We start from the raw sequence: 143,732 nt of genomic DNA, 5'->3' as shown, positions 1-143,732 counted from the left end.
CAGGCCCACTCTTGACTCCTGGAGGCTTGAACAACACACCGCCACCAGGCTTCGGAGGGGGTCAGAAGGTGTGTGTGTGTCTTTGTGTATGTATGTGTGTGTGTGGGGGGCGGGGCGGGGATGCTGGCTCAACAAGTGAACACTTTTTACGAGCCAGCCCTACGCACTCCTTTTCCCTTCTCTGCAATTATCATCAAAGAACATCTGTTTGTTGTTCCTCAGGCTGCCTCCCATCCTAGCCTCACCTTGACCCACGCTCTGAATTGTATTGGATGTTATGACTAAAAATAAACAAGCACAAAGGAGTGAAGCTGCCCTTTTGTGCGAGCAGGGCGTTTTCCCTCGCTACTTCTGCAAGGAAGGATACCCCCTCCCCTCACACACACACACACACACACCGATGTCAGTACAACCACTTCCGCCTCCCCCCTACAGCTCCTTGACAGGTACACGAACACGGCCGTATCTGTGGCGTATCAGATGTGAGGCACAGTCAGACTCAGTTGGTGTGTTGGCTTTTAAGTTGATCCCACTGTCCCTTTCGCAAATTGTCACAGTCCAAATGACCTGTCGAAGAGACGCTCAATAGTTCCTGGCAAGCAACCCGATACACACCGAGGTTGTGGCTTGTCCTGTTCCTTGCTCACTATCGACTGCAATCTATATCACAGGGCCTTAGACATTACCCCGTAGAAAGACAGATAAACGTGTTGGAACACTGATCGCTTACATCCAGCTGGATTAGGCAGTAAGCAGTAATTGGAATTAACCAGACTCTGAAAAGGGTGCATTGCATCAGAGTTATATGTTCAAAGAACATTATGACATTCCTTACACTTCTATGTTACAACTGTGTAGATGCTATAATTCATAGAGATCTCATCACTCACTGCAGTCAATTTGCAACGTCCCATGAAAAATAACACTTCCTCACTACGGGGGGTGCATCCAAAGTGCAGCATGATAGACTTGGGAGACTGTTCTGATCTATGCCAAGCTCATACAAAGTTTATTTTAAATAAAAAGTTTATTTTATAAAATAAAATAGATTTTATATACGATTCATATTCTTTTGTCCTTGGTATACGGTAGCAGAACCAAACTCATACAGGACGTTATGGAAGTGCATCATTGCACAAGAAAGACAGTGCAGGGCCTAGGCTAGACTGATACAGTAATTGCAACCTGGAATTATTGGTTACCATTATGTCTGCAAGGGCGTCTTGCTCCCTGAGGATCAGAGTGTGCTGCTGTGTAACGGGCCAAAGAGAAATACAGCAGTGTATAGCATTAAAGAAACTTGTATTATGGCCAAGAATAACAACGTCTCAAATGTATTGGTTTGACCATAGAGCATTACGCCTTTAGCAAAGTTCTATAGCTAAAAATTCTTTCAGAAGATTTTGCTACTGCATACTGTACTGTAGTGGAGGAGGGCTGGTGTCCAGAGGGACTGAGCTAAACATTTAATTTATGAAGACTTTTTGAAATGACAGATGATTGCACACAATGAATTAAAGTCAACCCGAGGGAAAGCCGCAGCTGTGTTCCGCAGAAATGATCCATGACCTGTTAGGCAGATGTGACTTTCTTCTTACACATCTCTTTCAGGGAAAAACCAGGATGTTATCGCATGACACTGCAAGCTGCTTAGAGACTATCTGTCCTCGCACTCACAGTGACCGAAACTCACATTACATCCCCCCTCATTATAGTCCAACAAGCCACGGTGCGGCTATTTCCATGCCACATGCTGTCAATTAAAAAAACTGGTTTGGACTGTTGTCCCCGTTTTCTGTCACAATTTCCACAACTTTGTTTGGCAACTTGAGTGCTACAGCACGCAACAAAAGGTGGGGTCAGCCTGACAGCTTTACAGATGACTGTAATTAAATAATGCTCGAGATGCTATTGTGTGCTTCATGCTGTACTTTGGAAAACTGGCCGGCTTCCAGACCATCTGTGTTTATCAAACTTCAATGGGTTTCGAACGTGCAAAAGCAAATACAGATATCCTGAACATTAGAGATATGCTTTGTGTTGTCGCGAAAAAAAAGAAAGAAAAAAAAGAAAAGACATTCCATGGTTTGCTCTTGGATTATTTCAGCCGCTCAGCATGAGAGGGATCAATCTGTCAGCCAGAATGAACGGGGAGTTAGTCATAGCATCTTATCAGTGTCAATCACGGCGCTAGGAACACAGCGAACTCCAATCACTCATCAGTGGGCGGCATCAGTAGGGCCAAGCGGTTCAGACGTCGGGATTCAAGCTTGCAAACGAGGCACGGAGCACCGAGGGGTGACAGAGGTCCCGGCAAAACCCCTGTGTACATTTACAATTTACGGTTCCCATTACCACCAGCAGTAAACGTGGAATGGTCGACTACCGAGCAAAAAAAAAAAGAAACAAGAGGAACCCAATTACCTCTCCAAATATCTGATGTGCGAGCGGATTGCATGCCAGTGTGTTGTATTTTAGAAAGGAGACGGGGGGGGGATTCTGCAGGAGGGGGGTTCACATATAAGATGAGCAGCCTGCTAGTATGTGGTCCGCGATGCACCATAAATCTTCCTCTATCTTCTCTGTGGTGATAGCAGAAAGGGATGAGTTGCTCCCCAACCCCCCTCCATCTCATTCACATGTCTATCTGCCTGTTATCCATGCCCTTGAGCAAAGATTACTGATGCCCTACCTTTGATATATGACACATCATGTGCCACAACGTTTCATCCAATGAATTAACCCAGGGGGGGAGGGGAGGGGAGGGGGGAGAGTAAAAAAAAAGAACCTGAACCATGGCTGCCATCAGCTCCCAGACTCACTCACAATTCTTTTTTTCCCCCTTTTTTTCTTCAGTGCTCATCCTTTCTGATATTGTGGGCTGTAAGTATTATTATGGGCTTGCCTAGTTCACTGGTGAAGTGTTATCTGACCTCTGCAGGGCATTTTTTTTTATCTAGTACGTGTCACCTCAGATGTCATCCACACAACAAATTGTGGATGTGACATCTAAGTGGGGCGGGGCGGGGCGGGTACTTCCTCCAACGGTGTGAGAATGGTGGAATTTTTAAATACGCTCTCAAGGTAATTGGATCACTGTCTCACGGAGACGTAGGAGAGTGTGTTTTTTTTTTGTGTCATTATGTCCTGCATTCCTTTATCCATTTCAACCTTGTGTCCCCTATCATAGGCGGAAAACAATTCATCAAAAAATCTTATCTTTAAAAAAAAAAGCAGACATTTCCAGTCTACATACTGCAAACGTGCCACGGTGCAATATGTTGTGAGCTTGTAGATCAGCTATCTTTGCTATTCGTCGCACAACAAAGTATACAGTATAGGGCATAAGTGGTTAAATGTGTTCAGTAAAAGTCCTTCAAAAGGAACGGTGAGGTAATGAATGGTTGACATACATTGCACAGAAAAGAAATATTACTCATACATGGTTTATGATGCGTAATGGGCATTGGTTTAGCATGGCTGTGCGTGATATATGAGTGACACTGACATTGTATAATTGTCTACTTTCAATCAACCCTGCAGCTATGCTTTCCTTTTCATGCCCAAAAAATATGAGTCTGAATTTCTGGACAAATAAACCCTTTTAGCCATCGAGTTGATGATGCAATCAATATTTACTCCCAGAATAATTGTGTGCCACGGTACTCTATAGACGAAATTTACAGCTGAGCATGTTGATGCTGACAATATTGGAAGCCCAGTAACTGTGTTTCATTTGGCTATAAACAAGGCCGATCAAGGAGAGGTTGCATCTCCCTTCATTCATAAAGAGCTTCCATTAACAAGGACTGGGAGTGATGCACCGATAATGTGCTGCTGTGCAACTGGAGAACCAGTAACTTGGCACATTTATTACGGGCTATTCTCCCTGACAGCAGACATTTGCCTTTTTAATTTGGCTGTCTGTTGTCCGCTCTCATCCCTCTCTCTCCTACAAAACAGCTTTCCGAACAGGACTCCCAACCTGGAACTGGCTCGCTCAGCTGAAAGTGTTTGCTTAGTAGATTTATAAGCAGGCATGGTTCCTGCCATGAAATTAGTATTGTGCTTCATTAATAGTTTGTAACAGATGTTAACCGGGTTGTTGATTACCGGGGATGTTGACCAGAGAAATGTGTTCCTAATGGGCTGCAATTTATGGCACAGCATTGGAGGAGCACTGCCAGGAGGGTCCATAATTATTGTGACAAATCCATATTTCAAAACGGCAAACACAACCCAGCAGGAACATATAACAAACATAGACCTATTCCCATCACTTTGGACTTGTTCTATGTGTCTGACATCATGTATTTACTGTTTTGGATCCATGTCGATTTTCACTCGAATCATTTTCATTGTTAAATACCGTTAATGCCGTTTCGACAGACTTAACCACTTAAGCCCTATCGTCAGATTATTAATAGCAAAAATAGCTGATCTACAAGCACACAATGCATCCCAATGCAACACGTTTTGAGCATGCTATTGATGCTATTTCTTTAAGACTATGACCATTTTAAAATTTGTAGAAATATTTACAAATGTGAAATTCTGTGAAATGTTTTGACAATTGTTGAGATTTTTCGGCTGTAATGTCTATGTCTATAATAGGGATGCCAGGTGCAAGTGGATAAACAATGCTTCGTGCACGGTTCTATCTCGCAGTAAGGTCTGAGCTCACACAAAACACAACACCATGCTGTAAATGAAAAGCTACTACTTTGTGCACAGTTGAACAGTTGACAGGAGCTACAGAACGTTCCATCATAAACACAAACAGGGAAAAAAGCAGTTGTTGAGAGGGGGAAAAACATGGAAAAGCCTACACGATACATATAGGTGGCACACTAAAGCACCTCAAATCTCCGGCACCACAAATCTCACATCAGTCTCAGAGAACAGTTTGTATCCCACAATGTCCCCCCCCACCCCTTTTTTTTCTTTTGCATTCGCGTCACCTGCCTGATACCCTTCAGCCATTTTGCTCAGGACCTGTCACACACACACACACACACACACCAGCTATAATATATGACCTGACCAATGAGAACAGCTGTAGACAATCTCCCTCCTCCCTCTCTCCCTCCCTCCCTCTTGGAACCTACAGCCTGTCCTGCATAAAATAATACATCAGGATTAATTGATTTCCTGTCAGTCTCACGGAAAAGAAAATAAATTCCCATGTAGTCTGTTTCCTGCAGCATTATAATTTTGTACATGGCAAGTAATTTAAGTTTTTTAATTATGCATGAGAATGAAAAAGAATGATAAAGTGCGCTGTCGTCGTCTCCCGTCCCCCCCCACCAGCCCAAGGCCACAGCTCTGGCCTTTGTTTGTGCTGAGACAACAATAGCACTTACTTAAGCTCACATAAATAATATATGTATTTACATACTCCACATCTCTGTCCCGGAGCTATTATCAGCATCTGAACGTCAAGGTCAAGGGCTGGTCATTTGTCCAAAGCGATGACGTCCACATGGCGCACATGAATCATCAGACATGTTCTCCGGGTGCCAGGAGAGTCAAGAGCAGGAAAGTCGGGATCACTTTGATTCCCGGGCCACTGACACAAAACAGGTACAGTGTAAACAGGACCCTGACACACTGGAAGCAGTTAATGTTATCCCTCACCGAGGCACAGTTAAGGACTACAGATGTTTTACACACTTTAAACCTAGCGCCCCTATTTTTTAACTAAAAAACAGATAAAATGGCAGATGTACAAGCTCAAGAGTTATTTTAGCCGTAGCGGCACGTCTTACAACTGAGTTTGAAATAGGGCTTAAGTGGTCAAAAAATATATTTCCATTCATGCTAGAGCTAGTCTCACAAAACAAACTACAGATATATTAACAGCCATGCATTAAAAGATTTACACAACAACAACAAAAGTGACTTCTTTCATTGCTCAGTAGATTAATGAGTGGAATGAGCGAGCTCTTCCATCAGTCAACCTAAACAAGAGCCAGGGAGATGGAGCATGGAAGGGAGTGAGAGGCAAATAGGGTCATCGGCAGGCCAGGGTCTTAAATCAGACCAAAGGCCGACCCTGGTGTTAGTTTAGGATCAGTTTGAGGGCGGGGAGGGGGGGCAAACTTTCAACAACAATGTAAAGGGGGGCTGGAAGCGTCAGGACTCACTCAGGCCTATTTGTCGTGGATTTTGGGGGGGATTAACATCTGGGGATGAAAATGCAGCTGGGTCAAGGCAGAGAGGTGAAAGGTACGCACTTCAGGGTTATGAGGACTGGGAAGTCTTGGTTATTGGCTAAATTCTCTATTGAGCCCTATCTCAAAAATAGAGAAAAGAGCAGAGCTTGTAGATCGTCTATTTACTCTACTTTTAAATACTATAATGCATGCACAAAATAGGGACGGCAGGTTGAAAGTGGTTAATGGGGCTGTAGTGTAAAGGGGAGCAGTTACCAAAATGGTTATTAAACCAAGTTGATTCAAAGAAACTGACATAAGTTCTAACATAAGCATCCTAGAAAGATTAGTTGTCACTTGTCAGTGTTCAACCTTTCCACAAAATATTCATATTTCCACAGTGGATCAATCTCTTTCATCACAGGAATTATAGTGCTTAATATTGTATGTACTGTACATAACCTGCCTTGAGGGAGCTGTAACGTTTTTATTCTACATTTGATATTTTTGGACCAATTGAGTCGAAATCAACACGGAACAGACTTTTGGCCTCTCCTCTCATCTATCATCTTCCCGTCATGCCTCTCGGCGGTCCTTTACACCGCTGCATTCTAACATGCACTGAGAACATTCATGCTTTCATCAACCCTGCACTTTCCTCAAGCATCAAAAGGGACATGGTCCAACAAACAATCCGATATCCAAGGTTAAGAACACAAGAGATAATAAATTGCTTAAGTGTCGTGTTCAATTTTCAAGACGGCATTACACAGGCATTATCCATAACAGGATTTAAATTGTTATCAGGACACTGAACAATCCACTTTGCGTCCGGCGAGCATCCTGCCCCTGGTGATTCATAGAGGAGGAAACAACCATCACATTTTCCACCCCGTCCCACTGCAGTGGCAGAACACCGGCGCACTTCATGTACTTGGACAATTGGCTGAATAAATTACTTCCATCCTGGGCTGCATGTTGTTGACACACGTGTGACGAGTCCTATCGGTTTTAATTGTCTTTCTTCCCTCACTCAGCCTGCGTCGGTGACTCCTCCCTGCCTCTCATGTGCTCAAGGCCAAAACGGGTTAACCACTCGAATCCTAGCAACGTTCTGGGGCTAACACTCGGCAAAGATAGCAGATCTATTAAGCTCACGATGTGTCGCATTGCGACATGCTGTGAGCTTGTAAATCGGCTATTTTTTTGGCAAAGATATTTAGTGTAGAGCAAAAAACTGGAGGGAGCCTAATGTAGCGCCCCTGGGAATCCGGTCAACTAAGTATAGGATTTAAAGGGATAGTTCACACCCAAAATGACTTTTTTCGATTAGTCACCCCATGGATACTTGAATTAATGGATATTTGTTTGTTTTGGTCGCATTCCTAAGGCAATAATTTGATGATCTGCAGGGGGAACACAAAGAGTCTCCTTTGTGTCTCCTACCGGAACCGCTGCCAACCGGTCCGCTGGTCATCAAATTATTGGCTTAGGAATGTGACAAAAACAAAAAAATATCCATGAATTCAAGTCTCCATGGGGTGACTAATTAATAGGAAAACATTTTTTTTTGGGTGAACTAAATTTGAAAATTCGGCCCTGGAAAAACATTGCTGCAACGACACAACTGTGTGTGATCACTGAAATGTTTTATTGACCATTTTACATGTGTTTGGAGCTTAGAAGGCCTAGCTACGGTATTAGCAAAAGGTTAATAGAAATAATAGAAATAACAGAAATAACAGAAATAACAGAAATAACAGAAATAACGATTCAGCGCAATTAATTATTTCAGCTGTTCATAACTTCGTAAGAATTGCATATATTTACATATAGGCATATATTTAATCTCCCACTAAAACTGACCCATCAATCAAGTAAGCATGTAACATTCAGTCATCTGCTGCACACTTGGTCATCTTTTCAATCAGATGTTTTTCTTTTTTAGTCTTTGATCTATGCGTGAATAATTTTACTGCAACTGTAGGCCTAATTTAGCTGTAGGTCTCAACTACGTGGCTGATATTAGGCAGACGCTTCCAATATTATGGTGTTGACAGGTGAGATTCTTGCAGACAGAAGGTCGATATTAACCATGTCATCCAATAGGCAGACTCTAAAAACCCAATTGCTTCCCCCTCAGTATTGTAGTTCACCCCTATATCAATCTCACACAAACGCATAACGTGGACAAGTAAACGTATCATTAACATAGTATAAGCCTCAGCATTATGACCTGAAAGGAGCAATGGATAGGTAGAGTGATTTACTTGTGGCCTTTGCTTTTGTTAGAGCCCTTTGACTTATTGATATTCAATCCATCCAGCTTTTCTTTCCTTTTTTTTCTCTATTTTGCAGAAAATCTGAAAACAATCAAGGTGCAGCACAGCAGAATGCTGGGACATTAATCACAAAAGGCAGGATTTTATTCCACACAGCCAGGAGTTTGTTGCAACAGCTGCTAAGCATTCTGGTAAACGGGATGATTTATGGCTGTGTAGCAATAACGATGAGGCGGAGTCATTACCATATCGACAGGCTCCGAGATGGATTATCCCCATTGATTACTTCATGGCCTGTTGATAAGCATTTGTCTGAAAGGGAAAGGGGGGGGGGCTGTAGAGAAAAACACGCTAGACGTCCCATGCTCTACAACCTGAATAGAGTAAAGTACACAGACAGAGACATCTCACCACAATGATCCGAAAGAAAAAACATATACCCTCGTCATTTTCTTTACCACTTTCAATCTTGTGTCCCTATTTTGTGCATACGGTAGTCATTATAGGTGGCAATTTTCAAAAGAAAAGGCAATACTTAAAAATACTAAAAAAATAAATAGTGAAAATAGCAAATACAAGATCACAGCCAGCCCTGTGCATTGCGATATTTATCACATTCACTATTTGTACCATTTCAGCCCTGTTGTCAAAAATGTTCAACAACTGTCAAGAATAGCATGAATAGCAGATAGATGCATGCTTGTAGATCTGCTATCTGCTACAACAGGGCTTAAGTGGTTAACAGAGATTATCACGGTTCCTGAAGGTATATATTCTGCCGTCTCTGACTCTGTGACACCAAGCTGCCAGATCGACAGGCAGAAGAAGGGAGGTATAAATAGTGGAGATGAGGACCAACAGCACAGAGCAAAGTGTGTGCGTGTGTGCGTGTGTGTGTGTGTGTGTGTGTGTGTGTGTGTGTGTGTGTGTGTGTGTGTGTGTGTGTGTGGGGGGGGGGGGGGGGGGGTCACATGTGTAGGATTTCACAGCTAATCACTGACTGTTGTGATTCATAGTGCACCTCGCTCCTCCGGCCCATATATCATATCACACTTCTTTTTCCAACCAGCCAAGGCGCCCCATCCCCTACAACCCCGCCAAGGTCAGCTGAAGGAAATGATACCGCGAGACCACAAGATTTATGGGAGATTCACTCCCATTTCCCTCCCTGTTTACAGAATACATTGACTCCCACGGAGGAGCTTCTTTCACAGTCCCTGGCGGTTTGCATGGCGTTAACCGTCTCTACCGGGGTGTCACGTCACACCCAGAGCGCGTTGCCCACTGACTTGTCTCCTGTGACAGGTGTTAATTGAGAACCAAACGCAGGTTGCATCCGGGTTTAAACCTGAGGGCTTCTTTTTTGGCCCACTGTTAGACAACCTTGAAGGTCGGTACAAAGACACACATTTACGATAGCCTGCTACTAATGCATCACGCCGCTACAAAAAACATAACACATAAAGAGGGAAATAAAAAAAGGAGGAAGGAGCCTTGTTTACACTCGCCCCGCGACAAACCGCGCGGGTGAATGGGGTTCTTCCACGGTCAGATTAATTGGAAGTGAGGAGCGCGAGGTGGCTGGCCTTCAGGTGTCCTTGGTGGCCGTAATGAAGGGATAGTGAATGGGTGTGAGTGTGTTCCCCCTAGTCAGTGACAGGGTGCTGCCCTGCCCCTTGCTCTAAAGAGGACCAGGGTTTTAAATTGCTTCCATCTCTGAGACTCTGATTAATGAGAATAGTTGTAATCGGAGTTCCTGAGGCCAACAGCATTAGTCTTAATCTTGGGGGCCCCATCCACCAACCACCACTGACATTTAATGTAGTGCTAGTGCAATGGTAATGAGAATTCATTCTCCAACAAGGGAACTGAACCCCCCCCCACACACACACACACACATATAGGGCCCGGATTTGGGAAGGTTATTGGCTCAGGGTTTCAGGGGTTATTAGTTCTTCGCAGGCCATGAGGTACCTAAAGTATCTTGTGTTTTACGGTCGGCTTTGAGGCACGGCAAATTAAACCGTGCTTGAACACACAGACGATTTAACCCATTAAATCCGGGAACGCATCTGTGTAATTTTTTTCATTTATTTGGCTATTCAAAAATAGCAGATATACAAGCTCATAGCGCGGCACTCGGAGCTTGTAGATCTGTAGATATGAGCTTGTAGATCATTTGTAACTCAAATCTTTGCTTCTGAGGATTCTACAAATGTCTTCTAAATCCTAACAGTTTTTTCAAAAAACATATTTGCTATAATATCAGTGGTTCTCAAAAATGATATGGCCGTGGACCCCCATCACAAAATATTTTGTTCCAGGGACCCCCAGAAGTTGTAAGAGAGTCAAAAATGTTTGCTTTAAAAATATATATATTCAAAGATTTGCACACATTTTCACGATTTAAAAAAAATAGCAGATCTACAAGCTCACAGTGCGGCTATGAGCTTGTATATCTGCTATTTTTGAATAGCCAAAGAAATCTTACAATGACAGAGATGCGTTCCCGGTCTTAAAGGGTTAAAGCGGCTTTACTCAGCCTAGATGCACAGTCTTGAAGTAGTGTTGAATGTGTGAGTATATGCGCAACGTGTAGACTAGCAAAGGTTTGTGCGTGTGTGTGCACACTTAAATCACATTCAACCTGGCGTCCCTATTTTGGGGCGTGTCATTATAGGTAACAAAATAGCCAAAATACCCGATCTACAAGCTCACAACGTGTCGCATATTGTAGATCGGCTATTTTCACTATTGATCGTATACGACAAAGTAGGGCCTATAGTTAAGGGCTTAAGCGGTTAACATAGTTTTGTTTGTACGTGCAAAGCGGGGCAATCATAAAACAATAGCGCAAAATCAGGCAGCCAACTGTCAGGAGGAATGGAAGCCATTCCCCGTGTCAGGCCAGCTTGTACCGATGCAAACAATCCTCCTGTGCTCAGTTAGCAGTAAGTAAATTGCTCTGGGGTTTGTATTGCCAGAATGCTTTAGCAGGTAATTCCTCTCTGTCTTTCATTTTGTTTGTCTGTGTTAAGTTCCTAGTCTGCCCCCATCCATTCTCACATCCAGTTCCCGGCTTTGTCCATCCATCAATGGGCGCACTTTGTCAGTGCTGACTTCATCCTGGCGGCTGCAATCACATCCGAGCAGGGCCCGACTGCCACTGGGGAGCTTTTTCACCTCCCATCTGCATCTCCCCGATCTGCTGACGGGGCCCCTGACGTGCAGCGTTTTCTATTGCACAGGCAAGCAAAAAACACTAATGCTGCACCTCATTTCTCCAGACTACTCCCCGGCCCCTTGCACGGCAATAGAGAGAGAGCGAAGGGGAGCGAGAGAGAGAGTGTGTGGGGGCGGGGGGGTGAAGGAGAGAGAGAGAGCGGGAGGGAGTGAAGGAGAGAGTTAGAGAGAGAATGAAGGAGAGTGAGGAGAGTGAAGGAGAGAGAGAGAGGATCAGGAGAGAGAGAGAGAGAGAGAGAGAGAGAGAGAGAGAGAGAGAGAATGAGGTAAGATTGAGAGAGGCAGGGAGGTAAGAGGGGGAACATTTTCAGAAAGAATTGGCTCTCTGGTCAGGTCACAACTCAATTTGCCTTTTCCCCTCACATTCATCAATAGACATCACAGGGAGAAAATGTATCACTAATTAAGGCTTGATAAGCTCCAAGTCAGCTGTACTTTGGAGAGACAGACTTGGTGAAAGAGAGAGACAGCAAGAGAGAAAGAGAGAGAGTGAGCTTGGTTGTTAGCAGCAATGCTAAACTCTAGTGCTAGGTGCACAACGTTTCATAGAAACATTCTGATTACATACAATACTCAGGAAGAATTTTAATTATGCTTTTTTTTGGCATATATGAATAGGTCTAATTATCTAAATGGCAATACTTCAAATGTAACATTCTGATATAGTTAGCTATTGGCAAAGACAAATATACTGCAACGTAGCATGATTATATATGATCCATTAACCAGGGCCCCGAACATCAGATCCATTTAAAAGGAGCTACTATGACACCAACAATGATCTGGTAAAGAGAAATGTATACACCCCTCTATGCAGAGTCATTTACATCAGGGAGCACTAATTAGACTGCAATGGAGGGTTATTAATAGGCTGGACATTCCACAATGATCTCGTTATAAATTGGCCCTGTCAAGGCTTTCCTCAACCTCCAAATGAGTATTCTCACTCCACTGCCCCCATCCCAAGCATCGGCACCAGCGCCGGGATAACAAATGATTGCTATTAACCGTATTGTTAGTAATGATGGGCGAAAACAAACAAAAGGCCATAAATAACAATCTGCAGGGGAAAAATGAACCCATAAATGAGATAGATACCCGGTTGAGCTGAAGCAAATGACATCTGAGAGGGCTGCAGAGGAAAAAGGAAGAAAAGAGAAGGGTTGAAAGCCTAATGTAGTGTAGTGTGTGTGTGTGTGTGTGTGTGTGTGTGTGTGTGTGTGTGTGTGTGTGTGTGTGTGTGTGTGTGTGTGTGTGTGTGTGTGTGTGTGTGTGTGTGTGTGTGTGTGTGTGTGTGTGTGTGTATATATATATATATATATGTATCCTCATATATGGAGTCAAATATGACTGCCCAGTGTGTGGAGTTCCCCATGCAGGGGTGTAATGTTATTCACAGATTACAGTTTACGCCAGAAAAACCCCCATCAAACACTCAGCTGAGAGGACTTAAACAACAAAGCCGCTCCTGCTCAAGTCGTTTACCCGGACACAAAGGCAATTCCTCATATTAATTAAGCGCTGTCACCGACGTGCTCGCTCCCTCTCGCCAAGCACACGTCCGCCGTGCTGATATGTGGGCTAAGTGTTTTCCCTGATGCCTCACTCTCAGCCTGCGTTTCTCATAAAGCGAGTGGGAGCCGCTGTTTACAGAGTCAGTTCCACTTACGCAAATCCCCTGCCGTGTAAACAAGATCCGCGGCGACTAAACGGAGCTAGCACTGTATGTTTACGGCATGGAAGGGGGAAAAAAATGTTTATCCAATTAACTGACATTTCAATAAAGTAATCCTAAAACCATGAAGGCTTTTAACCAGATTACATGACCTACAGCGAGAGGCAAGCGAGTCACCCGCTATGCACGATGCAGCTCGGTAACATTAAAAAGCTGCACCAAAATAAGGCTATGATAGAACAAAATATTCTCAGTGGCCGATGTCAGTGGACAACCATAAGAACTGCTACTGCTCTATAGCTTTTAACTAGCCATGAAATAGGATATTGCCATGAACCTCCTCAGTGGAAAAGGATATTATACTATGTGAGTTCCTGGCACTTCATGTGTAGCCAATAGTGCTGATACTGGGGAACACTAATTCTATCATTCAACTTAGATAATGTGAAAATAGTGGTCTGTATGTGTGTGTCGAATGGCAAACGCCAAAATGTGAACAGAAACGGATTCAATTCCCTTAATGTCAGGTCAATAAAAACAGCGACCGCACGCACAACCATTCCACAATAACTCAAAAAGAACACAACCCCGAGCTATCGAAATAATGGAACACATAAAACCAAGGCCCCGTGTTATGTGCAGAAACAAATGTGGAGAAGAAGGTATCAAAATAATGAAAGATTGTTTATGTATTCTGGCATGAAATGGGAGGGTGTCGTGAAAAGAAGGAGAGCGCGCGGAGGGGTGATGGTGACGGATGGACAGAACTGACAGTGTGGTATTCATCCTGCACGCTAGAGCGCCCGTCCTGCTAGTGGCGGTCGACAGAGCAATAAATCACGGGCCCTCCATCCTGTATCTACAGCTTATTACATCCACCATGACAAATAAATAATAATCCCTGTCAGCGCAGCCCTTTGCTCAAGGATTGAGTCTGAAACCTTTTGCTCGTCACTCCCATCCCTGAGTGAAAACAGCAGAACGGGGGAATTGAAAGCCATGGTTTACTGGCCCTCTGAAACTACGAAAGATGGCGGAGAAAAAGACACAAGCGGCCAAACATCTGAAAGATATGTGAGAGTATGGCACCGCTTCAGTGGAGAATAAAACAGCAGAATGTGCAATAACAACGCGGCATGCTGTGCCGTTCTGTGATCACCATCGGAATAAACATCCCGCTCTTTTCTCTGTAATCACTGTATTTAGAGGGAGACCATGTATTCTCCATACGACTTGTCTAAAATGCGTGTTTATCCTATAATAATCGATAATGATGGAACATTAAAGTATGAACCTACAACATGACTGGCAGGATCTAGTGAAATCAAATAGCTTTTTTTTTCCTGATAGATCAAGCAGTCATCTAATTGTTTAATCAATAAATGTGCCAAGCTGCCGGCAGTACAGTTTGGATCAATGCAAATTGATTTACATGTGTCTGCAAAGAAACACATCCTCCTCACTTCTCACGTCTCCATGCACCACTACTTCTCATCACACCTTGGAGTTTATACACTATATAGTGGATATATATATATATATACACACACACACACACACACACACACACACACACACACACACACATACACACACATATACACACACGCGCACGCACACAGTAAAGCACACTTCAGCCTTTTCAGCTACATGCCCTTATGTTTCTGTAAATTGTGTAAGACCATTTAATCCTCCTTAGATGAGGAACCATTTACTTAGTGCTGTCCTTCGATAAAAATTAAAAGCTCCCATAAAAACGGATGCGAGGGTGGAACGCCCTCAACTAAATCATGGGCATCAGTCTTTTGAAGGCTGATCCTGAATATTTCATGGGCCTATTTTATTCTGACATTTGTGGATGACTTGGAGTGTTACACAGGAAATAAAATGCTGATGAGAGCCTATGCTGTCATAAAGGTTACTGAATTGTAAATGGAGCTTTCCATCTTCCCCAATAATAGGTGTAAAAATTGTAAACATGCTGAGAGATGTGATTGCGAGTCCGCGCGGCTTCCTTTAGGGATTGTATAAACATTAATCATAGAATCACTGGGCCATGCTTAATTGTAAGTACTAGATCACACTGATCTACGAGAAGGAGAAGGAAACTCATTATTGCTGTCTCATAACATTGAGCGTCTCTGTTTTAAAATGCTGCCGCACGCCCGAGGTAAATTTCAATAACAGGAGAGCAATAATTCATTGACTCATATGTCACCAGATCATTTACAGGTCTGAATCTGCCACCTCTGCAAGTGGTAAAAGATATGGTGCCACAGCATAATGTGTTCCTTAGCAATTCACAGATAGGAATGAGCCACTAAAGTACAAATGCCTTCAATGTGTAAAATGGAGCCCTGTGTTGCTTCAAGTATGTGAGACGCAAATTTGAATGGTCGACTTGTACTTTGCCTGCTGGTACTCCTTTCACATTTCAGCATTAACCTGAACATGAGACACAATACTGCCATTACTTAAACTGGTGACATTTAGGATTGACTGTTTAAATTGTGATACTTATTTGCCAGTTTTGTCTTTTTTATATAGGATAGGCATGCTTTTCACCAACACTTAAAGGCAAAGACAGTATAATTTGTAACAATCTGTGCTCTTTGAAGACATTATTAGAAATAATACTTCAGCTAGAAACGACAGCAGCCAATTAGCAGGTTTTTGGCAAACAGTAAATCTGTCACAGACAAACACTATACCTGAACTCACAAGAAAGGAAAAAATTCCACACAACTTGACGGTGAATATTTGGTGAACTAAAGGGTGAGTCAGACCTTTAGACGGTGCTTAACAGAAATGTGTCACCCTCGCCCACTTTAGACACAGGTTATTCTCATTAGCCCCATATAATTAGTAAAAAACTAACAAAAAAACAAAAAAACATCCTGACCTATAGCATCTTAACTGGCCTTTCCTGATTTGACTTCATGACTCATGCTAAAATTAGTTTGCCGCAGTACTACCAAACATTAGATTTCAGTTCTAGTAGGGTGGGCAGAGTGGACTTGCTCTCTCACATGGGTGGCAGAGGCCAGATAAGAACTGGTTTTCCAGTGCTTACCCTTTTACATTAGGAGGGTCGGGAGTTCAAACCCCACACTTCAACTCTTCAGGCTGCTCTTTGAACTCCTGACCCGCTGATGGAGAGGCCCTCCGCACACACAGTAGCTGCATTTACAAATGCATGCTGACTCCACGCCAGCAAAGCAGATTCTAGAGGGGTGTGATAACATCTCCCTTTAGGAGGAGCTGTTCAGCCAGCCCTTTGTATTTATGGGCAAGTCTCATGGTTCCCCCAACCATAAATCATGTTAATTGGTTTACTGATAAAATGTCTGTCAGGGCCCATTCACATTGTGCTTTGGCACCCCCGTTACTGTTTAATCTTAAGCCTGCAATAGTTCATCTGTTTAACTGACTGGAGGTGAGGAGGAGTGTAAAAGAGAATTCTCCTCCGCAGTCAGCACATTGCACGGTGTGATGCAAATGTTAGCCATTGCTTGGTTGACTTGAATAATAAATGATGCGATTTTCGGTTATAAAGAGGACCCTGGTGACAATACACTGACTCAGAGGGTTGAATTAGTAATCTTTCTTTTCAGTCTTTGCTAGACAGTTACACATTAGCAGACTTTTCTGGGTCATCACATAATTTTTTGCAGGGAAAAGCCGTTTTTCCCCCTCACAAAAACAACTACGTAATAACTAGTCTTCTGTGTTTAGGAAGGTTACTCTATCATTAGGACAAAGATGGCAACATCTATTATACACAAATTCAACTTCTGCGGGGAGGTGGTGACAAATAGAAATTGGCTGAAAAGATTGTTTTCTCCCAGGATAAACCGTAGCCTGGGTTAAGACTTCTCAGTAAATTGTATTGACTTTCTGGCAAGGACATTGAAGCCCACAGGTCTAAACTGTCTCTCATCAACAGATAGACCACACACAGCCTTTCATTTACCTGTCAAATTAACGTTAGGAGTGACTCTGCTGCAAGCCATATGGCAAGACACTGGGAATTGTACTTTTCTATTTTCTCTGTTACTTATCTACTGTATTAAATGCAGGCACGGCATATTTACAACCAGCTAGGCAGTTTTGAACAACACGGTGCACTAATAGATAGAAGCTATTCACACAAAAGTTAGTTTCCGGCGGGACCATGCACACACCCTTAAGGAGCTTAGGCAAAGCAAAGGAATTTGTCTGTCACTGAGTTTCAAATGATTAATGGTATAAAAGGATCCAGAAAAAAGGTCAAATTCAGAGTTGGAGATGGAGCGGCTACACGGGCTAATTAAGACAAGCGTGATTAATAACCCCAAGCTGCCACTGTGTTCTGTAAACAAGATGCAGCCAGATGGGATGCATATTTCGCACATGACTATTGTACATTTCTTCTCTGGAAGTGGGGGTGGGCGCAAATATGCCTATTAGTAGTTTTAGGAAAACACTGTAAGAGCCTGTGATACACGACGAAAGGGCGTAAAGCACTCAACGAACTTTCCCATTACCTCACTGAAGACTGCAGCATCCATTTGAAAGATATACGAATACAGCCCTGAGTAGCATACTGCGGGAATAGGAAAGTTATTTGAATCAATAGTTTCTAATCTGAATTCTCTTTGCAACGAGGGCAGAGACCACATCAGTACATAGTGTAACATCTACATTATGGAGAACTTCATAAACATCAGTGGGGATGGCCTTGTTCGAAAGGGAGAAGTCTCCCGCTCTTCTTCGATCTGCTGTAAGTCCTACACCTCCTCTCTCTCCTTCTCTCTCTCTCTCTACCAAGTGCTGTGACTGACAGTACAGAGGGATCAGGTCCAGTTTGCAGGGAAAGCAGGGAGACAGGTGTCAAAATGGTCCAGCAAGTAAATCTAACCCTCCCTAATGGACCCTGTTGTTCCTCTACAATCCAATGTCTAGTCCGCCACACTCATTCTGAATGAAAAACAATTAGGCTGGTTTGAAGTTGAGCATGCACTAACTCACCTGTCTCTTCTGATAAGTGTAGAAACTGAACAAGAGTTAAGGGAGGGAGGGGGGGGGGAGAGACAGAGAGAGAGAGACAGAGAGAGAGAGAGAGATGGGTGTAGTGTTGACTATGCATCAGATGTAAGGGAAAGTATTGGGGTGCCACTGGCCACCTGAGTGTAAATGGGACTACAAGCTACTTTGTCAAGCAAACAAATTAATTATAAAAAGAGTATATTATTTTACTTTACTAATTATTATTTTTTTTGAATAAAAACCAGAGACGAGCTAGCAACGGGCTAATATGCCAATATCAATATCCGAGATGGCGTACCGTCTCTTCAAAAGGCAGCAGTACCATGGGGGCTGTGCCGACCGGGGCGAGGATATGTGGGCTTCAAATGAAACTGGGACAGACAAGGCACCACACAGTCATGTATTGAAATAATAGCTGACAAAGATCCTCAGCATTTGTGTCAGTATAATGCTCAGTGGCACCAAAAGGAGCGCCACTACCAAACCCTCCCATTTAATTCGCGGTGATGGGCCTGGGACTCTCCGCAGGCCGAGGAGGCCCACTGATGCGGTCGGCAGTCGGCCCTAATGCGGTGGCTTGATGGGAGATGAGCAAGAGGGAGCGGTCTCAGCCAATGGGCGCTTGCTGAAGTAAGACCACAGTGACAGTTAGCAGCTGTGTGAACTTTCATTCTCACTCAGCAGGAGTCAGCGCTAAGTAGGGACATTTGAGGGGTTTGACAGAGGGGTGTCGCAATGCTGTGATGAAATGGCAACTACGTGCAGGCCTCTCTAGTTACGGGTAGAACTTCCTCACCAACTGACCAGGAGCATTAGTGAAGATGACCTCATTATTTCTTCATCTCGCCATTCATATCTTTGGTTCAGAAGCTTCAAAGTTTCATGAAAATACATTTAATTAAAAAAAGAAGAATGATCTGCCCGGTTATCACTCTTCGAGTATTGTAGCAGCTCAACAAACTGATATGTAGCCTAATCAAACTCTAAATGATAATTGGACATGAAAGGACGGCACTTAAACCAAAAAACGATGCTCTCACTAGAAAGTCAAAAGAACTTTAGTGCTGCCTCTGCCTTTACTTAAGTACAGTGCCTCATTGATCCCCTCCCCCGGTGCTTATCATATTAGAAAGCTGAAACAAATTGCAAATCACTGCACTTTAATGTGCGTAACCCTACAGGAAAAAAAGGATTCGAATAAAAAACGTCCGTCCGCAGCTCCCTGCATGGGATGACTTCACTTTCAGGGTCAGTAGACTTTCCAAAGTAACAAGCTGAGCATATGCCGCAGTGGTTCCCCTTATGTCCCAAGAAAGACCCAATTAATTCATCAATCTGCACTCCTCTGTCACTGCCTAGTGCATTTTAGCCCCTTGCCAGCAGAGCTCCATCCATTACCGGGCCAGGTTGTTCAGCACTCGCCCCGCCAGCCTGCCAAACAGCCAGCCAGGATGGCTGCTGGGTAATTACACATCGCCTTGACAACGCACATGATTGTTTTCCTAGCAGTATATTACTTCATTAGTACTTCCCAATATGCCATATTTTTTAAATGTCACTTTTCGCCCAGACTCCATCCAATCCACACTCGTCTGTATATCATAACAATCATTAATAACTGTCAGTCGCCAGCATCAGTTCAACACTGCGGCTGCCTCATTAGCATGGCCCAGCATTTGTTCTGTGGAGAGGCTGATTATTTTCTACAACAGGCCAGGCCAATTACTTTAGTGAAATGGTATCACATAAATCAAAACTTAACAAGGTGGCAAATTTGAAGTTATCTGATTCCAAGAGACACCGTAACTAATATGTCACTGTCACAAGTGCTCTCTGCAGGTATGCCTCAGCCATACCAAATATATCATCCCCCAGGATCTCTGTGGCTTTCTCTGGGAAAATTACCATATTCAGGAAAGTGTCGGTGCAAGTGGTATGAAAATGTAAATGGCATAGCTCAAACAGGCTCACTTCGGGGCGGCGAGTGGGGTGAAATGGATGGGAAGAGACTGATCCAACTGTAATGTCTTATCAGGCCAGCGTGGGCAATATAACATGTCTGCCTTCTCCAAGAACTGAGACCTTTGCTTTTACTCTTTACATGATGATGCTCATCCATCACGCCGAGACAGCTACATCAAACCAACAACAAACATGCAAACCCAGCAGTCTAAAATATGCTGACGCCACGCACACAGACACATAAATACAGAGTACTTTAGCTTTGACCTGACTGGATTTTTTTTCTTCTCTGTTTAAACTAGATTTTCCATCTACTGGGAATTCCCACAACCCAGAACGTGTGATAAAGTACACTTCTGTCAGTTAGCCAGTCACATGAGAGGAATTGCAGAAGTCCCACAAATGGGTTTCTGTTTGGTTGCCCTTGTTTCTTCTCTTTCTCCTCGCACAGAAGCTATGAACGATGAGCGTTTTATTTTATTTTTACTCGCAGCTAGTTAGAGAGGGATTACCTTCCGACTAAAACGTTCCCCTCATCCTGACATTATTTGTTCCGTTTGTTTTCCCACTGTCCCATCCGGGCCCGTTGCTCATTTTTAAGCGAGGTTTCCGGGCAGATGGATGCGGACTCAAAGTTTCTGATGTTTAGCAGAAGTTATGGAGGGTTATCTTTGGCTGTATATCTCTGCTCTGGCAGCGCTCCCCTGGTGATGAAGGATTAACCACCGCAGCTGTCTCTTCCCCTGGATGATGCAGTGCACTGCTCCCCGACACGACAGCATCACTTAATCTTAATGTCCGCTCCTCCAGAGCGGCCGCACAGGACAAAGCCAATCAGCATCACATGCCACGGGAATGGACCTACAGCTTGGCCCTGGAGTTTCTCACCCTTGCAGGCCTATTCATCAACTTCAGCCACACCAATCCCCGAGTTCACTTCTCGCAAACCACAGCTGAGCCGGCCAGTGATGTATAGGACAGGGGGGCCTGGCGCGCGCGCGAGAACACTTATCAGATTGCACATTATGCACAGCTTTGTGTAGCTGAGGGGAGGGGGGGAGAAGTAATGAATGCACTCAGCCTTCCTTCAGCTCAGACCACCTATTCGCTGTGTTTAAAGAGATATCTGCTCAATAGTGCTCGGGCATTAAGGATGGGCTAGATCTGGAATAATGATCACTGTTCATTTAGATAAATTGCACTCAGGGAATCCATTTGTAAAGATCTGAATTCAGCTAGAAGCAGAGGAGGATACTTCATTTGTTCAGCATCCTCACAGTGAACACATTACCCCGGTGTAAGTGCTTTCAGGGCTATGCATGGGAAAGGTATATGGGCCATAATCCCATACAGGCGGCTGTCTTTATGATATGAAAACACACACAAAGGCCCTGCACTAGACACATGTTTCTGATTTACTTGAAAGGAAAATGCACTTCTATTCTCGTCACATGATGTAAAACATACAATACTATTAAAAAGCGGTATGTAAATCAAACCAATGGGCTGCGTGAGGCAATGCACGTGAAGCGAGGCAGAGGTAAAACATTCAAAATGGAACATTGAGAAGAAATATTTATCTAATATCAAACGACTGAGCTTACATTAAAGCCAAAATGAATAGCGCTATACCTAATCCAACTGTCAGGTTAAAGAACGCAGATCAAAGAGGCTATAATGTAAAAGTATTAGCGTATAGCTGGGGTGCATTCTGACCCAATGTAATATTGCACTACTAGACACACCACCATGACGCTAGCCGTCCCACAGCAATGCAAGCACCTCGCTAACACCCGCCATCAACCCCATTCTGAAACCGATAATAAAGAGATGACAGTTTTATGATACCATAATTAACAGCGCTCTAGGATGAAATTAAATCAATATGCCCATCTAATATCATTTTCTCTAGTTATGCAAATCAAACATTCAAAGCCCTGGAAAAGTGATATGAATTGCTTTCACATTTCAGTTCACACATATTATCATATCAGACCTCTTGGGTTTGATGACATGGAGGATGGGGCGAAGAGAGAGCGGGAGAGACTTAACGATGCAAGGACTCTGGTGAGGAGGCGAGAGTGGGTCGACTGCTGATTAGCTAGTACCACCCAGTGCACGCAGAGCAAAGCCCCAGACAACCCGATCATAATGTGCAAATTGAATCCTTAAGGCTAATTTAGTAGACTTTGTCTTGCGACCCTTTGACGAGTGCTGTGCGTGCGTATAGATGAGCCTTTACAATAAAAAACTATCCTGGTCTATTGTAATAATACATCTAACCATGGAAAAGACAAGAGTTAAAACACAATTCTGTGTGGACGCTTTTAGAGTCCCATGGTGTACCGGAAATAACAACTCTGTTTTCCAGGCATAATTGGATAAATTATGACTTTTAATTCCCCCAAAACACATGATAGCAACCCTTTTTAGCATCCCTCTATTTCCGTAGCGGGAGTTGAAGTGAGAGTATTAGGCTTCTCCCTTTATGTATATGAGACAAAAGGGAGGCTGTGTGTGATGGCTGGGCCCAGACATGGCGAGTTGGAAGGGGGGGGGGTTGAGCTTAATGGCTGTGATTAATGACAACAGGCCAAAGGAGAGCCGGGACACGGACGCTACATATATCATCCCTTCTCATCAGTCTATGCACCTCCCTGGCCTCAGCCTGCAAACCAGCACACTACAGTACAGGGGAGGAGGGGGGGGGGCTCATCTGCTAGCAGTCAGCATAGCACTGAGAAGCCTCCCTTAGCATTCTTTATGGGCCTCCTGGATGATAGGTGAGCGAGGAAATGGCATATAGAATAAGATATAATGAATAAAGGGGAGATCGCCATGTGCGATCACTCACGTTTTTCATGAACTGAATACTTCCCATACTTAAGTCACATTTGCAAGGCCTAATCTTCCGTACAGTGAGAGAGATGAGTTATTGGCTATTTATGAATAGAAGTAATGATGAATGGGGCCGCATTTATCTGCATAAGTAACTCAGAGGGCTGGCATGGGATGCTCAGGCACCCGCAATAAACACAGTTTGCACCAAGGGGCGACTCTTTTATTTATGAGTCCTGTAAATATTATGTGGCTATCATCAGTTCTTCCCATTCCCTTAAAAAGGGGACATGCAAGTAGGTCCAGTACACATAAAGAGAGATTACAGTTTAAACTCTTAACTGTTCTTACTAGGCTCACAACCATCACGGTAAAACCACTCCCTAACTGAAGTTTAGTTATGACCAATTAATGCACAAAATTCATAGGAGAATTACAACATTCTCCGGGGGCTGCCATTTTAATTGGGAGGTGCTGGGTTGTTCATCCTAGTTAACACATCGAACTTAATGAAAACAGAGCAAATTAATCCCTGATTAAAGGAATGAACAGATTTAGTCATTAACCAAACAGACTTCCTATGTGAAAGCATGAAAATAACCTATTCAGGAAAGTGATTAGTCTTCATGTCGTGAACATTGTCACCCTTCCCCCTAGAGGACGAGACCAGCCCCCATCTGACCTCTACCTCTCCCCGCCCTTAGAGCCTCCAACAGAGCCATGGTAGCAGCTTTATGTTGCAAATTTATAATAAGGTGGTTCTTTTTACAGCAAAGCCATACGTCAACTTTACACCCCATGCGCAGTCAAACAGCTTTTGTCAATTAAATCTAACTGGCACTTTTTATTTTTGCTTCCCAGCTATCTCTCAGACAGTCCGAATGGCAAATAACACCAGAGGAATTAACAGCCAGGAAACAATCAATACCTGACAGACTGACCATTAGGAAGGAAACCGTAAATCTCCCCCCCCAGCGGCCTGACTCTTTGTTACCTGCTATTGCATAATCAGGTTGGGTTACTCGTGTCTAATGCGTCATTTATATACTCCATCTTACAATGGTGTCGTTCATGGAAAGTAGAGGTGATCTAAAAGCTCAGAACGCGTTGCATCGCGAGCTTGTAGATCTGCTATTTCTGGCGAGCGACACCGTTGTACGACGACATACCGTAATACACCAGGCTTAAATCTGTTGCATTGCTCTGTACATTTGAGAAGATTTAAACTATCGCCAAAGAGTGATTAATATTAGTGTTATACAATTGTAATGTTGTGCATGATGTGATCCTAATATAATATACTTGTAAAAGACACGATTATCCAGGGCAACTTGCAGTACAGAGTGAGTGTATAAGGGCAGAGTAAGCAGCTTGAACTCTAGTCTTTCAACAACAGGTTAAGTGGTCATGATAAAAGCAGATATCTGAACAGTTTACACCTGGCTACCATAAGGCTGTTGAACAAGTGCTGAGCGCCGCCTGTCGCCAGGCTGTCCTGGCCAGTGTTGCCAGATTTTACGAGAGAAATAAGCATCCAGGTCTATGAAAACAAGAGCAAAAGAAGCGACTATAGGCCACATGTAAGGCACTTTAAACCTATATGCATCGGCTATTTGAAAATAGCCAATCTACAAGCTTACAAGCGGTGAGCTTGTGAGAAAATACATGTTAATTTGAGGGTCCTTGATATGAATATGTTTGAGAACCACTGGTATAACAACATTAGGAAACAAGCTCAAATAAGCAACTACCGTACATTTTAGAAACAAGCCCAAAAACCTGCAACCCGAAACTACCAATAATTTACAAATAACAGAAAAACAAGCCCAAAGTCGCTTATAATAAGCAGACATGGCAACACTGGTCCTGACCACACAGGCCGCCTCACACGATTATTTTTATGCACGACAGTGGTCAGGCATGCAAACAGCCCCAAGGTGAAAAAGTTGAAAACATGTTGGGGTTTTTTTCCGGTCAGGTGTCACACAATTGCCCTATTTGGATTAAAAATGTCTATTGTAGCTGAAAAACTGAGTGTCTGAGTGGTTCTCAAAGTGGATTCCGGGGACCCCCAGGGGTCCTTTATGGAGTTCCAGGGGGTCCACATCTAAATTCTTGACAGTCAGTAAGCAAATGGCCCTTTACAGGTCTGTAACTACAACAGTGTACAGATGGAGATTGAACACTTTTAGAGTTATGGCCCATGGAGGTCCGGGGTCCTAAATGCATACCAAACTGGGGGTCCTTGAAATTAAAAGGTTTGAGACCCACTGTCATAGATATGCTGCTGCACCGCCATTGTCACTTATGTACACTGCGGGGTCTTCAATGTTTTTCAGCCCAAGGACCCCTTAGCTGAGAGAGAGATGAAGCAGGGACCCCCACTACATATTGTATAAAATTGTGTTGCAGATTAAACCTTCTCATAGATCTCATAGATAGCTTCATTGACTATCATCAGTGTTGTGTAAATTAATGTTTCGTTTTTTTGTTTATTTTAGACATTTAAGCATACTTAGTAAACTTGACCTCTGTACTTGGTTGGCTCTTTTCCCCTCTACACACCAAACCTCTTTGCTGAAAATAGCCGATCTACAAGCAACTTGTATATCAGATATTTTCGGCTAATGCTCCTCATAATAGGAATGCTAGGGTTCAGATGGTTAATGCAAAAAAAGAATCAAATCACACAAATATTTGGTGGCCCCCCCTGTAGTAACTCTGAAGACTCCCTAGGGGCCACGGACCCCCTGTTGAAGACCCCATGATGTCCAATACCAATATACTCTGTCATGTTTGTTATATCTGCTGTTAGCCTCATTTTATCACCTTATATCTGCTGCTATAACCATGCACCTTATATATCATACACCTTATGGACTGTATATTTCACATTGCTCATATTGACATATCTATTTTTCTTTCTCCATTTCTTACCTCCTTTCTTGGAACTGCAAATGATGGGAGCTTGTAGGTCTCTACGACAAAGATATTCACCCACTGTGTTTATACCTGGAAACCTGTGACAATAAAGTTGAGTTGATTAGAGCACTGGTTCCCAAACTTTTTGGGTATTTTCACAACTTCTTAAACTTGTTTTTAATGTATTTATGGCAAATTATGACTTTTATTTTATTTATTTATGAAATACTTTTGAAAAATGTTGGAATTGTTTTTAATTGATGGGAGTAGATGGAGTAGTGTTTTTTTTGTTTAAACTTTTTTAAATATTTTGAAATAATATATTATATTTCTTAATGTAGGAAATCACGACCCAAAGGTGGGTCCCGACCCACTGTTTGGGAAACGGTGGATTAGAGTGCTAAGAAACAAGTAGGCTAAGTAGCTAACTACAGTAGGCTAGCAGGTAGCCATGGTTCACATGACGCTCGTCTGTATGACAGTCATGTTTCAGGGCTACCTAGCAGGTGGACATGAACCCTAGCTTAAAGAAATAACATGCAATTGTATCTAAATAACACAAAAACATAATTGGGCCATTCTGCAACTTCGGGTATTCGGTTTTCACTTAACTTACTTAATTCTTATCAAACAATAAGTCACACAGTATACATTTTCGGTTTTGTTGTTGTTGCTGATGTTGTCGCAGGTTTTCCAAACAAGCTCATCATCAGCAGGCGCGTCATTCCAAAGCCTATACCACTTGTGCTATAGCCACGCCCCCTTCTGTGACGCACCTGGAGCTGATGAGCGGACCAACTTTTCTTTTTTAGTCTTTACATAATATTTATCGATAATAAAGCAACAAAAACAAACAATCTTAGCCCCTACGGAACCTCTCCCTCCGCTATGTAGCTCCGAGATGAGGTCCCTCTTTAGTTTCTGCCGTATGCGGTTGACATTGTCGCACATTTTCCACTTTACATGTTTCTTACCCCTTTCTGTACATCGTATCCAAAAAGTAAAGCATTTCCGCCACTCTCTCAGATGTTTTGAGTTTTAGCTGGCAATAAAATCTATCCAACGAGTTGAAGAAAGTATTTCATTTGCCTCGGTTTTCATCCGGTTACATGTTTTTAAGACATTGCGCAAGAGTTGCGCCCGTAGAGGTAACATTACTGATTCCCCTACTGGTCAAATGTTGAATTGCATCTTCTAATGCAAAATATTATGGAACCGGATGAAACTTGGTCTGTTCTTTTTCCCCACTACACTAAACCTCTTTGCCGAAAATAGCCGATCTACAAGCCTAGATCTGCTATGTTTGGCTAATGTTCCCAGAATAAGGATGCTAGGGTTGAAGTGGTTCATGTAAAAAAAGAAAGAAAAAAGTTCCTATCACAAAGATTTTGCGGCCCCTCTGTAGTAACCCTGAGTACCCCTAGGGGTCCCGGACCCCCTGTTGAAGACCCCTGAGCTAGGGGATGAGATGTTTGAAGTGCTGAGTTTTCAGACTGTGGCAGATGATGGAGAGTGAGTGCAGTCCTGAGTCCTGACTGATGGAGTCATCAATTATCATTTATCATATGAACCACTCAGAATGTCATCTAAGAAAATGCCCCCACCCCCACTGTTCTTTGTTTTGCTAATGTTGTCTTTAACACATCAAAACCTGATCATGCATGACAATGGCTTTGAGTCACTAAATAAAACTGTAAATATTAGATGTCAAACTGGTTATTTTTATTTCTATTTTTTCTTCTCTCAAGAGTCCATTCAGAGGCCCAGGCCCACAGCAGATCTACGATACGTGACCAAGATGTTTTTTGAATCCTTATTTTTAATGCGTGTACCATGAAGGTAATTAACCATAACTCTAAACATCCATCTTTCAAGAACCGTTGATGTTGGCAACACACAGACACACATTTTTCTTCTTCCTTTCTTTCTTTTTTGTTATTTCTGCATGCTAAATTATGTTGCAACAACAAGGCATCCTTTGTCTTCCCAACCGTTTTCACTTATTTTCCATGGGTGCTGCTGCATATAATTAATATCTCACCAGTGCCGGGGGTTGTCATTTTTCAAATGGTTTCCCTGGAAATGTTCTACACCTCTTAATGGCCCTGCTAATGCTGTAGCTGTCATGTTTTGGACAGCTGCACTTTTACAAGACAAACTCAGCTGTGCCACGGGTGTCTCTACGGACTTCCTCACTCGACGGCTTAGAGGCTTGTGCTGCCAGCTGGTGATGGCACACATAACATTTGATTAATCTTTACCTTGTGCCCGTGACTGGCGAGTCACCTTCCAACGGTGTCCCCAGAGTACATAATATTTTTCCTCTTTTCTGATGGATGACGGATCAGCCAAATGGCCCCCAAAACAAATGAAACCATATGACTATTTACAGGTGGCCTCCAAGGTCCCGAGGCATCGAGGTGAGGAGAATTTGGTCAGCAGCCAAGAGAATGTATTTGGCTTTGGCTGGCATCTCAGGGGTAAAGTGCTCTGACACAATTAATACGGTAGTATATGTATATTATTGCGCTGCTGTATAATTTCCTTCTCATTTCATAATTGTTTTAACAGTCTTATTTTTTTATACATTCATATGATATACTTAAAGTGTTGACATTGACATATAGACATCAGCTTTGTGGAAATATACTCAGCAAAACTCATTTACAACATTATTATAGATGTAAACAATCCTTTTACAGCCCACATTTAGCTGTACTGTCACTGTTTCTGATGGTGAAGAATACTCAGTCAATCAATTGCATTAAAGACTGTCTTGAGTTCAATACACCCAGTAAACAAAGCACTTAATGAGAAACGCTCTTTTATAAGGGCACTCTGTTTAGATCCTATCCACAGCTCACATATATAATACACTTTAAAAGAAGCTAGCACTATTGTACATCAGACATAATAGACAAAGAATGGCTAAACTTAACTTAACTCACTTTAAATTGTCACTTAAAATTGGGACCCCAATCTACACTGTACAATCCTGAGTGTTAATTTAACTGAGAGTGTACACATAGAACCAGATGGATCTTTGCGGGTGCATTTGGTCCCATTTGTTCACCCTCTGAGTTACAGACACAAGGCACTATTTGTTTCCTAGCTATGAATCATTTAGCTGGGGTCCCCCTGGAACACCCTGAAGGGCCCCTTGGGGTCCCGGGACCCCATGTTGAGAGCCTGTGATTTCAAAGGTGAAAAAAAAGACAAATATGTCTTCATAATACGTTCACAAGTTCACAGGCATATTGTAAGTAACTCAGCACACAACTTGTCAGCACATTTGTGACAAAAATTGAATGATTCATGGCTATAATTTCTATAATTTCCTTTCTCAGCCAACTAGTTTCCACAGCCCGCTCTGTGAATTAGTACTAATTGAGGCATGTTCTGTGTATATCCCACTAAAGAACGATTGGCCTAAATTCCTCTACCACCAAATAATATAACAAACGATCTACTGACGTTAAGATGGTATGACAGCCCTGAGAAAGTAAATCACCGCAATCTGAGATATAATCTCTAAAGGAAGCACAAGCGATGCTATTTTCTTCATTCCAAACACTATCTCTCTGTTTTTCTTCCTTCCCTGAAAGCAGATATTGTTGAGATGGTTATCGTAATTCATGGGAGTTCAACTGGAGTTCAGGACTGCTGTTTGCATTACACAACAAACATTTGAGATGCGTGTTGTTTTCAAATCCCAAAATGCAGCACAGGGTAAATTATTGTTAAGATGTTTGGTTTAGTATAGAGGATGTATGGAAAATGACTGTATAATGTCATTTTAAAGAGAAAAATATACAAGCACATCTAATAAAGACGCACACCAGTCAACACAACTGGTGGCAATTTATGCTCCAGAAGATCAGAAATGTTAAACTAGAGAGCAGACACAAATATCTGAAAAGTAACAATATAGTAACAATATGTTTGTTAGTACAATGTCGCTTTAAACACTTAAACTCTAATACTTCATTTACCGGGTCACCCAGGGGTCTATACTTGGTGCTTTCCTTCTTTACCTCTACACCAAATCTCTTCAAATATAGATATGCTATTTTTGCTGAATGTTAACGTATTTTCACAGAATGATAACTGGTTTCCATAAGGTAGCATACCAATTTCCTGTTCCGTTTAATTTTCCCGTAGCCTCATTTGATTGGTTCGGCTGCATATTAAAACCGGAAACATAATGAAGGTGTCATATCCAGTTCAAATCTGCTGCCGAAAGGTGTAAGTGTTTGCTTTCAAAATATCCCTTTCAACATCAAAATTACAAGGTTTGAGCTATAGGAGTAGTAGAGTAAGCATAGTGCCATGTTTAAGCCTATGTTGGTTTACAACTCCATCTTTGTTTGAAGGCACAGCGTGATGGTGGCCCTTCAACCCCCATTTTCTAGAAGCTTAGACCTCGTTGTTTGATGACGGCTTATCCCCCAGCTGACATATTATCATTGGACAGGCCTCTAGCTGTGCCAAAAGAACAAGCTACGCTAAGGATTAGCCTGCAGACTTGTGCTAATGCAGTCAAACTGTCAGAGAGATCAAAGCCGCTCACTCCAGATTAAGACCAATTAAAGCAGGTGGCCCTCCACAAATTAATAGCGGGAGCACTCACCTGTTTAAACGGGGAGACATGGGAAGTGTCTTGGTTCATTCGAATGAAGTGCTGAAGGTGAAAATGCCTGGCTCACTTTCATTTCTGCCTTCATAAACTGGCATTACGTCTGTCACTCGGTTATCTATTGTTAAGATGCTCACATAGTACTTACTACTCACACAACAAACAGTAACAATCGTTCATTGCAAGGTTGTGTATGACTATATTGGTATAATCCCCCAAGTGAGTCCCAAGTATCACAAATGTACTGTTAAACCCAAATGATGGAAAAGCTAACATACCACTATTATGTTATTGCTGTCTTTATTGCAGCAATTTAATATAAATGTCACTTTGCTTAGAGGCAACCTTCCCTTTATTAGCCTTTGATGTAGCTTTTACAGGCTAGCACTTTCTGTTAAATAATGTTCATACCCTGTAGAGTTTTGAAAGCTTGCCAAATCCATTATATTTTAGGCTACATTGAGCACATCTCATTCCCTCTTTAACATTTACTCCAAAGTGTAGAGTTATTAGGCCATATCTCGTGGTCAGACCCAATTTGTGTCGGCACTAGAAAAAGACACTGACAGAGAAAGGAAGTCTTGTTGAGTCTTAGAGCCGAAGGGGTTAATGGTCTCAGTTATTACAGTAATGCGAATGTCTCTGACTGAGGCATCTGAACCACAGCTGGTCAGATAGACTGCAGGTCATGTGAGGGCCAACGGAGGCTCTGCTGATCAAGGCCTTAGCTCACGACAGGGGGATGAATGATGACTGTAGAGTAAATGCCAAAACTATAAATTTCATCCCACGCTGACCCAAAGCTCCTCTAAAGTTTATTTACATTTTCACATAGCATCCACCCTTGAACGTTGATGTCAAAGTATTTCAAGGCAGGATGAATTAGTGACCCGTTGCATGCTCTCTAAAACACACATTGCTGGGAAAGTTCATTTTGCTGTGACATGTCCGTTGTGCGCGCCACTGAAGAGTATACTGAAAGGATCTTTCATTAACTTGTCTTTTCGCGTTACTCGCCCCGAATCCGGCTTTCGACTTGATCCAGCAAAGCTGAGTAGAACCGGGTGCAGTGTCAAGCGGCTCTTGAAATACAGCCTGGGCCCATAAATTATGACACTAATGAGTGAATGTCTGTAAAAGAAATGAAAAGAGAAGAAAAAAATAGCTGCACCCTGACACATTTTTATATGTGGAAAATAAATAAATAAGCTCAACACCCTGTGGTTAACTTTCCAATGGACTTTGCAGAGTGCCCCTGTTTGATGTGGACGCATAGAGTCAACTGTGTTTGGACAGTCATGGGGCGGAGCTGCCAGGCTTTTAACTGCTCCAGAGAACATAGACCACCACAGAGTTGCACACAGGGTTCCCTCTATCCCGAGGCGGGACACATTCTATCACCTGAGAGAATGAGAGAGAGCCACAGTGGGACTGCTTCCTGTAGAGGCCCGGAGTCTACTTTAGCAAAGCTCCTAAAATGGCGACTCTGTTCAAACATCCAACCGTCTGAGGAAGCTTCCCAAATGTGGTTCTCTAAAAACACGTCTACCGTCTACAGTTAAAGTTAGGAAGACGTGGATATTTACGTCTTTTATTCAAAACATCTAATTTCTCAATACCAGTCCGCGGTGGGTTAAGCCGTCCAAGCCAGGACAGCAGGTGTTATGAAATAAAAATGATTTCAACAGAGATCTGTCAAAGTTGGAAAATATATACTGTAATATATTTTGCAAGGGATGGAAAGAAATCATCACTCCCCATTTTGTGGTGTGGGAGGGGATGCACGGACTCATTTGAAAGAGGGAACATGCTTAAGTTATTACTGCAGGAAGGCAATCTGTCAAAGGCGGACGGTTTTGGCATGGCGCATACCGCTGCTGAGATCAGAGAGTCAGATTCTGCTTGCAATTACTGCTGAAGGACCTTGGATGCAGGCGGCCGGCCATTAATTCTGTGTCTGGCCCTGGACACTCTGACATGTCGGAATTCTCACTGTCCTCGGTGCCACAGCACTGGGGAAATGGGTCTGCACTGGCCAAAACCTCACCACCAATGTAATTGATACCATCATTAATGTAATTAGTTTCACCAAGTCAGCAGTTTATTATGACTTACTTTGTGCCTTGCTGCGTGGGGGAATTTACAGGGAAGAAGGCGAACACTGAAATTTGTGTCCTGACTGGAATTTTTATGTACTGGGGTACCAGCACATAAAAAAAATGTTCTATATATTGAAATGCAGCTTAATTAGTAACAGTAACTAACTGTAGCCGAGAATGAAAAATGTTTAGCTGCAGACTGCAGTGGCCAGCAATGCACTTTAAAGAATTATGGGTTTTCTCAGTATATCCTGTGTCCTTTCAATTGATATCTATCAAAAGAAGGCTCTTGTAGCCCCTATTCTCTCTTTGTCCCCGTCACAAAGACATGTTGTTTACTGTACAAAGGTTGTGGCTTCATCCAAGTAATAGCAACTCGGTACCGCTGAAAAGGATCATCCTTCAAAGGAAGGGAAACATCATCGCGTGTTGCCACGCCCACCTGCACAAACACCTACACATGACTTTGATCAGCTCATTTAACTGTTTAATGTGATATGGCGTTTTATCCTCACCTTAAGCATCTTAAAGCAGCGCGTTATGAGCAGAGTCATTTGCGTGTCATCAAATGCCTTAAAGATTATTTAACCTTCTGATGGTTTAGACACGAATAAAGAAAATAATCCTTCCAGAAGAAGGTATGAAATATGAGGATGGCATTCCGGCCTATAGCAATAAATTGCTTAGCATCAAAAATTGAAAGCTTATAAGACGTAAGTTTGTTAGACACATGCACAGCAATGGTGAGAAGTTAACCATCAGTGGCAAAATGTGCAAACTCAAATACTTAATGAGTCCATGCTTGAAATGTGGAATATGCTAGCAATTGAAAAGGCACTTGACATGCCATAAACTGTGGCAATAAACATTCTGTATTGCATCCAAATATTCTGCACAGAGGCTCATGTTATGCCCCGGCATCTGTGTCCGATGCGAATAACTAGCATGACTCCCGTGCAGATGGTCACAGGATGCGACCATCTCATATCGCCTGTTCCCATCAATCTACCAGTAAATAGCTCCTTTGACACCCTGTGCTTGCTTTTTTGTCCTGGGAGTCTCACATGACCACAGCCATCTCGAAAATACCACAAAGAAGTGCAAACGAGTTGAAGGGCCCTTTTTTTTCTGCCCCCGCCGTAGTTGCAAAACATCACACCACAAATACCTCCCAACCAGAACTTTTGACCCATTTCTGGCAGGCTGTGAGTCATGAGTTCGTCCTCTTGATATCGTTCCTTTGAAATCTTAATGTCCACCTGCCCTTCTGCCTGGCCCCTGCTCAGCAGCTAAATCAGATTTATAACTACTGTCAAAGGCGGGGATGACAGACAAATTAATCTTCCCTTCATGAGTTTACATCTTGGGCAGCTGGACTGCTGATCTGGCCCCTAACAAGCACAGGGGTCTCAGCGAGCTGTCTTTTAAAGTTGATGTGTTCATGGCTGGAGATGAATGGCTCTGTCATAGGAATCTATTTATACAGCAGTTATAAGACAGTGCCACCAGATCCAGGACATTGCGCTTCCATGAGGCCAGCACCGGCATCTGTGCCTGATTTATACTGGGTTGCACATCATGTCGCGCACATCGAAAATAGCAGATCTACAAGCTCACAGCACGTTGCAATGCGACACTGTGTGAGCTTGTAGATTTGCTATTTTCGGTGAGCGACACGATGCACAACCAAGTATAAATCATTAGAGAAAGTCTGCCTCTGACAGTTCTCATGCTGTGGCGTAGCGGCCATTCGGCATACGACATGTCACTTACTGTATGATAAAACATTCCCTGAGAGAGAGAGGGGAAACATAACATGATCTCCTCATTCATCACTGTTGGGCGCTGTACACGCACACGCACGCACGCGCACACACACACACACACACACACACACACACACACACACACACACACACACACACTACTTTTACATTGTGTTAAAAAAAATGTAGTCTACACACAAAGTCAGATGAACTTGTGGGCATCAAACTCATTGTAAAGCGCTGTAGTGGAGAAGAAGACCACCATGACGGTAGTATTGAAGCATGTCGTTGTAAGACCACCCCCACTCCACTCCAACCACCTACCACACCGCCCATCCCCATCACATGCATCCTCACCACCACCACCACCCTCCACCGCCTGCTCAACAAAAGATGCTTTGAGTGCACACTGCTCTTCATGCACAGAGAGAGAACAGCGCCACTCATGAGGAGAGACGCTTAACACATGATGAAAAGATGTATGTCATGAAAGAGACGACAGACAATTATGTACAGGCCAGAGCTTCAATTTACATTATTAAAGGGATAGTTCACCCCAAAAATTACTTTCCTTCTATCGATTAGTCACCCCATGGAGACTTGAATTCATGGTTATTTTTTTGTTTTTGGCCGCATTCCTAAGCCAATAATTTGATGACCAGTGGACCGGTAGGCAGCGGTTCCGGTTCCGAATTATTGGCATAGGAATACCACAAAAACAAAAAAATATCCATGAATTCAAGTCTCTGTGGGGTGACTAATCGATAGGAAAAAAAGTCATTTTGGGGGTGAACTATCTCTTTAATGTCTTAAAATATAGATTTTTTTGTGAGGTAAGTAAGATCATTGCAAAACATCTTATATAAGTGTTATGCATTTGTAATAACTTACACTGTGATAATTATATGAACGGTAGCGTCCACCGTTCCTAGTAGTTAGGCAAATGTAGAGGACAAATTTCATGTATGGGCAAATGTACAGTGACAAATACAAAAACACCGGTGTCATCTGAATGATAACAGTCTTCATTGGTGACAGTGAGTTTCAAGATGTACACCCCTTTATAGTCATCGCCCCAAGAATCCTCTGTAGGGCTTTAAAACTTCAAACAGTGCCTCATGAAAAAGTCAGGAGGTGTCAGACATGTGTTTCCCCACTGCACCCCCTCTGGATCGGCAAACACAAAAGGCCAGAATTGATTTTGTGTGAAGCAGGATGGGGCTTCTCCTGCAGGGATCACCTGCCTGAAGCCCGATTTATACTTCATCGTACGTGCACCAGTGTCACGTGCCAAACATAGCCTCACAATGGGTCCCGGATCTGACACGTTGTGAGCTTATAGATCTGCTATTTTCGACGGAGCATAAAGTAGGCATAACCCCTGTTTGTGGCTGTGATACGGTGCTAACAATTAATATACGCTGTCAGAAAGGGAAAGACGGACAAGACAGAGTGAACGGCAAAATATTGACTGGATAACTATGGTTTTCATATTGAATCTGTCTGACTTTTGCAAGGCGGAGTTACAGACTCTCATTCAATGTTAGTGGAAGAGTTTTATGGCTTGAGAGACTGGGATGGAGTTGAAATTGTCGAGCAAAGTTAACCTCTCTCTTAACTCCATGAAGATGATCCTCATGTATGAGCTAATAAAGTATGGTTTATGGAAGAATCCCAACACAGATTACCTGAGGTAAGGCCATTGGCCTGTGACTGAACAGGCGAACAAGTTAGTCCAGCTGTATGTTTCAAAAACGCAGTGCACGAGGTCAAACAGGAGTCAACTGAGATAAAAGTCTGAGGTAGCCATCTTGTACCCTGATCCAGTTACAATCCCAGTTAAATTAAACATTCCTTCCCATTTGTGTTCATGTGCTTATTTTGCTTTGTAAAAGAGCACAGATAGTGCTTCTTATTTTCATACCTAGATCACCAAGTCTAGTATACTAGGGGTTGACTTATTGATGGGATTCAAATGTTGATTGCAATACGGTCATTCTAATATTAAGGAAAACATTACGTACTCATGCAATTATAAAAAAAACATTGCTGGGTAAGAGACTGTATAGAACGAATGGTGGGTATTATTTCCATCCCAATTTAGGTGTTAAAAAGAGGGAGCTTGCCAGGTATGACTATGTTCCTCACCGGATGCCAACACCACAAATCTAATCTTTGTGTCAGTAATTCACACCTTAATAATTGGGCTACACCCACGTCATAAACACATGACAAAATAGAATCTGAAAATAATAAAATAAAATTTCAAAACAACGTAACGAGGAACTAATATTTAATTATGCGTTTATTCGCTGGGCCACAATTTACTCACCATAATAAAGAGACTGTTAAAACATAGCTTAATAGAGCCGTTTCCAGACTTAAAGGTATGGGAGTTAACGTCAGTTAATGGATTCTACAGGCTTCCATTTTCCATGTAATTGGAAATGTGTCAATTCTGTCAATAACTCCACATGAGATGCTGTGATATTTGTGTAAATGACTTATTAAACCACCCATGAAGCGAGAAGGACAGCACATGAAAAGAAATGACAGGAAAATGAGCGGCTGTAAACACGTCTTAGAACAGGGAGGTTTTAAGAGACATTGTGAGCTATAATGCTGTATGAGACTTTACTTCCTGTTTTCTTTTGTTGAACAGTGGGCACTTCAGCCACTGGCTTGGTGTCAAACATCCTTTCTAATGGACAGCAACAAAGCTGACAGGCACTAAATCACTGCGAGTATAGAAACCCATTAGTCCGGGAATACGCAATAAAAAGAGGTAATGGTCCCATAAAGCCAGCAACACCACGCCAGACATTCTGATTCTATGTATTAAGGGTTGGGCCGAAGCTTTGTTTGACTGAAAATAAGGAAACAGCATTTTCCATCACATGCACTATTGTTGTGTGTTTCTGGGCCTGTGATCAATGCACAGTAGCCGGTTGCCTTGAGAGCTTATTTAATTACACTGTAATCTAGCTGAGTGAATGTAATGAAGGAACATTGTGATTATGACGTGTTTCTATTCAGCTACATGTTACAGATGGCCCATTGATACAGTGACTGAATATTTGTCATAAATGCCAGATGTGCTGGACATGGTATATGACTGACAATCTAGACTGGGGTTTGCATCCAATTCTGAAAGTCCAGTCACACTAAAAATGAAGTTAAACAATCTAACACTAACCTATTTACGTGTCCTGTTCTCAACACAACAACAGGGAACAGGCCTTGAGATGGAATTGGACGAGAACTATGATGAGATTTATTGCTGCAAAGTGGAGGCAACAAATGTGCTGAATCACAAGAATTAAAGCTCACGCCAGCTCCCTATGGAAAATAAATCTAATTTGCCTGAAAGAACATTAATCTCTCTGAATCTATGCCAAATTGTTGTAAGCTATTCAAAAAGGGATGACAAATGTCTGAATGGTTCAAGCTGAGATGATCACATGACCAAATCAAACCTATTCCCTCTCAAAGGATTAGCAGTCTTATCAAAATCACTTCAACAGGCTTCTCCATAGTTACAGTATATAGTGCAGCAGCTGGAACTTGCCTGAAGACAATGACAAGCCTCTCTGTCTGTTGTCACTTCCCATTTCCAGGCAGACCGCTATCTCCTACTGGCTTCTGCCAATAATAGCTCATCAAAACAACACAACACTTCTTGGCACCAAAATAAAGGCAGCGGTCCACGTCTGTGCCACTCAGTTGTCAATTAAGAGTCCCCTCAACACCAACACTTGTGACTTAAAAGAAACAGTCAGGATTGTGATGAATGTGAGCCGACAGTTGGGTAGGTTACAAGCTGCATTGCAGAGCCATAATGCGCTTCGGATGCGGATAACAACTGACACTGCTGGCAGGTCGTATGAGGTTTTGATTTCAGTTGTCACTCCTGTCAGGACGCTTCTACTTTGTCTTTTAGTTCTCCCTCTCTCTGTCTCTCTGTCTGTACTTCCTCCATCATAATCAGAATACCTAATTGGCTTGTCTGGAGACATTACTAACATCCATTTAAAACGCAAAACCAATGGATGCAGTTATGCTCTCTTTCATCAGTATGGAAATGATAAGCGATCCTCTGCTTTATCAAATACAATATCAGATGGTCAAATATATATCGATCACCTCAGGCAGTCATCATTACGATAGGTATAGTAATGAGGGCAAAGATGATTTCGAGGGCGGTTGTTTATCCCATACCCCATAGCCTTATTTATTCAGAAAGACAATGAGATAATAGAATTTGATCAACACCTTAAATTAATGAGATTAACATATTGTCAACAGGGAACTGCCCTGGCGAACAAATGGTAGCACCACTGCTGCCAGGACTGTCCGACAGTCTGGAGAGAGAGGTTGAAAATATGGCAGGTGCTGCTGACTGTCTCGCCATTGCATATCCATTCTCTGAACTATCGCAGCCTCGCAGGTCACGGTTTTCCGCTCTGTACTATTGGTTCCTTTACGCCAGGATAAACTTGCGTCTCCTCAGCTGAGACTTTTACCACAACATATGCAGCAACCGAATTTCGGCCATATTGTCATGGTGAGTTCATTCAGCAGTGAAGTTGCTTTTGGTAACAGTTCACTGTGCAGTGGTACTTTAGCTTGCGTTGATTGGTCAACTGACATATCAGACCTTGGGTTGATACTGTATGTCTTTAGCTTAAAGGCTGATTGGTTTGCTGCTGGTACCTGACCAATCAAGCTTATCACCCGCTTGGTCCTTTCATCAACCCGTCATCCAGGGCAAATAAAGGCTGGGTATATGATAAAAAATATACCCACACATTATAAGAAGCTTCAGAAAGAAATGTTTACACAGCATTTCACAGTATGGAACAAAAAAACAACAACAACAACAACAACAACCATCAAGCTACTAGGTATGTGATTAGTAAGAAGAGAACTACAGCAGCAAGTGTCCAAGCCTGTCTTCCTGAATACCGTGCATGCTTGTCTCCAGCTGACTACGTGACAGTAATTCCTGACTGAAACGCTCCTCCTGTATACCCCTAATCCTCACTGTGAAATGTGACAAGATCATTCTTTAGGGCTACTTTAGCCTGAATAATCTGCCCATCACAGGCGCTCATCCCGACCTGCATAGGCCCTGCACAGTGTCATAACATGCTACCTGTACATTTTCACCCTGGCTTAAGCTCCATAAATTAAATCTAGGTGATACCTGAATGAAGGATCAGCAAACCGTACTACGTACGTACGTACGTACGTACGTACGTATGCATATGGTGTGTCCTAAATATAGATGTTATACTTGATACACTAGCAGAATCAATTCAAAAAGGGGCTGTGTATATGGTATGTACTCATTCCATAGGGTGACATAGGCGATAGGCCCACAGTATATCTCAAAATATAGCAGGAAAGCTAGTCTAGTCAGGTCTGGATCAAAAATACAGGACTGCCTTCAAACCATATGCCATGCTTTGATGTCATTAAAAGAGGAATTGATTCCATTTCCTTATTTCCTAAGGCTATTAGACAAGGAGATGGGTCTTAAAGCAGATTTGTGAAGTTTCCACAAAGTTCTGAGGCCAGTAATATGGCAGCTGTCACGTTGAGTCGTGGCAGCTGTGATAGCCATTGGTTCCGGTGCTAACAGGGAGGGAAGGTGAAGTTAACTCCACACAGCAGCATGACTACATCACGCCAAGATCCTCACCCACCTGGCGGAGAGTGGACGACAGCATAATCTCCATAGACTTTACTCCCTAGCAGCTTTAACTAATTGAGGAGACAAAGTGCAAAAGAGCCTTCACTGACATGATCTTGGCTGCAACTCAACTTTTCTACTGCCTGATTTATGCTCCGTCGTACAAGAGTGTTGCACGCCGCGCTGATAATAGCAGATCTACAAGCTCACAACGTGTTGCGTATGCGACGCATTGTGAGCTTGTAGATCTGTTATTGTCGGCGTGTGACACTGTCATACAACAAAGTATAAATCAGGCTTTACTCTTCCTGTCATGCTGCTCCTCTCTATTCTGACTTCCGGCAAGAGAGTGTAAGTATTTCACGTCAAGTTGAAGTTAAGGTTTTTCTTTTTTTTAAATGACATCAATGCAACAGTATTTGGAAGAGAGGCAAAAATACCCTAGGTGCAGTCAAGGGGAATGGGGTATGACTTCTAAGTATCTGAAATGTCCTGTCCTAAGCACACAATATCTGTAATACTTCCTGACACATTCTCTGAACCTCTTCTACTGTGACAGCTTCAGTGGGGCTGTTTTCCTCTCCAGGCGCAGAAGAAAGCAGCCTGGTTTCTTGTCAGTTCGGCTGAAAGGCATCTCTCAACTCAGAGTCTAATTTCCTCCACTTAGAGACACAGTCCACATGCAAGGTGCATTACCATGCTATCAAGGCTATTGGAGCAATTTCAAGCTGTCAGTCAGTCACATAGATATTTCAGAGGGACTTAATGTCTAACTGTGCCCTGGTAAAAGCACTCGTAAAGCCATGGAGAGCACAATCTGAATCCTATTCACTCACAACATGTACTAGTAAAAGTATAAGTATCCTGTTTTACTTGAAGTGTAATGATCCATGGTGTGATGGCACTCATATAAAGTCATGTGTGTATTGCCAAGTAAAACATTATCTCAATAATTAATCATAAAGAAGTCATACAACAATGTTGAGTGCTAAGAATGTGTCAGTACAAACAAGAGCAGCACTAACCTGTTCTTACATACAGCTGCACTTCGCAATACACACACTATAATATTATAAAAGCACATGATCAAGCATGTTTTTTTTTTTTTACCTGAGATGAACATGCAATTCTCTCCATACACACTAGTTAGTTAGGGCTGTTAATTTCCTGATAAGCACACCACTTTGGCTGACACATCGGGTCACATTTAACAATTATTAATGTGACAAGCCTCAGTGCAAAGCAAATCAATTAAACGGGCAATCACTGTAGTCTGGATAGCTGGGCTGTTTTCATGTGACAAGGAGACTCCATGGTTTTAGGCCTCTATGCTGGGACCTGACAGGTCACGAAAGAGATATGGAACAATAGAAGCTTTTAACCATCATCTCCCCTTTTCACCTGTCAGATCAAGTTGGCCTGTCTCCCCGCTGAGCTGGCACACCCTGTGCTGCCTGCCACAAGGTGAATTTTCATGTCAAGTCGGGGGTGGTGGTGGTGGTGGTGGTGGTGGTGGTGGTGGTGCAGGGAGCTTATTCCATTTGCTCTACACTACAATGCCACATTGCCACATTAGCTATTGGACCATTTCTTGAAGCCCAGCATGCAGTGGCAGCATGTTTAGCGCTTCTACCAATCACAGGTCACTTAAAATGGGTACCAATTAGGGGCATATAGGTCAATAGGTGACCACAACAATGCGTTGCAATGCGCTGTAAGCTTGTAGATCGGCATTTTTTTCTGGTGTTGAGGGGGAAAAAAGGAGGGGACCAAGTATAGACCTGTGCAGAACCTGGTCAACAAACTATAATAGATTAGTGAAACACTCGACTATAAATTACCTGCATAGATATTTCACCACAAAGGCTATTTACTGTAGATGTTAAAGAAGACCTTCAGAAGACATGAGGAAGACTACAGGAAAATATAAATATACATTAGGGCATTTCCAAATGTTATGCAATGTGAAAATTGGATGTAGAGAATGTATTTATAACATTATGTGCATTACATTATTCTGTGCATGTTTGTATAATCTAGGATGCATGCAAAGCAATGCATTAGGTTAACTATTAGACTGTAAAACTGAATTACATTTGGCACTCCTTTGTCTGTACACTGTAAGGTCATGTACTATGCATGAATATAGTCATAATAATAGCAGCACCTGCCATTGTAAGTTTGATCACAGTATTTTTATTTTTTAATGAATGAACAGAAAATGACTAATGTTATTTACAGTCTATGTTCCAAATAATCTAAATATTGCTGTCGGGCAGAAACTCTTATCTCAATATTTCATCCATTTATGTTTTGTTTTTCAATTAATGCCCTACTACTTCATCATACAAGAGTGTTGCACAAAAGTAGTGAAAATAGCATCTACAAGTTCGCTTGTAGCAAGCTTGTAGAGCTGCTGTTTTTATATTACATAACATAAATAAAGTGAAAAGTAAACCTTTTGGACATATAATATGAGGTTTCCACCCGACAGAGACGATTAATACATTCAAAGAAGGTAGGATAGCAAGTAGTCTGCCAGCCCAATCAAAGTCTATATGCCCACAACCCTAAATAATAATAATAGTAGTTGCCTACAGGCTGTTTAGCACTCTATTGCTGTGTAGATCCATTGTATTTTGTAAAACCAAGCTCTATAAACAAACAATAACAAAATTATAGGCCAATCTCAATCATATGCTACAAGTTTGAGAATTACTTATACCATTTGTTGATAAAAACAACCAATTAATTGTATCTCATAAGCAGAAATTTAAAAATATAGGCTATTCACATTAAAAATGTGCAGTGTGAATTAGGCCTAGAAAAATAGGTTAGTCTAGAAGAGAATGACAAAGTAAGTTGTAGTCAGCCACTAGGCCACAAACATGGTGAAATATGTCATTTATACAGCAAGAGGACTTGCATGTTGTAAATAATTATATTTGCATGGAATGGGTGATTCATAAACATGTCACCATGTGAAATATTGATATTTCTAACTTTCTGTTTAAACGTAATGAATTATGGCAACGAAAAAATGTGCACCCATTTAAGGATAATGCGGAGTATTTGGTGTCTGGTGCAATGGGCCATCCATCACGTGGACAATAAAGGAGTTTTTGCCTGACGTTAGAAATTTATGGCCGCCCTTCTCTGCCCTAATAACTCACACACTGTGTCACTGCCTGACAGCCGTTGCCGAAAACAGCACCACTGTTATCAATCAAACAAAAACAGTTGCATATGTTTAACTTTTGCCTGATCAGCAAGACATTTATAGGCTATTGAGTAAGAAGATAAGTGGGTGTGTTTGATTGTGTTTGTGTGGGGAAAGTGATTAACGACGACATGGGCACAGGGCAGTTTTGACTTTTGAGACGTTTCTCCAATAAGTGGATGACTTCTGTGACATAGGCTAGGATAGTGGTTCTCAAACTTTTTCGTGTCAGGACCCCCAAATTGATATACATTTTGCCGCGGACCCCCCCCCCCCCCCCCCCCTACACACACACACACACACACACACACACACACACACACACACACACACACACACACACACACACACACACACACACACACACACACACACACACACACACACACACACACACACACACACACACACACACACACACACACATACACACACACATCTTTTTTTGTGCCAGGGACCCCCCAAAGAGAAGATTTGTGTTAATTTATTTTCCAAATTATTCAAAAATGTTCTAATCATTAAAAAAATAAAATAATAATAATCCAAAAAATTGTAGATGTGCAAGTTCACAGAGCTGCATGAAGTGCCCCGCTGTGAGCTTGTGAGCTTGCTTATTTTTGAATCACCAACGTTTTTAGTGGTTAAAAAGATTGTGATGCTACGTACATTTGCCATGGGGACCCCCTGGAACCCCCCCAAGGACCCCTGGGGGTCCCCGGACACGACTTTGACAACCTGGAGATTTTTTTTAGGAAAATAGGCCTACTGACCCTCAGAAAAGAAATAGGCCTACACAGTAACCTATATTCTGATTGCTACCACAATCAATTCTCCCGTTTTCACTGGCTTCCCTTACAGTAGCTGACCCGAATCTGACTGCGGAGAGAAGCCCATGACAGCTGACAGATAACTGGCACGCAAAACAGAACCGACAGATGACAGGGAGTGTGATTGAGAGGGGAACGGGCCTAAAGTTATTCAAAATGTGGAACATGCACGATTATAGCCGAGCCCCAGTCCTCTGATAGCCTAGTGAGAACCTGAATGACCCCATCAGTGGTTTATTTGTGTTTGGTGTGTCAAAACAGTGAGTTTATACCTATATAACGATGAATCAAAAGGTTAAAGGAGTAGTTCACCCAAAAATGACTCATTTTCTATCAATTACACACCCCATGCATGAAGCATTGAATTCATGTTTATTTTTTATTTTTTGTCACATTCCTAAGCCAATACTTTTATGACAGTATAATACTCTGCAAGTCTCCTACTCCACCAGTCATCAAATTATTTTTTGGGTGAACTACTCCTTAAAGTTTTTAGCTAGGCCTACTCACATTAAGAGTAGGCCTATGTCTTGCTCTTGGCAAAAATATTCAATATAGCCTAAGGGTCCATTTGGGCTATGTACACTCCCAGAGTTAGATTTAACACTAAGGATTTAAAATAAATCCTCAGCCTACACAGTTAAATCATTTAACTGTGTAGGCTATATGTTCTAATCAGTGTCAATAATCACCTCAACCATCATAAACCAGCACGCATGCGTAAAGGCTCAAATATGCATAAACGCGCACGTAAAACAGATAACTTAGAGCGCTCGGAGTGGGTGAAATACACGTCCGTCTGATGAGGAGGGAGGGCGTCACATTCCCTTGACCCTCCAATCACCTCAGGGTCTCATTTGATTGGAAGGCGGCAAAGGCTTTAATCTCAGGACTAATTCAGATGCTGCTGAAGGGAGTGTTTTTTTTTTCTTCCTCCCCTGCCACACAGTCTTGGTAGCCTATTACCGAGGAGGCGCTCGGACCCGCCGCCACTCTGCACAGCGACACTGACGATGAAGCCACACGGTCACAGCTGCTGCGATATGTGCGGATGTTGTTGTTGATGTTGAGACCCATCGCTGCCTCTTTCTTTTTAAGGATTTAACCAAAGATTAAATTTGCTTCCACTGCGTGATAATAACAAAACAAGGCTTTATTCTGGGGTTTTCTTTTGTTTTTTTAAATCATTTTACTGATCGCATGTATTTTTCTACCAGATCAATGAGAATTGGGTCATGATCACATCTCCCGTGGTATCTGTACTGAGAAATAGCACGACTCGAGTGTGGGAGAGGAGCGGTTCTCCCGGGGAGAGGGACGCAGCGAGAATCAACAAGCTATTCGTTCACTCCGTTTCTCCCTCGGACCCTTCACGGCAAGCCAAGCGTCTTCCGATCAAGGTTTTGAAAATGCTCACGGCACGGGCAGGACACCTTTTACACCCGGAGTACCTTCAACCTCTGCCGTCAACACCTATCAGTCCCATCGAGGTAAGCGCGTCTAACTAAAATGTGCTTATGGCTAGAGTAGTGACATCGGAAAAATGCAGGCTACTGTTACTCTATCAGTTTAAAACGATGTCTAATACCCAAAATGTTCTTTAAAATGTCCTAAACCTAAAGTGCAAAATGTGCTTTACTACTACTGTAAGGGCATTTGTTCTATAGAACAGCCGATGAGTAGCCTATAGCCTACTAGTGTTGTTTCGCATTTCATCGTGAGACAAGTTTATGCGCAATGCGTTAAAACCCCGTGCGTAACGCGAAAAACAAATGTGTGGATACCCAATAATTAATAGCCTATACAATTACACCATACGAGGTATATTTACAACTCAAACACAACGACCCGAGTGCTTCGATACGTGTTATTAATTGTATGTTTGCTTTATATTTTAACAGCTTGATGCCAAGAAAAGTCCACTGGCTCTTTTGGCTCAGACGTGCTCGCAGATCGGTAAACCAGACCCGCCGTCTTCCTCCAAACTGTCGTCTGTCACCTCAAATGGATCTAGTGACAAGGAGACGAAATCTGGACCCCTGAAGATGAGTGATATCGGAGCTGAAGACAAATCGAGCTTCAAACCCTACTCCAAATCATCAGAGAAAAAGGAGTCGTCCAGCAGTGGAGATAAAACTAGTTTCCGAGTGCCTAGCGCCACCTGCCAGCCGTTCACTCCAAGGACAGGCAGTCCCAGTTCGTGCACCTCCGTGTCCCCGCTGCCATCAGAGGGCAAACAGGGCGACAAGGAGGACAAGAAGGAATCTGACAGCAATAAAAACACTACGACGGAGAGCAATGGCAGCCATAGGATAAGTGGGATTAACTCCGACGCGAACCAGCACCAGGAGAACACATCTGGAGGCAAGACGGTCACATCAGACTCGATATCTGTGACTTCATCGTCCTCCTCCGTCCTCGGGTCCGGGCTGGTAGCGCCCGTTTCCCCCTATAAACCCGGGCACACGGTTTTCCCCTTGCCCCCCGCCGGGATGTCCTACCCGGGTAGTCTGGCAGGTGCATACGCCGGTTACCACCAACACTTTCTCTCTCCGGGCATGACTTTAGACCCCAGCAAATCGAGCAGCCAGCTTTTGAGTGCACAGTTTGCCAGTTCACTCGGATGCAGTAAAGCCGGATCGCCCCCGACCCTAATGTCCGCCAGCCTGTGTCGAGACCCGTACTGTCTGAGCTACCACTGCGCCAGTCACCTGTCCGGCGCGTCCAGCGCCAACTGCGCCTCGCACGACTCCGCTGCCGCCGCCGCGGCCGCCAACGCTTTAAAATCTGGATACATGATGTACCCGACGCACCCGTTGCACGGCGTGCACTCCTCTTCTTTTGGCGGGCACCACCCGCTGTACCCGTACGGCTTTATGCTCCCCAACGACCCGCTGCCGCACATCTGCAACTGGGTGTCGGCGAATGGACCTTGCGACAAGCGCTTTTCTTCCTCCGAGGAGCTTCTCGGTCACTTACGGACTCACACGGCTTTCGCCGGGACGGAGAAGTTGATCTCGGGATACCCGGGGTCGTCGTCGCTGGCCAACGCTGCCGCCGCCGCCGCCATGGCGTGTCACATGCACATGCCGCCCAGCGGAGGCCCGGGGAGCCCCGGCGCGCTGGCCCTCAGGTCCCCGCACCACCCGCTGGGACTGAGCGGCCGCTATCACCCGTATTCAAAGAGCCCCTTGCCCACCGGGGCGCCAGTGCCCGTGCCCCCTGCCTCAGGGGCATATTACTCCCCCTATGCCCTGTACGGACAGAGACTTACCACAGCATCGGCGCTGGGATATCAGTAGCTATAAAGACAAATAATTATACGAACGTTTATAAAAAAGGAGATTTAGGCCTAATGAGTTTTATATTGTACTACTTCATGCAGGGCGGGATCCATGTGGGCTCAATGTATTTATTTGCGATAGCTCCAAGCGTGACAATAATAAAAATAATTCTAATATAATTTGCAAAGGCCTCGATGTGCATTATTTTATTATGGAGGAGGTAACTGAGTTTTGTGTACCACTGCCTGCTGTGATTTTAAAGGCCTTGTTTTTCCTTTCAGATGTTTATGGGACTGTATATTAGGCTATTTCAGGCTATTAGGCTTATATGCTGCCGATATGAATGCTAACGTTTCACGCCAATTTTAAATTAAGAGCGTTGATGCAAATGGTGCTTTAAATGTAGGCCTATGGCTGCAGGTTTTAGGTGGCTTGTCTGTAAAGTCTATGCCGGGATTGTTGATATGGAAAATCAATAGCCCTATGACACCTGCATCTTCCAAAATTATTGCATTGCCGACACGTTATATTCGGGACAAGAAAAATGCATTTCATAAAGTTATTATTTGCGGCTGTTAGGCTGCAGACATTTCACATTGTTTTATTAGCATTATGGGCTAGAAATGTAAATAGCTACACATCCAACATGCCTGAGTCATCAATTAGGACAGGTACTGTAGGCTATGATATATATACGGCTATTATTAGGCCTACAACCATTAATAATAGCCTCGTCATATATGCAAAAATGTCTGCTTATGAAAACAACTCTTTGTAAGGGACAAATAGCCTATTATAGGCTAGCCTATTCCCCATTTCCTCTATTTAGTTATTTCTTTATTTTATTTTTGGATGTGTTTGTTCGGCTGTGCTATTAACACGTGTGGTGGGGATTAAATTAGACCTAATCTCTGCAAGGATGAGATCGCATGCAGGAAGGTAGGCTTATATACCAGATATCTCAAGCAAATTGATTGATTGATTGATTGATTGAATACTTTATTTAGAAGTTTGCAGAAAAAAAGCACATGAAAGTACAGTTGAAATACAAGGTCAACTAAATAGGATTTTAAAAGCCCAAAGAAAGCTGTTTCAATTCCTTTTGTACTCAACTCATGGTGGAAATAAGTGCTGCTGGATTTATTTGATTTTATTATTGTTATTATTCATGCAAAGTAGACAGTGTAAACAACTTCTGTGGGCTATATTGTATTGTGCATAAGTGCACTAATATGAAGTCTATCAAAACCGGCCATTAGGCTGTGGCTAATTATATCAGCCTATAGCTAAATTGAGCTAACTGTCATACAAAACACTCATATCTTATTTTATTAAGGGAATAACTAGCTACAATAACAACATATTTTAGAAGGGGTTATTTGTGTTGGCCTGCACGCCTGCAATGTCTCTACAACTGTGTGTGTGTGTGTGTGTGTGTGTGTGTGTGTGTGTGTGTGTGTGTGTGTGTGTGTGTGTGTGTGTGTGTGTGTGTGTGTGTGTGTGTGTGTACTTGTCTATACTTCCACTGTTTCCAGGGGCCTGTATAGTGCACAGCAAAGCCATAGGCATATTATCCCATATCAAGGTCTAATCAAAGTGTGTTTAATTCTCTCAATCATGAGGTCATGGATTATCAACAAAGACAAATGGGCAACTGATATAAATGGTATGCATGCTAAATAATGATTAGCTATGACACACGATGTGGGACATTTCCACAGCTTTTGTGATTGCTGTAATGATGCTGCAAAGCAAAAACCTTGAAATAATGCAATGCCCAACAATTTAATCAGCCTCTTAAATAAATCAACTAAATCAAGGCAACAGCGTTCATTGCACATTCACGGTAAATCAATAAAATCAAGCTCATTGATGTCATATTCATAAAATGTACTCCCTTTTCTTGTAGATTAGCCCTATAACATAACTAAATGATATATGGTAATAATAATAAGCTCCCATTTCACCACTGCAACTAGTCAGCCATGAAGTCAGCTTAGTTATGTGATGTTTTTTTACCCTTTTAAAAAAAATACAAACTGCACATTCATGAGATGTGAATAAATTGGTATAACACCCTAGCACATTATTTCATAGACCTTATACACATATTAATGTGTCATTAAAAACAGCCCTATACATTGTATATGGCTTGTATCACTTTCTAATAATAACTATTATGGGAGTTATTTGTATGTGGGTTTGTTTCAGTAGTATACACGGTAGGTATAGACTTGTGGCCAGTGCACAACATCTTATTATGCTACGCTATATAAAGAGAAAACTCCAACACAACCTAATATACATTAGTTAAACAGAACCGAAGTCAATCTTCTATGCACTTATGCCAATTGTTACATTATGGACATGGGCTATGTATACAATTCTGCTTATTGCATTGCTTCAGCCAGTGGACTCAATGACCTCACAAGCAATATATTATTTAGTTTATAGCCCATCAATCTCAGGAGTTAACAGATCTCTTTTCCACATGCTCAAATATAAAATACTAGAGGGACATGAGAGATTGGACTGCTTTGTGACTCCATGCTGAATCGACAGGACTGCCACCTGTTCTGCTTTGAACTTCAGCATGAGGAAGATTTCTGGCCTTTCAAACCAAAGGAGCAGATCAGTGCAGCATGACCGGTCATGGACAAACGCTGACATTAAGAATGCTGTGTGTGTGTGCGCGCGTGTGTGTGTGCTGTGGCATGCCCATCACTTGTGCACAGCTGCACAACATGTGTTGCACACTCACTGTCTGGGAGGTGCTATTGTTGAAGACACCGGACATCACTGAGCTGAACCCTGACGCTATTCTTTAAAACTCTGGACGCCTTAAAATGGCCACGGAGAAGTTCAGCACATAAATTTACTTTTTCACGTGGCCATGCACTTCCGCCATGTGCTCATACATTCTGAACAACACGTGTCACATAGTTTCCAAAACCGTATACAAGTTGTTATACATGTTATAGTTTTATAATGGATTTAACACAATTTTGTCAGATATATTAATGATCCAATCAAGAGATTCCCAGTTGTTACATAAACTTCTGGTCGATTTGAATAACCCGTCCACAATGCTTATGACTCTAAGCCAGCCAGGCAGTCAGTCTGATCGCTGTTTACGGAGCCGAAGAAAAATAGATGACCTTTTGCATGTTCAATCAACTGCGAAGCGTGTCTTCCATCATCCAGAGAAAATGCCGTTTATTTTTGCAGGAGAATGGCTTTGCTTCTCCAAACAAGCCCAATATTTATCATCACTCCATCATTTCCTCCCTCTGACAAGCAAAGTAAACCGTACGAGTACAAACTTAAAGCTGCTTTTTACATCTCTTGGTTCTGAGCCACTGACCTTTTGGAACACGTGTTCTTCTGTTGAATTGAAAGTAGAGGTTAGTGATACTATGGTTAGGCCTGGAGGGTTTGGCGTTTGGTATGCTACTGTACATCTCTTAACCCTGACAAATTATCCTGAAACAAGTGTGGTCTCTTAATCACAGTGAGCTTATCTTTTTATTCCACACCGTGAGGACTGAGTACATAGTGTTATAGAAATAAGCAGTTTACCGTGTCAACACGTGTGTGTGTGTGTGTGTGTGTGTGTGTGTGTGTGTGTGTGTGTGTGTGTGTGTGTGTGTGTGTGTGTGTGTGTGTGTGTGTGTGTGTGTGTGTGTGTGTGTGTGTGTGTGTGTGTGTGAGAGAGAGAGAGAGAGAGAGTGAGTGAGTGAGTGAGTGAGTGAGTGAGTGAGTGAGTGAATGAGTGAGCGAGCGAGAGAGTGTATGCTGTATAGTATTATGAATATATAGCCGATGCACTTACAAATAAGCAGGTACAGTATGTCTTCTTGATGTATACTCGAGCTAGTGGGAAATAGAGAGTGGGGGAATTTTCCCTTGAAGAAAGTCTGTCAACACGGAAAGCTAAGGAAAGAGCAACAGTGAGTCGAACAGTGGGCCCTTGTCTGTCAGCACTCAACGTGCCCTATAATTTACACACCACTGACAGGGGCCATTTTGAAGTCCGTCATAGGGAGCAAACTTTTTGTCTCCAAACGTCTTGCTCACAGCGAGCTGACTACTGGTAGGGGCTGGGTGATTAATGACTTATGGCCTTATTGTGTAGAGGTGGCTAATTAACTACAGACTGAGCGAAGACGCACTATGAAAACCTCCTCTGATAACCCACACTTTTTTTCCTCCCGCACAGACTTGGCATGTGGAAGCTCTTACTGACAAATTCGCAAGAAGCAGACCAAAGTTGAGTAAGATGAATGGTCTCCAAGAACAGTAAACAGCCTCTAATTTAACAGTATTTAAATGTATGACACACTGGCATTGTGCTCCGTAGCTGTTCGTGCTCTCTGGTTGGAAAGAACAGCCAAAAGTTCCCCCTGCTGTTGGTTTAAAATTAGGCTTGGCATATTCATGTAGGGAGTTTCTGGGTACCAGGACTGGCAAGCATGTGTTCTTTTCCTCTCCGAGCTTTCAGCAGCTCTTTCAGTCTGTTTTTATCTGAGACAAAGACAATCAGTTTCTTTAGCATACGAGTCAGAACTACTTTAGCTTACTGAAACAGGCTATCCGTGTGGAAGAAACACAGGCACTGATGCATTCATAGAAACAATAAAGATACTTTTTCAAATGAACAGTGGCACAAAACCCAGAAAGAAAACAATACGACCCTATACACTGACTAACCAACAATAAACCTAACTGGAGATGGAAGCCATAAGCTCTTGCCTGACGAGATATTCTGAAAACAAATCCCATAGACTTTATCACCCTCTTCCTATAATTAGGTTTGTTAACATATTGCCATGTTTGCAGTCATGTCAACAGGGTAACTTAATCACGTTACCATCGAACTTGTGTGCTTCGCCCAACGTGACAGTTTTAGTGTCAGAATTATAGCCTTGACCTATGAGGGGAAATTAGCTGTGGACACAACTTGGTGACTTTCCTCCCTGGCTGAAAATATTTACCAGGCCAGTGACAATGATGGAAAATCGTAGGGAACAAAAACCTTCCTGCAATAATGTAGCAAATGAGAAATGCTGCTCGGACCCAAAGTGCTACAACATGCATAATGCCAGCTGGCAGACCATTACAGGTGATGGACATTTCACTTACCTAAGTCAAATATAACAGACTGCTGTTCATTAATATACGGGCGAGCCTGCAGAATCAAGCCTGCCATCTGGTAAAATCGACAGAGTAATCTACGGCTCGTGATTAGGTCTGAGGAGCAGAACTTCTCTTTAATCTTTTTCAGCTTTCAAAAAAATTTCCATCTGCGCCCATGTGGCACGTCATTTTTCTTCAAGACAAATGGTCTATTTTCTCACGATCCAAAATTAGATCAGCAGAAAACAATCAATCTTGTCAAGAGGTCTGGGAGAAGAATTGAGATTCGGATTTCATTTCTCTCCCTCTCATTTTTAGTGTCAGACCTCACCTCTCCCTCTCCTTGCCTGGCACAGTGACGATGACTATTCTGCCCCATGATGCTCTCTGCTTAGCACCATCACATGGCGTACAGGGCCCTGGACTAACGATGACTATCAAAATGTGACTCCATATAGTGATTTGTCCCTCAGTGCTAATAAAGACCCCCCCAACACACACACACACACACACACACACACACACACACACACACACACACACACACACACACACACACACACACACACACACACACACACACACACACACACACACACACACACACACACACACACACACACACACACACACACACACACACACACACACACACCCACCCCTACCTCCCTGGGCATTCCACAACAGATGGTGACCTGTGTGTGTCTATGACACCAATGCCAAAATCTACACTCAGGCAAAAAAAAAAGGACAGAAAAAGTATTTCAAGTCATCCAGACTGCAAATTAGTGAGATGACACAATTGTCAGGTGCCAGCCTACTGTGACAGTTGTCCCCCATTACAGGAGCAGCGATGCTTTCACCGGCACGACAAAAGGGAAATGGCTCTGTGTGTTTTTTTTTTTTTCATAGGAGACCTGTCTGTCAGCTGGCTCTCAAGTCATAACAAATCACCAGCACTCAGCTGAGGCTGAACATTCAGGGCGTCAGGAGGAAGACGGATGACCCGCAGGCCTTTGAAGTGCTCTGGCAGTTCAGATGGTTCAGCGCCGCTGACAGAGAAATATACACAACAGAGCAACCAATAATGAGGACATTAAACATTCCAGCCACCTGACAGGCTGACAAAAACAGCCTGGCCCCGCATCAATCATCCTCCGAGACGTAACCTTGACAATTAGTCCCCTCTGATACTCCTGGTAACCCCTGGGCCCCGCACTACAGTGTGACTCCACTTAAAGACTGCAAGGGGGGAAGAACCCCCCCCCCCAAAGAGCTTAATCTAATTCCTTAATTCTGATTGATATGGATATGCTACTGACAGAAACAGTAATATATTGGCTCAGCATGGGTGATGGATATAAGATCATTTGGCAAGCTCTTTGCAAAATAATGGGTCTCCCCGGATCTGTCTGCAAACAGAAGGATCCATATACTGTAGCTCGATTGCGTATTTGTCTGCCTTTGTAGATGGCATGGTTAAGAACATAAAAATATATCCACCATATGTTTACGGTACAACCTGCAAAAATATGCGTATTAACGATGCCTCAAAGGCACTTGGAAGCCACATAAATACTTCCAGTGGAGCCAACACTCATGTTTGAGTATAACTAAAGGGCTCGATCAACATAAACAACATGAGTAGTTCCTTAACGTGCCTCTAACAAGGTTTATATGTGCCTTACATATGTATCAGTAAAAGCATGCGCTAAATGTCAAGTCTGCTATTAAAGACTCTCGTAAAATTGTGCTTTTCATAAATTCAACATCATTAATGATCCCAAGAAATGAACCCAACCTCTACATTTTTTCCTGTACACAAACTGCTCATTAACAGCACCCCCCCACTCCTGTTGATCTTTTTTTTAAATAAAAAATAAAGCAGTGCCCAGCCTCTACACAGTAAAATCCTTCTTAATTTAACTCAGAGAGTGTGCAAATGGAACCAAATGTCTCCTTACTGCTCTGTAACTCAGAGACCCTCACAGGTCCATTTGGTTCCATTTGTACACTCCCTTAGTTAAATTAACACTGAGGATTTGACTGTGTACATTGCAAGGTTCAGATCTGACGCAGTTGACCCCGGAAAACTGCAAGGGGCCAATGTTGTCAGCGCTCTATTCACTCCCAACTACGCTGTTACCATGACAAATGAGCCATGTGAAATGACATTTCCCTTTTGCCTTCACACCTGTAGAGAAAAAAGAAAAGCATATGACAGATGGATAGATGGCGTAGGCGAAACCTTAAAACCTACTGTATCTCCCGCTCATTTGGTGAAGTAGTAAGTAAAGTAAGCTGGTCCCTGCCAAAACCACACAAAAAAAGGGCTACCTGAGACTGAGCCACATAGTTTGAAGCCCGGAGGATGATGAATGTCTTTCCTAACCCTTTGGGACTGCAGACTAAATGAGGACGGAGCTAATTGCCGTGCGAAATGCTTTGGCATGAATGGAAAGAAAACGCAGGCGAGCTCTCGCCAAAAAAAAAGAAGAAGAAAAAAAAAAGAGCGGGCCCAGTTGCCGCTCTGAACTCTGAGTTGGCTTTTGCCTGCGAGAGTTCACTCGACGTCCATAAATCACGGACTGCTTACAGGCGTAACTGCTCTTAGTCATCAACATGCAATAGTCTGAGTGACAGATCCCATCCTGACTACATTAACCCCCCTAGTTCAAACGAGGCTCCCTTTTTTTTATTTAACTCTCCTACCATCATGAACCTCACAGGAAATGAAAACCAGATGGCTTAAGATTACTGTGTATAACATAAAACTGTGCTCGCATGGGAGAAAGAGACACACAAAAGTAAAGAAGGAAAATAAAGAATATACACTGCCGAAGGGAATGACAGGGGTCAATTTGAGGTATCCTGGGCGTTTAATATGATTTAAGTGCTAGTTCCAATATGGCTTTATCCTGAGGCTATGATCAGCAGCACATTACTCAAATCCAACTGACAAGAACTGAAAAGTCAATCCACCCCCACAGGTGAGCACAAGCTCCAACCTATTGACTTATTCTTTGTTTACTATACGACCTGCAGTCTAAAGTTAGATTGAATTGCATTCACTTATTAAAAATAATTGCAGATCTGCAAGCTCACAGCGATTCGCATCAGGATGCGCTGTGAGCTTGTAGATCTGCTATTTTAGCATTTAGGCTTTCTCACATTATCAAAAAATATTTTTTAAATTGTTGAAATGTTTTCAAATTATTCTCCTATAATAGTGAAAAAACAGGGATACCAGGTTGAAAGTTGTTAAGCCCCAAATTACTCAAACTCATAATAGAAATAGGTTCAACATGGCATCCTATACTAAGTAAAATAAGTGAGTTGCAGATACGGTAGGTGTTGCAGACCAAACATGTGTTTGGTCTCTGTTCGCTTTATTTTGAATCAAAAGCATAGTTGATTTTGTATAATATGCAAGGTTTGCTTTTCTTTGCAAAAAATAGTTTATCCGTAATATAGCAATAATACAATAACTGAAATAATGTAATGGCAATGGTTTAATGGTTTTCTTCACAAAGTTATTCAACCTCCAAAAATGTCGTCCGGGGATTTAAAGTTTTCAGCTTTGGGTTTTGTGCATACCCAACATTACTTCTCCATTGTCTTTTGTAGCTGTGGTCAGATTTTTCCTTTTGTTCACTGACCTCTGGTATGCTGAGGGATACATTCCTGGCTTATGGACTTGATGTCCAACCCTTGCGTAACGAATAAACTCAAGTCTATACTAATACAGCCAAGCTATAATTTAATAATTTCCATATTGAAGATTAGCTAAAATGACTACTAAATAGAAATCATGCCCTGCATTGAACTACACTAATTTGGAGATCTTTTAGGCATTCCTTCTTTGGACATGTCATTATGCTGAATTGTTGTTTAAAGACGGCTGAGAACAATTTAAAGATGTTTCTAAATTCTTTCAAAAATAGCAGCTCTCTAGCTTGCAATAGCATTGCAATGCGCTATGAGCTTGTACATCAGCTATTTTCCAATAGCCAATGTATAAAATAGGGCTTAAGAGGTTCTAACATACATTTCTAACTCCTGACAAATTTACCAAATCTAGTCATTATTACCTACACTACATTTGAACCAAAAGTTCTCAATTAGTTGCTTGGCCACATATAAACTAAAACTGTAAGAGTGAGTGAACTACAGTTTGGGGTTTTTAAATATGTCTTGTTAATATTCATTATATTAATTAGAAATGCACCTGGGGTTCAACATCTCTTGTTCCCTCCATTCTTGATATGACAATTATGTAATTTTGATTGTGACCTTGAACTCAACTTGAGAGAGACAGGAAACGCAGTGAGAGCGTAGTGGAGTGACATGCAGCAAATGGTCGGGAATCAAACCAGAATCGCTGTCAGCGCATTTGAGCCCATGTTGTATGTGACTTAACCACTTGGGTATCGGGTCACCCTACCGTGACCTTTGTCATCACAAACGTAATCAGCTCTCCAGGGAAGCCTATAAATAATTATCACCAAGTCATTAATGAAAATCTGCCCTCCCATGTTGAAGTTTAACTGTGACCTTGACCATTGACCTTTTCAACCGAGATTTCTGATTATTCCAACCAAAGTTTCACAAACATCCGGCCATCTATTCTCAACTTATTTTGTTCACAGTCAAACTCACACACGGACAGGCAGGGACGATTATAATACAAGCTCACAATGTACAAGCTCATGCAATGCGTTGTGAGCTTGCAGATCTGCTATTTTCGCTATTCATAATCATTAATAAACAAAATTATAAAGGCTTTAAAAAAGAAAAAATACGATTTGTTTTTGGGCTTATATGCCTTTAAAGATAGGACAGTTGACAGACAGGAAATGGGGAGAGAGATGGGGAGTGACAAGCAGCAACGGTCGTCTGGCTCGGGATTCGAACCCGCAACGCGCTGGTATTGCAGCCTAGGGTGCCTTAGTCTCGCGTATCCAGACCCCACAGAAAATGAAAAACAGCGACCTCTGTTTTCTGATATTGGCAGAATCTGTTCTTGAGAGATTAAGGGTGCCTGGACCGCTATGCCGTGGCCCAGGCCTAATTATATAGGCTTAAGTGTTGAAACATCCCAGATGGGTTAGATTTCTGGAATAAGCACAAGAACACAGACATACAGTATAGGAGATGAAAACGTAAACAAGCAAGAGAAAACATATAACATAACATCATGTCAAGTTTGACACACACACACACACACACACACACACACACACACACACACACACACACACACACACACACACACACACACACACACACACACACACACACACACACACACACACACACACACACACACACACACACACACATTTTTCAATCAATTATCTCTACATTCCACATACTGCCCCAATATATTTCTGCTGAATCATGAAGAGAAAAACTGAAGCAGGCCAATGAAAAAGAAGTCCACCAGCCCCTTCATGCTAACTTATTTGTGTTTTATGTGAGAAATGCTGTCGGAGACTCGTTTACATTCAACAGTATGAACTGGAACACAATCTGTTTTTGATGTTCTCTGGCACCAGCTGAAAACACCTGCCCTCTTCTCACAGCTAATATATGAACTAGTAAGTGCCTCAACAGATGTTGTGGGGTCAGCGGGGAGCCCGAGGCCTACGTGCACATGACTGGCTGCTTTTAGAGCTGGCCATATTTGCCGAAGCAAATCAGAAGCCAATGACATGATCTGTCACTTCCCTCAATAAATCACGCTTCACAAACAGGTATATTTCTGAGCTAGGTGTGCACCACTTGCATAGCAGCAACTCCTCCATTTTGCGAACCTCTATACCTTGTCATGTCGGAATGATCAGGTGGCCTTATATGGTGTTGTCCATATACAGTATTCGCTGGCCCGCTAGGGTGGCTACCAACCAATGCAAGTGTCATCGGCCTCAACTTGATGATAGTCACAGGTGCCGAATGTTTTTATTATTGTGTAATCACCTGGATTCTAACCCAGGATACCTGCACAAGAATCCAAACATCAACTGCTCATCCAAAGGCTTCTGGGATTCAGGCACGGCTACTGTGCTACATTCACAGTTTATTGACCTCTGCCCCACTGGGAAATTCAATCTGGAAGAGCCCCCAATGTCTCTACCTGGATTTGAACCCAAGTCTCCCACATGGGAAGCCCAACATCTGCCACTCATACAAAATGGAATCCCCCCTGGCCAAGATATTAGGCTTCTGGGCTTGAGGCTTCAGCCTCAGTATATATTTCATTCAGAGAGCGTACAATTTGTACACTCAGGATTTTAAAGTGCTGGGCTACTCGTTGCTACATTTACAGTACATGGAACATGCAATGTTTTTTCCATAGTATAAGGGAGAACAAAATCCAATCACTATGGGATTTGGGGAGCAACTTTCTGATTCTTGTATTTGCACTGAGCAAGCCGATAGGTGAGCGAGTGCCCACGCCAAGCAGCCGATGGCTTTGCGCTGAGCGTGCCTTCTGAGTTGGCAAATGTTAGTGGGCTAGATAGCTTGCAACCTAATGTACCTAATGTACCTACCTAATGTAAATGGTCTGGCTTCAAGCAGACGCATTTCAATTCCATCCAGCCAAAGGGAAGACATTGCAGCCAATGAAAACAATAGGGGCGTGGTTTGTGAGATCTTCTGGTGCAAAAGGCATACATGCCTATCAGACTCAATCTGCTACTTTGTGTTTGCTTTGCTTTGCTTTGCTTTGTTTTGCTTCACTGATAGAGATCAAAGCCCAGGCTAGGGGCCTTGGTGTCAGCGCAAGACATGTATGACATCTTCCATTCACGCCGTGTCTTCCCCTCACGTCTCACACGCACTCACTCATCACTTCCCACAACAAAGAAAGATGCCCCAAGTTATCATCCATCAAACCAAGCCTTTCATGGCCCATCAAAAGACAATGACCTGCCAAAACTGTGTTTGTAACATGATGTGAAAGCAAATACTCCAGACAGAGATTAAACAGTGTTTGAAAGGAAAGGGCAAGACGATATTTGGGTAATTGGTAAGAATTGGTGATTATTATTTGCGAAGGGAAGTAGCCTACCTCTGAATGGGTCCCCTACACTCCTGAGATTTCATACATCTCAATTTAATTTCACTTTGAAGAATTTTGGCATACTACTCATAACCTGTGATTAATTCCTTTTCAAACTGTCAAATTACTTCAGTCATTTGTCTATAGGAAACTACACACTGAGAAACAAAAACAGGCACTCGATCAGTAGAATTCCCCTTGAACACATCGCATTTAGTCCAAAACAAGAGGTGTTTGAGAGTTTGGAGTGCTACTGGCTCTGAATGTACAGTAGCTCTACATCTTTGTGTACTATGTAGAATATGCAATATAAACCATCAATGGGTCTTTGTACATCACCTCCCAATGGCTTATTCCTCTCAAGTCAACCATCAAACACTGTGGGCATGGCAATGTATGCACAGTTGTGGGGTGCAAGTCCTGGTGCACTCCCGCCGTGCTGCGTATAGATTTTGCTGAACCACTCGTTTGAGGGCGAGTGAAACGGGATCCCGCCATGATTATACTGCATCCCGTCTGTTGCTGATTTATTGTGACAGAACGAAACTCCCTGCAGAACCATGTCGTCAGGTGCTATGACTTGTGCTCGGTGCGATATGCAATAGGGTTCTGGGTTTCAGTCATGACCTTCTGGAAGAGTCCCCTGAGAGGCTGGTGAGAACACTCTAAACCCTCATTACTAAATATACAGCCACATTACTGCTAATGTGAGACGGAAGCAGACCATTCACATTCAACTTTGAGAGACCTAACATCTGCGAATTACGTTAATTTCATGTGCTTAGTGTATATATATACTGGATGTGCGCGCAACCCTGCTCCATGTCACCCCATTATCAGGCCACAAAACCTTAAAGGCATTGAAAAGCTAAATAGTTGTGCATCAGTAAAAGACATTTTAAGGAACTATGCTTTCTGTCGGTTGAAGTATTTCCCTTTGTGTGTATTCCAGTGAAAACCCGGATCCCCGGTATCACATAATTAATCAGGGAGTTGAGCTCTGAGTGTAGACATCATTTGTCATCAGTGATTCACACCGGTCAATCTCTCTTCAGGTCAGGTACAAGGAGGTTGCTGACAGAAATGCATTAACCACTTAAACCCTATATAGTTGACTGGAGTCCCCCAGGGCTCTGTACTTAGTCCCCCCATTGGTTCCCTCTGCACTAAATCTCTTTCCCGAAACTAGCCGATCTTCAAGCTCACAATGCTTCGTGTTGTGTTGTGATGTGCTGTGAACTTGTAGATCTTCTAAATCTGCCAGAGAACCCCCACCCCCGTAAAACCGATGCATTTTGACAGCAGTAGCGTCCCCAGGAATTACATTTAGGGCAGGCGAGATTTTTTTTTGCCACCCCCCCTCAAACCGGCGAAAGTGCCCGTTTTCAAGATGTTTTGGCCATTATCTCTGGAACTGAAGGTCCAATCTGCTCAGTTCAAAGCTTGTTGGATGCAAGACTTTTCGGGTTATTGGGGTTTTCTAGGGGAGGCGAGATCTTAGTTGGGCAGGCGACCGCCTGTCCTGCCTCTACAGTGGGTACGCCACTGTATCAGTGCTACTATCAGTGCTCCCCCCCCCCCATAAATCCTGGCATTTCAGCTTAATTTTCAGGACCCATGTCAACTCCCAGAGGTGCAGACGCTCAGCTGTCAGACCCACTTCTGGAAGCAAGACAGTGTTCCTGATTCATGTGATCCTCTCCCACGTAGCACAATGGAACATCTTAATCATTGTTTATCACCCCGCTGTCTCACGACGCATGACGTTATGCACCACTACTGTGAGCTGTTTCAGAGGGATTGCATTGGATGCTATAGATGCATCGCCAACTTCATTGTTTTGGGCATCGTTGCAATTACCTCTCTCTATCAGGAGAGGGAGACAATGGACATAAAACTTATGGATTGTAGCTTTAACCTGCATTATTTTTTACTTTAGTCAAAATTCCCATAGGAAATAACAGGAAATACAAATCTAAAAGTTGTATTAACCACTTTGCTCCTCTTCTCTCCCTTAATATAATATATGTGTTTGCTTGGTGGGTATACGGTAGATAAATAAATAACAACAAAATTATTTGCAGTGGTATGTTGTGAACTCAGCAGTTTGAAAATGAAGGAAGACATTATTGAGAATAAATGGTTTATCAGGGAGTCGGCATAAATGACTAAATAAAACTATTAAGCAGGCAAGCCGCTGGTATGGCCAACAAGATTAATCACAGACATTCTAGCTTCACGGTTGGATTTATTTTCTCTTTTATTTCTCCTTTAATGACTAGCCGTGAACACCAGTCTTAATATATAACCCGTGTCCTGAGATTACCAATGACTAATGAACTTTCAAAATGGCCGTTATCTACATTAATGTCTTTGTATTTGAAAAGTCAATACTGTCTGAGAGTGGTTGAGAAAGAAATATTCTTGTGTGTGCAACCCTTCCATCGAGGAATCTATTATCAGCCTTCCAATTAAAAATGCTTTTTGGAAGAACTCCTTGCTGAACATAAAGGTATACAGGCATTTTATGTTAGGGTGTGTCTTTACAATTGTATTAATGAATTTCCCGCACTGTTGATATTACTCATCTAGCTAAGTGCCAGGTTTTGCTATTCCATTCATCACCCTGATCCACTTAACTTTCATCAGTATATTTATTATCCCACCAACTACATCTGAATTATTAAAAGCTTAACAATGTAGGCTCTGAGAATGTGTTGTCGCCTATTTTCTCTACAGAGGATCAATGTTCTACATTAGTGGGATAAATTAAGTAATACTTTAGCCGGGCGTGTTGCTGTTTTCAGTGTGCTTCTCTTTTTTTTCCGAAGGATGTATATTCTTGGTGGAGGGCTCCCAGAGGCCCCGCCAGAGCAGAGATATAGCTCATTTTAATGAAAGAGTCCGACTTAGTAATGACCGCTGTGATTCATATATTCGTAAAGGAAATCAATCCCACATCAGCTAAGAGCGGAAACGGGATCTTTCAGAGACTTAAATCTTAGCATTAGGTAATATACACTGAACTGTATATTGCATTAAATCCGAATCGTGTCATTGACATTCAAAATAAGATGGATGGGGTTCATTATTGAGCTGAAAACGGCTATGCTCAGATGCAGACAAAACACCGACTCCAGTAAATGGCTCTTACAGAGAATGTAAAAGGCATGCCTCAGGCGTTGCTTTGTCACTATTCAGACCGGACTGTTGTTCTCCCCATCTGTGATTTAGTACAGCAGAGCATAGCTAGATAGCACCCAAGAGAGGACTTGATTTTCATGTTTGCCAGTCCTCTTTTATACCTGCCCATAGTGGCCATAAATAAACTTTTATGCCTCCCGGAGAAATTATTAAAGGAGCGGTTTATCCAAGACTTGCATGGACCTGGATGGCAATATTCATGATTAATGACAGAGGCAAAGTTTAGAAGATGCCCCAGAGAGTTTCCGAATCTCATCTATTTGGCATTTGAACACAATTCCTGTTGGAGTGTGTTTACGTGGCATTTGGGTGTGTCCTTTGTTCTGGTGGTGTGCTAATGAGAGCGAGCTTCGATGGAGGCCATGGCCTTCACATAGACCAGAACACAGGGGCTGTTGAGTTGTGACTGCCATTATAACAGTGGAGTGGAGTTCAATCAGGTTTGCAAAACAAGGAAAGGACCCTTACAATCTGGATTGCTGTGTGTGCATACCTTCTGGAAACTGTGTCTAGTTAGATGTTTTTTAATTTATGTGCTTTTTTAAAATAAGTTATTGGGTTTACCTGTTTGATAACACTTTCTATGAAGCCCATGTTTAGAATGCATTATGAACACATTATGCATTGTAATCTGCTTATAACACTGTTATTAGCACTCATATTGAATATCAGATATTGATATTTGACAATTTGGCCAATTTGGTAGTAAAAGTAATTAAATTGTAACTTTAGAAATGTGCAGATACCCTGTATACACTTATACTGTATGTTGGTTTGTTTACTGTTGAGTGAACAAACCAAAACCCCCAAAATCATGTGGGGACCCCCCTGGGGGTCCCGACCCACAGATTGAGAACCACTTATGTATGACACCTTCATATGCCTTTCTGGTTCAAGTCTGCTGCTGAGCCAATCAAACCAAGCGATGGGAAAAAGAACCAGAACAGGAAACGTGTATGCCACTTGCTATGAGTATTGATACAAAGCATTACAAATATACTGTATGTATGTACAGTAAGTGCAGATTATATGAAGCAGATTATAATGCATTGTAAGTAATACATTCCCCAAAGCAAGTTTGATCATATATTAAACCTAATTGTGTTGATAAAACATCTCAAATGTTGCAACTAAGTGTGGTCAGTGAACCCAAACATGCAGCTATAGCTTTAATGGGACCAAATATAATAACCAAAACGTTATTATCAAACGGTATAACTGATTGAGATTACCTTCAACCACTTAGTAACTAATGGTAATGCAATAATGTTTGTAGGTAAAATGAGCAAAGCCAAAATGTCTTGTATGTTCTTTCTCAAAAGTGTTTGCCTTCCATTTGAAATGTTTATATTTGAATGAAGAACACAGATTAAAGAGTGAATAACGGATATAAATTGTCAGTGCTGTTAACACCTTGCCACCTGCTTAACCCCCTCTTGCGCTGGACTGTCACTTATTCTGTGGGGTCTGACTGTAGGATGAAATGAATCCCCCGAAATAAAACCCAGTTGAGCTATACATAGAAAGGAAAGTGCCCCTTTGCGTCTTACTGGGATTGATATATGGTTGTAGCGTGACAAAGTGGACTCCAGTTTAAGCCCTTGGACATGCCCAAATACCTCACACACAGTCATGTCTAAACTAGCAGCCCCTCATTTATTGAGTTTCATGGGAAGCTGAGTCAGTAAAGTGACGTTTACAGACTCACAAGAAACTCTATCTATCCAAACCATGCTGAATTGTACTTGCAATTTATTTATTCTTAAGACTCTCATCGGCAAGTTACGCCCGCGTGTCACCACCTTATTCATATATCATTTAAGACACGGTGAGATGCTTGGATTCAAGGAAAGCTATTTTTACACGTGGATTTCAAATCCATAACGACTGTCATCGCTGTAAACCGAGGCCATGCTCAGTGAAATTGCACTGTTATTTATTGTAGGAACAAAAACCCACAGAGTAACGATGTCATCCCCGACACGAGTCGGCACAAATCTGCACAAATCCTGTAATATAGGAACATCCTGCACTGGAGTGTAGGATGTCTGAGTGTTAACAAAGTAATCACAAAGTTTCTGTGTCAGAGAAAATAAACGGTGGATGAATTCAATATTGCCGTGGTGAATGTTACCCAGTCTGTTCTGCCAAGATGATGTGACGGAGGTATTGACACATAATAGAAGTGCCCCTCAAGCTAACTGGGTGATGTGCAATAGAAGGTGACATTGGTGCTCTGGGCCAAATGAACAACATTGAGCAGACTGAATAAATGCCCTTTATCCTCATCCAGATAGATATACAGTAATGTAACATTTAGAGTCAAATTACAGAGCCTTATGCTTTCCCGGTCAATAAACGAGATGATTGGCTGGCAGTGGCATGTGTAGTTAGCAGGACATTGTTACTCTTGACATTTATCATAGCTGCAGGGTGGTGAACTTGAAGCTAAACTGCAACCGAATCGTTAAATGTGAGCCACGGCAGCCTCACTGTCTCTCAGAGGAATCGACACAAGTGTTTTCATGTTGAAATGAGGTGACTAACTTATACGCTAAACTAAACACATCTCTGCTTATATAACCACTAGTCTTGCTTAGCCAGCTGATCAGAGATCTCTGCCTACTACTGACAGGTCTGGTGACATTTAAAATCAATGAAAGGTCATAAACTGGAAACAATTTGTAAAAAGGGGAAAAAGCATAGCATAATTAATGCAAAGACTTTAGGCAGTCCTTCATATTGGGACGTATCATCTGTTTAGTTTAGATGCCAGCCTACTTAACCACTTGCCTGTACACAAGCCCTATCTACTTTGCCATACGACAAATAGTGAAAATAGCAGGTCCACAAGGCATCGCATTGCGACGAGTTGGGAGCATATGGTTGTGAGCATTACAGAGCATATGTCTCTTAATATGGCTCTTGCTATTTTTAAAACATTTTGAAAAATGCTGAACATTTTTGCCTATAATGACACGCTCAAAATAGCAACAACAGAATGGCAGAGGTTAAACTGGGACATGATATGCTAATAAGGAGACTTCTCTTGCATTGACAAAATGATGGGCACTTGAACAAGCAGATTATTTTTGCTGTATCTGATATGAACGCAGTCCCAGATAAATGTCTTTCCAAGAATAAAGTCAAATAGGGTTATATTCCTATTTTGATTCAATGAATCCAACACTGCAACTGTATTAAGCCTGATGCACCATGTTTGCACGTGCATCAAAGAATGGCATGTTAATTGAGCTCTGTCTAAAATCTACTTGACATGAGAAACATGTAATTGGATGTATGGATTCTCAAAATAACTGACACATATTTCTGTTCTGGTGATTAAAAAGCTAGAGTGTGATAGTAAAGCTAGAGTGATGTTTGTCGAGAAGGTCTTTATTGCTCCGTGGCTCTGGTATTCTTCTATCAGTAAGACATTGACGAAAACTGGTCCAAATGCTTACACGTCAATTATCAGATAATTTATCCAGAATATATATTCTGTAGCTGAATCAAACAAACTCATTTTCCACTACAAGCTCAAAGAAAATAGGATGCTCAATAAAAACATGTCTCTGGCCCTCTCTGTTAAAAAAAGAAGGAAAAAAATCAATAGCTAGAGGACAAAGAACCTATAGTCATCACTTAATTCTCTTATCACTGTGATTTAGGGGACAAGGAGGATGTTAAATAACTGTAAATCCTTATCTTTGACTTTGTGGGTGGTTTATGGCAGTTTCAACAGCAGTTCAGAGACAGAATGTCCATACCTTCAGCAGGATACACGATTTATAGCTTTATTACTCATTGTCTAAAAGAGCAGAGAAACATATAATTGAAAGGACAAGATAGCAGCTAGCCACTGGAAAGGCTGGGAGGTGGGGGTCGGCAGTTGGAGGGGAGAGGGTATGGTATGATCATTGCTAGAGACATATCATAGTGACAGTTTTATGGCCAAGAAGCTGGCCCTCCATTTTTGGGATCCTCTTTATGAAATGAGCAAGATCCAATTTTCTGATTCATCTGCAAGCGGTCCAGTTATAGTTTAGTATTCCTATAGGCTAGCGTGCACAGTATACCTGCATGAGCCCAGAGGTCACTGAGAGGACTAGGAGAGTTGAAGTCATGAGTTTTTGTGCTGCTCACACACTGACACGGGTCTGCTCATATTTTTTGCCCTCAGTGACAAGAGGCCTATTGTTCCCACTGATAAGCCTTCAATGTGCACAGTAATGGGAATTAAGCAGAGCATAAGTCACAGAGAAATTGGGTGACAGCAGATCAATAGATAGTGGCGAACCCTAGGGGACCATTAGTGGAGAGGACCCCTTTGTTTGTCAGATGGTGGAGAAAGTAAGAGGCTCCTTGGGTCAGAATTAATTGTGTAAACTAAAGACACAGCAAGCTCGTAACCCAGAGGAACAAAGGGAAGAAGATTCTGAGTCTGAAGAGTCTGTCCTTATAGAGCTGGTTTTAAATCCAGGGTTTCACCCTCCTGTTTTTCAAGCAGTAATACCAATGAATAGGTGATCAATCTGAGAATAAAGGTTATATGCTAGTAAATAATTTTGTATTTAATCTGTAATCTGAGGGGATTCTGTACAGTGTGTGGCATATGCTTTGCTGGACTGTGGGAAAAGGCTATTCCGCCATTAGAAAAGCCCCCCAGCCCTACACTGGAGCTGGAGAATGGAAATGCATTAGCCCTAATCTTTACAGTGTTCAAAATGATTAGCTAGAGCATGTGACAAGTCCAATAAAACAGATTACCCATTAAGTTCTTAAGGCAAATGCATATTGTGGCCATCACTATGAGACTTTCCCACTTAAATGCACAGATAATTTGTTGTTGCATTGCATTATTCCTACCCCATAACCAGACTCCAGCTGAGTGAGCAATGTGCCAATGATAACGAAAGATATTAATTAGTATATTATGATGGCGGCACATGCATTTTCACAATTAATAAATTCCAACCCATCGGCTTGTGATTTAATTATGAATTATGTAAATGGTTGCCATGAATCATTTAGGCTTATGCATTTTATTAGCTAAATGGGAAAATAGAATGCAGGCATATCACAATGATGATGATTTAACCTCGCAAGTGATGACAGCAGAAGTAAGAGAATATTTAGTGCCCAGATCACAACTGCATCTAAAGCCTCCTGCTAATGGCAAAACACATTTCAGATACATTAATAATTGACAAAGGAGCATGTCTAATGGCTGTTACAATGACAGGTTTACCTATAGGTCATTGGTTTTAAACAATATTTAGAGGCAATGTTGAGGTTCTAGTAATATATTATTAAAAGATTAACACCAAGACATATGCATTATATATACTGTATAGCCTATCTACCATAAGCTTACACATGAAGTCGACACTACAGTGTTGGTATAGCTTCCTACAGAATGCACCTGCGGCACTGTAGCTCCACCAGTTGAGGAAGTGCTTAGAAACCTTCGATCTTGTGCTCTTTTCAACTATCAGAGGGCACGTGAAATGATCTGGCAACCAGGCTTTTTGACAGGCACATGTTTAATGTTACAGCGTGAAAGATGGATGCAGGATAGACACATAATGGTTGGACTTGTACAATGGCTACCTTGGTATATGGGCCAATTTCTGTTTTTTTCCCCCTGCACTGAAATGTGTATTAGAGTACAGAGCTATCTACATCAATTCCCCCCTCCCTCACCCCTACCCCCACCCCCCACGCTCTCTTCTTGTCAAGTTGATATAGTGCCGGGAACAAGGAGTATATTTAGTTTGAAGAGGACTGTCAAATCAAACTGTCAGGCTGCACTTTTTGATGGAGTCGTATCGCTCGCTCATCTGTCAATCAAGGAGAAAGGCTGCTGCCAAAGTCAAATTCAAGAGTTGAGAGGAGCAGAGTTACACGACAAGTCAACGTTTCACAGTCTGGGAAAGCAGAGCTGTCTGAAGGACGCCATTAAAATCTAAAAAAAAAAAATCTCGAGCATTTCGTGCTCCACTGTACACAGTATTGTGTTGTTGGGGGAACAAATGGCCGCCAAATGCTCAAACCCCATGAGTGCATGGGTTTTCATTCTGCCAAACACTTTGCCATTGTTAAATCCTAAATGAACTATAAAAAACATACCATGTGACAGATAATAAAACATCACAGGTAGTGTAATCAGAGGTGTGAAACAGAATATTGTCTCATCACGCCAACAGTACGGGTCTGCTCATTCCAGGATACATTAATCACACCGGCATACCATAAAACACTGTTCTTATCATGTAGAAATGTCTCGGATAGGCCCATAAAATGTAATCATCAAAACACTGCCAGGCAGTAGAGCCTGCAATACTGCACCGACATATCAGACAATTCCCAACACAAGGTGTGTGTATCTCTGCAGGACTCTGTGCACCCCCCCCAAACACCACCTTTTTTTTTCTCTCTCTTTTTGTTAGTTATGGTGTTTACTCACACAAGAGGGGTGCCCCCAAGGCGAGCTCCACACCTCACTGGCCCAGTTGTGAGTTTCCCAGTCCCCTGGAGAAATACTCTATCCTCCCCTGCTGTCCAGAGTCTGTCGGTAACCGGCAGCTGCAGGCAAGCAGCCAGCGCTGCCCTGGGAACCGGAGCCCACAGCGCGTGTATACAGCCAGCAAGCTATTCATCAGATTGAGCGGGGATGAATAGCGGTAATGCAGACAACAGCACTGCTCCAAGACTTGCCAAGGTGGGTCTCTATAGGGGTGAAAGCCACCCCATGTGTGCTGTCACTGTTCAACAGGGACCTGTAGTATGTAGTACTGCTGTAACGTGGCACTGGGGCAGAGATGGTCATAATGGTTGACCTGTGTCATTGAGATGCATTCAATCTAACATTTCATATTCATTTGTATGACTAAAAAAGCTTTTAAAAAAAGGCCCAAGTTAAAAGGTTAAAAAGTCACATTACGATCAGATTATGACAACTATATAGAACAGTGTTTCCAAAACATGGGGTCACACGCCGTTTTAAACCTTTCCTACAAAGAATATATATATATATATATATATATATATATGTATATATATATATACATATATATAATTTTTTTTAATCAAACATTTTTCAAAAGATTTTCAAGAGATCTTTAGAATTCTGAAATAGTGAAAAATAGTTAGAAGAAAGTCCCATCTTGATTCGTGAGCCAGTTAATTCATAATGTATTTAATTTTTAACTGGAAAGGTTTGGGAGTCCCTGCATAGCACAACAGAATGTTAAGGGAGTATAAGTGGTTTGTTTTTGTAAAGAAATATATATATATATTTGTTAAAAGTTTAAAGCTCTATATTTCTGATATTAATCATTGCTGAAATTGTGTTCAGTAACTGGGGTCTCCCCATCTCCCCAGCTCTTCAGTAAACTGGAAATATAATTTCAGGTTGGGACACAAATTTTATCCAATCAGGAGAGAGAACCCCACGAAGATTATTTATCAGCTTCAATTTTATAAGTGTTTCATTTCCAATTTTGTCTGCTCTTTTTTTGTTTGTTGTTTAATCACTTCCAATTTCACTTGTTTATCCTATATGAGTTATCTCGCCTGATTGGCTAAAATTGGTATCCTAATCCTGAAAATGTTGTTTCTGTTTACAAAAAAACTGTCAAGACAGGGAGCGAGACCCCTGTTACTGAACAAATATTCTATAGCAATGATTACTATTTAGAATATAGAGCTATTTAACACTTACTTAAACTAATATATATATATATTATATATATATATATCACTTACCCCACTTACTATACTTACTATACTTACCCCTTTTAAGAAATGCCAAGCAAGCATTCATAGCAACCTTGCTTTGAGGTTCTTATGTTGTGCATTAACAGACCTAATGACGGAAACTGACAAATACTCATTACACAGAGCAACCACAGAATGAGGTAACACATTAAACGCAAGCTTTATATTCAACATCTGCTTTTGCCCTCTTGGATGCCATGTCACTGACCTCCCTGAAGTCAATTATCTACACACCACTTGTCTCTGAATTCATGGTTCATAATGTGAGCTACTCTTGACCTCCCACTCATGTGTCTGAGGATGAAAGTGATCGACAGTCCCTTATGAGTGGATTAACAGCAGACATGGTGTATGTCTGGGGAAAATGCACGATAAAATCAGCAGTGTACATTATTTACAGTGTTAAAAAAGATGACCCCTAAGGGTCCATTTGGGGTTCAATGTGAAGATTTGTCTGTGTTGCGGGTGTGGTGTGGCATGTGAACACACAGACACACACCATATCTTGACTATCGTTGGGTGTATGCTCACATGACCAGAAGCATACGTACCCCCCCCCACACACACACACACACACCCCCGGTATGTGTATAATCAACCCCTATCACATGTTTGGCTTGAGGTACTGGCTGCTCTTTCACTTTAGCTACATATCAGTGTCACCATACAATGGGTCTGTTCTTCAGTTGGCTCACAAAAGGCTGCATTACATTATTTACTAACATCTTAAACATGTCACGTTCTATGCAAATTGATACAGTGAATTTTGCTCGAGACTAGCACTTGATATAACTCAACCACTCAATGTCTTTCAAATCAACACAAGTTGCCAATTTGAAGGCAGTGCAAAGCATGGTAACAATTGTAAACAAAGAGAAGATAGTGTGGCTCTATCTGGCATCAGACAAGTCAGTTTTCAGTTTCATTGCCACAACAACACTGCCCCTCTCTGTATGAAAGGCAGTATTACAGCTGTTCACATCTTCTCTACATATGGCATCATGCTGTAGTGTAGATGTAGATTGTATTCCATCTAAGGTACAGAACATAATATTGTCAATCTGCCCTATAATTAATTCGGAACCGGACGAGAGGGCACCTGAGAATCTGGGCACCATTTTTTGAGGGGACTATTAAAAGAAATATTATTTTATTTTAAATACATAAAGGCCTAATATTTCTATAATGGGGGAGGGGGATACATATAGTTCTTTCTTTCTTTTTCCACATTTAAGGCCTAATATTTCTACAATTGCTACAAAACCTGTGGCTAGCTGTCAATATGGGCATAAACAGGAATCGTGTAGGCCTACTTTACATTATTTCCATCCATTTCCCAAAGCATATTTATGCTTTATTTGTTTACATTTTTAGGGGTAAACAAATAGGTTAGGTTCCCAGACTTCTCACTCTTCCTGTATCCATTAATTCTGTCCTTCTATTAAAGAGCAAAACTTTTTTTATTAGCCTATTACAGGACACTTAAAATATGGGTTATTGTGCAAATCTTGGTTTGGATTGCAAGGTTGATAGTTACATTATGATCAAATTAATATGTAATCATATTATCAATGTGCTCATGAGTCACTCACAGATCTGCACAATAGGCCTAATTTCTGTCTGAGCAGTTGGATGGATACACATGCACCAATGAATTCCTGGTATGAGGATGAACATTTGATTTAGCCTACATGAAAGCTCCATATAGTAGCCTATATATAGACGACGAAAGTATCAATACTGCAATGTATAAATACCCTTTTACAAGTGAAAGTCCGGAATTCAAAATGTACTTGAGTAAAAGTAGTGTTATACAGAATGTCCCAGGGCCATTTCAAGTGTTCAAATGTATAAAGATCTTTTGAAAATAGCAGATCTACAAGCTCACAATTCATCCATTGCAATGCATTGTGAGCTTGTATCGTCTATTTTAAATGGCCAAAATGTATAGGGCTGAAGTGGACGGTAATGTAGCCTATATTTTGTAATAATAATCGAAATCTACAAAGTAACTAAAGTTTTCAAATAATTGTAGTTGTGTAAAAAGTACAATATTTGCCTCTGAGATGTAGTGGAAAAGTACAGACAATTGGAAATACTATAGTAAAGTAAAAAATACCTCAAAATAGTACTTAAGTACAGTAGTTGAGTAAATATACTTAATTACTTTACATCACTGTCCGCTTGATTGAACACGCTATCAAAACCTCCCACATCCATAATAGCCATTTTTTGCCAGAAGGACGCAAGCGAGGCAGAAGCAACAACCTTGCAGGCAATCTGAATTTATTACATTACGCGAAGTAAGTAGATATTCTACTATAAAATGTAGGTAGTAATAGTGCACATTGTCATTATTATTAGATATAAAAATATGGAAAAAAAGATGCAATTTGTATTCATTGTCCAAGTTTTGTCTAACAATATTCTAGGCATAGTTAGAAATAAGCTTTTCCCTGTCTGTTTCCCAAGCTGTTTGATCTTAGTTCTTTTGAACTTTAAATATGAGCGTGCTTACGTTTATTGCATTAGCGATTCAGTATTATAGTATAATAATTATCTTGTTTCCCTTCATTTTTTGTTGTGTCATGGGTGCAGCACTGCATGCAGTCACATGATTGGGCTGAGGGCATTTTTGGACCCGGGAGTTTGTAATATAAGCGCAATACAATTCGGTCTGCTTCGAAATTACCTTTACCACGAGACAGCTTCGAAAATACTCGCAACATAACGGTAGCGTCATGCTCCTCAAACAAGGAAGCTTGTTTAAGGAGGGGTCACCGACGTCATTTTCTCTATCCAGCAATTGCAGCCGGCAGCATAGACTGTAAAAAAGAAGGGGCCGGCAGATTCGTCCCATGGATCCGTCCCACTGGGTGTTGCGTCATGGCGCATCCCCGGCACCCGGCGTGGCGTTTCCTTAAACAAGCTTCCTTGCCTAAAACAAGGAAATCATTGCAACAATGTAGGGTAACATGTCAAGTCCTTGCCGTGTCAATAAACGAGTAGTTGTCAACTTGTCATAATGTCTTCTCTTCTTAATATTTCAAAAGAGGCATTGATTGGATCCGCCACACTAGGAGTTATATTTGCCGCTGGTTATTACATTGGTAAAGTAAATTAATTAGTCAAGACTATTTAACCGTCTCCAGTAATTTGGCAAGTATTTGAACTTTTAAACATTTTGGGTCTATGTTCAACCGAAACCAATGTGAAGGACAAGACCTTTGTAACCAGTGGTGGTTAAAGTACTCACATTCTTTACTTAAGCAAAAGTATCAATACAGAAATGTAGAAATACTTTGTTACAAGTAAAAGTCCGGTATGAAAATAGCAGATGAGCTTGTAGATCGGCTATTTTCTAACAGCCAAAATATATAGAGATTAAGTGGGTAATGTATGTTTAGTAATAAAAATCTATATCTACAAAGTAACTAGTAACTAAAGTTTTCAAATAACCGTAGTGGAGTAAAAGTACAATATTTGCCTCTGAGATGTAGTGGAGTAAAAGTATTGAAAACTGGAAACACTAAAGTAAAAATACCACAATTGTACTTGAGTAAATGTACTTCAGATGCATTAGTGTTGATAAGTGTTGATGGATTAAATGTCAATGACATTTCGAGTAAGGCTACAATATTTTTGTCAGATATCTTTAATTGATTGATTGAATACTTTATTCGCAGTTTGCAAAAAAAAGCACAGGAGAGTGCATTTCAATACAAGGTCTGCTAAGAGGATTTTAAACCCAAGAAAGCCTATGGCTTGTTTCCATTGGAGTCCTTTATACTCAATTCATCGAAACATTTAATGACAGGAAACATTTAATCTAAGGTCTAAGGCAGGGGTCTTCAACAGGGGGTCCGGGACCCCTAGGGGGTCCTCAGAGTTACTACAGGGGGTCCGCCAGATCTTTGTGTGATGATTTTTTTTTTTTTTACATCAACCACTTGAACCTTAGCATCCCTTTTCTGAGGAGAACTTAAGCCAAAAAATAGCAGATCTACTTGTAGATCTGCTTGTAGATCTGCTATTTTTTCAAAGAGTTATAGGCGTACAGGGAAAAAAAGAGCAGCAAACGTTTATCTGAAACACAATTTTATACAATATAGAGGGGGTCCCTGCTTTATCTCTCTCTCAGCTAGGGGGTCCTTGGCCTGAAAACGTTGAAGACCCCTGATATATAGTATAAAATGTTCACTGGTATTATTAAGCCACCAATATCTTTGAGTCAAAGACTTTGACCCGACTAGTGTTTTTCCCTCAACTACATGTCAAAGAGCTGACTGTACCAAACCGTGAATCAAGCACTGATTCTGTATTTACAACATTACAAAATATGCTGAAAGACTACAGATGACTTAGTTCATATACAGAATAGGCAATGGTAAAAGTATATATATATGTTTTTGTGCAAAAATCAAAAGGACATCGTGCAGTGATTTTTGATGAACTGAGTACAGAGGACCCCAATGGAAACGAGCCATAGGCTTTCTTGGGTTTAAACTCCTCTTGTATTGAACTGTACTTTCCTATACTTTTTTTTTTGCAAACTGCTAATAAAGTATTCAATCAATCAAATACACATCACAGGTGCCACCATGTCTAACTACATGCTACTACATATCCATTATAATTATCTTGTATCCTCTTCCAGGGAAAAGGAAACCCACACATTCCGGTATGGACATATTCAAGAGTCATGTTGGGGCAAAAGACAATCCAGTCATGCAGTATGTCCTTAATCATTCAATGAGAGAACATCCAGCCCTGAAAAAGCTCAAACTGGTAAGGAAGACCTGTTATCTTGTACCCATCATTTAATACATTTAGATCTGTATTCTTCAAATGTGTGCTGGTACCAAAAATACAGTAAATAGACTTTAATTGTGTTTTTCTTATTGTGAAACTAATACAATCTGTCTTCCTTCGTGTCTTTCAGAGGACAATGGAGGATTCCTGGAATTTCATTATGGTTGCCTGCGAGCAGTCACAGTTCATGGCTAATCTGGCTAAACTAATACAAGCCAAGAAAGCAATAGAGATTGGTAATGCCATTAAGAGAACCATCACAATGATCACATCCAGTACATATCTGACTCCCCACTCCCCTTTCCTTGTATCCCTTCTTGTTTTTGCTTAATCCATTAAGACCGGGAAAGCATCGTGTCATTTTAAGATCTTTCACTATTCAAAAATAGAAGATATACAAGCTCATAGCGAGGGGTCTTCAACAGGGGGTCCGGGACCCCTAGGGGGTCCTCAAAGTTACTACAGGGGGGCCGCCAAATCTTGGTGTTATATGATTATTTGTTTTACAGTAACCACTTGAACCCTAGCATCACTTTTCTGAGGAGAACTTTAGCCAAAAATAGCCCAGCAAGCTCACAACGCCTCACACTGCGAGGTGTTGTGAGCTTGTAGATGGGCTATTTTTGGCAAAGGGGTTTGGTGTAGAGGGGAAAAAGAGCAGACAAAGTAAAAAAAAAAAAGGAAGTTTAATCTGAATCACAATTTTACGCAATATAGAGGGGGTCCCTACTTCATCTCTCTCTCAGCTAGGGGGTCCTTGGCCTGGAAAAACGTTGAAGACCCCTGCATTAGATCTAATCTGGTGACCATTATGGCTTGTGTTGTTTGCAGGCGTTTACACTGGTTACAATGCTCTGAATGTGGCACTAGCTCTGCCAGAGGATGGAGTTCTGGTGGGCTGTGATGTCAATGAAGACTACACCAACATTGGCAAACCATTCTGGAAAGAGGTACTTTTCTTAATAAAACATACACAGTAAAATATTGAGTGTTAATTTAACTCAGAGAATGTACAAAATGTAACCAAACGGACCCTTATTTACCTTTGTACACACTCTGATTTACAAATGGATAAATTAATACTGAATACTTATACTGAATATAATACTGTGTACTTATACTGTATTATTCCCATTTTGCCAAGTGCTGATCAGTGCAGTGGAGTTTCATGCACCACAGGTAATAGGCATGGCTCTATTTAAAACTAGTCTGCACTCTACATTTGCATTTTATTTACAGACCTGATTTAAAGTGGGTCTTGATGATTGTCTGAGGACCAAAGTCCTTCACTTTTTCACTGTCACTTTTTTCAGTTTGTAGATAAATTTATTTTTGCATCTTAAGAGCCTCGACACTTTTGCCATTGTGCGAGCCTTTTCTGTTCTGGACTGTAAATGCTGGCCTCTCACACCTGGCTCTATCTTTCATAAGCCTTGAATCTAGAGCGCAAATGTTTCTATTTGATTGGCTATTTCATTATGTGGTAAACCCATTGACTATAAAAAAAAAAAAGAAAAAAAAGAGATGCCACCAAAGATATACAAATTATATTTTTTCTTCTGGAAACTGTTCAAGCTTGACATTTAAAGCCAGATGTGAGTTTTAATCAATACTGTCGGTCTTCATCTGCTCAGCCAGATTATTCACAAACACATAGGTATCTGGTTAATTGCTCATATCCTGGTTAAGGTCAATAAACGAAAGTATTATGACTGTGAAATAATAATTAATAAATAAAGTATTAATTTGGTCTGCAATAGAGCTGTTACAAGTGCGACATCTAGTGGCCGAATGTTATCTATTGCATCTTATGGAATGCTACACATCTTTTTATACCATGTCATGTTAACAGATAGTACTTTTTCACTCCTGTGGCCAATCATCTTAGCAGTTTTCCATGTTCTCTATGGAAAAGTACCTCTTTTAATGGTGTTACTCTTCTGTTGGTTTACAGGCGGGTGTTGACCATAAAATTGACCTACGCATACAACCAGCGCTGCAAACTCTAGGTACAGTATGAAGGGTTTTCTGAACGCATTTGATTACATGTGAGTTATGGAATGGTATTGATATTTTGGTTTGAGATGCACTTTGTCATCATCCAAGTAGTTTATCCCAAGACATATACTAGGCTTATGCTACAGTATATCTAGACATAGTATTCAATATAATACAAAACAAGCCTGGAATTGATACAGTAGTCTTTGGGTCCACCCCTAGTCACTAGATGGGGCTGATGATGACGTGTGTGTGTGTGTGTGTGTGTGTGTGTGTGTGTGTGTGTGTGTGTGTGTGTGTGTGTGTGTGTTGCATTAATACACTTTTTTTTCACAACAAGAGTTGTGAACCCTCCTTCACAATGACCTTTAGATGATTTCATTTAAACAAAAATATCTTTTCATATCAGGATTCCTAGGACAGAATGAATCATTTGGAGGTCCATAGGAATTTGAAAACCTTACCTTCATGCAAGAGTGGTCTTCATAAACTCGGCCAAGGAAACCCACTTAGACTGCTGTGCTGAGTTGGTCTATTGGAAAAACTGGGTACCCTTAAAAGAAAAAAAATCCCTATTAATAGATTTTCACTCATCTCAATAACCTTTAGTATCTGGATCTTTATTCAGCATAAATTATGTTCCATTAGATACTGTATACTGTACATACTCTGAAGAAGGCCATGGGGCCGCTACACACGGGTTATCCCTGTCACAGTTTTAACTAATTTCAATGATGAAATAGCCATCAGAAGTCTTTTTAACTTTTTCACCAGAAGAGGGCCTTGGTGTTTCTTTTCTCGTTCGTTATACTGTATGCAATTGCATACCTTGCACTGCTCATATGTGTCTCTCCATTTTGAAGCTCCATATTGGCATCAGGCTCTATGTAGGCCTAAATTACATGTTTTGCACTTATAGCTTCCTTTTCAAATAAGGAAAAAGACACCGCTCACCCTCTACATGGCTTAAGTGAGACAAAGGATATGAGTCAACTGAGGAAAGAGAATCCTCACACTGAGATCTGCGCAAACCTTCGGTCAGAGGCCTTCTTCAAGGAATACACAGCTAACTAAGTGAATACAGCTGTATAATCTGCTTGATCAACCCTAATACAGAACACCTGCGTGATCTTTGTCACTCGTGACAAAACATCAAGGGAATTATATTCCCAAATACTGCAAATTTGAGTGTAAATAGTCAGTCAAAAAATAGGAAGCACATATTGTACTGTGTACACATACATAAATAATAAAAGAGATAGATGCCCTGGGGAAACATCAGGCTTGAAGAGTTACAATTACCAGAACCCAATAAACTGCTTGTAATGCTCTCTGAAGGACTATATTTATATTACAATTGATTTGTTTATGAAACCCTCTGTTTTGTCCTGTTTATTTTAGGTGGTAATGTTACCAAAGATCTTGTATGCATGTTTTTCTTCGATTTTCTGCAACGAATTACTCATTTCTCACTGTCCTTCCATTGTTTTCAGATGAGCTCATTGCAGCTGGGGAGGCCGGAACGTTTGACTTTGTCTTCATTGATGCTGACAAAGCAAATTATGACAACTACTATGAAAAGTCTCTGCAGCTGCTGAGGAAAGGAGGTATCATTGCCATTGATAATGTAAGTACTTTAACAACTACAAAATGATATTATATTTAATTTACTCACAATTACAACTCCCCAGGATTGTCATCAGTCTGCGTACATGATCACTTCCACTTTATAATTAACCTCTGTCTTGGTTGTGTCCTGTAGGTGCTGTAGAGTGGGAAGGTAGTGAATCCAGCACCTGATGACGTGGACACGCTGGCCATAGACAAGCTCAACAAAAAGCTGCACCGCGATGTTCGAATCAACCTCAGCATGCTCACCGTGGGAGATGGCCTTACACTAGCGTTCAAACTGTAGATGAGATGCGATAAACATATTGGACCATTTAGCTTTATGCTGGAGCTCAGGGCAAATGCCATAGTGTTTATCATCGTTTGTGTACTGGTAGAACAGGCTTTGATTTGACCTCAGCTGCGAACCAATTTCAGTGATGAGTGAAGCTGTTTTTTTTTCTTTTAGCCAACTTTAATACTAGGAAGTAGCATTAATATCCATCATAATAGCTCTTTATTGTTATCATTATCTACCAAAGGCACAAGTCTGAAACTATGAACCAATTTTAAAATGGGGTTTTGCGCAGGGTTTGAATTACCACAATCAAATGAAATGTTAATGTTTACAAAGCTGATAGGTATATGCACTTAAAAACTGGTATTAGATATATTCATAATAAATGGAAAATATCTAAGTTAAAAAACAAGTTAATTAGGTTGCCTGGAGCACAGACTATGTGCCCCTTGTCCTCAACTGATTTTGTTGATCTTTTTTGTAACCCTCAATGATTTCATAGAGAATCTCAAGGTTGGATGAATTTAGCTTGAGAACCTGGGTTTGGTCCCCGTCAAGTCTCGCATGTTTGTCTAAAATAAAACAAATGCCAAAAACAAATTTGAAACAAAGTTACTTGTGAAATGTTTATTTTAGATCTTCCACCATGCTACTCATTATATATTAAACTGCACAATAAGCCTTTTCTCAAACATCACAAAGACAACGCTAAAGGTGATTTATTTCAAGTCTTTATTGCAAAGGTAGACTTAGACTACAAGGTCCTGGCCCCTGAATAGTATTCCAGTCTAAATTTAAACAGCTATGGGAAGGGGAAGTGGAGGATTCACTCAAGATATTCTACTGAGGGAAAGAAAATCCATTTGGCATTTCTTGCAACTTCAGGATATTTCATAATTCAAAAGCAGTAACTCATGACAGCAGAGGTCTGAAAGTAACCACACAGTGTGGTTAAACATCCCTAAGATAGAAAATAAATAAATATATATATCCACCAAATAGTTTGGCGTGTACTTTCATAAGCATATTTTGTAGGAGCATTTGACAGGCAAAGCATCGCTGACAAAATACAAGTGTGCAAATTAAACACGAGAAAAAGGGTATAAATACAGGTATATGCTACTGTGCAAAATAACAGCTTCCTATGACATCACACTTGAATTAAATAAAGATTTTCTTGGAACAAGACATGGGTGTGTCAAACTGAAGTTGCTAAAGTTAAACATACAGGCATCTCTCCCAAAGTAGTGTATATTTTACAGCAGATGGTGAAAGGGGTATTGCCTGACCTAATGCTACAGTATATCTGGAAAGAAACAATTAAGTACAACCTGAAGGAAAGAGCAGTAGCAAAGTGTCTGTCTAACAGCACTTTTAGAGCTGAATTTACTGTCGTTTTGGTGTCATCTCTTTGAGAGATCCTTTCCTGGCCATGTAGGAAACACACGCCAGATTATGTGGACATTCCCCAATCCCCACACTATGTCACGGCTGTGCAAATTCTCATGCCTCCAACTCCAGCCCCAGGCCTAGTTTGTGACCACCGGCGTTGATGCTCTTTCCATCCACTAGCGCAGATAGTGTTACTTTCATACCTGTAAGTAATGTACATATAAATTAGACTAAAGTATTCTCCACACTCAAGTTAGTTGGAATTGCATCGTGAAGAAGAAATGGTTCTTACCAGGCCGCAGAGTCTGGGTGTAGCCAATTCCCACCAAGCTGGCGTTATTCACTTTAGCCTGGAATAATGCATCAGTACAATCAATGAATGAAAGAAATTGACATTTTATCATTGCAAATTTTGCGGTTTTAATTATTCAATCACATGATCCAACATCATTATTTGACCATTAGCAGAAGACCCAGAAATACAGTGGAAGACACACGGTAAATCCTCAGTGTTAAAAGTATACAAATGGAACCAAATGGACCCTTACAGATGTGTAACTCTTGAGAGTTGTACAAATGGAATCAAATAGACCCAAAGGAGTCCATTTTGTACACTCTCACAATTAAATTAATAAAGTGTACACGTACCGAAATGGAGGCACTGGAGTCTAGCTGGTACTTGGCAGCGATGCCAAAGCGGGTGCTGTTGCTGCCTGCTGTCCAGGCCAGGTTCACAGCCGTCTCCAGATCGTCATTCACCTTCTGGTAGATGGATCCACCAACCTCTGAACCGTCATTACTGTAACATAGAAAAAAAAAGACACACATTTAAATACATAGAATTAATCATATCAATAATGTTATCTTTAACATAAGAGCAGTTCAATATGGACCAAGATCAAGGTACTCTATAGCTAGAAAGAATGCACTCAGTCAGTAGACTGCAGAACGACAGCTACGGGATAATAATCTCAATGTTCACACTGTCCTTAAAAGAAATAACAATGACGTGGGACAACATTTATGAACTGACCAATCACGATAAATTGCTGGGTCTGCTGTCCCAACCCTCTGCAACAGGTCTTCAAATTACTCCTTGCTTAGCCTGAAGTAAAAGAGCTTCACCCAGACAGAGATCCAGGATGAGGTTGTTAAATGGCCCGGCTACTGCTGTCGAGGGTGGAGCTTGGATGTCGTGCACTCACATCGGACTACCGTCACAAATGATGTTATGGAAACACAATGCGTGTTGCGCTCTAGGCAGTGCTTTTTCAGGCGGGCAGGATGAACACACCCTTAGCTCTGATACTTTCACAGTCAACATTTTATTGAGTAGATAAAAGTTAAGGGGTCACCATAATCAATAGGTTACTTCTTTGCGGGAGCATGATTGTGCATAGGAAATGTCATGGTAATCTGGCCATTATTTTATATTATGAGATGTAGGTCACACAAACAAACAGATTCACACACAGGCTCCTCTGATTGACATTAAATTAAAGCTTGGGTCCAGTATTTATACTTACACTAGGGCTGGGCAATTAACCGAAACTACTGTATATTGAAACCACCATTTAGTACCAATAAAATACTGATTAATTGAATCATCATCAAGAATGATTTTTTTTGGTGATAATCTTTTTTTCTTATATATCAAAAAAAACTAAAATAAATATATATATATATATAATCGACTAAATCGATTATCCACTTAACCCTGTTATTATACAATGGTGGCATGCAAAAATAGTGAAATTAGAAGAACTACAAGCTCACAACGCGTTGCAAAGCAACACGTTGTGAGATTGTAAATCTGATATTCCGCCCCCCCCCCCCCAAAAAAAATCGTCCATTGATCGTAATCGAGGCAAAGGTTTGAAATAATCATGATATTGATTTGAAGTCATATCGCCCAGCCCTAAGCCCTCATCCTGCTCGGGTCAAGCATTCACACTTACACGTTGGTGAGTAGCTGGAAGTCTCCAGTCCTGTAGCCAACTGCAATGTTGCTCTGGGTCATTTTGGATTTGGCCGTGTCAAAGGTCATCTGGTACCCAGCTAACCAACCCTCATAGCCGGCCACCGCCGCTCCGTGGATCGTAGGGCCGGCGAAATCAAAGTCCACATCGACGCCCGCGTTCAAGTATTCACGCTTATAGGCAGTCTTAACTTTGCCGCTCTTCTTGCTGTGAGATGAATAAAATGAAGACGAATAAGAATTACGAAGATTCACATCAATCACATCACAGATATATCACAAAGATTACTTTCAGCTAACAGATTGACTACAACATACCCTGTGTTTGGTGAAAATGTAGTTTCAAATGTAAGTTTCAGTCCCTTGGTAATCTAAAAAAAGGAAGAGGGTAAACGTTACGCCCAACTAGTTTAAGCACTTAACCATTTAAATCACTTAACCCACTAAGACCTGAGGCCGATTCTACAAATGTCTTCTAAATCGGTAGCTCTGACACTTTCAAGTTTTTTCTAAATGTGTCAAAAATAGCAGATGTACAAGCACGAGCTTGTACATCTGCTATTTTTGAATAGCCAACGGAAAAATCCAAAATGACACAGATGCTTTCGCGGTTTTACTGGGTTAACCAATATAAACACAAAACGTTTGTACATTATTTAGAAAATAGCCAATCTACAAGCGCTTTTCTTGTTGCTTATAATGACATTCTCAAAACTGCAAGACCAGGGTTCAAGTGGTTGATTATTGACGAGAACAGTGGCATACTCATCATGTTATTAATTTACCTGATCTTCAACACAGAGCTCTGTTCCAAGTGTATTGTCCGTGGTCCACTTCTCTGTGAATAACAGCCCATATTCTGCCCACTTGTACTTGGTTTCCAGAGTTCCATTGACCTTGCTGGTATCAGTGTTGGATGAGCCAGAGGTTTTAAATTCCTAAAATAGAGTTAAAGAGGGTTAGGCTTACATGGTGTCATTGGTTAAGTGTCTAATTAATGTACTATTTTATTATATTCTTTGCTATCCTAGCATTATGTTGTATGATGTGTTGCATTTAAGGGGCATTGTTAAATCAGAGTATAAGATATGTTATGCAGAAAGACTTTTCCTATGTAAACTTTCAAAGATACACAAAATGAGAATAAACCAAATCAAGCCAGATCATGTGTTTGTGCTTAAACTATTCATTTATTTGGACAATTGTTTTTGCTGTTCAGCAAATGGTGTCCCTAGGGCTGTCAGTTATGACATTTTACTTGACGATGAATTGTCACACAAATAATTGCGACTAACTATTTAATTGTGTGGCTTTTAGGGCTTTGTAAACAAAACTTGCACGGGGGCAGAAATGATAAAAAAAAAAACTTAAATACACGAAGAAATGACTGACAATGACCGACACCAACAATCAAAATAAATAATGAATTATGGCCAAAACGCGTCATATTTAATACTTTATATTACTCAAAATCTGTTACAAAATTGTGGAAATAGCAGATCTACAAGCTCCCAACGTGTCGCATTGCGACTCGCTGTGAGCTTGTACATCTGCCATTTTTCTTTTTTTTTAAATGTATGAACCTTTCTCGACATGGAAACGATGACGATTATGCAAAAATAATTGCGATTAGGCAATTATTTAATAATTGTGACAGGCCTAGGTGTCCCTATGACTGCATGCATAATTGCGTATAATAGCTAAACTCACCACACCACTTATAGATTTGGTCTTGACATCGAGTTTCACAAGTCCAAAGCCTGCAAGGATATTCACAGTGAGGAAACAATTAGGCTATATCATCTGACATTACGGTCAATATATGTTCTTATCAAACACTGACTACATTATCTTGTTTTTTTTTTTACCATATCCTTTGTTGAATATGTCCTTGGCAGATTTCCCAAGGTCAGCATATGATGGTGGGACTGCCATTGTTCCTGTGATAAAAAAAATGTGGAAAACATGTATTGTATATAATGAAATGCTAAATATATTTGTTATGTGCAACAGTGCAATCAGTTTTACCACAAATCATTAAATAAAAGGGATATCCTTGCCTTAAGAACTAATAGGAATTTGCCGACTAATTGATCCTTGATCATTTGATTTAAATCAACAAAATACTGTATATAAATTGTTTTGGTGAGCTTGAGAACTGAACATATCAATGTTGATTTCACTAGGTCAGTCTATTTAAAGACTGGTAGAAATAAAGATGTCATGGTATTTATAAGAGATGTACTCATTATTTCCCCAAGTAATCCATTCACTCAGCAAGGAATCATTTATTAAAAAAACGACTAATCAACTAACTAACAGTCTTCATGACCAACTAAGACCAAACCAACCAATTAATCAATAATTCGACTATGAGGGAGGGGACAGATGTAATGTGGTTTGATTTGAACCGTTCCCTTCAGGTACATTCGTTCGTTTTATACTTATCGTACTACTATAACATTAAGCTCAGTGGTGTAAGGTAAACCAAGTACACTTACTCAAGCACTGTACAGTACTGGGAGTTTTACTTTACTGGAGTATTTTCTATTTACAGTACTTCTACTTCTACTCCACTACATCTCAGAGGCAAATATTTTGAAATGGGACATTCTGCAGAATGAGTACTTTCTACTTTTGGTACTTTAAGTACATTGATACCAATATACTTTTGTACTTTTACTCGAAGTTCATTTTTAATTCTAGACTTTTACTTGTAAACGGGGTATTTCTACATTTGCAGTATTGATTCTTTTACTTAAGTAAGAAAATATGTCTGTACTTTTCCCACCACTGTCAGTCAGCGTTATGTTGTTGACATGTTAGCTAATAAGCCCAGGTATAACGCTATGGCTATGGGCCGAGGATGCTAGTCTGGCTAAATAGCACAAGAGATGCTGCTTTTAAAGCTTCCATACCATATTGTACAAAAACATTGTCCACCCTTTGCGTGGCGTCACATTTAGTAATGTATCCCAATGAAATGGTTCCTTTACTTACCGAGTTACTTGACGTTAAACCGTCAACTTAACGTTGTTTGACGCAAAGGAGCGTTATGTTGTGTGCGGTGTTACAGCTGGAGGGCGATGTGAAGGATATTAGCAGTGTTGCCGGGTTTTGAGAGAGAAACAAGCAACCGGGGCTCTGTGAAAACAAGCCCAAAAGTCGATCTACAAGCTCACACGTTGTGAGCTGACACATTTTGACAATTAAAAAAAATAAATCTAACACAAATCTGGTAAGAGGATCCCATTCCCAGCTATTTCAAAAGAATCTTGAAAAAATGAGACAATTTTTGAATCTTTTTAAAATCATTTTAACAACACAACTCTGAGATGCTGCTTTTAAAGCTTCCATACCATATTGTACAAAAACATTGTCCACCCTTTGCGTGGCGTCACATTTAGTAATGTATCCCAATGAAATGGTTCCTTTACTTACCGAGTTACTTGACGTTAAACCGTCAACTTAACGTTGTTTGACGCAAAGGAGCGTTATGTTGTGTGCGGTGTTACAGCTGGAGGGCGATGTGAAGGATATTAGCAGTGTTGCCGGGTTTTGAGAGAGAAACAAGCAACCGGGGCTCTGTGAAAACAAGCCCAAAAGTCGATCTACAAGCTCACACGTTGTGAGCTGACACATTTTGACAATTAAAAAAAATAAATCTAACACAAATCTGGTAAGAGGATCCCATTCCCAGCTATTTCAAAAGAATCTTGAAAAAATGAGACAATTTTTGAATCTTTTTAAAATCATTTTAACAACACAACTCTGGTATGGGGGTAACTGGCATAAAATATTTTCAGATGGGGGTCCGCAGACAAATACAAATTAATTTGGGGGTCTTGACATGACAATGTTTGAGAACCACTGGTTTAAACAACAATAGGAAACAAGCCCAAATAATCAACTACACTTTAGAAACAAGCCTAAATAAGCAACTACACTTTAGAAACAAGCCCAAATAAGCAACTACACTTTAAAACAAGCCCAAATAAGCAACTACACTTTGAAAACAAGCCCAAATAAGCAACTACACTTTAGAAACAAATCAAACAAGCCCCAAAAAACCGCAACAACCAATAATTTACAAGCAACTTTACAGGAAAAACAAGCCCAAAGTCGCTTAAAATAAGCGGACATGGCAACACTGTACAAGATACAACAAGCCCATCTGACCTCGACGCCGCAGGACCCCAGATTATAGTAGTTCGTTTCTGTGCCCGTTTTAAAATACACACTTGATGTGCATTTATCGCACGATTTGATTATGTTTCTTTTTTAATGTGCGGTTCGTTGACGTGATGAACACGGTGTTATTGATATCGATCCCAAAGTTGCGCATTTTGTATATCTTCAAAATGTCGTGCAGTCCCCACAGGGCAATCGGAAGGGCCTTCAGTTCGTGTCACCATGGTAACTCATACGCCAAGCTTAAACACATTTGCTTGTTACTAGTTACTTTGTAGATTTAGATTATTAGTACAAAACATACATTAACCACTTCAGCCCTATATACATTTCGGCCATTTTAAAATAGCAGATCTACAAGCTCACAATGCGTCGCATTGTTGTGAACTTGTAGATCTGTTTTATTCAAAAGATTTATATACATTTGAAAACCCAGCTATGTGGGGTGGGCACTCATTTATAAACGTTTGTTTCCCTGGATTGAACTTGGTATTATGTTAAAGGTAGGGTAAGTGATATTTTTTGGTTAAAACATTATTGCATTGTATTAAAAGGTTAAAGCACTATATTCTGATAGTAATCATTGCTATAGTGTGTTTGTTCTGTCACAGTCCCTGTCTCTCCATCTCTTTAATAAAGAGAAAACACATTGTCAGGTAGGTGATAAAATATCAGGAGAGAGTACCCGAGGCTACCATTGATCAGCTTTATTTCTAGTGTTCCAGTTCCAATTTGTTCAGCTCATTTCTTTGTGTCATCACCTTCAATTGCACTTGTTTAATCTGTATCCTTCCTGACTGTGTTCTCTGTCCTGATTGGATAAAATTGGTGTCCCGACCTGAAGATGCATTTTCTGTTTATTGAAGAGCTGGATTGACATGGATATGGCAATGAGTACTATCAGAATATTGACCAAAGAAAATCACTTACCCTACCTTTAACTCTTTCTTTTACACATATCAAAACAAAAGATTAGTACCCATTTATGTTTGATTTCAACCTTTTAATGTTGGAAAAAGTGAGACAATTAGTAATGTGGCTACTATGCAAGAGACACACTATCGTGTCACAATCGGTCACAATGGGTGGATCATGGTTTTGTATAATTTAATAAAATTGCAAACATGCCATTAAGACGAAATCAATAACACCATCAGTAACATTATCCTGACATATACCTGCAATTAAAACAGAAGAGCAAACATAGTCAGCAGCATTGTTTTTTTGAGCATTTGGGTGGACATGATGTTATAACTCTGCAAACTAGAGAAATGGTACCTGTAAAAAATAAATAAAAAAGACCTGAAGAAAATAAGTTTGCTTATTTTTATTTCATTCTTTTTTTTCACATGTTGAAATGCAAAGTACCATGTTTGGCGGTTTTAGTCTCTTAAATTTGACAAAATCTACTGAGGCTAATCTGAAGTCGGTTTAAACTTAAAAAGCACATTGTGTTTCAAAGAAATCCATAGTTATGAGCAACTGTAAACATCTTCCTGTCCATGTGCATGTTGCGATAACTTTGTCTATGAAATATAAAAATACCTATCAACATTTACAAAATAAAATAAATTAATACAATTGTATAATAACGTGTTAATACACATACATAGGTATGTGTATGTAACAAATAACACAGAAATATAAATGGTAAATGAACTGCATTTATATAGCGCCATTCTGGTCGACTACTGTAGACCATTCAATGCGCTTTACAATGTACTTCACATTCACCCATTCAGACACACATTCACTCTCTCACACACACACACACACACACACACACACACACACACACAGACAGTGAAGTCAGCCCTGCTCATTGGGAGCAGTTTGGGGTTCAGTGTCTTGTTTAGCGTCTTGCTCAAAGACACTACGACTGAAGCCAGGCGGAGCAGGGGATCAAACCGGTTCCAAGACGGCCGCTCTACCTCCTGAGCCACTGCCGCCGCCGTTACGGGGTCTATTGCCAAGATTGACATCCTGATATGTTCTAATTGGACTGAAGTCATTTACAATTTAAAAAAACAACACCACAGCTACCCAATACTGAACAAAGATGTGGAATAATTACTAAGCAGACAAACTTGGTGTAACATTTCAGTTAGCCTAATTGGCATAAGGAATGATATTTAAGACAATAGAACCTTTGTCATTCCATATTTTTGGCTGATTCTCATATTTTCATGGTATTGCCTGGTCTTTGCTAGGTATAACAAAGAAAAAGCAGGACAACCTAGCAATACAAACAAATAAAATCAAGGTCTGCTGTTTAGCTTGCAATGAGCCATTAATTACTCATTAAGTATTTAGTGACACTGTCAAAAAGGAAAGAAGTTGTAAGGAATACAGACATCTTTGCACTACTTAATGTCAAGCAATGGCAAATAAGTAACACCTGTTGTACAATATTATACGTGTAATATTGCTATGCAGAAGTAAACAACAGTATAAAGTAAATCATTTGTATATTGCTTTTTCCTGTGGTCCACGGTAGATCAATTTGATGATGAATTATAAAAGGGAAAAAAATCAAACTAAAGTTTATGTGCACCTATCCAAAGTTTAACAATCCAAAATCATATTTTCATTAATAAACTGCAGAATAGGAATTGGTAAGATAATGCCTGAGAATATTGCTCTTGTGGTTTCCCTAAACCAGATTAACCAGCAAATTGACAGGGCCTGAAAATTGCAGTAGCTCATCTAACACTGTATGTATCAATACAACAATGGGAAGTTTTTTCCCTTTTCTTAGGGGGGGGTGTAATTCCACAGCATTCACTTTTCAAGTGATGCAAAGGGAATTGATGAGGTTTCTAACAAAACAAGAGGTTTGTGGGTTTTTCGTTTATTTCCCCTCAATATACTGACAGGGGAAGGGCACAAGCAGCTTAAGTCCAAGAACATGAGGAGTTATGGCTCTGTGTACCCACTAAGACCATGGCACTGATAGGATCACATAAGTCGTCTTCGTTGCTCTGGAGTCGCATTAACGAAGATATCACATACCACCACAGTTGGCAACTTGTGTAGTGTAGTCGAAAGAGCACAGGCGCTGCAGTGTCTATCTGTGACTGTCAGACATCATCCTCCTCATCATAGCAGGCCTGGAGAAGGGCCAGCAGTACTCGTTGGGGACAGGCCCATTGACGTTGCACTCAAAGAAGGAGAACATGGGGAACCAGATGCGAGCCCGGCGGCTCTGCTGGTAGGCCCGGGTGTTGGCCAGAGTATGGTAGTACAGGAAGAGCCTGGTTGTGATGTAGAACGCGATGAAGACATCGATGGAGTAGTGTTCGTGGGCGGCCAGGATGAAAAAGATGCCGAACAGGTTCAGGACCCAAGACAAGGTGTGAATGAAGTGCCAGTTCCTTGGAGTGTCTGTTAAAAAGGGGAATACATGTTAGAATTCTGGCACTGGTGTTTGGACATTTAAAACCCCTGTCCCATTGCAAAAACAATACACAACAAAGCACCTTATTGTGCTTCTTATTTCTGTCGTAGTACTGATAAACGACACTGGAGGGCAGCAAAGGTACAATAATTGAGGTACAAAAGGTGCAAAACTTTCTAAATACCGGTGCATAATAGTATAGACTACTCACACTCTGTGACAAAAAAGTTGAGCATGGTTATGACCACAGTGTGACCACTAAACATGTAGTCACCGCATGTGTGAACTCCCGTCAGGGTCATCCCAAAGCCGCTCCATATGGCCACCGCTCGGTGCAGTTTGGCCCACATGTCGCCATACATCTGGAGTTGAGGGAAGAGGGAAATGACAATGTCGTTGACACTTTTACGAATCCCTAACGTCCATCTGATTTGAGTCATTGACTGTTGAAGGGGAACTCAACGTTACGTTACGTTACCTTTCCTGAGCACTGCAGATGCTGTCCAGGTACAGACAGTGAGGTGACAAACATGGTGATGCAACGCAACATGAACACCGTTCCCATGAGGCTGCACAGGCGCCGCAACAGGATCGACCTGCAAGTGACCCGTGACCTCTGTATTATTAATTGAACCAAATAAAATCATACATACTTTCTTGTACAACAAACAGCGAAAAGCGCTGATCTACAAGCTCACAACACGTCGCACCGTCCGTGACAGGCTGTGAGTTTGTAGATTTGCTATTTCTTGCTATATCACTTTCACCTATAAATGACATGCCAGAAATAGGGATGCCAGGTTGAAAGTAGTTAAGTGACATCATACACATCTGGCAGCTTAATCCTTTCCGGTGGCAAGTGATACGGTGAAGTGAAATGGAAAAACAGAAACGGCTGGTGATTTATAATGGTTTTGGCACTGTGACTGGCAGTGATTTTACTCCACCTGTGTTTATGCAGCAGCAGAACCAGCAGCCAGATATTGCAGAGAATCACTCCACATGCCTCGGCCATGGCAAAGGCCCACGGTATTCTAGGCACACTGTTAACAGAAACAAGTGGTTTAAGTCCATTGATGGTGGATGGTAAAATGGTCTGCATTTCTTTGCATTTTATCCAAAACGCTTTACAATGTGCGTTACATTCACCCATTCACACACCGACAATGGAGGCAACCATGCAAGGTACCACCCTCATCGGGAGCAGTTTGGGGTTCAGTGTCTTGCTCAAGGACACTTGGACACGAAGCCAGGAGGAGCCGGGGATTGAACCGGGCTGACGCCAAACGGCCACCCTACCTCCTGAGCCACAGCCGCCCCATTGGCAAGCTACTGTAAGACGACTTGGCAACCAGCTGATTAGTTAATAAAAAAGGTAATGCAAACTTTAAATAGCCTACCAGACTAAATCTCTAAATTTGAAAATAACCCCTTGCAACCGAGTGTGTCCAGTATCACTAAAATGTTATGGGCAAATATCCATTTAGGTGTTAAGACTAGTATCACACAATTCATGCATAATCCTAATCTACAAGGCAAACTATTTACCTCAATTTCAAAAATAAACTGTCAACTTCTATGAGCTCCAGTGGTGTAACCAGGCGACTTGAAGGGAGCTGCCCTGGACAATGTGACTTATAATGACATCTTGCTAAAAGCTATCTGGCATTTTCTTGCAATCAGCAACTCAATTCCATGAATACTGGCCATAAACAACAAGTCACAGCTGTAACTCAAACTAGGCGGCCAGTCAAAAAGAACAAGACAAGAACAATAACAGACGCTTAGATTTTAGAAAGTAGGACCATCACAATAATGATGATATGACATATGATTAAAAATGCAACACTACTATTTGTTGTTCCACTAAGAAAACATCTTAGAGGACTTGACAGAGCAGGTTAAAGTGCCTTCACACCAAAAGTGATAACCCACCTGTCTAAGAAAATATCTGGTAGGGGAGGGTAAGTGCGCATGTCAGGCACCCTCTCATGCACAATGACCATGACAAAGGACGTGAACCCAAAGACGAACACCACATAGATAGAGCTGAGCACAGTTTTCCAGCACTCTGGATCCAGGCGCCTTGTCTGCTGTTTATATTTTCCATTGGTGTACTGGTGATACTCCTCCCCGACCGGCGCCGTGTCGGTGTTGTCACAGTCTCTGCCCGGTTCTCCGTTGCACATCCAGTCTAAACTACCTCCAGGGCCTGTGGGGCTCTGCCCGTCAAAGGGCAGGCCCAGCTCCTCCAGCACGTCAATGTTCTGCTTCTGGAGTTTGCGGACCGACATCATGATCCGCTTAATGTCACCCAGCACCTTGAGCTCCAGGGGTGGCGAGCGGAGATCATACTCGCTGAGGGTCAGTAGGCTGGTGCCGTCCAGTCGATGTTTGTTACACAGCAGGTCTACGTAGTCGCAGAAACCCTCGTCTTTCAGCCACTTGGCCACATGCTTGGTGGTCCACAGACGGACACTCAGCTGGGCCATTTCCTCCACACACTGGAAAAGAATAACAATTTAAGACATCATTCCATATAAGTGCCTGTCAAACATTTGGATTCATCCGTCATGTCAGTATCACTGATTTGCTGACAAGTGTGCAGGAAAAGGCTAGAGGGAAGTAGGCTCTTTTAGTCACATTATTTCCAATGAATCAGCAATACTGGATCCAGTGTGATTGGAGCAACTCAGCAACATAGACAGAAAGTAAACTTTCTAACACAGAAGAAGACAAACAGTGCTGACCAACAGCAGTCAGGCTGAGGATTAGGAAACACACATTGGGAAATGGAATCTATGCAAGGGTTGTTGACAGGCCACACCCTCTATTCACCATTGACACCAATATTGTAGGCAAGAGAGCAGAGGCAGCGCTAGGATGCCAAGTTGCCAACACGTTACATAAAGAGGCTCTAGCGGACTTATTGGTCTATAGCCTTGACCCAAATCCTATTACTCACCTGAACTTGATCCAAGCAGCTCAACTCAGGATCAACACACCTATAGGGCATCTAGATATGCAACCTACATCTTGAATGATATGTAAACATGCAGTGTCTCTCAAGTCTGTCTATACATTACTAAGGACATCATTACCACCCCAGATAAAGCCACACCGTAGCGTTTTAAATAGCATGTCATTTGAAAGATGTAAAGCCTCGTCACGTAAAGTGCCGAAAAGTGTCATCCAATAGTTACTGTGTAAAAGCACGTTACTATCATAGAGGGATGGAACTATTGTGTCACATGCTAACAAGCTAACCAGAGCAGGCCATGTATTAGTCTATCTGACAATGTGCATGAAGCCTGTAGCAATGGTTCTCAAACGTCTTCATGTCAAGGACCCCCAAATTGATACATATTAGCCCGCGGACCCCCATTTGAAAAGGTATGCCAGGCCCAGGGACCCCCAAAATAAGAGACCACGTTTAAGGTTATATAGCAGTGATTCTCAACCATTTAATTTCAAGGAGTACAATTTGATATGCATTATTAGGCCATTTGACCCCCATGGCAAAAAATATGTGGGCCCTCAATCTACACTGAATCATCAACGTTAATGTAACTCTGAGAGTGTACAAATCCATTTGTACTCTCCCTGAGTTACAGACACAAGGGTCCATTTGGTTCCTGACTATCAATCATTTGACTGGGGAGTAGTGGGTACCCCCCTGGAACCCCTTCAAGGACCCCTGGGGGTCCCCGGACCCCACTTTGAGAACCAATGGCCCACAGGGCGGACTGAGATCCCCACCCCACCCAAAACAAAGCCAAACCTCCCCCCATCATCTCACCATATTGGCCTACTAACTAAAGGCTAATTTAGCAGGCTAATGCTAACGCTACAAGTTGCTATGTATTGTCGGAATAGATAAGGTTAAGACTCACTCACCTCCACGCCGCAATGATCAGATGTAACAGGAGCCGATGACGTTGTTAGGTTCGCTAGCTGTATGGCATCATCTCATTGGGATCTGACGAAATCCTGTTGAAACGTGTTGGAATGATCAGTGGAGATTTGTTGGAATTGGAAATCATTTCTCCTTTGAGCCTCTCTCTGGTTAGCATCGGTGTTGCCAGGTTTCGCGAGAGAAACAAGCAACCGGGTCTAGGAAAACCCAAAGCCCAAAAGAAGAAACTACTCAAGCCACGTTAGCACTTTAAACCAATGGTTCTCAAACTTTTTCATGTCAAGGACCCCCAAATGGACACTTATTAGCCCGCGGACCCCCATTTCAAAAGATATGCCAGGGACCCCCATAAGAGAAGATGTTTTACAGCTCTAGCAGTGATTCTCAACCATTTTAATTTCAAGGACCCCCAGTTTGACATGCAATCTATGTCAATTTAACTCTGAGAGTGTGCAAATAGACTGGTTCCATTTGTACACTCTCAGAGTTACAGACCCATAAGGGTCCATTTGGTGCCTAATCTATCATTTAGCTGGGGACCCCCTGGAACTCCCTCAAGGACCCCTGGGGGTCCCCGGACCCCACCAATGCTTTAAACTTTGAATTATGCATCAGCTATTTGAAAATAGCCGATCTACAAGCTCACAACTTGTAGATCTGCTATTTTCAAAACAATCTTGAAAAATGTAGATTATTTTTAAGATGGGGGGGGTCCTTGGATAATGATTACATTATTCATTTGGGGAGACCTTGACGTGAAATATTTTAGAACCACTGCTATAAACAACATTAGGAAACACGCCCAAAAATAAGCAACTACACTATAGAAACAAGCCCCAAAAAAAAACGCAACCCGCAAACTACCAATATTTTCAAGCTTCACGGAAAAACAAGCCCAAAGTCGCTTATAGTAAGCGGACATGGCAACACTTGCTAGCATTCATAGGAGTTAGCTAGCATTGGCATTACTGTTTGACAACACACCAACGTAATACCCCGAAGTGATGCGCAGAATGTATTCAGCTGATCCACTGGCGTTGTTGTCAGTAGTTGTTGGGATACAGTGACGTCTAGTGGTCAGAAGGATGTACTACAGTAGCTGTGCTTACTGTTCTGCAGTGAATGTGTGATTTTTCCCCAACAAAAAAATGTCATGAGCTGTAAATGTTACTCATCTGTCTGTGTCTGTAGCCACGGTATTATACAGAATGAATTTACCATATGAAGATGATGAAATGTTATCAAAATTGTGTAAAATTAATTGTATTTGATTTATTTAGCACAATGTAAAAACAATACAAAAAACAGTACACAGAATATAAAAAGAAAAGTGCCAGGAGGAGGCAAGAAGCCCAAAGGGCTTAAACGAGGCCTCTACCTATGTATAACACAATAAAAATATGAATAGAACATGATTTGTAAACAACAAAATATAAATATAGCCTAGAATTTACAAATAACAATTGCAGTATAAGAATACAAATACAAATCTACAACATATTCAAAATAGTGTGACTCTGGGTCACTCTTTTAAATTTAGACTGGGCTATTAAGGACACCTGTCCTTGTCACTACCAACACGGTTGTAGTAAAGCCCCAAAGGTCTTTGTAAATATAGTGGCTAGAGAAAGCTCACAAGACCTCAAATAGGTCGTTTTATTGTATCAAAGTGTTCTGCAGGGTAGGCCTACAGTGAGAGTGCTCAGTCAGTCATGAGTCTCCAGAAAAATAATCATATCTCCTCTGACACTCCTTCTGTCAAGGACTTGGAGAAAGTTTTGCATAGTGGAAAGAAAAATGGCAATCAAGTGGATGAAGTTTGGCCTGACCTATTCATTGGAGACATGTAAGTTTTGAAATCAGCCTGATTGTTCTTAAAATCCAAGTTAATTCATTTTCCTTCTCCATTATTACAAAGGGAAACCCTGAAGTGCTCTTCAAGGGTGCTGACCGCTCTTTTGTTTTAGACGATTTGGGCCATTCATATTTCAACAACAGATACAGATCATAGGTTTCATTCTGCTCATGCAGGCTGTTTCCTGTACAAACAGGTCAGTTGCTAATGATCGCTATAGCTTATGGAAGCTGGGGATCACTCATGTTCTGAATGCTGCTCATGGGAGGATGCACTGTCAGGGCAGTCATGACTTCTATGGATCCACCGTGGACTACCACGGGGTGCCCGCTGATGACTCTCCATCTTTTGACCTCTCACCTTATTTCTTCCCCTCTGCTGAGTATATACACAATGCACTTGATACGCCTGGAGGTAAATATCCTGCCCCATTGTGTTGATGTTATTATTATTATTAGTAGTAGTCCTATTTATTATTACTAGGCTACTAGTGCTATTCTTATTATTATATTATTATGTGGTTTGGTTCATATTTAATGATCAATTGATGCTTTAGCCAAGGCTTAATCTTGTTCACCAGCTAGGATCATTGTCCACTGTGCTGTTGGGGTGAGCAGGTCTGCTTCCCTGGTCCTGGCGTACCTCATGATCCACCATCATTACTCCCTCCTGGATGCCATCAAGAAGATCAAAGAACACAGGTGGATCTTTCCAAACAGAGGATTTCTGAAACAGCTTCGGGCTTTGGACATGAAATTAAGCACAATGTCTCCAGAAGAAGACACGAGCAAATGTTACACATAAACTACACTGTGTTAAATGTATTTAATCTTAATGAGAATGTCTTTCTGTTGGAGGCAGCTGACAGGATAACCTTTTCTCTGCATCTACAAGTGCTCAATTTTCATTGAGCAGTCAGAGCAGAGAGCTAGCTACATGGGCAATTATATTCTGTTATATAAATGCACTATCAGAGAACACTGTCAGTGATCCAGTACAAGCAGTGCACTTTAACATTTTGTCCATAATTGCATCCAATTATCAGTGCTTATCCGATGATTCATCTGTTTGAGGTTTATTACTAAATTAGAGCCCCAGAGTGGTGTGAAAAACCCAGGCCCAGACTATGTGTTGTGTGCCCCCCTGCATGAGTAATGCTACACGCTAGGTTAAGCACTAAATTGGGTAACTGTCCGGTGACAGCAGATAAACACCTGCTCACTCCGATCATTCTGCACTGGAGTCGACAGAGGGCTGCTATATTCAAACAAACATTTGGACTATAGTAATTGATTTCCGTGGCGGATTTTGAATAAAAATGTCAACCCAGAGAGACAAGAGGAAAGAGTACCTAACTGTGAAGGACTTGCAAAAGGTTTTGGACTCATGCCCACTACAGCTCAATCCAATTGACGAGGTCTGGCCCAATATATACATAGGGAATGTGTAAGTATTCATTTTCTCCTTGATTTATGCCACTTACAGCATGTTGCATGTTAAGCACGTGAAAAATCCATGCATGCAAATGTTATTGAAATTAAACCTCAAAGCTCTTATTGCATAATGGTTCTACTGTGCCTTAGGCAATAGTTCTATTGTAGACAAAAACATTATTTTGACATGAAAAGAATATACTGCCAACAACACATCCCAGCATTCACAACAGCATTTCTTCTCTCCTTGTCTCGTTAGGGCAATAGCCCACAACAAAGCAGCCTTGCAGAACTTAGGTATCACTCATGTATTAAACGCTGCTCACTCCAAGAAAGGCAGCATAGGGGACCAAAGGTTTTATGGCAACGACTTTGTTTATTGTGGCATTCCAGCAGATGACTCCACTCACTTTGACCTGGATGTATACTTCAAACCTGCTGCCGAGTTCATTCACAAAGCACTGAAATCACCTGCTGGTAGGACTCTTCAGACATCTTTCTAATATGAAATAATATGTACATCATTTCAATTACTATACAGCTTTGTATCGTCCATTGGACAATCCAATTATTATGCAGTCCGGCAGTTGTAAAGCAGCCTGACAGAGTCATCTGATGCAAAATATGACCTTTTTCACTTCAATTTCCCGCACATCACTTTTATCCTTTATGTCACTTTATGAATCTTAAATAAACCCATTCATTCGACATCCTGGCATCCCATACTGTCTTTTCAAAGTCACCTGTCATTACAGCACCCAGAACAACTTATAATGGCATGGTGTGACAGGAATACCTTATTTTCAGCCAGCAGTAATAATAAGGGTCTTACCTTGCAGAATGTAAGTCTATAATGTAACCATGGCTCCTTTCAGAGTAGCTTTCAAGCAGAGGACAGGATGGGGATTAATGTGACAGCCAGACCCAGTCTGCAAAGGGACCTTAAATGAACAAAGGCAATGAATTGTGGACTCTATTTTTAGCCCACAGTGGGGGAAAAGAAAGGCCACAGTTTTGAAGCGGGCAGTCATGTATGATATTAATAAGATGGAGCTTTCTCGCTAATCTGTCCTTCACGTCCCTCTCATCTTCTCCCTTCTGCAGGAAAGGTTCTGGTGCACTGCATCGTGGGAATGAGCCGGTCATCTACCTTGGTGCTGGCGTACCTGATAATCTACCACCACATGCCCCTTAAGCGGGCCCTCCAGAAACTGGTCCAAAAGAGACCCATCTATCCCAATAAGAATTTCCTGGCATTGCTGTTGGACCTTGATCTTCAGTTGACGAGAAAAAAGAAAACATGCTGTCTCCTCTAACGTCGGGGGCCATTTGCACGTGTAAGGAAAATGTCTTAGCAAACATGTTGTGTAGCTGCTGAACCAGGCACCACAAATCAAGAACGGTGAACAATAGTGAATGATATGGATACTAAGGGACTATGGTTCTTACTTAAAAGACGACGTCACCCATTTTCAACCTATCTTCATATAATTGGTGCTCACTAATGCTCATGACAAAATGGTAAAAAACACTAAATCTACTCGGTCTGTGTCTCATAGGAGGGCTGTGGTCACTTGAGAAACCCGCCTACCAGTGACATCATCGTTAGGCAGGGTTTTCTTTTAAAACAAGATTTCAATGTTTATATTTGGATTTTTAATAACGCAAGAACAATGGTTCCCGTTATAGCATGCTAACTTTCCAAGAATATAAAGCCTGCAGTTTCTATTAACTTGGATTCACCATCGATGATGTCACTGGTAGGCGGGTTTCTGAACTGTCCACAGCTGCCATCTGAGACACAGACCAAGTAGACAAAAATGCTATCATATTGTAATGAGCATTAGTGAGGACCAATTAAATGAAGATGAAAATGGTTGAAAATGGGTGAAGTTGTCCTTCAAGTGTTGAAACATCCATTCATTGAGCTTGTGAGATGGCCTATTATTCAGCAACTCGTTACTGTGTTACAGCAAAACTGACCAAAGGAAATGCTTGACTGTACATTGCATTTTTAGTCTGGTGGCACGTCCTTGGAAATGTAATGATAATGTGCAACGGAAACTAGAAATACCAGCATCACGGTTGTATGCCTCTGCCAACCAGTTGCAGTCTACATCCATGGCTGTCCAGACTCCAGACTGATATAATACGTATGTGTGGAAGTCTTTGAAGTCATTTTAATAAAAGGTATTAAGTGTATTATTTGGCATCATGGCAAAGCTTCAATTATATTTGAAGCATTGCATTCATATAACGGATAACAAAACATTATGTAAAATGAGATACATTGTCACACCATTATCAAAAGGATAAGCCCAAAAAAGCCAGCGGATGATTTCCATTGCGGTGCTTTCATAATCTGTTCTTGAGTTATGGTATTAAATAATGGCCAGACATGTGTTTTTGCAAAATGTTTGTGAGGTCTCAGTGACCTTGGCCGCTGACCATCAAATTCTCATCAGTTCATCCTTGAGTCCAAGTGGAGTTTTGTGTCAGATTCCACAAAATTCCATGCAGGCGTTGCTGAGATACCACATTCATGAGAATGGGATGGACGTGACCACCAAAATGTTCACTTCTTATTACACATTTGGGAGAAATGTTGTCATGTTTTGTTAGGTCACAGTGATCTTTGACCACCAAATTAAAATGTGTTCATCCTGACATTGCATTCACAGGAATAGAAAGTCTGTACGGACGGACGGACGGGCGTACAGACCCAGACCCAAACTCATAACATAATAATCAAAACAATTGGGTCAACGAAAATGGTTTGCATTTTCGAGAAACAGCAGTCAACATCTGTATCTCACCTTTCGAGTTGCATAAGATTATGTTTCACGAGGAAATTACATTCAACACATTTCTAGGTATGTTGTTTGACGTTGCAAACACAAGTGATCATAAACAGTTAAAGTGGACCTGTACGTCTGTCCTTCTGCGTTCTCTCACAACAACAAAAAAATCAATACACAGACGAGTGAGATCAAGAAATTTGTTCACTGATGTCATTAAGTGCACAAACGTGGATTGCAGTATTTCTCTTTGGAGAGCAATAAGTGTGTGTGGCAAGCACGAGCACAAGTAGCACCTCTGATCTAATTCTCCTGCTTTTGAACAACCAGTGTGCCAGCCCACTCTCTCTCTCCCTGTGCTGGTGGCTCAGATAACGGTTGAGGAATGCAGAGGATGATGCCAGGATTATTTTGAGCCGAGATTCAGATGTTAAAAAAGGAAAAAAGGTTATGGGGTAGATTACCGAGGAGAGGGCTTGACAGCGCTGCTGTCAACCTGCACGTTGCTCTTTGCAAGGGAGAGACCCTGACAGACACCATTTCAGTCCAAGGCAAGTGTGTCTACTAACAATGTTATACTTAGGAGAGGTGTTGGAGATATAGGCCTATACGCCTGCGTTGTATGGCATTATATAGAGTAGGTATGTAGAAAACACAATGTATAGATTTACATATTTCCTTCATTTGCAAGTTAAACATGTTTGTAAAAAATCCTTTTTACACGAGTATGTGTTTTTATTGTGCTGAAATGCATGATGGATCATCCGCACTCTTCTTTTATTAATTTTGCTCCACAAATCTAGACGAGCCGCATCCCCAAGGCAAAAGAGGTAAGTGTAATACATAAACCCAGCAGGAGAAGGCCTGGAGGAGGTAAAAAAAAAAGGAAGAAAATAGCCATTTTTATTTGCCCTCCATGTTAACCGTGGGCACTTTCCCATACGTAGCATCTTTAATTACACAGAAGTAGAGCAGGAAGGACAGGTTAGCCTAAGGGGGGTGGGGGTGGGGGGGTATGAAAGCGGAGCTGCAGCTCAACATGTGCACGAGGGAAATCAGTTGTGTGCCCTGACCGTGGGAGGGGAGGGTTGTACTTATAGATCAATGAAGAGAAAGAAGTGCCTCCAGGTACTCCAGGCACATGTGTTGCACTTGCACACAGACACACGTTGCCTTCACCTTTTAAGATTCATACTTACACATGCAAGAGCGCTCACACATGCCAAGTGCACATGTTTCTTTATTTATTTATTTATTTAACCACTTCAGCCATATTTCAAAAAGAGCAAAGACAGCCGATTTACAAGCTCTCAACGTGTTGCAATGCAGTGCATTGTGAGCGTGTATGCAGTGCATGCAATCTTTATTTGTTACAATTTTGGGAAATGTTCGCCTACAATGACATGCCCCAAACAGGGACAGTACTTATAGATCAATGAAGAGAAAGAAGTGCCTCCAGGTACTCCAGGCACATGTGTTGCACTTGCACACAGACACACGTTGCCTTCACCTTTTAAGATTCATACTTACACATGCAAGAGCGCTCACACATGCCAAGTGCACATGTTTCTTTATTTTTTTATTTATTTAACCACTTCAGCCATATTTCAAAAAGAGCAAAGACAGCCGATTTACAAGCTCTCAACGTGTTGCAATGCAGTGCATTGTGAGCGTGTATGCAGTGCATGCAATCTTTATTTGTTACAATTTTGGGAAATGTTCGCCTACAATGACATGCCCCAAACAGGGACAGCAGGTTGAAAGAGATTAGCCTAATCTCGGTTTCTTAGCAAATACACATGTTCTTGATATGCACAGGCGAACAGGCCCGTCCAGTATGTGCCTGAAGCCTCCCTCGTGTGTCTGTGCACACACACACACACACACACACACACACACACACACACACACACACACACACGTGTGTATATGTATATATATGTGTGTGTGTGTGTGTGTGTGTGTGTGTGTGTGTGTGTGTGTGTGTGTGTGTGTGTGTGTGTGTGTGTGTGTGTGTGTGTGTGTGTGTGTGTTCAGTTCAAAGCCTTTCAGGGCGATACAGAGAGAGACGGATAAAGCCATCAAGATGTTTGAGTGCAGCGCCATATGCCACAGTAGCTTTTACAAAAGGTCACTGAAACAGATTCAGTCTCAGTGACTCATCTCTATGGACATGACAATAATTCTCAAAACCCCACTCCTGAGCAGTACATTATAGATCCATTTACACTTCATCGTACGTCAGTGTCACGTTGAAAATAGCAGATCAACAAGCCTGTAGATTTGCAATTTTCAGCGTCGGACACGGCTGTACAAGGGAGCATAATATAGACAGTAAGTCTCCGTGCACCAGCGGAATGAGAAGAGGCAGACGAGCTGCCTTCGGTTTCTTTACAGTGACAGTGCACACAACATTTGTATGATCTCAGCCTGGAGCAGAATCACACAGCTGCCTAAATGGATGCAAATGTATACAATATGCATACCAATGAACACCGATGCCCAGTGTATCAATTGAAAATGCACAGGTTGGGCTTGCCTGGAGGAAATGAAAAGCTGAAGTTTATAGGCATTGAATACCAATCTACTTTATCTCAGGAACGAGGGTGGTTTGCCAAGCATAACTGTATTGAAGCAGCTCAATGAGAACCACATAATACTGTGACATCATGCCTTCGAGATGATCTTTACTGTAACTAGTGTCAAATAAAGCCTGTTGTTCATTGATGACAGATTCAGATGGTGTCTGAAAAGATACTTGTGAATAAATAAATAGATATAATAATAATAAAATAGTTTAACACAATAGTTTAACACGTGCCAAAACCGTATATATACGTTTTTTGCAATACTTACACGGAGTGCCAAAACCGTATATATACGGTTTTTGAAAAAAAAGAAATTTTGAAAAAAAAAAAATGTTTTCAAAAAAAAATGTTTTCAATTTTTTTTTTTTTTTACCTTCTAAGCACCAGGAGATATCATTTTCCGAAGATTATGACTCCAATCCACTTTCTGGTTAACTTATGACTTCAAAATCCTGTATCTCGGCTCCTAAAAAATGGTTAAAAAGTCCTGGCACTCAGTGTACTCTGTTTTAAAAAAAAACTGGCACCCAATGTGTTAATAACACAGCATCATCGTAATCTTTGCATTAGTTGTGTAAAGCATGAACTTAACCCATTAAGACCTGGAACTGTGTAATTTTTTGATTTGAGCTAAAAAGCATTATTTTACACTTTGGGCTATTCAAAAATAGAAGATATACAAGCTCATAGCGCGGCACCGAGCGCCGCGCTACGAGGTTGTAGATCTGCTATTTTTTTAAATTTGTGAAAATGTGAGCAAATCTTTGAATATATATATTTTTAAAGCAAACATTTTTAACTCAAATCTTTGCTTCATGGGGGTCCCTGGAACAAAATATTTTGATGGGGGTCCGTGGCCAAATACATATCATTTTGGGGGTCCTTGACATGAAAAAGTTTGAGCACCACTGATATAGAAACATACGTTTTTCAGAATACTGTTGGGATTTAGGAGACATGTAGAATCGCCTCAGGTCTCAATATTAACCACCCACCAAAAAGAGGGAACATAAAATATGCTTAGTCAATGAGGCAAAGTACAACACAACTATTATGTAATTACTAAGGACATTTTTTACGTGTTGCCATTATTCTCTGTTTGTACAGTGCAGATTTCATCAGATGTCATTTTGTGCACTATTGATGATGGACAAATCTCTGTCCCTACTCCCTGCAAAGGATACTGGTTCTGGTTCAAAATCACTGTTGAATTCTATGACACTTCAGCGTCCTCCTAACATGCGGTCATTGCGGTGCCTCTCTCTGTGCCAGGTCAAGCCAGACGCTGGGACAACCAGACATGCCCAGACTAGGTATCAGCTGTTTGGCCAGCCCTGAGGGGGCAGATGGCAGGTACGAGACACCCTCAGCTTCAGAGCTTCGGAGGCTAATGTGGACGAAGCCAGGGACCAGTGGCCACCTGGATGAGGTCCAACCCCGGATCTATATAGGAGACATGTGAGGCCGTGCAGTAATTTGAATGTTACCATCAGTGGTGGAAAAAGTACAAAAATCTTGTACTAAAGTAAAAGTATCAATACTGCAATGTAGACATACTCCATTACAAGTAAAAGTCCGGAATTAAAAATGTACTTGAGTAAAAGTACGAAAGTATTGGCATCAAAATATACTTAAAGTACTGAAAGTAGAAGTACTCAATATGCAGAATGTCACATGTCAAGTCTACAAAATGTAGCCTATAAATATATTTTGAAAATAGCTGATCGACAAGCTCACGACGCGCCGCGATGCGGCACGTTGTGAGCTTGTAGATCCGATATTTTCAAACAGCAAAAATATATAGAGAGCTTAAGTGGTTAATGTATGTTTAGTAATAAAAATCAAAATCTACAAAGTAAGTTTTCAAATAATTGTAGTGGAGTAAAAGTACAATATTTGCCTCTGAGAAGTGGAGTAGAAGTAAAATTATTGAAAATTGGAAATATTCCACCAAAGTAAAAATACCTCAAAATTGTACTTAAGTACAGTACTTGAGTAAATGTACACCACTTTACACCACCGCTTACCATAGGATTCTGCACCCCATCCTGTTTACTGTCTGTGGAAACAGGAATACTGTCATGCCACTGTGCCCTGATCTAAGCTGACAGATAATGCTTTCTTCATTAGGTATGCAGCCAAAGACAAGAGGACACTCCTGGCTCACAGCATCACCCATGTTCTGAACGCTGCAGATGGCAAGTTCAATGTCAACACGGGGGCAAGCTTCTACAGAGACACAAATATCACTTATCATGGAGTGGAGGCTTTTGACTCGGCGACCTTCAAATTGAGTCCCTTCTTCTACCCAGCAGCCAATTTCATCAAGAATGCCCTGAGCTCGCCCACAGGCAAGGAGGTTTCACCATCATGTCTCTCATCTTTTTTTCTTTTTAATGAACTTTGGGAAGACATTATTCCTGCGCAGATAATTTCAGCTAACATTTGTCAGTCAATTCCCATTACAGCAGCCCTCGTTGTAACAGTCGTTAAAATGCAAATCAAACTCAAAACATAGCCTAATATCAAGCTAATATCTTTCCTCCGCAGTAATCTCCTCATAAGCTGAGACCTTGGACAGGAAAATTGGTTTTAAATGGATTGCCCCGGTAATTTGTAAGCAACACTTTCATTGGACATGGAAATTACACAATTATGTTTGTGGCCCATGCCACTGCTGTTATGCAAAGTGCAGGCGGTATCAGACATGACAGTAATAAGATGAGGCCGCCTCCTTCACATGCTGGCTGATCGGGGGCTCCAGTGTGTGGCGGGGCCTACAATAATCCCCAGTAGAAATACACAGGCACCAAGACAGTTCAATTACGCGCTCCTGTGGGCCCTAATCCTTGGCCATGATAAGGAACCAGGGATTACCATGTGTTGAAACATTTATTGCAACATTGTTGCAAACTTTTAGGCAGTAGTTAAAAGTACACCACTCTGTGATGTGAATGGCCTTTAATCCACAAAGGAATTAGAAATTAGACAGTTGGGGGTGGGGGAAAGAAAGAAAACGAACAACAATAGTCCATTGGTTGTTCCTTAACCTGGAAACTGGCAGAAAACGAGACGTGGAGCCACTAGGGATTGGCTGAGCTCCGAGCTGAGGCATAAGGGAAGACACAGAATACAACAAAAATGTTGTTTGTTTTGGTTTTCCAGGTAAAGTGTTGGTGCACTGTGCGATGGGGATGAGCCGTTCTTCCACCTTGGTACTGGCCTACCTGGTGATCCATGAGAACATGACCCTTGGGGAGGCTATCAAAGCCGTCAGCACCAACAGAAACATATCCCCCAACGAGGGATTCCTGGAGCAACTGCGAGAGCTCGACAAAAAACTCCACAGCCAGGGATGATGACAGAGGTCTAGAGACATATTACATGGACGTAACATACCACAGATATGACTGTGATTATGGCTCTGACTTTTGATTACCATATCAACCACCTATCGTGCTAACTATTTTCTGCTATGTAGAGGTACATAAATAATGTATGTAAGATGATAAGAATGCAAAGATTTGTATATACTAATTTGTAGTATATTTTATTGCATTGTAGTTTTTCCATTAAAACCTTTAAGGACACTGTGTGAATTGATTAAAGCAATTAATATTACAATGATGCATCTATTCCCGTACTTGATTAATACGACTGCTCTATTTACAGTATCACTGGCTTTGAATGGACTCCACAAATAGAGAAGTAAAGAGAGAAGTAATTATGAATAATTCTGTAGAATGGCGCGATGCAATTATAACATCTATTAGACACAGTGGAGCAGTACTGTGGTACAACTTGTCACAACACATGGCTTCTGTCAAATACACAGGAGGCAAAAAATAGCCTATATGCTCCTCCTGCTCAGGTCCAGACATACTCAGCTGTCCCTCTCCAACATGCAGGGAAATGCCAACCGTGTACAGCAGTGGTATTTACTAACTCAGGAGTGAATCAGAGCAAGCTCACCCAATAACGATATAATTTACTGCAGTTCCCCTTCTAATGCCTCCAGACTAACTACAAGTAAAACAAACTAGAGAGGAGGAAATGGATAAATAAAATAATAAATTACAAGCACAGTGAATCAAGCTCTCCCTACGTAAGTACTCCAGTTATTCTGCCGTTGCACAGTTTGGAGATAATAATTTGCTACTGTTACACAACTAAGAGTTGTCTCTCTGAAGGAATCAAGTATGAGCCAAGGGGAGGAGACAGGCTACCAGACACCACTGCCCACCTCTGATCTGCTGCTCAGTCTTCTGCTGATAGACAGACGACCCACAGGTGCTGTCAATGAGGTTTGGCCCCACCTCTACATTGGAGATGCGTAAGTGGCACTCTCACCTCTGGATTGAATTATTATAACATGACAATCTGAGTGCAAAGACAATTCACATGAATTAACATGATATATCTAAAGTCATTAGTTTTCTATCACCACATTAGAAATTTGACTAGGCTTGCCACAGACAAATTCATTACATTATTTCTTTAACCCGACACTGCATGTTCACTCTGTGTCATTTGCAGGGCTACTGCTCAGGATAAATCCCTATTAGTGAGTTTGGGAGTAACCCATGTACTGAATGCTGCAGATGGGCCCGAGCAGATTGACACCGGGCCACATTTCTATGTAGGCACTGACATACTTTATCATGGCGTGGCGGCACCAGACCGCAGAGACTTTGACTTGAGCCCATTCTTCACACCAGCTGCTGATTTCATTCACAACGCTCTGGTGCAAAAAGGTATGAATCCGCTTGAACAATAGGTCCTGGCAATTCTGGTGCACTTTTGCCATCATGCAACGATGCCACAATGTTGGGCCAATGTTTTAAACCAAATACCAGAGTGGTACAAACATAAAACCTCTTAAAAACTAGACGGTTAACGTGATGTTTGTCTTTGGCCCCTGCAGGTAAGGTACTGGTCCACTGTGCCAGGGGAATCAGCCGCTCTGGTACTCTTGTGCTGGCTTTCCTCATGATTAAACAAGGACTGAACCTTGTTGAGGCTATCAAGGTCGTTTGCAGGCACAGAAACATCCTCCCAAATTCTGGATTTCTGAAACAGCTCTGTGAACTGGACCAATCTTTGGCGCTGAAGAGCATAAAGTGATATTATGCAAAAGAGATGTGACTGTTATTTAGACTTCAGATTTAGATTTTGTATCAACAGCACATTAAATTCCCAAATGTTGTTTACTTGTTTGTTTGCGTGAGCCATACCAGATATGATGCACACTAGACAGTACGCTTCTACCCTTGAACGACACACATGCAGTATATATCTATAAATAAACAATGCTCCACTTGGCACTTATACGTATTCACTCAAAATGCTGTCTAAACCATTGGAATCTAGTATTAAAACTGTGATGTCTTGTCTTAAGAGAGGTATATGGTATGAGATGACAGAAATATGCCAGGGTGGTTCAGAGCATGTATACAGATTCAGGTCAGACTTTGAGAAGAGATGAAACGGTGAAGCCATCTTAATCAGAAATGCTCTCCAGAGCGCACACACGCATGCGCGCGTACACACACGCATGCACACACACACACACACACACACACACACACACACACACACACACACACACACACACACACACACACACACAGAGAGAGATGCTGTCAAAATAAAAGGAATTGGATATCATAGGTCTAATGATTTCACTGTCAGAATGAATGATGGCAGAGCATGAAGATATGAGGGAAAAATAAAGGATTTTGATGGTGTGAAAACTCTGTCTGACATGTTACCAGCTTCATCCAGTCGTTCAGCAATACAGTTATCATCACACTCTCACTTTGGGGGCTTGCATTTAGATCAGCGATTGGACCATGCATATCAGATAACAGAGAGAATCAAAGGCATGTGCCGTCTTGTGCGAAAATCTCATCTGTCTAACAATCTGACACATTCACAGTCCCTCTTTACCCCCGAGAGCCCCAAAGAAAACGCAGAGCATCCTCAAAGACCATTGTGTGAGGCAGAGCTTTCTCACAGCACGATGCACAGTTTCTCTCTCCTTCAGCTGGAGATATTATGCAGAAAGGCTGCAAGAAAACTGACACAATTTCAAAGAATCACTCATATGGCTGAGCAGAGGCTTGCTATGCCCCGTTCACTCCAGTGAATATGGGCATCCTTTGGCAACTGCAAAGTCTGGATAAGTACAGCTTCCTGCCAGTGTGCCAGCAGCAGAGATTAGAGTTGTGTGTGTTTAGAAGTTGATGGCAGGGACTGGGTGGAAGGTTTCCCTACAGGCAACAGGCTCGGCAGCCAAGGTCAGGGACCTGCCACATCACAGCCCTAAAAATATCCCCTCCATTTGATGCCCGTCACAGACCAGTTATACAATCTCTGCCCCCAACTCAAGCCTGCCTGAATTAACTTGGTCCATGTTTTCAAGGACCGCCTGACAACACGCTGTCAAAACTCAATAAAAACAAATTCTCCGCATCCAGAAGGAAAATAAAGGTGAGTTGTACTTTGTGATGATGTTGCCTACTGCAGTTGAATGAGAAAAGTAAAAACTTTAATCAATGTATGCCATTTTATTTAAAAAACAAACAAAAATGGAGGCACTGAGGGAAAAGGTTTCTGTGGCATATCAAATCAGCATTTTCTTTCGCCCCTCAAGATGATGCATCATGTGTGAAAGAAAGCTATTGTGAGGAAAAATGGCTTCTCGCAGTTCAAAGACTGGCGTGAAGATAAATGTGGCAAAGGCAGCAGCAGAGTCACTGGTTCCTCAGGATGAATATGTCACACCTGGGGGCTATGAGCTGGATAAAATTCTGAACCGTGGCAGCGTGGAATACACTCATGTCAATGAGGTCTGGCCTAACGTCTACATCGGGGATGAGTAAGTACATCTAACTTTTGCAATTAGACTATTACACTAAGATGACGCTTTTGAAGCCTTACGCACTTAAGCCTTATTTTACCCAGTGAATGTTTTTACCCAAAATAGCCGATCTACAAGCTCACAACATGTCGCAATGAGCTTGTAGATATGCTGTTTTTGCTATTTTAGTTTAGAAAATCTTACGGACACCAGGTTGAAGGTGTTTAAAATGGTTTGAAAACACTGCTGACACGGTTTAGTTTTGAAAAGTTCTGGACATGCAGGAACGGACACTTTTGACAAGGGTAGCTTACAAAGAAGGTATAGGCGCCTTGGGATTCAGCGGTCGTGAGCTAGTACAATGCTTGGTTTAAAAATGTAATGATGTGTTTCAATATTTGAAATGTTAATACTCACATAATTTTTTTCGCAGACAGACTGCAAAAGACAAGTCCAATCTGAAGAATCTGGGCGTGACCCACATCCTCAATGCGGCCGAGGGGACATGGAACAACGTGGACACAGGAGCCGGGTACTACAGTGACATGGACATCGTCTACCACGGGTTGGTGGCCGAAGACGTCACCACCTTTGACCTCAGCCAGTACTTCCTCTCTGCCGCCCAGTTCATTGATGAAACCCTGAGCAACCCGCATAGTAAGACAATACACTCATTAACTACATGCAGAGCCATGCCTTAACAAATTGATTTTTTGGGTGAGGGATGTTGGTCTTTTTTTTTAAACGACATGTCATTTATGTGTTGACAGATATACTGTTGGTGCACTGCGTGATGGGACGAAGTCGTTCTGCCACCATCTTTCTGGCCTACCTGATGATCTGCAAAGACATGACCGTGGTCGACGCCATCGACCACGTGAAAAGACGCCGGCGCATCATACCAAACTGGGGCTTTCTAAAACAATTAAGAGAGCTGGACACTTTCCTCTTGGAGCAAAAGGAAGGCCGCACAGAGGGACATGAATGTGACGGGGTGAAGGATGACCTCGACAACAGCAGCTCACCCTGCGTCCCATAGGAAGCATTTCATTTGGATTAGTCCCACACAAATTCTGTACTGTATAAAAGAGGAGGCGACGGGACTATAGAATCAAAAGTCTACCAACGTTAACCACTTTCACTATTCATCGTACTACTTCATCGTACGACAAATAGTGAAAATAGCCAATCTACAAGCTCACAACACATCACATCTAGATCAGCTATTTTAGCCAATGACTTGTCCAAACAGTGATGCCAGACTGAAAGTGGTTTAAATAGCAGCACAGAACTATGGAGGATAAAGGCTGCAAGCATTAGTTTATACTGTATTATTGATTTCAAGTCTCTTCTACACCGTATCTCATCTTGGACCAGGTGATGTTTTATAAATCATAAAAAAGCAGAATCATTTACATGGTCAATCATAATTTATTCTTATGCTAAAATGTACAGCATTTTAAGTGACTGACAAAAGGAGAAAAGTCATAAATACAAGAATGTCATTCTGTCCAATTGTTTGTGCACATAGCCAGGTATTTCCCCCCTGTGTTCCTACCAGCAACTCTGTACAGGTACAAAGGCTACAAAAAGAGCAATATAAACAATAACACAAGTACAAGTTGCGTTTTACATGCAATCCCATTAGCTTAGTTTGGTCTATTCACAGGCTCTACTCTTCTACACTTCGGTAAAATATAAATCCAACATTTTATAAAGATAGAAAACAAATCTACAGATGGAATGAAAATGTAACTTTTAAAGGCATTATGTAAAATATCAACTTTGGACTAAAATTTTATATTTCTTTATTGTTATTCGTCGTTATAATCATTTAGTCATTTTTAAACTCCGCCACACTTCCAGACATTTTGAAATGTTTTAGATTTGTCAGGGTACAAACACTGAGATATGCTTTGTTTTGTTTTTTTTGTTTGTTTTTTTGTATTTTGACAGAAATCAGTCTGCTTTTATAAAACAGAAAGCTGCCTCGAGGAGATCTGTTACAAAAGACTTCAGAATTATACATACATAGCAATAAAACCTCTCAAACAGAACAGGAAAACAGAACTAAGTTTACAGGTTTTTTTTTTTTACATTATTAGAATTAACAAAATATAGTTTCATCTTTCTCCCAGTTCAAGGGAAACCTAATAAAAGGCCAGATATCTTTCAAATGGCTTGCTATTAAGCACAACACTTGTACAGTACTACTCAATGCACTGTCACTAACAGAGACTGAAGCATGCTAGGTGTCACTTTACAAAATAAGTACAATAATTTAAATATACAAAGGCATGAGTATAGTACAAACTAATTGTCAGCACTGTTAGACAGATACACTGAACAGGTTCAAATAGCCACCGACTCCACTTGTAGCAGGCACATTAAATGGCTTCATTTGAGGCTGCTACACAACTGCAATACCACTTATGAGAGATCTCTACCTCCGAGCTCCGAACCCCCACCTGCTCTAAAGAGACATCAGAGAGACTAACACTAATTAAATAGATTTTCATCTTAACGATGTAAGGCTTCCCATCTGAAGGAACAAAGGAACAAAAAAATACTTATACATAGCTTCAAAGTTTTACTCATTGACGAAACTTTTTGCATTCTTGCCAAGTGCTGCTGGTTTTTAAGTAATAACAAAACAAAACAAAAGACGTCAGCACAAAAAAAAATAGAAATTAAACAAAAGGCCAAATCTGCGCATTTAAAAAAACAACAAAAAAACAAAACAAACATAAAAAATGCACGCAAAGTCGAAAGCAGCCCGGTGCAACAGAGCTATCGTCTGATAAAAGACCCTTTGAGGGACTGCTTGGACATGCCCGTGTTCATGTAGCCATGGTGACCAGCTGGAGTGTACACCATGTTGCCATGTGGCGGTGCCTGCATGGGCTGCTGGGGGTATGGCTGCGTTCCCATCATGCCCATCTGCATAGGGTACTGGGGCGACTGGTTCATGTAGGCATGGTTGCCATGGTAGCCACTGTTCATCATGGACTGGCTCATGCTGTAACTGTTCATGGCATTGAGCGGCATGTTCATGGAATTGACGTTGTACGCCGGCGCCGGCATGATGTTAACGCCCATGTTCATGCGCGGCATGGCCGCCAGAGTCCTGGAGGGCGCCTGCATGGCCATGGTCTGCGGCGGCCGCTGGTACATCTGCTGCTGGTGGTGGGACAGCGGGGCCGACTTGGACCGCATGGAGATGTGGCTCTTGGACGCCATCTGAGTCTGTATCCGCTGCGAGGGCGGGATGCCCATGTTGCGCTGCAGCATCATGGGGGGAGGCGATCCAAGGTTCGGGGGAGGGGTCATGGTGGCCTGCACCTGGGGATTGGGGACACGGTGGGGCGACTGGGACAGGGACACCAGGCCCGAGTGCTGCGACGACAGGGCGGGGCTGTTTGCATACGACGTGATGGAGTGCGAGGCCGCATGGTTGAAAGGCAGCGAGTGAGGGTGGTCCATGAGCGTGTTGGTGAGCTGCTGCAGCTTGGCCAGGCTGAAGGTGGCCGAGGGCTGGGGGTAGTGCCCGCCGCCATACTCACCCTGGTGGTTTATCCTCTCGTAGATGGCGAGGTTGTGGTTGCCCGACTCTGGGATGTCCGCCAGCTGCATGGGGGCGGCGAAGTTGGTGGCCATGCCGCACTGTGCCAGGGTCTGCTGCTGCTGCTGCTGCTGTTGTTGCTGCTGCTGGACATGTTGTTGACCGTGTTGATTGTGGTGGCTGTGCTGCGCATGCTGATTGTGCTGGCTGAGCTGATTGTGCTGGAGGTGGTGATTGTGGTGGTGGCTGACGTTATGCTGGTTGTGGGGATTGTGTTGAGCGTGCGGACCGAGCTGATTGTGTGGACCGTGTTGATTGTGTTGGCTGTGATTGTGTGGGCCGTGCCTGCTGTGCGGGTTGTGTTGGCTGCGCTGGCTGTGTTGGCTGTTGCTGGGCGGCCGCTCCACCACCACGCAGCCCTGCGGCGACTTGACGTTGCAGTGCTGTGGCGAGCTCAAGCTGTTCTGCTGGATCAGGCCGCAGCCGCCCGGGTTGACGGTGGCCATTTGTTGGCTCACGGCACAGCTGCTCTGGGCCAGGCCGCTAGGTGGGATGCTGCCGTAGGAGCAGCTGTTCTGGGATGCGCCCGCCCCACATATGCTCCCACCCAGTGTGGAGTCGTAGCTGCTGGGGTTCTCGTAGTTCTCTGTGGTGCTCTCGATGCTGCCCAAGTCACTGAAGCCACTGTCAACCACCTGCTGCGAGTGGTCCGACACCGATGGAACGTCCATCATGGGGCTGGTCTCCATGTTGTGCAGCGAGGGCACCGAGATGGCGCCATGGTCGGGGCTGATCTGGGTGTAGCCACTCTCCAGGATGGAGACGGCCGGGCTGTTGACAGAGCGCACCGATTGGCTGGGGTGTGAGTGGGCAGAGGAGAGCGGGCTGCTGTGGTCTGACTGGGGACAGTCGTCCAACGAGGTGAGTTGGGGGCTTGGGGCCATGTGGGTGTAGGTCTGGAGGTTCCTGCATGCCTCCTGGGTCTCCACACAGTCTTGGAACACGCTCTCGCGCTCAGTCTCCTGAGTGAGCGACTGAACAGCCTGCGCTGTTTCGGAGTCGACCTCGGGACCGACTGGCAGGTCCTCTCTCAGTACGGGGCTAAGTGGCGGCCTCTCTAATGGCTGGGGGGGCAGGTGATCAGGAACAGGACTCGGGGAGCTCTCCTCCTCTGACTCAGAATCCACAGGTTGGTCAGAGTCTCTGGCTGCTACTGATGCAACTGCTACTGCTGATGTTTCTGCTACTGGCATTTCCGTCATCGCGTCATGGATGCTCTCTGCTGTGGTGTCTGATAGCTCTTCATCATGGAGTGCGGTGGAAACCTGCTGACTCAGCTCAGAGTCGTTGTCTGCCTTTGGTTCTAAAAAAGGCGGGGTGCATTCAGGCGGTTCCTTGGAGGCTGGCTCCATCTCCGCCTCACTCGGCTGTACCTCCGTCGGTTCCGTCGGTTCCTCCGGCGCGACGAGGAGACTCTCGTCCTCATCGTCAGCATCCTGATCCTCAATGTGTGTACCGGACTCTTCGTCCTCATACTCCTCCTCCTCCTCCTCCACGTTTCCACGTGATGCAGTACTTTCTGCACTGCACTCCACGTCTTCGGATGGGAAGTCCCGCTCGAGCTCACTCTCTGGCGGCTCATCCTCAGGCGGCTCTTCTTCAGGCGCCTCCGGGGACCCGAGTTCGTCGTCACGGGTCGGGGATGCAGCGGCAGGGGAACATGTGGGGGAACATGTGGGCGAAAATACCGGGGAAGCGACAGGGGATTCCTCAGGGGAGCTCAACTTGTCCGAGGCGTTGTCGGCAGGACTCGGGGGCTCGGAGGGAAGCCTCTCTGGCTCCACGTCTGGACTGGGCGCCGGGTCGCGGCTGGGTTTGGCTTCCTCTTCCGCGATGACATCGTCCCGCTCTGGTTCCTCCTTGGGCTCCTCGGTCTGGATGTGGTGCTGCTCAGCCTCCATGGGCGTTTCGGGGGGAGTGTACAAGTTGAGTTTGAAGCCCATTTTGCGCTCGTTTTTTAGCCTCCATTTAGGAGGTCCCCGTTTCACTCCCTTGGGCCAGCCCTTCTTCCGTTTCATTAGTCGTGGTCTGCCGGGCCTCTTTGACAGCAAGTCTATTCCTAGAGTGGGAACATAAAAAAGGTAATGCTTAAATTTAACATTTTGACAACTACATTTGGAACACTGACCAAGATGGATACGGTTCTAGAATACGATTTCAATACATCTCTAGAACAATATGACAATATAACTATGAGTGGTACGTACCGGCATTCCAGTGGTCGAGATTGTCTTTCTGTATGTTTTTCTCCAGCCTCGGGCGACCTCTCCGGCGCTTCACTGGCATAATCGGCGTCTTGTCTTCTTCCTCTTCCTCGTCTTCGTCCTCACCCAACTCGCCCACTCTGCAGGTGCGCTCGAGCAGGGGCATCGGTCGCTCGTCCTCGGAGTTGTCGAAAGGCTCGTTTAGAACCTCTGTTGTCTCAGAGATGGTCTCCGTTGTCACGCTGCTGTTTATCCTTTTCCTCTTACGCCCTCTCTTCTTGAGCACAATGGTTCTCTGAAATAAAAAAGGACAAAAAGAAAACAACAGGCATGAGAGAATAAACAACGGCTGTAGAGCGAAAAACCTCCATCAAAATCAATTTACTTTTATAAAAAATGATGAGTGGGAACGAGGTCAATGTTCTCTGCGAGAACAGAGGGAATCCATTCAAGATTTTTTTGTGCTAGATGTAGAATGGTAAAAAAAACAACACTGAGCGCAAATGTTAGAGCGCTGCATTCCCACAGACGAGTGAAGCCTGGTTTGGAAAACCACAAATGAGACATGGAGAGTAAACTAAAACCACAGTCCAACATTCTACATTCTCCAGAGTTTCCCCACTGACTGCCTATTACAGATATTCACCGTTCACCTCAACGAGTACTTTACAGAAAGAGCACAAAATCTATGTCGAAACGAATGGGTTAAATAAACTGCAACAACTGTTGGCATTCCTCCCCTAAATTCCATACCGTTATTGGTGACAGGGGCTATCAAACATCAACCGATAACGTGCAATATTATCTCCAGCACAAGGGGGCAGTGCCATATAGACAGAACGAATGAGAATGAGAGCAACACAGTAGAGGGCAGTAAATTAACCATGACCATTGACAATGGTACAAGGTTTAGCCTGCACAGCCTCGACACCAGCAGTGAAAACACAATCTATTATCTACAGCTGCAGGCCCACAGGGAGGCTCCAAATGACACGGAAGGGGGGAGGGGTAAAAAATCATGAATATGTATCGAATCCTTCAATCTTGCCAAGTACACAACATGATGGCTAATGTTGGCAAAACATCTAATAATGCAGATTAAATTCTGTTTTCTTCCTGCATGCATCCTTTTATTTCTGACAGTCGATAACCTAATCCAATTGGGATGGAACACCCAAATACTGACGCACTTGCCAGGGAATGTGATTCATGTCGGCAAGCGCTCACCTTTCGCTTGGCCGCCAGCATGGCATGGGCTTTTGTCAGAACGGGTGGCGAGCCATCAGAGGAGTCATCGTCGTCGTTGTCGTCGTCATCATCATCCTCGCTCCCGTCCTCAGAGACCTGACGGCCCCTGTCCCAGGAAGGCGTGGCACGGCGCTCGTACGTCCTGTAGGGTACTTTGCGATGGACCTTGGTGGGCGGATGTCTGCTGCCATGAGTCATCATGTAGCCCTCCCGCTCCTCCTTCTCCCAACAACTGGCCTGCTCCTTCAGCCGCTCCGCCTGGTAATTAAACAGACAAGACGCATTATCTCTGGGAGAGACGCACACGCGGCGCCCGGCATCCGCGCTGCAACAAGGCTAATGGGAAAACGAGAGATTGGAATTAACATCATGACAAATGAATCACCACAGGTCCCTCCTGATAATAAGAACACCGCTCTTGATTGGGCGATCGCCAGGGCCGACGAGGAAAACGTTTCCCCGTTAAGCAACCGTGGTACGATTGCATTTCATGGAATATTTAGTGCCATCAATTATGTAGTGAAACTGATTTAGGGCAATTTTGCACAACATTAAATGCCTACTGACAGTGAGAACGCTGTGCCCATTACGAACAGCCTCTATTTGAGCTCCCCAGCCAATCAAACAATCACATAATAGCAACAGCATCGCTGGCTGTCGTTTACACGTCATACGCATAGACGTAAACACTTTAACCCCAGCATCCCAATCCTAGGGGGAACATTCACTGAAAGATCTACAAGCTCACAACACGCCACGTTGTGAGCTTGTAGATCAGCTATTTTTGGCTAAGATATTAAGTATAGGGAATAAAGCCGGGAATAAAGCCAAATTTGTATAGGTCCCATGGGAATACGGTCAACTTTGTAAAGGTCCCATGGGAGTACGGTCAACTTTGTATAGATCCCATGGGAATACGGTCAACTTTGTATAGGTCCCATGGGAATACGGTCAACTTTGTAAAAGTCCCGTGGGAATACAGTCAACTTTGTATAGCTCCCGTGGGAATACGGTCAACTTTTTATAGGTTCTATGGGAATACGGTCAACATCAAGTATAGGGATTAAGTGGTTATTGGCAGTATAGCAGCTACTGATAACAGGTGTTGTTCGGGGGGTACATACATCCATCTCCGCCTCTCTCTCCTCTTCAGACAGGACAGCGTTGAGAGTCGTAACGGGTGTCCAGCGGAGGGCATCCGGGTCCACCTCGTTCTCACGCGGCCTGCCCCTCAGCTTCTCCATGTGCCTCTGGATCAACCGGTCTCGTCTGACCACCACGACCCTGGGAGGAGGAGGAGGGGTGTCAATACATAGATATAGAAACCTAATTGATACCTCATTGGCCGCTGCGGTTCATTGGAGCGACCTGTATCGCGGCCGCCATATTAGAAGGGGCACGCTTCCTGATTCCTGGCCAATCACAGTGCCTCTTTTCCGGGACTTGCCAAGTCTCAGAAAAGACATGCTGTGATTGGCCAGTAGTCAGGAAGTGTGCCCCGTCTAATATGGTGGCCGCGATACAGACGCCCCCAGAGTCGGAGGAGGCGCCTGCCTTTATATGTCTATGTGTCAATACACAGTCACAAATCTACCACCATGAGCAGGTGTACGCACACAGGAAAACTGAACGCCGCTCACGAGGGTGGCACGTAGTTAAATTCCACCGTCAAGAAAAGCTCTCTTTGGGAGAGCAGGTGCTCCATGTCCTTGGGGTGCTTAACCTGACTTACTTCTGTCAATATTCAGCAGCATTAATGGATATGCTGTTAAAAATACCCGCTGGCCTGGATAAGTCAGACGGCACGTGGAGGCAGCCCAGTGCGGGGCTGGAAGGGGGCGGCGGTTTCAGAACAAGACTGACCTGCCATCCTGTCTGTCAATCATGCCGAGCTGTTGGAGGGTAGCGGCGATGTCGTGCGGACACATCCCAGTGGCCCTGCTTATTCCTTTCACGCTGATGTGTTTATCTGCGTGCTTATGAAGGTACTCCACTATGACACTTTTCCAATATGCCAGGTAGGATAAGCGACCCAGATCTGACAGCGGCTTCTCCGGGGAGCCGGCTTGTCCTTCTTGTCTGCTGAGAAGGTAACCTAAAAAAAACAAACAAAATGCAATTCAAAACAAAGCAAAACGCTTCAGTCAAGCCCCCGTTATTCGAGATTGTGATTCAATTTTCCCTTTCCGTTATGAATTACATATTCATATAAAGAGGTGACATGGAACCCAGGCTGGGAGCTGCTCCATTTTCACCTTCAAATTGTATAAAGGGAGGTGAGGCAATCACTTTCCCTGTCCTTCAACCTCTGTCAGATGCTAAGATACATGCTGGCAAGGGCAACAAAAGAGGTTGAGTGTGTGTGTGTTTTTGGGGGTTTGGGAAACAAAGCTACAGAAAAAAATTATGGTGAGAAGCAGCTGGATGTCACTGTTCACAAGAGGCTGTACTTAGGAGAGATAATGAAGGGGTGGTGGTGGGGGGCTAGGGGAGAAACTAATAGTAAAAAGGTATCTGTGTAATTAGTTTTATAGCGGTCCTGTCAAGGGTCATCCATTATGAGCAGCATGAAATTAATTAATGCCTTTTAATGTGCACCCGCTACCGAGAAACCAAACAAGCAAATCTAATCACCAAACACTGAATGCGTAATATTTCAGTAATCATGACAATATTCATTACCAAAGCTGCGGAGAGGAGCCAATAATAACATAACACTAGTGCGATAAAATATTCAAACGTTCTAGTCACGAAAGAAAGTTTCATTATGTGCCGTTTCACGCACGTATTACGACTACCTAATAAACAACAACACAGGAGCTGCACTGTGAATTACGATTTGTAAAGGAGGAACGTCATTCCACAATGCCAACAGCTAATACTCTCCTGTCGTGGCTACCTGAGACAAAAGTGTTCCTCTAATACAATCCAATAGAACAGAAAATCTTAATCTAAACAACTTCCAGCTCCAAAGCTACATTTTCCAATAAAGCCTTCGAAGAGCTCAGAACTCAGCTGTGTTCAATCTCCCTTAATCCCTGTCTTTGTTATCAGCACACTCTCAATATCGCAGATCCTCTCGCATCTCTGTCTCAATGGCTCCCAAAGTGAACAGGAAATCAAATGCTCCATTACAGCTCGCCCTCCCCTCACTCTATTTTTTTTTTATTATCTCTCCCTCTCTCTATTCTCTCTCTCTCTCTCTCACACAGCCTTGGCAAAGAGAAAACCCTTGAACTAATAAAAAGTGCTATGATAACAAAACTGGCCAAATCCACTGCCTAAACACAGAAACCCACTCAAGGCAGCGCTTGTTTTCATATGTGACCACAAGGTCTTAAATATTACATGTGTTGCATTTTGCACAACTAAAACACAGAAACCAAAACCAACCTCAACGCCTCATCAGGATGCAGAGGGGAGGGGTCTTTTCAATAAAAGACCCCTCGAGGCTGCACCAAGGCCAATACTTATGGCCATCAAATACTAATGTATGCATAAAGAGCCTAATGCGTCTTCATTCCTAATCATACTTGATTGCTTAAGCGCTGTACATAAATGCTCTTGATTTAGCCATTTCAAAGCCCTAACCGCATAAAAGCACCTTGCCAGAAGGCATAAATTCACCCCTTAATCTGGAATTCCTTCTCAACAGTAAAGATCAAGCGGAGAAAAGAAGAAATCAGTTTGGGTGTTCTTTAAATGCATTAAGGAACTTACTGAAATCAATAAGGAACCTTCCAAATCCTTGCCTTTGGTACTGAGGCATGATCATTATGCACGAGACATTGTACTTCTGCTGGCAAAGCTTTTCCTGAGGGAAGGGAGAAACAGATCAAGTATGTCAGAGCCCTGCTGAAGCTGGCAATTTATTGCACCTGCCATTGTCCTTGTCTAAAGCACATACACACATAAGTACAAGCGAATGCACACACGCACGCACACACACACTCATTAAAAATAACAATCCATTGTGAAAGCATTCAAATCAGGGTCTCAAAAAACAAATAAAATAAATTAGAAAAGGAAAAAAAAGGTGAATTACAACAAGGCTTTTCTGTATCACTATCAGCGTTTCAGAAATTATGAGCGGGCATTTTCTACATTTCCCATATAATCACTCTATAATTCTTACCTTGGAGAAGTAACCCACAAGATGACAGCCCTTCTCATCATTCTTTGTAAGTATGTAGAAGAGGAAAGGCTCCACATCATAATACAAGGTCTTGTGATCCAGGAAAAGCTTGGCTAACAGGCAGAGGTTTTGGCAGAAGAGCTTGCTGACATTTCCATCAACCTAAACACGGGATGAGAAAGCGCAAGACGACATCGTTCAAACTGTTGTATTTTCTACCCCTCCTGGTACCAATTCAGTGGCCTCTCATGCAGCGTACAGTTATTGCTTTATTGCCGTGAAGGGCGGCTGACCTCAAACACAGAGAGGTCATCCGTTCGGTAGATCTCATTGGCTGGTGGGTGGAACCAGCCGCACTTCTTCGTGTGCCTCTGGAGAATGTTCTTGCTCCTCATGTACTTCAGACAGAACTCGCACAGATAAAGCTTTTGCAATCTGACAAGAGACGAGACGGAAATTTGTGAGTTTTCCCCACCCTCAACTCAGTAAAAAAAAAAGTTCCCCAAAACACAATACACAAACAAAAGACAGAGTATTTTATAATCTGTCTTTAACTAATAACTTTTTACCTTGAATATTCTGGTGGGTAAGGGGAAGAATACCACGTCTGAATCTCGTATTTTCCAAACTCAATGACTGAAGGGTATCGTGACGAGTCGCTGTTCATCAGAGATCCCGTTCTCTGCAAAAGGGATTCGACCAAAGCAAAAGGATCAACATTCAGGCCAGCCTGATAGGCGAACTCCTCATCGGAGCCCCAGATGGCATTCAAAAAGGTGTTCAGTGCCAGTATTGTGATGAGATAGGTGTGAGGAAGCACACCCCCCCCCCCACTGGGTGGAGGTTCTTCTCACCTGTGCAGAAAGCGCTTGGACACACGCGAACGTCTTCACGTCTTCCTCTGTGACGTGATCCCTGGACATGGCCACGACGCCAGCCTGGGCCTCCTGCTTCACGTGCAGCTCTCCGCCATAGCCTGCGACAGGCACAACAACATTGACATCAAAATAACACTAAACCAGACAGCAGCATCAACAGCATTCTTTCTGTTTGAGCTCACTCTAGCAGAAGGAACCCCCTTAACCCATTAAGACCTGAGGCCGATAAAAAAAGCCTTCTAAATCCTAACAGTTTTCTGAAAAAGGTATGTTGCTATATCAGTGGTTCACAAACTTTTTCATGTCAAGGAGCCCCAAAATTAGGCTATATGTATGTATTTTGTTCCAGGGTCCCCCAGAAGCAAAGATTTGAGTTAAAACAAGCTCATAGCACGTCACTTTGTGCCGTGCTATGAGCTTGTATATCTACTATTTTTGAATAGCCAAAGCATAAAATAATGGTTAAAGTGGTTCAAATCGAAAATGGCACAGATTCTTTCCCGGTTTTAATGGGTTAAATTAATTCTATGCTAATGTGGCGCATAGACGGCGAGTATTGTTGCTGCCGAGTCGGTTTGAGGCCGTGTCTCGGAGGAATCTCATAATGTATCATCTTTGCATGTTTATGTGAGAATCCCTAATGCAATGAAGTGAAACTAAATCACTCTAATTGCATAACCGCTTCCATGTGCTTAGTCATCCACCAAGACAGTTTCCCATAAATTAAAAACAAGGTGTGCTGAAAGGGAGAAGCTGGTGTAGACATGAGAAGCAGCTGATGTTTGGCAAGCAGTCATTTCATGAAATGCACCGACACTGTGACTTAATCACCCAAATAAAAAACAAAAGGAGAAAAAAAAGCCATTACAAGTAGAAGTGATGCATTATTCAAATACTTATGGAAATGTGCTACTTGGCCTATATTGTTAGTGGTACCTATGCACAGTATTGTTCAGACAGAATCGCTTTAAACATGAATAACATTTAGATTTTGACAGACTGTGAGTGTCCTGTGAAGTCAGCCAAATGAAAGGGTTATTATTGGGTTTGTGGCTATAATCATGGTGTCATCTCTGAGTCAACCTTGGTGGGTGAATCACTGGGTTGCATGTGTCTTAATGACCGTTGGAGGTGACGCTGAGTGGTGATGCTGTTTGTGAGAGAGGGTGGAATGGGTGGAAGAGTGCTGATGTGACTACAGTCGCTACTAGGCAGGGATCACAATGGGCGTAGAACTGCAGCGGGTCAAGGACAGAGCAAGGAGCAGCATGAGGGGGGAGGGGGGGGGGGGGGTTGGGGGTGGTTAGTGGGCCATGCACTATGACAAAAGCCGACGGGCAGGAGGATGGAAGCCACGTGGATTCCGCAGCCAAGTCAAAAAACGCCAACGAAATATCGTTGTTAAGGAAGCTATAAATGAATTCAAAAGGAGGTGGCATAAGATTAGTAGAAGAACTGTTAAAATGCTGAAGGTGCCAACATGAGCTTCTCTCAAAAGAAAACATTAGCTCAAATCTGGGAGTAAGAACACAAAAACTGCGATTGGCAAGCCTTGGGTTAAAATTAAAAATTAAAAAAAAGATTACAACTGTGGAGACGCAGGTTTTGGTTGGAGCTCGGAGCCTTGCTTACCATGATCGTGCTCGGGCTTAATTCGTCCGTCTGTCAAGAGTCCCTTTCCTGTCGAGGGGGCTGCCTTCTGAGGGCTCACTTTATATCTCAGCCTGCCTAGCGTCCTGTGCTTTCTAAGGAAGGGGTTACGTTTGAAATGGCTGGCCACTTTAAAGGGATGTCCTCTGGGTCGCCCTGGCCCGGGAGATGTCGAATGAGACAGTAACCTATTTTTATTAATCTCTTTGCTTCCAAGGCGCTGGGGGCACGTTTTGGACATGCAGGACGAGTCCTGCTTGCGGTGCGCGCGCTTGGGCGGAGCGTAGCAAGGCAGGCCCTTTTTCCGCGATTGTCCCTGAGTGGTGAATATGTGGGAGAGTCCATCAAAGAGTCCCTTTAGCTGGTTGCTATTGCAGAGACTACTCAGGGAGGGAACACTAGACTGGCTGGAAGAGCTCTGGGGGGAGTTAGCAGAAGTCGAGCCGTTGGACACCTGCGAGGGGGGGCTAAGTCCCGGCAACGTGGGAGGGGGTGGAAGTGCACAGGGGGCAGGGATGGTGGCTAGCGCCTGAGCGGCTTCCGTATCGGAGGCAACCGACAGTGGCGGACCCTCGGACTGTTTCGGCGGCTCGTCGTCCCCAGAGCACGGCTGCCCGGAGGGCGACTCTAAGGAAACAGCTCGCGACCTACGGCCGACAGGGGAGGGGGTAAAGAATTTGGAAAGCCCATCGATTAGCCCTTTGGTTTTCTTGTTAACGGTGAGTGTAGCTGGGGTGGAGGTGGGCGTGAGGGGGGGAGTGGTGGTGGGGGTGGAGGTGGTGAGTTGGGCGGTGTCACCCGCCCAACAGAGGTCTGCAACAGCCAATCTGTCTCTGGTGTCCTTCACAGATGCAGCATGACCAGATGAAGGTGTGGAACAGACGGTAATCTTTTGACCCCTACCAGGTGACCCCCTTCCTCCAAGTGCTATCATGGAGCCGCCGTCGCCGGTTACAGACCTGCGGAGAAGGGGGACACAATTATTTCTGTTCCATGAGAAGTAAACAAAGTAAAATATATTTAAAAAAATACATAAAAAAGGTGAATTAACTGCTGGCCCACGACACTGGGAGGTTGTTCGTAATAAACATTCACTAATTATCCTTATACTCATCATTTTTGATTCATGGCAATCTTACATTCTTTGTTTGAGCTTATTCCTGGGCCTTCCAATAGGCTTTGCATATCGTCGTTTGATTTCATCTGCCTTCTTGTGCAGCAATTTCTTCCCATTCTCCTTTGGCCTGCAGACTTGGCAGATCCAGATTCCTGGAGGGCGTCCAAATAACAGGAAGCATTGGTTAGGTGGGTTCATCAATTCCGAGGACATATATTCATTTGAGACATTTCCTTCTATACCACAGGCTGGCAAGAATACCTCCCACTCACAATGACAATCAATTACTCAGCACAAAAGGAAAATCCATAAGAAAAACATTGGGTCAATTCACTGTCCACTGAAATAGACTTCGTGTCAGCTTGTTTCGAGCAAAGCTATGTGACTTGTATGAATTGCCTGCCAAATGTTCTGCTACACTGATTCTCAACCAGTGGTCCACAGAGCACAAGTGTTAGATGGCATAAATATAGGTTATCTATTTGAAAAAGATTTAAAATGTTTACAAAATGATATTTTTTATATATATTTTTTTCAAATAAGCTTGAAATGAAATAATGACTGTTATGGGCCACCGAAAGTAGAGGATCTACAAGGTCACAACTCACTGCACTGTGTTGTGATTCTGAACTTGTAGATCAGCTATTTTTGGTGTGAGACACGGGCACACAACTAAATACAAATCCTGCTTTAAAGTCATGCAAAATATTATTATTATTATTATTTTAATAAAGTAGAAATTAACGTTATGTCTTCTGATATACTAAATATATATTGCATGTTGTTGGGAGGTGATGTGGTCCTTGAGGATTGTTCAGAATATGCTAGTGGTCGAGAGCTCAAAAAAAGGTTGAGAACCACTGTCCTACTACGTGTGCAATCATTACAAGCGTAGCTGTGGGGCCTGTACTGTAATCCTGAGATAGCAAACCTCCCTAGGGATACTGGAATAATTTGATATGCATGCAAAGCTCCTAATAAGCTATTGCTGCCTCATTGTGCTGAGTGACAGCCCCAAAAGGCCTTCTATAAAGAGAAAAAAAAGGCTTTGAATTGACAGGAGAGAGGGAAGACTCTGGAGCCAGACAGTGTAAACACCTCACCTTTTGGCATTCTTGAAAGTGGTGGGTCACAGCATTCCATGTGAAAGCCCCGATCACACGAATCACAGAACAGCATCTCATCCTGAAAGGAAAGAGCAGGCAAGTGTTGGGAATGTCCCTGATGCATACATATACTACCACCCTCTGTTTCATTGAAGGTCTTTAAAGGGAAAAGAAAAGAAAAACACCCAATTGTACACAAGAGAACCTTTACAAATCAGAGGAATAACCGACAATTCCTTCGAGATGCATAACAGGGGGATCTACCTCCAAGCTTACAGCAGTCACAAATAATAGATAAAATAAAACACATCTTTTTAAAAAGAACAATACAATATAATACTTACTGCATTTTTGCCCTGTATTCGACAGGAGCTGCAGGTTTTGCATTCAATACACTGCCATCGTAATCTCTTCACATTTGAGGTTAGCTCAGAGGAGAACTTCAGACATGACGGATGCCCTTCAAGAGTAATTAAAAAGGCACATTAGCGATACACGTTTGTAGCATCTCTTAAGAGTGCCACAGTCACAGAGCAGGACAGACGACCTTCCCATTACGTTCGCACATGAAGGTTAAATATTAACATATTGCATCATCAACAACAGTAAGCCTGTGTGTCCGGGACCCTTTCTTTTTTTGGTTCCACAAGCTGTGTCTAAAAACAGTATGATCAAACATCTGAGCGGCTAATTACAGATAATTTGATCTTAATGAGGCAGAAACAGTAGCGGCACTCAGTCTAATGGAAGCCGATCCATGAAAGTCATGTAAAAGCTCGCCTTCTCTCTCACCCGGCTCCCTCTCATGGTTGTAAAACAGCTGTTTTACAGTGAGAGCACAATTTGTGTACACTATGAGCGGTTAATGAAAACCACCTCAACGCTACTTAGTCAAATTTGAGCTATAAAAATGTCACCGGGAGAACAATTCCTTACGGCATTTAAAAATAATTGTTCACAACACAAATGACTCCTTAGGAGAGGTAATTTTATGGAGGGTTAGCAATTCTGTCTGGAACAAAAGGACAGAGAGGGAAATGCCACAAATCTGCAGCAGCAAATGGCTGATCTTTGATCCACTCTGGGTGGTAGGATCCATAAGACCAATTGAAGGAAAATGACGTGGGTGATTCTAACATTCTAATAGCCACTTAGGTAGCATCTGCCTTTCTTTAGCCAATCGTAGGTTGTGAGCAATTTGGGGGCCCCTACACTACTCAATTTCAACAATGTTCTTTCCATAAATCCCATAAGGAGAGGACTTTACACCAAGCACAAAATAATATGCATCTAGGATATGGCATCTGGCCCAGCACCACGGAGAGTTGCTACATCTATTCCCGAGGTGCTGTGCCACACTATGTTTAACCGTACATTCACACATTCGCGTTCGACCTTGTACCGGTTTAAGACCTCTTTTCCTGAGCCTTGCAAACATATTCACAACCTTGTTCGGGCTGGAGTACATTGTTATGTAGAGGGCTGGGCTCAGAAGGACTTCCCTGTCATTGTATCTAGTGCAGCCATACACCAGGCAACTTACCACTGCTCCCACAGTCTGCACAGGACAGCAGCTCCTCCGGACGTTTGTCCCGATTTGACTCTTTCGTTCCCAGACAGAAACTGCATATCGGGATGGGGTCGACTCGTAACTGGGCGGGAACACAAACAAGAGAGGAAACTGTTTAGAAAACTGTCTACGGACCTGGTCTGGTCTTGTACTGTCTATGAGCATGTTTGCTTTGGGCCACTGTGTTTGTCAGTGAACTGTGGTGTGGAGAATGGAGATCACTGCAGGCATGTTGGTGGTTAAGATATTGAAGCAGGAGACAGCCCTAGGAACATAAGCCCAGTCAATGACAAGATGGTTTGACTTGAGTTCTCACACAGATTACAGATGAATAGTTAACATGCCTTGTCCATAGTGCGTACCAGATCCTCCTTCAATCCATTACATCTGAATGGGGAAGTGATCTTAGTAATCATACTTTAAGGACTTAATCCAATTCTTAAAGCTCAGACTGCAGTTTGAAAGGATTAACCAGCACGTAATCAAATTACCTCCATAAAACATTTTCTCGTTGTCGATGCACGGATTCGCCCATAGTGGATGCTTCGTATCTCAGAACCAGCATCCGTTTAAAAGGTTTAAGAGTTAAGTTCAGAAGTAGTCAAAATATAAGCTCTGGGTTTAAAGAGGATTTCCCCATTGATCACTAAGAACTAAGAGAGGCAGGCTTTAGGAAAAACAGTAGGCAATAATGTGTACTGGGTAATATACCAATATAATAAACTAGCCCGTCAAATCCCAGGCAATCTCCGACTGGAATCACCATAAGACTACACTTCGTCTTAAGCAAATGGCTTTCATATGAAGCACCTCTAAACCTAATAACATGCCTCTTGAGGAGCATCAAGCAGAACTGCCACCTCCTCCAACGCGAGGAGGTTCTTAACGGGAAATAACATTCACAGAGATTGAGAATGTGACCATAAATAACCCACCTCATCATTGGTTTATGCACCAAGGCCTCATCAATTGACCGGGGGCTTTGGAAAGCCACTCTGGGGAAGCCCATAATTAGTCTCCAGTTTCTACAAGGCAGATCAACATCCTGACCGCAAACAAATGTCTGACCTCCGAATCTCCACTGGCCCTGACCGACCCCTGACCCGTAGATGCAATCAGAGAGATCCTTTGTTTTTACTCTGTCAAGCGGGTACATGACAAGGGGGCCATCCTTTCAACCTGTCATACCGTCCAAATAAACCCCCTCCTGCAGAAAAAAATACAGTCAAGGATACAGCGGGAATTCGGTCACTGTTCCCGGCGGTTGTATCAATTGATTGATACGGTGAGAGAACGCAGTTTACTGCCACATCAATGATTACTCTATTTTCCAACCTGCCAGGTCAATATTTGAGAGTGGGTAGAAGCATTAGGAGCTGCACTGTAAAATGCAGAGTGCTCATTTAACTCAGTGTGTGTGCAAATTGACCATTTCGGGTTCATTTGAGAGCACACAGAGTTAAACGAACCCTCAGGATTATTCTGTGTGATTACTGCTCTTGCAGCCATGAATACGAACAGACATAAAAACATTGCCTAAATGCTGCTGCGATGGGACCTGTTGGATTCAACAGCGCATCTCAAAAGGCGGTCTGTGATGTTGATATGATTTTCGACAATGACAATCCCTACTTACTACTACTGTGGACCAAAGCCAGGTGAATTTGGTACTTGAAACAGCAGCAAGTCTTCTGATGTGAATGCACAACAACCATGTGTTTTCCAGGGCTGAATGCCTACCAAACTCCAGCTCGCTCTCTTTCTCTCTCTCTCTCTCTCTCTGTGTGAGTGCATAAGCCAAGCTGGTGTTTTTGCTCTTGATTGCAAACCATTTGATGTAATTGCCGATATAATCCAAATCCAATAGCAAATTTGACATGAAAGATCAAATTGAGATTAATTAAAATATTTCCAATAATGCTGCACTGATGCAGCAGAAAAATACATGGCCTCACTGTTATGGTTACGATAAGAGTCAATCCACAGTAGAGTTGTTCCGATTCCAATACCAGTATCGGAAAAGATGCCGATACTGCCTAAAATGCTGGTATCTGTATTGGCGAGTATGCCAGTCTATGCCATTCCGATACCATGTAATTTACCACATGATGATATTTCATTTACAGTCAATTATTTTTTATTTTGAATGCTTCAGTAGATGTTCCACAACTGTTTAAAACTTGTAATGTATTATTTACATTATTATTTGTATTATTTTACTAACTTGTGGCTGCACAATTATTATGCTCACAACAAGAAGTCGCTTTGCAACGCGTTGTGAGCTTGAAGATTGGCTATTTTCAAATGGCCTAAGTATACATAAGGCTGAAGTGGTTAATGCATGTTTTGTAATAATAATCCAAATCTACAAAGAAACTAGTAACTCAAGTTTTCAAATAATAATAGTAGAGTCAAAAGTACAATATTTGCCTCTGAGATGTATTGGGGTAAAAGTATTGAAAATTGGAAACACTCCAGTAAAGTAAAATTCCTCAAAGGTGTACTTAAGTTCAGTACTTGAGTAAATGCACTTAGTTACTTTACACCTCTGCTGTATACAGTACGCAAGTTATGGGTATCTGAATCAGTATCGGGGAGGACATAGTGGTATCGGCACATCTCTATTCTGCAGGAGATGAAGGAGTTCAGCTCACTGCCAGACAGAATCTTGATATGGGACTTATTGACCCAAGGCACTGTGGGAATTCCTACTGGGAGAAATTTGTCACAGCGGATTGCCATTAATCAAGTGGTGTGCTTTGGATCTCATATTTGTATGTCATATTAACATTATGACAAAAATGAACTGAACTCACCAGAGAGAGAATTTTGCTGCGAGCCAACTCTACACCATGTACAGTTAACAGATACAAAATAACGAATTCTGTGCAGAGAGTTTGAACAGAAGCTGACATTGCTGCTAGCGAGTGCTGTGCGTGCACACTGCAGATTAAATGCCCACGGTTGATAGGCAAATTTTTATAATATAGGTCTAGATGACAGTGATGTCTAATCCAAAAAATCCACAAGGGGATTTCCTTCCATCAGGGGGGAAATGACTCTGAACTGGTGATTAAACTGCTGGAAATTTGAATTGAAAACGTTAAAAGTATTGATGGCACAGTAAAATCCTCAATGTTACTTAACTCAGGGAGTGAGAAAATGCCCCCAAATGGACCCATTTTTACACTCTCTCTGGGTTAAATTAACAGAGGATTTCACTGTGGTATCTTTACCCCCTCCCCCCAAAAAAGTTACGTTTGTTAAAGTGAAACAAACACAGCTGAGATGTTACTGATTTACTTAGCGGATTCCAAATGAAGGACATTACAGGAAATTACACTGCCTGAAAGGAGCAGACTGTCCTGAGTGAGGGGGTGGGGTCCTGTTAGAACACTGCTGTTAGAGAGAACGCATGAAGAGAGAGAGAGAGCAAGTGAGTGAGAGAGAGAGAGCGAGAGCAAGTGAGAGAGAGAGAGAGAGAGATGAAGTGGTTGCATAACACAGGCAAGGAAGAAAAAAAAATCTCTCATTCCTTGCCTTTGTTCCTGCCAGACTCTCTTCAGAATCTATTAAACTCTGTACCAAGACAGCACCCCAAACCCCTACCACCCCCCCCCCCCCTCCCCCTCCTGCAAAGTATGTCTAATTCTCGACACACACAAGTTTATGGTCTGAGAACCGCGTCAAGACGACATGAGACATATCATCCTCTGAGGTCAACGGCAGACCTGAACTAGGCTTGGTGACGTCATCAAGCCGCCGAGTGCAAAAAAAAACAAAACGTTTGCACCGAATGGAAACATTGGGGCCTCTGCTTCAACGCTGAGAACCATTGCAGGACACTGCGTCTCTACACCACTTCTCAGTTTCAGTGTTGGTTCGACCGCAGGACACAGTCACAGTTGTGGCTGCAGTGTCAAGGTGTCATTTCCTGATTATTCACAGTGAAACCGGAGGGTTTGTCGAGTGACGGCTCTGTAGCTCTGTCTTGACGTTGTGCACTGCACACACACACCCACAGCGTTTCAGATGCATAATTTCCAAACACAAAAAACTATTAGGCGGCGACCCACGCCTTTACCTCCACAGGCTTTAAGATGTAATCTGCAAATAAGATTGCATAAGAAAGCAATCTAGTGTCCGGGTGATTTATACTTTGTTACACGCCAGAGTCGCAAACCGAAAATAGCAGATCTACAAGCTCACAACACGTCACAACACAATGCGTTTTGAGCTTGTATATATGCCATTTTTGGTGCGCGACATGGTCTGGAACCATGTATAAATCAGGCATTACTTTCTCTCTATGCCACATTTTTAAGGCCACAGGGGGAAAGATTTTTGCCCCACAACACTTCCACAACACTTAATAGTGCCTTCAAATTGTCAAGCAAAGTACAAAACTGCTGTCATTGTCGAGATGTTCTTCTGCAGTGTATATTACCGTTGAGTGCCGGTGATGGAGACACAATCTCTGCAAAGCGAAATGCTCTTTAAGTGCCAATGTCAGCAGAAAACAATGCAGATGAAAAGTTTGTCTTTACTGTATGCCACTTTTTTCATCTCTCTCTCTCTCTCTCTCTCTCCCCCCCTCTCTGGCATCCGAGTCACATGTCACAGCTTAAGTGTGTGGTCTCAACTCACTTCTGCATTAGGCCTGGGTATTGGCAGGTAATGATATGATACGTATGCCAATACAGAGTGTCACAATGTGATACGTATCCTGATCCTGATACGATACGTTTGCTGATATAATGCATACAACCAAACTACAACAAGTTAAAGCCAAAGAAATCTTCCCAATATGGGCTCTGAGAGTGGCAGGGGCTAGCTTTAGTTTCACTACCATCTCTCATGCCCTCTCTGCTCTCCTCTTACTGCTTTCTCCCTCTACATTACAGAGGAACTTACCAGTATGTAGCGATAGTATATATATCGATGGACGCCTTTACTGATACCCTGATGGTCAATGTTCTGAACTAGCTTAAATGTTATAATAGGTCGTTTGGGGATTTATGTGTCAATTTGCACACTCTCAGAATTAAATTAACCTGCAGGTTGACACTGCGTAGAAGGCAATCAAGGCATGTAGCCTAAACTGACTGCAACCCATCCTCGGCTTGACTTCCGGCCTATTCGGACTCATTATCAATACATGAAACAACAGTAGTGGAAAAAACAGCTACAGTAAGATGATGAGGAGACCTGTATGGGGTAATGAGGCTATGAGAATGCTGAGTCCCACCACCGAACATCCGGGTATGACGTAGAAGCAAACTTGCCACCACCATGTGAATATAGTCAATTGTGAAGTATACCTGGTCTCTCTCATGGGGTAGCAGCGTCACAGACGACAGGATCAATGGGGAAGCACTTGGACACCTAGAGCACCTTCCCTCCATACTTCCATGGTTGAGTTTGTACCGAGGGCCGTTCTTTAGCAGTCGGCCGTTGTTCACAGACCGCTTGGCGGCGAGCCGTAACCTCTGCCGAAAGGCAGAGTTCTCAATGACGTTTGAGAGGTCTGCCTGGTTCCTCAGGTACCTCTCAATGTTCTTCAGCGAGGAGCCATGGTTATCGTCCAGGCCCTCAATGGCCCTTTTTAGGATTTTATTCCAATCGATATGGCGCAGATCGCTTGAATTCCACATAGATCCCTTTGATGGCACAGGCAGGTTTGCGGGCGGGAGTGATTCGACCCTCCCCGGATTTCCTGGGTCTTTGTACGATGCACTCCCCTTATTGGTAACTTTGAGAATAGAGCCATCGTGAACGCTTAATTCCAACTGTTCAAGAACTGTCCTCTTGTCCAGTCCGTGTGATGTGGACACAGCATGACAAATTCTCTCCTCCGAGGGCCTCTGCTTTTGCCTTTTGATCTTCTGTATTGCTTCGAGAATCCACTCCGTGTACAGAGGGTTTGCAAGTTTTACCATGGTTGAATAATTAGATTCACGAAAAGGTGATCCATACAGATTCTCCTTTTCTGTTGTTGAACAAGAGGTACATCCACATCTTCGACGAGGTCAAAAAGTTATGTTCCAACCCAGCATCCCAAGGAGCTCTCTTCAATCCTGGTCAGGTCACATGGAGCTTCACAAAACCACAGCACTGGTAAAATCCACAATGATAGTCACCAAATCACCTGCAGCATGATTTATTCAGGTTCCAAATTAACCTAAAAAAAAGGGAGAAAAAAACAAAATTGGTCAAAGAAATAAACACATGTCCACATGTTTTCACTTAGCCAATGTTGTGCACATCAGGTAAACAGTAACAGTACTGGGGTGGTGTTTTTCTTAATCATTTTGGTGATCCTGGATTACATTCTGCTTGGCTGTAATCAATGTTCCCTAAACTAGCCTAAAAGTGTATGGGTGGTTAACCTAATGGAATCCAGTACTTTTTTGATTAGGCCCAAACACGAGAAACAGATGGATAAAAACAGATGCAGGTGTAGACTTGGCTGCTAAGGAAATTAGAGTGACTTAATCCATAGTCTGATACCATAATCCACAGCCCAAACCTGCCTGATGTCTTATTTCGAACACATTGTTTTGAGAAAGAAGTAGTAGGCTACTACTACTACTACTACTACAACTGTGACAGTTAGTTAACTGGCTGCTTTTAGAGGCTTGTAAAACTGTAAAATGCTCTTCAGTAGCATGATCCACAAGACGAGTAATTTTGTGTTTGCACACGTATATATTTCCCCCCCCAACAGCTAGGAGCTTTAAAACGTAACATTATTCGCCACACATGAGCTAATTTCACCGTCAGGGTTAAAGCTAATGTTGATACGTCGTTTTTAAAAACAATACACAGACATCAGCTACAAAGTTTAGAGTTGTTTGACAGCTCGAGGGTCTTAGTAATGACAACCTGATCAGCTAATGACAGCTGCATGCGATCAATGCTCACTTTCTGACAGCTGACATGTTTTATGTTTCTGTCGACACAAACCCGTTCTCAACGCCGCGACCCCACACAACCAGCCAAATACATCCACACAACTACGATAAAAAAAACCGACCTAAGAGTTGAATCCGTCGGAGTTGCAGGATCAATGACACAAATGTTTGCTGCCAGTGTGAGTGAGTGTTACTGATGTCACCTAAACACAGTCGCCATTTTGTTACAATGTTGTAGTTTACATGAATCCGACATGACGCTGATTACAATCCAATGGAGTCTCATTAAACCTCTACCTACACTAATGTGCCCTCCTCCCAGCAACTTCAATATTGGCTGCAGAAGGACCAGATCCGATCGCTGGTTTGATAAAGCACATGTCAATCTGTGTGCATGAGCTCACTGTGGATGGAAGGCGCCTCACTGGCTGAGGGGCCTGTCACTCACCTCCGTTGACCCCGCCTCTTAAGGTGCCCTGTGTAATGAATTGATATCATTTACCTTTATTATCACTCTCGATATATTTTTGGACTGCGACGTGCAACGACGCAACGCTATAGGCTTATTATCAACTTTATGGAAAGTACACTATGACGGAATTCATTCTATAATGGCACTTTATAATTTATTTTTATTTATAAACCCAATCTGCTCTGCAAAGCGTTCTGAACGCCAGCCCACCTTTAAACTTGAGATTCCTCCTTGAAACAGTTGGTTTACACTTGAAAGTGATTTGGATCGTTTTTATAGACTTTAATTGGTTGTTTGTTAAATCCATCATTTTGTTTGCATAAAACCCCTGCAAAAAGGCTGGGACCAGCTGATTTAAAGCGGCACGTTATTATTTCCACAAATTTCTACAACTGGCTGCGGGTGTTAAAAATATCATAATGTGAAGCTTTAATTCGCCTCCTTCTCGTAACCATTCTTCGCTTTATTTCCCGTTTTATTTGCCATCCAACACCGCTGACATGATAGCGGTTGTTCACTTTAGTAAAACATTTATAAGCTACAACACCGGATAAAATGGCACAATAAAGACACCTTATTGCCCCTACACTGTGAAGAAAAAGTGCTCTTTCTGCACACTGACTCAATGCTTGCAGAGACGATACGATACGAAACCCCGTTAGGTAATACAATAATAATGATGACATGATTTTGTAGCCTGTAGTTATTAATACTGATAAATAGGGGGGGGGGGGTCATGATGACCCCCCCCCCTATGTATCAGTATTAATAACTAGCCTACAAAATATTTCCGATGAGAAAATAATGAACACCGGAGGGAAACAGGGGGGGAAAGAAGTTCCATGACTATTGGGAGAGAGAGTAGCTCCTCATCATGTCCCTCAATAATGCATCGCTACAGTTTTCTTGCTCCATTTCTCAGATCGCTGGATCCATGATTCTTCCGTTTTGCAGATTCTATTAGGGAAACATCGCTTTGCATTAGATTAGACGCGGTGGGCGAGGGAGGCAAAACAAATTAACGCACAAGTTTCGCATGCAAAAAAAAAAAGGATGAACATGGAACTAGTGTGAGAGAAGAGGCAGAGCGAGAGAGAGAGAGAGAGAAAAGGCAACACGCTACCGTAAATATTTGCTGGTTAGTTTTTTTTTTTTTTTTTTTACCTCTTCAAGTTTTTCCCCCGGATACTCCTCTTCTTCATTATTTAGGTTGATGATTGAGACGTCGACGATTGAACAAAACACACATCCAGATCGGGCGACGTATTATTCCATTCGATTTGGTTCGTATTTGATCCCTAAACGCAACGCTGAAAGCCTCTCGCCGAGACAGAGGGGACCTGATAACAACTAATTGAAAGGTTAATCTACATAGCAGCCTGTGACAAAGTGGTACCCTCCCCCTTCTTCTTCTTCACTGTACACATCCCTACTTCACTGGAGCGGAGCAGACCGTCGCCCCGCTTTAGTCACTTAGTCAGTGCGCTTTTACAATCATAGCTGTCAATTTCACTTTTTTTCTCCCCCCCCCCATCATTATCATCAACATATCAACATGTCCCAATGATCAAGTTGGAAATGACACGCGTTGAAACAACGTCTTCTAAATCCTAACAGTTTTCTGGAGAAAAAAAAACGTATCTTAGCTAGATCAGTGATGCTCAAACGTTTTCATGTCCAAGGACCCCCCAAAATTATATGTATTTGGCCGCGGACCCCCAGACAATAATTTGTTCCAGGGACCCCCGCCCCCCAGAAGCAAAGATTTGAGTTAAAAAGGTTTGCTTTGAAAAATATATATATATTCAAAGATTTGCACAAATTGCCATATTTCAAAAATAGCAGATCTACAAGCTGTAGCGTGGCACTCACTACGAGCTTGTAGATCTTGTATTTTTGAATAGCCAAAGTATAAAATATGTCCAATGATCAACTTAGATGACACACATTATTATTTTTTAAATTTTCGTTTACACTTGCTGTGAATAGCCTATCATACATGGATAGTGGTTATCTTGTAAAACTGCACGCATTTTTATGTGATAATCTGATGGTAGCCTACATAAATTATGTAGGCTGTGTAACATAACATAATGTACATTACACTGACATTTCTTGGATCCATGGATAAGGATACTTTCACTTTCAGTGGCCATTAGTAACTCCTGGGATTGTATAATTTAATTGGATGGATCCCCTACAAGTTGTTGTGGACACTATATACAGTTTTGATTTATATCAGACTTAATCATCATGTATGTATTTGTCAAACATGATTTGTTGTGGCAGTAGGTAATGTAAATACCCATATCATGCCTCAGTCATAACATCATCTAATACCATAACACACAACTAATTAATTGAGCATGCATGCCAAAGAAACCTATCTTTTTCATGACGTCAAGCACATAAGTACCTTAATGCTCATTTTACATGCATCAATAGGCTACATGTGTAATCTGAGACAGTTTCCCATAGGATTATGAACCCAAAGCCAACTTTGAACAAATCATGTAAGCAACATATGCATATAAGAAAACATCTGACACATTTTAAGTATAATTTCATATAATACATATGCATTTTTGCCAACTACAAGATATTTGTAAATTTCACATACATTGTCATTTTGTACAGTATGTCACAGATCCATGTGATACTCTGCACATTACCTTGGTGACCTTGTTTTTCCACCTGGCTTTGTCCCACGTTAACCGTTTCTTGGGTCAGTATTTTTCCGACAGTACGGTGCAGGTAGCATATCTATTATGTGATAAGTGTTTAGTGACAAATGTGTGACAAATGATCCAATCAGGTCCTTTAGGGTTTCTTTAATATCTGATTTACATCATAAGAAATCAGTAGGGGCATGTGAGTAAAATATTGTTGTGATGAGATGTGGTATGGATGTGTCATGTTGGAGGCGATGACCAAACAAGCTTATGCATATAATGAATACCACCCTGCACCCAGCAGGTCCTCCAGTGCTGCATGGGTCCAGGGATAATTTGAATTGGAGCATGTGCCATCGCAGTCTGCCCATCCCCCTACACAATCCATGCCAAGTGCCACACTGGTGTTCACAAACACTGCTGCCCATCTGTGGGGCAAAACACTGGCCGGGTCCCTAGTTACTCCCTTGTCTGCGTTCAAAGAAGAAATGCTGGTCATGAACCCATATGATGCCAGACACCACATAGAAGATACCCACCCACTCATCAAAGTTGTTACCATGGCACTGTATGTTATAGATATTACTAGTCAGTCACACAATAAAATTGTGTTCATTTATCACCGGGTGTAAAAATGGACCCAAGTGGACCTGCAAGATCCATTTAGATTAATATTTTACAACTCTGATCCATTTTTACTCTGAGTATGTACACATGCGTCTCTTACACTGCAGTTACTTTTTGACATAAAATGTTTTCAAAGTGTGCTGTTTGGACTCTCGCTTTCATCGTTATAGCAGTCGTACTGTAAATCAAAATTGAAAACGTGTTAAGTTTATTGTTTTATTTTCTCACCTCTTGCGAGCTTACAAGGAGAAAAGTGTGAAAAGTATGTGTTGTAGCTTCCTTATTGTGGCGAGCATTCTCATTACTTAATCATGGCTCCCTCTTTTTGTTTGTGTTTTACCATCTGTCATCTTGAGAAGCAAATGAACCAGCTGCCACGGAGTGTGATCTTGCCCAATCAGAAATGTGGTCCTTTTCAAAGCGCATCTGTGTGAAACCTTAAAAACGCTGATGAAAAAGAGTGTCTCAAAGTTGTTAATAACATTTTGGCTGGAGAATGTTTTCACCTAGATGCCCCTTATTAGCATAAACGCATAAACCATTCCTCATTACTGGAAAACAGAGCCCTTGTGCAGAGAGCGTGGAAATGGGATTCTTTCTTGACATTTTAGCAATGGTCATAAAACAAGGGGACAAAATATGATGAAACAGGTTGTTTTGTGGGGAGACATAAGACGGCATTGCTGATCACCTTAAAAAAAAAAATCCCCTCTCAAAATAGACTAGAGGGGGTGAATTGTTTTGCTAAAACCACTTTTGTTGGCCAGTGCTCTGAGTTGGGTAAAGTTACCCAAAACACAAGTCTGACCAGTGCTCAGTGGGAGGGGGAGGGGCAGGATCTCCAACCCCCAGTCACAGCACAGCTGGGTACCAAGGAGCAGCCTAATGTGCAGGTCCCTAATAATCACCATGAAGAGGACCTCTAATCCCTCAACTGAGAAAAATGACCTCCTGTTGCCATGCAATGGAGAACCAGGGTCTGTGTGTTTCCAGTTAGATCCCCTTTGGGCACTGAGTAGATGTCCCAGCAGAACCAGGACACTGGACCAGCACTGGCAACTGAGCCAGTGGTGGGAATAGTAAAGCAATACCAGAATGTAGAAAAAAATCTGTATTAAAACTTTTACTTGAGTGAAAGTATTGGCATCAAAATATTTACGGTACCAACAACGTAAAAGCACTAAAATGTTTAAAGTTCTGTGTGCTGTGATGCCAACACGTTGTGATGCGAAAAATGGAAATACTTAAGTAAATTAAAAGTACCAAAAATGATACTCAAGTACAGTAGGCTACTTGAGTGAATGTACTCACGTTACTTTCCACCACTGACCCTGGCACACATGGTGGGGTCCATGGAGTGAATGTGATCCCCCAAAAAATTATTGGCATGATGAACAGTAGCCTTTCCTTGGTTAAATACTAATTGGTAGGAAAAACACAAATGTTGTTTGTGTATTGCAACATTGCTTTTAAGATTGGTTTTCCATGTTTTCAATGAACTGGGGGAATATGGACAGATGGCGCTTCTTCTCTTGCAAAGTTTTAATATTGAAAGTTCTCGCAGACAACTTGGAGACAAACTGCATATTCTGGCAGGATGTTAGTTATGGATATTATAATATATTTTATTTAGGAACATCACAAAAATAATAATCTTCTCATTTTTGTCTCCTCTTTTCCTCTTTTTGTCCAATTAAAAATCAACGATGAAACAATTGTTGGACAATTAAAGGCATCAATATGTCCAGTTCAAAAGTTCTGCTATATGACAGCTTGTGGCTTAAATAAAACCTTGTTATGCAAACAGAGCAAATAAATAGACTGGGACAGTTTAAAGGACGATACCAGCCTGTTTGACATGTGGGTTCTTTGTCACTAATCTTCATAAGTAAGTCACATAATTGTATGTCTATGCATGGTGAAGGGGCGGGGGTGATTAGCCTAATGGACTTGAATTACGATATCTAAGTGAGAACACCAACATAAAACATACGTTTTGTGGGCTTTTGAGGTGTTTAAAATAGACTTCAATAAACAATCATGAACATGCCGATATATCTAAATAAAGTGGAGGCTCACAAGCTGGGGAGAAGGAGGTCTGATGACCCCTCCGTACTCCACCCACGGTGGTCAGAGTGTGTACGGGTGAGCGGCATGCGGCTACCTGCTGGAGACGCGAGGTCTACAGACAAGATACAGTATATAGGGTATTGAGGAATTAAATCCTATATCAAAGTAAGTGTGACAAAAGGCCCCTCTTGTCCAAAAGGCTAGTATGATTCTTTAAGAGTAGTTAGGCATTGGAGTGGCTTAAGTTTTAAACAGGACGTCGCCAATTGACATGTATTCAGGTTGCAACTCTGATTTACTCCCATGGAGTTAAAGCAAATACAAAAACTTGACACAGTCTGAGGCAAACATACAAGTATCGTAGAAAAACAACAGAGGAGTGTACAGTGTTTGGTTGCATCATTTAAACTCTGGCTTTTCTGGGAAGGTGCATCCCACCCGCCTGATGATGACGTTGGCTGCGTAGTGTCCGGCCCGGATGCATTCCTCCAACGGTCTCTCCAGAACCAACTCAGACAGGAATCCTGCATGGACAGAAACACGATTCTAAGATTAGCAAGATTCTAACAACTTTGAGATTAACCACTTAATCCCTATATTGTAAATTCACTGTACGACAAATAGCAGAAATAGATGTCTAAAAGCTCACAACGTGTCGTAACACGGTGCGCTGTGAGCTTGTAAATCTGAAAATGTTGCTATTTCTTGAAAATCTTTAATTCTTTTGGCCTATGACATGCCCAAAATAGGGCTGCCGGGTTCAAGGATGCTTGAAGTAGGTAGGTCTATTGACCAAAACCTCGCCTAAATAAAGTTGTCCTTATTGGGCAAGTGTAGACTGTGTGCAGGTTATTTTATTTTATTCTATATGTCTGATCCCTGCCTACGCACCCGTGTCTGAGCTGATCAGGTGTGCCGTGTGCATAAGACCTTGCTTTTTCCAGGTTCAAAGTGGTTAAAAGGGTTAAAATCCTTAACAGGATTCAAATTATTACCACTTTATGTGGTGGTGGTGTGATCGTTTTGTGCAGAGGAAAAACGCAATGTCATGTTCATATGATCTACAGACAGAACTGTGTCACACACTTAGCTTATTTCAACGGTTAATGGGCAGTGGATGTGGAAATCAAGCTACGCTTTGAATAATTTGTAGAGGTTTGGATCATGCTGTACCCCCCACGAAGGCATCTCCTGCTCCGTTCGTGTCCACAATATCATTCTGGTCGATGTCCAAAACCGGGAACATGGTCACCTTCTCACCTACGGTAGGGACAAACACAAAAAGGACATTTATTCCAATGCACGACTAATTTCTTTCATTTTGGTTTATCTGTATGTTATAATCTTTTTAACCATTTTATCTCAAATCCATCGACTAAGAAATAGATGGGTAGTTGCATTTGTTATTATAATCTTCTTATTCTTAGGTAATTTCCTGTGTATTAAGCCTAAGTCTTTCTTTAAAATAAATAATGACATGCTTGATCATGATCAAACATCTAATAAACATAAAATCCAGGAGGGATAAGGTAAGATTTTGTCTGATGCATAGTATGTGCAAAATAGATTACCGCTATCAGCTCTAACACAAGCTATATTGTTCCTGCTGAGTGGATAGATTTAAACACTAATGAGGAACTAGGAGAGAGTTATTCTGTGAATAGCAAGCTGGTTTCAATGCTTTTGCCTGAGCAGAACCAGAAATGTATTTCTATGAATAAAGCACAAACTGCTCGGGTTGCATTGTTAAATTATGGTTTCCATTGACACAAAGATGTCTGAAAATTATTTAGCGGTAGTTTTAGACAATGGGAAACTAAGAGACAAGGTAGTTAAAAAGATGCTTTAAGCATCAAACAATGACAAAAAAATATGCTAATGTTATTATTTTCCAGTATCATTATCTGATGCTTAAAATGTTTCAACCTTTGACCCCGAGACCAACTTAGGAGACAAGTCAAAATATATCTATGTGTGATATAAAGGGCGAAATATGTGAGCTGAAAGCAACTCAGTGCATGAGAACATAAATTATAAGTAAATATTGCAGTACACAAATACACAAATATGTGACCCACCACTAACAATGCAAGAACAGCTTCCATGTCTAAGAAATGGATTCCATTAAACAAGTGCTCTTTATTATCTTCTGTAGATTATATTGCTTCAATTATCAGTAGCATATGGACTTCAAAGAAACTTCCACTTAAAAGAAGGGAACTGGGAGAGAGGGGGGTGGGAGGGGGGACAGGGGGAAAAAAAGAGAAGCAAAAATCTACCAGATGACTAAGTCTTGAGGTGTAGAATGACATTAAATCAGCAACTTATGTCAGAACAATCTAAACCACACACACACACACACACACACACACACACACACACACACACACACACACACACACACACACACACACAGAGAACCTTCAAACGAGCCAAGGTTCCTGGTGCCGATGTGAACCTTGAAAAAGGTGTGAGAGACAAAAGACTGACGTGTGGATGAAAGGAACAAGAGGAGGCAGACAGCGCTCATATTGAGGAAATAAAGGCTAGGAGTTTAAGCAGATGTGGAAGGGGGAAAAAAATAGAAGCCAAAAATGACAAAAAAGTAGTTTAATGAGGCCCCCCGCTAATCTAACCGTGGCTCACTGATTCACGTTTGAGTCGCAGACAAGACACTCTGCCTTATCAATTTGAACGCGCCCCGGTCCTCCTGTAATACAGGCATGCAACCAGGAGGGCCTAATGTATGCTCAATAACTGATATCAATTACATGAATTATGCATTGTGGAAGACAACACTGGGTTGTTCATAACTAACATATCTGATACAGAGGAACGTGACTTGATTATAGGTCAGATACTACTGACACTGCTTGATGAATGGAGCTTCCATAGAGTGTGCAATACTTAATCTTACTGTACAAAGACAAGTGGATATAGGGCTGGGGCGACATGACTTCAAATCAATATCACGATTATTTCAAACTTCTGCTTAGAGTATAATTAATGAACGATTATTAAAAAAAAATAAGAAAAGTGAAAATAGCAGATCTACAGTACATGTTCACAACGTGTCACATCGCGGCATGTTGTGAGTCTGTAGATCGACTATTGTTGCTTTTTTATATGCCACCATTGTATAACAAAGTATAATAATTCTCGATTATTCGACTAACCTACATGAGCAAGATTAAGTCGGTTATTGGTTCTAAATATCAGTTTTGATATATTTTCGGCAAATTGCCCAGCCACACTGACACTGCTTGATGAATGGAACTTCCACAGAGAGTGTAATACTTTGTGCCTCCACAGACAAGTGGACATATGGCTTTTATCAAAGAACATTTTTCCCTTTGCAGGAAAAGCAGCTGATTGCCACTTTGATCATAAATTACAATAGAGCAACATCCTTTTAGGATCAGCTAATTAGTAGCATAACGACTATACTTAATTAATGTTGCACATGAAGCCTGAGAATCCTCCCTCTTGAAATGATTAACC

General features: G+C 42.1%; 11 protein-coding genes across 21 annotated transcripts in view; 7 read left to right on the top strand and 4 right to left on the bottom strand.

Moving 5' to 3' along the window:
• Window positions 1-45,299: 45,299 nt before the first annotated feature.
• Window positions 45,300-47,884, top strand: LOC311060396 (zinc finger protein 503-like). The gene is made up of 2 exons (XM_084078569.1): window positions 45,300-45,838; window positions 46,250-47,884. Exons 1-2 carry the CDS (start codon window positions 45,584-45,586, stop codon window positions 47,648-47,650), a joined length of 1,656 nt encoding a protein of 551 aa, XP_083934695.1. The 5' UTR covers window positions 45,300-45,583; the 3' UTR covers window positions 47,651-47,884.
• Window positions 47,885-72,998: 25,114 nt separating this feature from the next.
• LOC311059887 (catechol O-methyltransferase domain-containing protein 1-like) lies at window positions 72,999-80,136 on the top strand. 3 transcript variants are annotated; one of them, XR_014602223.1, is made up of 8 exons: window positions 73,791-73,930; window positions 75,478-75,608; window positions 75,763-75,868; window positions 76,464-76,582; window positions 77,587-77,641; window positions 79,124-79,257; window positions 79,393-79,608; window positions 79,708-80,136. XR_014602223.1 is itself a non-coding variant. In XM_084077992.1 (7 exons), the coding sequence occupies exons 2-7, from the start codon at window positions 75,504-75,506 to the stop codon at window positions 79,399-79,401; spliced, it is 528 nt and encodes a 175-aa protein (XP_083934118.1). In that variant the 5' UTR covers window positions 72,999-73,123; window positions 75,478-75,503; the 3' UTR covers window positions 79,402-80,136. The 3 variants fall into 3 exon arrangements, 2 of the variants coding, with proteins under 2 accessions (XP_083934118.1, XP_083934117.1); XM_084077992.1 differs by lacking the exon at window positions 73,791-73,930 and adding an exon at window positions 72,999-73,123 and having other exon boundaries at window positions 79,393-80,136; XM_084077991.1 differs by having other exon boundaries at window positions 79,393-80,136.
• Window positions 80,137-80,148: 12 nt separating this feature from the next.
• On the bottom strand, window positions 80,149-86,426 carry LOC311059885 (non-selective voltage-gated ion channel VDAC2-like). Its single transcript, XM_084077989.1, has 10 exons — window positions 86,348-86,426; window positions 85,907-86,050; window positions 84,775-84,846; window positions 84,617-84,666; window positions 83,692-83,844; window positions 83,225-83,277; window positions 82,887-83,114; window positions 81,577-81,727; window positions 81,221-81,278; window positions 80,149-81,131 (listed from the first exon to the last, which is right to left on the bottom strand). Exons 3-10 carry the CDS (start codon window positions 84,839-84,841, stop codon window positions 81,040-81,042), a joined length of 852 nt encoding a protein of 283 aa, XP_083934115.1. The 5' UTR covers window positions 84,842-84,846; window positions 85,907-86,050; window positions 86,348-86,426; the 3' UTR covers window positions 80,149-81,039.
• Window positions 86,427-89,858: 3,432 nt separating this feature from the next.
• Window positions 89,859-94,564, bottom strand: samd8 (sterile alpha motif domain containing 8). Its single transcript, XM_084077988.1, has 6 exons — window positions 94,392-94,564; window positions 92,430-92,998; window positions 91,442-91,537; window positions 90,973-91,090; window positions 90,706-90,856; window positions 89,859-90,481 (listed from the first exon to the last, which is right to left on the bottom strand). Exons 2-6 carry the CDS (start codon window positions 92,984-92,986, stop codon window positions 90,165-90,167), a joined length of 1,239 nt encoding a protein of 412 aa, XP_083934114.1. The 5' UTR covers window positions 92,987-92,998; window positions 94,392-94,564; the 3' UTR covers window positions 89,859-90,164.
• Window positions 94,565-96,122: 1,558 nt separating this feature from the next.
• LOC311060184 (dual specificity protein phosphatase 13A-like) lies at window positions 96,123-97,398 on the top strand (the record flags this gene model as incomplete). The annotated part of the gene is made up of 3 exons (XM_084078316.1): window positions 96,123-96,256; window positions 96,462-96,679; window positions 96,846-97,398. 3 exons carry the CDS (start codon window positions 96,123-96,125, stop codon window positions 97,067-97,069), a joined length of 576 nt encoding a protein of 191 aa, XP_083934442.1. The 3' UTR covers window positions 97,070-97,398.
• Window position 97,399: 1 nt separating this feature from the next.
• On the top strand, window positions 97,400-100,902 carry LOC311059781 (dual specificity protein phosphatase 13A-like). Its single transcript, XM_084077832.1, has 4 exons — window positions 97,400-97,711; window positions 97,958-98,175; window positions 98,803-99,035; window positions 100,827-100,902. The coding sequence occupies exons 1-3, from the start codon at window positions 97,584-97,586 to the stop codon at window positions 99,012-99,014; spliced, it is 558 nt and encodes a 185-aa protein (XP_083933958.1). The 5' UTR covers window positions 97,400-97,583; the 3' UTR covers window positions 99,015-99,035; window positions 100,827-100,902.
• A 43-nt stretch (window positions 100,903-100,945) lies between these two features.
• On the top strand, window positions 100,946-106,688 carry LOC311059780 (dual specificity phosphatase 29-like). 3 transcript variants are annotated; one of them, XM_084077829.1, is made up of 4 exons: window positions 100,946-101,047; window positions 104,357-104,542; window positions 105,215-105,435; window positions 106,250-106,688. In XM_084077829.1, exons 2-4 carry the CDS (start codon window positions 104,385-104,387, stop codon window positions 106,441-106,443), a joined length of 573 nt encoding a protein of 190 aa, XP_083933955.1. In that variant the 5' UTR covers window positions 100,946-101,047; window positions 104,357-104,384; the 3' UTR covers window positions 106,444-106,688. The 3 variants fall into 3 exon arrangements, with proteins under 3 accessions (XP_083933955.1, XP_083933957.1, XP_083933956.1); XM_084077831.1 differs by lacking the exon at window positions 100,946-101,047 and adding an exon at window positions 101,082-101,326; XM_084077830.1 differs by lacking the exon at window positions 100,946-101,047 and having other exon boundaries at window positions 103,395-104,542.
• Window positions 106,689-107,118: 430 nt separating this feature from the next.
• LOC311060183 (dual specificity protein phosphatase 13B-like) lies at window positions 107,119-108,208 on the top strand (the record flags this gene model as incomplete). The annotated part of the gene is made up of 4 exons (XM_084078315.1): window positions 107,119-107,189; window positions 107,275-107,417; window positions 107,621-107,838; window positions 108,009-108,208. Exons 2-4 carry the CDS (start codon window positions 107,284-107,286, stop codon window positions 108,206-108,208), a joined length of 552 nt encoding a protein of 183 aa, XP_083934441.1. The 5' UTR covers window positions 107,119-107,189; window positions 107,275-107,283.
• Window positions 108,209-109,484: 1,276 nt separating this feature from the next.
• Window positions 109,485-111,232, top strand: LOC311060936 (dual specificity phosphatase 29-like). Its single transcript, XM_084079340.1, has 4 exons — window positions 109,485-109,576; window positions 109,740-109,964; window positions 110,380-110,603; window positions 110,717-111,232. The coding sequence occupies exons 2-4, from the start codon at window positions 109,780-109,782 to the stop codon at window positions 110,983-110,985; spliced, it is 678 nt and encodes a 225-aa protein (XP_083935466.1). The 5' UTR covers window positions 109,485-109,576; window positions 109,740-109,779; the 3' UTR covers window positions 110,986-111,232.
• Window positions 111,233-111,357: 125 nt separating this feature from the next.
• On the bottom strand, window positions 111,358-136,233 carry kat6b (K(lysine) acetyltransferase 6B). 3 transcript variants are annotated; one of them, XM_084079337.1, is made up of 17 exons: window positions 136,027-136,233; window positions 132,798-133,657; window positions 127,450-127,558; window positions 126,251-126,366; window positions 125,904-125,985; window positions 124,823-124,952; window positions 123,666-124,642; window positions 122,010-122,131; window positions 121,725-121,837; window positions 121,449-121,590; window positions 121,156-121,317; window positions 120,741-120,834; window positions 118,884-119,115; window positions 118,145-118,304; window positions 117,000-117,278; window positions 115,776-116,067; window positions 111,358-115,627 (listed from the first exon to the last, which is right to left on the bottom strand). In XM_084079337.1, exons 2-17 carry the CDS (start codon window positions 133,413-133,415, stop codon window positions 112,737-112,739), a joined length of 6,519 nt encoding a protein of 2,172 aa, XP_083935463.1. In that variant the 5' UTR covers window positions 133,416-133,657; window positions 136,027-136,233; the 3' UTR covers window positions 111,358-112,736. The 3 variants fall into 3 exon arrangements, with proteins under 3 accessions (XP_083935463.1, XP_083935465.1, XP_083935464.1); XM_084079339.1 differs by having other exon boundaries at window positions 124,587-124,642; XM_084079338.1 differs by lacking the exon at window positions 136,027-136,233 and adding an exon at window positions 134,513-134,650.
• A 3,508-nt stretch (window positions 136,234-139,741) lies between these two features.
• The window catches only part of adkb (adenosine kinase b), a 118,472-nt gene continuing 114,481 nt past the window's right edge, over window positions 139,742-143,732 (bottom strand). For all 5 annotated transcript variants that reach the window (XM_084078519.1, XM_084078517.1, XM_084078518.1 and 2 more), the window contains 2 exons: window positions 141,405-141,491; window positions 139,742-140,755 (listed from right to left, as the gene is read on the bottom strand). In XM_084078519.1, coding sequence (XP_083934645.1) covers window positions 140,631-140,755; window positions 141,405-141,491 — 212 coding nt within the window. In that variant the 3' untranslated portion in view covers window positions 139,742-140,630. The remainder of the gene's footprint in view (window positions 140,756-141,404; window positions 141,492-143,732) is intronic.

Source organism: Gymnoscopelus microlampas, assembly GCF_963454915.1.
Source record: "Gymnoscopelus microlampas genome assembly, chromosome: 14".
Lineage (NCBI taxonomy): Eukaryota > Metazoa > Chordata > Actinopteri > Myctophiformes > Myctophidae > Gymnoscopelus > Gymnoscopelus microlampas.
Note: the sequence above shows the minus strand (reverse complement) of the source record. Positions and strands in the feature narration are given on the sequence as shown.

Coding starts and splice junctions, on each gene's coding strand:
- LOC311059885 (XM_084077989.1), bottom strand. CDS start 84,841: ATGGCAGTCCCACCATCATATGCTGACCTTGGGAAATCTGCCAAGGAC. Junction 83,845..84,616: donor CCAAATCTATAAGTGGTGTG/GTGAGTTTAGCT, acceptor ACTCTATTTTAG/GAATTTAAAACCTCTGGCTC. Junction 83,115..83,224: donor ACATTTTCACCAAACACAGG/GTATGTTGTAGT, acceptor TTCATCTCACAG/CAAGAAGAGCGGCAAAGTTA.
- kat6b (XM_084079337.1), bottom strand. CDS start 133,415: ATGGTAAAACTTGCAAACCCTCTGTACACGGAGTGGATTCTCGAAGCA. Junction 119,116..120,740: donor AAGGTTCCTTATTGATTTCA/GTAAGTTCCTTA, acceptor TGTTTTTTTTAG/GTTACCTTCTCAGCAGACAA. Junction 118,305..118,883: donor ATTGACAGACAGGATGGCAG/GTCAGTCTTGTT, acceptor TCCTCCTCCCAG/GGTCGTGGTGGTCAGACGAG.
- LOC311059780 (XM_084077829.1), top strand. CDS start 104,385: ATGCCCAGACTAGGTATCAGCTGTTTGGCCAGCCCTGAGGGGGCAGAT. Junction 104,543..105,214: donor CGGATCTATATAGGAGACAT/GTGAGGCCGTGC, acceptor TTTCTTCATTAG/GTATGCAGCCAAAGACAAGA. Junction 105,436..106,249: donor TGCCCTGAGCTCGCCCACAG/GCAAGGAGGTTT, acceptor TTGGTTTTCCAG/GTAAAGTGTTGGTGCACTGT.
- LOC311059887 (XM_084077991.1), top strand. CDS start 73,846: ATGTCTTCTCTTCTTAATATTTCAAAAGAGGCATTGATTGGATCCGCC. Junction 75,869..76,463: donor CAAGAAAGCAATAGAGATTG/GTAATGCCATTA, acceptor TGTTGTTTGCAG/GCGTTTACACTGGTTACAAT. Junction 76,583..77,586: donor GCAAACCATTCTGGAAAGAG/GTACTTTTCTTA, acceptor GTTGGTTTACAG/GCGGGTGTTGACCATAAAAT.
- samd8 (XM_084077988.1), bottom strand. CDS start 92,986: ATGGCCCAGCTGAGTGTCCGTCTGTGGACCACCAAGCATGTGGCCAAG. Junction 91,538..92,429: donor CCAGATATTTTCTTAGACAG/GTGGGTTATCAC, acceptor TTCTGTTAACAG/TGTGCCTAGAATACCGTGGG. Junction 90,482..90,705: donor CAACTTTTTTGTCACAGAGT/GTGAGTAGTCTA, acceptor CCTTTTTAACAG/ACACTCCAAGGAACTGGCAC.
- LOC311060936 (XM_084079340.1), top strand. CDS start 109,780: ATGGCTTCTCGCAGTTCAAAGACTGGCGTGAAGATAAATGTGGCAAAG. Junction 109,965..110,379: donor AACGTCTACATCGGGGATGA/GTAAGTACATCT, acceptor TTTTTTTCGCAG/ACAGACTGCAAAAGACAAGT. Junction 110,604..110,716: donor AACCCTGAGCAACCCGCATA/GTAAGACAATAC, acceptor ATGTGTTGACAG/ATATACTGTTGGTGCACTGC.
- LOC311060396 (XM_084078569.1), top strand. CDS start 45,584: ATGATCACATCTCCCGTGGTATCTGTACTGAGAAATAGCACGACTCGA. Junction 45,839..46,249: donor CACCTATCAGTCCCATCGAG/GTAAGCGCGTCT, acceptor ATATTTTAACAG/CTTGATGCCAAGAAAAGTCC.
- LOC311059781 (XM_084077832.1), top strand. CDS start 97,584: ATGTCAACCCAGAGAGACAAGAGGAAAGAGTACCTAACTGTGAAGGAC. Junction 97,712..97,957: donor AATATATACATAGGGAATGT/GTAAGTATTCAT, acceptor TTGTCTCGTTAG/GGCAATAGCCCACAACAAAG. Junction 98,176..98,802: donor AGCACTGAAATCACCTGCTG/GTAGGACTCTTC, acceptor TCCCTTCTGCAG/GAAAGGTTCTGGTGCACTGC.